General features: G+C 37.1%; 5 protein-coding genes and 1 long non-coding RNA gene across 12 annotated transcripts; 3 read left to right on the forward strand and 3 right to left on the reverse strand.

Moving 5' to 3' along the window:
- The first annotated feature begins 5233 nt into the window (after positions 1 to 5233).
- On the forward strand, positions 5234 to 5657 carry LOC122026204. Its single transcript, XR_006124054.1, has 3 exons — positions 5234 to 5274; positions 5369 to 5505; positions 5602 to 5657. It is a non-coding gene; the product is annotated as an uncharacterized LOC122026204 (long non-coding RNA).
- A 31516-nt stretch (positions 5658 to 37173) lies between these two features.
- Positions 37174 to 63732, forward strand: LOC122027192 (mediator of RNA polymerase II transcription subunit 8-like). 6 transcript variants are annotated; one of them, XR_006124306.1, is made up of 13 exons: positions 37174 to 37439; positions 38095 to 38219; positions 42794 to 42918; positions 43018 to 43201; positions 43330 to 43437; positions 43604 to 43656; positions 45056 to 45322; positions 47110 to 47166; positions 47257 to 47463; positions 49826 to 50002; positions 50178 to 50231; positions 59301 to 59361; positions 63202 to 63220. XR_006124306.1 is itself a non-coding variant. In XM_042586102.1 (12 exons), the coding sequence occupies exons 1-12, from the start codon at positions 37222 to 37224 to the stop codon at positions 63372 to 63374; spliced, it is 1632 nt and encodes a 543-aa protein (XP_042442036.1). In that variant the 5' UTR covers positions 37174 to 37221; the 3' UTR covers positions 63375 to 63732. The 6 variants fall into 6 exon arrangements, 3 of the variants coding, with proteins under 3 accessions (XP_042442036.1, XP_042442037.1, XP_042442038.1); XR_006124305.1 differs by having other exon boundaries at positions 49847 to 50002; XR_006124304.1 differs by having other exon boundaries at positions 47257 to 50002; positions 63202 to 63227.
- A 3384-nt stretch (positions 63733 to 67116) lies between these two features.
- LOC122026651 lies at positions 67117 to 67563 on the forward strand. Its single transcript, XM_042585381.1, has one exon. It carries the CDS (start codon positions 67117 to 67119, stop codon positions 67561 to 67563), a length of 447 nt encoding a protein of 148 aa, XP_042441315.1.
- Positions 67564 to 71352: 3789 nt separating this feature from the next.
- LOC122026869 (TBC1 domain family member 5 homolog A-like) lies at positions 71353 to 78244 on the reverse strand. The gene is made up of 6 exons (XM_042585588.1): positions 77892 to 78244; positions 77463 to 77563; positions 76272 to 76448; positions 73902 to 75527; positions 73710 to 73792; positions 71353 to 71702 (listed from the first exon to the last, which is right to left on the reverse strand). Exons 1-6 carry the CDS (start codon positions 78065 to 78067, stop codon positions 71553 to 71555), a joined length of 2313 nt encoding a protein of 770 aa, XP_042441522.1. The 5' UTR covers positions 78068 to 78244; the 3' UTR covers positions 71353 to 71552.
- A 1683-nt stretch (positions 78245 to 79927) lies between these two features.
- On the reverse strand, positions 79928 to 89571 carry LOC122026870 (glycosyltransferase BC10-like). 2 transcript variants are annotated; one of them, XM_042585590.1, is made up of 12 exons: positions 89368 to 89571; positions 89206 to 89283; positions 87820 to 88331; positions 84523 to 84621; positions 82297 to 82397; positions 82143 to 82214; positions 81876 to 81966; positions 81627 to 81707; positions 81110 to 81169; positions 80923 to 81015; positions 80773 to 80811; positions 79928 to 80349 (listed from the first exon to the last, which is right to left on the reverse strand). In XM_042585590.1, exons 3-12 carry the CDS (start codon positions 88198 to 88200, stop codon positions 80221 to 80223), a joined length of 1146 nt encoding a protein of 381 aa, XP_042441524.1. In that variant the 5' UTR covers positions 88201 to 88331; positions 89206 to 89283; positions 89368 to 89571; the 3' UTR covers positions 79928 to 80220. The 2 variants fall into 2 exon arrangements, with proteins under 2 accessions (XP_042441524.1, XP_042441523.1); XM_042585589.1 differs by having other exon boundaries at positions 80893 to 81015.
- Positions 89572 to 91275: 1704 nt separating this feature from the next.
- On the reverse strand, positions 91276 to 94377 carry LOC122027986. Its single transcript, XM_042587000.1, has 7 exons — positions 94220 to 94377; positions 93946 to 94121; positions 93806 to 93861; positions 93258 to 93372; positions 92755 to 92877; positions 92170 to 92341; positions 91276 to 91682 (listed from the first exon to the last, which is right to left on the reverse strand). The coding sequence occupies exons 1-7, from the start codon at positions 94304 to 94306 to the stop codon at positions 91500 to 91502; spliced, it is 912 nt and encodes a 303-aa protein (XP_042442934.1). The 5' UTR covers positions 94307 to 94377; the 3' UTR covers positions 91276 to 91499.
- Between the last annotated feature and the right edge of the window lie 49802 nt (positions 94378 to 144179).

The following is a 144179-nucleotide window of genomic DNA, read 5'->3' on the forward strand; positions in this document are numbered from 1 at the left end:
ACTCCACTGAGTGAGTATGACATTATAGGTCAGAGGCAGTTTGGGCTAGTTTATATAGATGTAGATGATCAAGGGGTCTATGTAAGTACCCGTGGTAGTTTTGATGTGATCAACCAAATCAAAGTTAGGTCATGTTGTCTTTTAATGTCTTGTGTTTAAATATGCAGAACTGTTAGGATGTATACTAAAAGCCTAGTTTTTTGTATGAACATTTATTTTGAAATGAGAATCACATTGGTCAAATGTCTGCATTTAGTTAAATGCAGTTGTCCATTTAATTTATATTGTAAATAACATGGTGTGTGGTGTCACACAGAAGATAATGTTATCAGTTCCTTATAAATTATAAATAGTAGCTCACAACCAAGATGGATTAGGACAAACCATTGGAATGGTTGTAGTGTGATTTGGTATTAGTTTATCTTGATTATAAAATTATACTAGTACACTATGTGTGCATTTAGTAAGACCATTTGAGGTTGTTTCTTTTTATACTGACTGCATAAAAGAACAAAACCTCTGTTATTATAGATGTGCATACTCTTAATCCCGATATAATAACAAACATATATACTTAGTATTTATTTCTTTAATTTATCAAAGGGTGAGATTTATTCAGTTAAATCAATTGGCCCGATAAGTTGGAAAATAATATTATTTATATGGTGTATAAAAGGAAACTGTATTCTAGTAATCTAGGTTGATGATGTCTCCTTGAGGAGCTCATGAGGATTATCATGTAAACCCTGCAGGTGGACTTAGTCCGACATGATAAAAGACGGTTAAAAATATAACTATATAAGACATTCAAATAAGACGGTAAAAAAAATATTTGTCTCAAATTATCTTGAATATGGTTCGTTAGAACGGTCATGGTAATCATCACAGACTCTACTCTTCCAGTTCTAATATCATTTCACGGAATGGTAATGACACTATATATATATATATATATATATATATATATTTGATATGCTAAGTGAAGCTTTGTGCGCGATCGTGAGCAAAATCTGACATGGGTTATCTGACACGACCAAAACCTATTTTTCTTAATCTCTCTCTCATTTACATGCAACAACTATAAAATTCTCATTTCTCTCTCATCTGATTACATGTAACAATCATTGTGCTGCTAATTTTTAAAGGTGATGTAGCTACTACAACGTTGTAGCAGCTACTACACAATAGCTACTACACGTTGTAGCAGCTTCTGTATAGTAGCTGTTATAATATGTAACAATGTTATTATGTAGCTACTATGTTGTCGTAGCTACTGCACCATTGTAGTAGCTACTACACCATTATAGCAGCTACTGCACCATTGTAGCAGCTACTGCACCGTTGTAGAAACTTCTATACCATTGTAGCACCTTCTACACTGTTATAGCAACTTCTGCACAGTTTTATCAGCTACAGCACCGTTATAACGGCTTCTGCACCATTGTAGCAGCTGCTGCACCGTTGTAGCAGCTTCTGCACCGTTGTAATAACTACTACACCGTTATAGTAGATACTGCATGGTTGCAGCAGTTAGTAGCTACTACATAGTAGCTGGTACAAGTTGTAGCAGCTTCTGCATAGTAGCTGCTACAAGTTGTAGCAGTTTTTACATAGTAGCTGCTATAACGTTGTATCATCACTGCCACAATATTTTTTTACATGTAATAATAAGGAGAGAGAAGATAAAATTTCATTATAATTTAAAAAGAAGAAAGAAAAGTTGTTGCATGCAGATGAGAGAGAGATTAAAAAAATAGATTTTGGTCATGTCAAATAGCCCACGTCGGATTTCACTCACAGTAACGCACAAAACGTCGCTTAGCATATCATATATATATATATATATATATATATATATATATATATATATATATATATATATATATATATATATATATATATATATATATATATATACACACACACTAATACATAATACATTTATAATTTATAATTAAATTAAATTTTTAATTTGTGTTTAGATTATTGATAATTTAAAAATTATGAAAAACAAACATATTAAATATTTGATGATGTACTAATCTTTTGATAGGTCTAAAACACTAAAATAACATAATAATAAGAATAAATAATACATTTATTATATATCTACATAGGATCGATGATATTAATTAAAGGTTTTAGGTTTTTTATTTTAATATTAAATTATTTACATTTGTTATTATATTTTAAAGGGGTTAGGTTTATTTCTTTCGTGCGACAAGGAGAGAACATGGTGAGAGGGCAACGAGTCGATTGAGACAACGATGATCTCCACGGCGAATCTCAAGTACTTCTTCAGTTCTTCTCTTCTCTCCGTCCAACTTATTGAGATTGCCTCTCTTGCCACATCCGCTGGTGTCGCTCAGTCGCTGCCGCTCGCGCGACCAACCCGATTGCACCCTGCTCTTGCGACCCGCTCCTACCATGTTGCGCGATGCTTTGGCCGCGTCTCCTGCTGCACGCATGGCCACGGGAGACTCCTGCTTTTCCACGATTACAGCTAGCCACTGCCCTGTTAGAATGTATACTAAAAGTCTAGCTTTTTGTATAAATATTTATTTTGAAATAAGAATCACGTTGGTCAAATATCTTCATTTATGTTAAATATAGTTGTTCATTTAATTTATATTATAAACAACATGGTGTGTGGTGTCACACAGAAGATCATATTATCAGTTCCTTATAAATTATAAATAGTATCTCGCAACCAAAATGGATAGAGACAAACCATTGGAACGGTCGTAGTGTGATTTAGTATTAGTTTATCTTGACTATAAAATTACACTAGTACACTCTGAGTGTATTGAGCAGGATTATTTAAGGTTGTTCTTTTATACTGATTGCATGAAAGAACAAGATCTCTATTATTATAGAAATGCGTACTCTTAATCTCGATATAATGACAAATACATATATTTAATATTTATTTCTTTAATTTATCAAAGGGTGAGATTTAGTTCATTAAATCAATAGGCCCAATAAGTTAGGAAATAATATTATTTATATGGTGTGTTATTGATTATAAAAGAAAACTGTGTCCTAGTTATCTAGGTTGATGATGTTCCCTTGAGGAACTCATAAGGGTTGTCATGTAAACCATGCAGGTGGACTTAGTCCGGCATGACAATAAAGTTGAGTGGTACTACTCTTGGAGCTAGATATTAATTAAGTGAGTGTCAGTAACTCATTTAATTAATGGACATTAGATATCTTAAATATATGGAGTTTAAAGCATTCATGATAAGAATGAGCCCATAATATAATTTGGGAATGGTGCGGTAGTTCAATAATAACTATTTAGTGGTATGAGTTATTATTGATGAATTTGAGTTGGGTGTTCGGGGTGAATACGGGAAGCTCAAGCTCATCGGGAGACCAAAGTCAATTCCTCCTCTAGGTCCCTATTGTAGCCTCTTATATAAAGTCTTATATCCACCCAAAGCCTAGCTTATTAAGCCTAAGCTAGGATCGGCCAAAGCCTTGCTTGGTGTCCAAGCAAGGGGCTGGCCAAGACAAGCTTGGAGCCCAAGCTAGGGTCGGCCAAGCCTTGCTTGGTGCCCAAGTAAGGGGCCGGACACACATAGAAAAGGAAGTTTTATTTTTTGTAAAATCTTTCCTTTTATAGAGATCCATAAAAAGGATTTAAAAGGATGATTTTAATTATAAAACTTTCCTTTTTTAGATTGGTCACAAAAGGAAATAAAATAAGTTTTTATCTTGTTAAATCTTTCCTTTTATAGAGATCCATAAAAGAGATTTAAAAGAGAGATTTTAATTATTGAAATCTTTTCTTTTATAGACATCCACAAAAGGATTTAAAAGAGAGATTTTAATTTTATAAAACATTCCTTTTATAGCTATTCACAAAAGGGATTTTAAAAGAGAGATTTTAATTTTTGTTTAAAATCTTTCCTTGTTTGATGAAGAGGGTTTTGGCCGGCCATGATAAAGGAATTAAAGGAAGTTTTAATTTTATTTTAAAACTTTCCTTTTTACATTCACCAAGGATTATAAAAGAAGAGGAGGTGGTGCCTTATGGTTTAACACATCTTCTATTCCTCTTCCCTTCCTTGGTGACCGACCCCTTCATCATCTCCTTCTCTTCTTCATCCTTGTGGTCGGCGGCATCAAGCTTGGAGCTCTTTTAGTGGTCGGATACTTGGAGGTGAAGAAGAAGAGAAAGGAAGCTCTCTAGTTGTGACATCCCTTGGTGGCCGAAAGCTTGGAAGGAAGAAGAAGGTTTGGGTGGATTTCATCTTGGTAGATCGCCGCCCACACGACGTCCAAGAGGAGGAGAGGAATATAATAGAAGATCGAGAGGTTATTAAATTTTCAAAGAAAGGTATAACTAATTATAAGTTTCTGCATCATAATTAGTTGATATTCTTTGATTGGATCATGAAATACCAACACAAGAGGCTATCGATTTTAGGCTATCGGTTTTATGTTATCGATTTTGTGTTTCGATTTCATGTTTCGATCTTATGCTTCTATTGAGGTCTCTTTAGTTAAACCGAAGGTTACTGTAAGAAGTTTAAACATCGAATTTCTTTGAAAGACTTTGTCTAGGAAGTAGTGGATGATCCTATACCCAAGAAGGCCTAGTGTCTCGCCATGTTTAACCTGGAAGCCGACTTTTGAAATAAATGTTTAATCATCTTCTGTAATATGGTTTAACTTAGGTAGATTACTGTGAGATCTCGGAAAATTTAAATAATAGGGTTATTTGAGAAATAGCCATATAGAATTTTTTTAGGAATTTTTAGAAATTTTCTGAGAATTTTTCGGAGCTCGTAAGACGGGTTTTGAGGGGATTAATTACAGGTACGGATAAAGCCTGTTTGGGATACCCGTTTAAGTGAGGAATTGTTTATATTATAAATTCCATTTCGTTTTCTTTTTATTTCCCAAACGCCCGAACCCGAGCCTTCCTCCTCTCTTCCCCGATCTCCCCTCTCTGCCTTCTCTCTCTCTCGCGGACGAATCGGAGGCGACGGGAGCAGAGCTTCTCCTTTGGCGATCATCCTCGTTCGCCGGAGCTTGCTGGAGCACGGCGGAGCCTAGATCTTCTTCGGCCGAGGGGTTCTGTCCGGTGAGTTATGCGGCCGAGTGTCGACAGCGAGGCGGCTAGGGCACGACAGGTGCTCGATCCGTGTCATCTCTAGCCTATCGACCCTTCGTTCTTCCTCCACGAGTTGTTCACAGAGCGGTCTGCGTCTCCCTTCTCGTCGGATTTGGATCGAGCGACGCCACCGAGGAGTGATCTTAGAGGTAAGGCATCGTCGGATCTTTGGTGGATTCAAGGTTTAGCTAGGATAGGTTTCTTCTCTGTATTGACCCTTTCTTTTTCGGACCTGTGCCCTAGGTTTCAACCTTCGACTCCGATCAATTGGGGTTGCACGGAGCTGTGTCTGGTGTTGTGCTTTGGTCCAGCGACTCATCTGGTTGCTAGTGGAAATGATCTTGGCAAAGGATCAACAGAAGGGGGGCTGTGAGGAAGAGGTAAGATTAGGGTGTTGTGATCTTTGATTTCTATTGTTTGATCTCTTCACTTGATCCGATCCAATGAGATGAGGTGGAGTGTTCATTGTGGATTAGGAGGTTGGATTGAAGGGGGCAGCATGTTTACTAGGGTTTCGGTCAGGAGTTTCCAGTAGCCTACAGTTCCAGCTCTTCAACTGTGGGTCAACAAAAATTCATCCGGTTTTAGGTGAGTTTTTGAAGATTTATTACATGTCTATGTTTGAGATGATTAGGGTAATGTAGGTTGAGTTGATTATGGATGTGATAAGTTGGTTTGGACGAATTATTGTGGATTAAGGATTAAGGTTTTACTTCTAGAGGTGATTTCATTTCTACATTGGTTTGGATTAGTAGAGATGGGTTGTAGAAATTTAAATTCAAGTTGTATTGGATTTGGATCATTAGGTAGAGTTAAATATGATTGTTATTGGTATGTGTTGGATTAAATGATGGATTATGTAGGGTGGATGAATATCATGATTTCATGTTTGTCATTGGGATCATTAGATTGATTATTAGGTGTGGGATGTTTAGTTTATGATTGGAAGGATTTATGATGAGTTGGATTAGTGTTTGATTGATGATGAATTATGTGAGTTGGATTTAAGATGTGTTGATTAATGAGTTTTTGAATTGATTAATAGATTATGGATTGTGGTGGGATCTGAAGGAGTGTGATCAAGGGTTATTTGGAGGATTAATCAGAGATCAGATTTGAGTGGAGTTATCCTGATTGGGTAGGGATTTTATTTAGCTATTTAAATTCATATGAATTTAGCTAAATAAAATATATATATTGATTGATGCAGGACTTGGATTCGGGACGAGCGTCTCGACGTGAGATTTATTTTGGACACGATCTACAGATAAAGGCGGGTATTTCTTCCTTGGCCTCTATGTAGATTTTCTTGTACTTAGTGCATGGTTATTATTGGATGAATTAGGTTGCTTTATCTTATATCATGATCGGTTGTTGTTTTTCCTGCATGATACTTATGCTTGACCCTTGTGATGATCTATTTAATTCATATACAGTCTCCACTCTTGATATCTACTCTGTTGTGATTACACGTGTAGAGTATGGCTTGTAGGGATTGTCGGGTTGTTGGTATTCCCATGCTGATTGGGTATATGATGTGGACTGTACATAGATGGGTATGTGTTATAGGAGTCATCTAGTTGATCGTGCATTTACATGTGGTGTGTACCTACGTATTTGTCATGTACTTTTGGAGGAGTTGTGTTGATTGTACGTTTAGAGTATATACACATGTCTGTTGTATTGTTATTGGAAGATACATGTTGATTGTACTTATCTTTTGTGTACATGTGTCTGGTGGGATTATTGGAGATTTTTGGTTGATTATACATGTATAGTGTGTACATATGTTTGGTGGGATACGTGGAGGTATCATGACGATTATACTCATGTTGGAGGTATTTATGAGGTTTGGAGTTATTGCATGGATGATGATTTTATATATATATATCATGTTCATCATTCATTGCATCTGATGACCATTGTCTCCCTTGTGGTGAGAGAGTCGTCAGTGGGTTTGGTTTAGCGTAGCACACTCGGCCACTCATGGGTAGTGGTAGCTAGAGCAGTTGCGCTCGTCCTGTCGTGCCACCCGGTCACGAGGTTTAGTGAGATCCGGCGTTGTGAGCAGTCAGGGACCCTGATGCTATTTAGCTAGATAGCTATTAGCGGACTGTCCGCCTCGACCACTATATAGTGGGTTGGAGGGTAGTACAGTCGTCACAGACCCAAGCCTCTCGGCCATACAGGGGTCGTGGTGTCTGGAGAGGTGGCGGGGGTGACCATGGAGCATGCATACGCAGTTATTATTCTTGCATTTGATGCGCGGTACATCTGCATTTGCATACATGCCTAGTAGATACTAGTTGCATGTGATTGTCGTTGTTGCATTTGATTGAGATATGATTGTTGCATTTGGTTGCCATGCTGCATACATGTCATTTATTTTACATGTATATGCAGTCGTATATATATTGCACAGGTGTCACGGGTATATCTGTTGCAGATCCGGTGAGTTTACTGATCATTGTACCATGTGTCGATTCCAGATTGGGTATGTATCTGTCATTATGTTAGTTGTGGTTTGTACAGTTTATGTCAGGTATGTTCAGATGCATTGATTATGATAGTATGATCATGTTCTTATTCCCTACTGAGACTGTATACTTGTGATCTCCATGTTTGTTTATGGACCATGCACTATCTTGTCTATTACCCGCTGAGTTCCCTATACTCACCACCGCATGTATACATTTATGATTTCAGGTAGCCTGTAGATGGTTGGTGTCGCTCGGAGTATCCTGTCTGCCGGGTCCTACGTCACATCCGACGATCGTTTCGGGTTTTGGTATATCTTTATTTGTATTCGATATGTGTTGTATTTGGTGTGTTGTTGTATTTGTTGTTGCGGTTGTTGTATAAAGCCTAGCCGGCTAGCAGTGTGTTGATTGTGTTGTATTGGGCTTTCCGTTTTCGTTTTTCCGCTGTGTTGGTTTTTAGTACAGCCATGTGGGCTGTTTTATATATAACTGCGTGGTTGTGATTGTTTCATTCCAGCCGTGTGGGCTGTTATTATAACTGCGTGGTTGTGTATATAAATATTCCAGCCGCATGTGGCTGATGTATATTTTGTTTGTAGTGATGCTTCATATTGTCACCGGTACAGGGGAGATGTTGTCGGATTTTTGTCTGACAGGGACTCCTTTGGGAGCGTGACAATTACATCGGTTAAACTTGGAGTAAAAATGTTAAGTATCGTTTCCAATCCAAGTTTAACTTCTGAAGAGCAACTTGGGTTAATAATGTTAAGCATCGTTTGCGATCCAAGTTTAACTTAAGTAGAGCACATGGGTAGCTAGGTTAAGTTCTGTGCATATACAAATTTTTGTACAGGGGAACAGAACGGAATCTAGGTGTAGCAACCAACATGCCCTGGCCAAAGAATTGCACGACAGGAGTTGTTGTTGTGCGCGTAACTAAAACATGGCATAACGTTGGCAGTAGTGACTCATATTCGGCTTCCTACTTCTAATAGCTTGAATTATTTCCTTATGTTTGATTTTTAAAACACATTGATGTCATTTCTATCAATTTCTTTTAATTTTTCTATTCTCAAAATCTACATTTTCATTTCCTTTATATTTTGTTCTCAAATTAGATTTCATTAATCCTTTTTATTTAATTTTGGTAGCCATAGAAAAAAAATACCCTAAATCTAATTTAACCTGGGAATATAAAGATAAGGCTCCAATTGAATGGACTAGGAATATCAAGATATAAATTCAATTGGATGTGCATTTCATCTTACTAGAGTGGTAGAACTACCACAGTCAGATCTTAGAGTCTGTGTGCATAATTTATAACTATCTTAAAAGTATTTCTTTATTTTTTTCACTTTTATCAATATGTGAAACAGAGTAGTTTGTTTGATAATCTATTAAATAAATAGCCTGCACTATCAATTTTTTTATTGTACTTAGTGTGCAATGGACATGCTACCGAAAGAAAAAAAAAACTAAATTGAAATTATTATTGTCACACCCCAGGTAGTCCCTGCCAGAAGAAATTTCGGCAACATCTCCCCTGTACAGGTGACAATATGAATCTCAGAATAAATATATCACTCCTCGACCCACACGGACGAAACAATACAATACAAATAACCAACAATTCACACAACTATATAGACATTCCACACAGTTCAATATAATCAATTCACGCAGTTTAATATGCAGCCTCCGGCTGACAACAAAATGTATAAAAAGGAAAGACGATCTAGAAACCATTATAGATATATGTAAACTCCTACTCCACTACAACGAAGAAAACACAATCAACGAAATAATGGAAATACCACAGCGGAAAACATAAGAAGCAACCCCAAAGAGTCCAACATAAGGTCCTCAATACAAGAACCCACATCACCGGTATATAACGACATAGAACGAATACAAAACATCTACAACCGAAAATCGTCGCAACAATGGGGGGATAGCGACTGGAATCTCCGGACAGCCTCAACCTGAAAAGTAGTAATATAACGATGTGAGTCCAAGAATTCAGCAGGTAACCAATAAATATATACAGCAAAATATAACCACCAGCAATAACCTATGGTACAGTCTCCTAAACCATAGAACCTATAGTACAGTCAGTCTCCTAACAGTATAACAGGTATGCAAAGCTGAATAAACTGTAGTAACTAACAGTAAGCATGTAATACAGTCTACAACAAGAAGAATAAGAAATGCATAACTGAAATAAACTGTACTCACCTGCGAGACTTGAGCATATGACTGTGAACATACACAGGTAAAAATAGTCAGAACAAATAAGCATGTATCCTGTATGCATGTCAATCATATGCAACCACCAAAATGCATCATCCAATATGCAACAATCACAATAGATGCAATCTATGCATATGATGCAATATGACATGGTCACCCCTGACGCCAGTCAGCCATCTCACACACGATGGTAAGATCGAGTGGGTAGGGTTGTGACACCGGGCACTCTGCCATCACTACCCCTGAAGAGTGACTGAATGGACGGAATGCTATCGGAGTACACCTATCCTCCTACTTCAAACATAGTGAGGGAGCGCAATGCTCTCATCTCCCGGTACGCGATGACGAGGAATCCCTGCCTGCTACCACGCTGCAGTCACACTACCTATGAGCGGACCAGCGGAGCACTACAGAGCAACTGCCATACACACCCTGGGTGTTGTGCCACTACCCATGCAGTGGTCACGTTGTGTGCAAGCCCATGTAGCCGGCCGACGAGCTCAACAATAATGGAGTCGTCAATCGCCTAGAATGCAATCATGCGATATGGTGCATGCGGCTATAGTATGTCATACCAGAACATATCCTCCTCCATATATGTAAGTGCCAAAAAGATAAACGCGTATATAACAAGGATAATAAACCACATGAATCCAACATCACATATCCAATATATCTATCTACTAATCCAGTATAGAGAGAAGCACAATAAATGCTTTTATCTCTATGAGCACAGATAAGCATAGCAAGAAAGAAAAGCATTCTAGACTAAGGTATAACAGCTATCAGTAGAAGCATATACCAGGTATCAACTAAACTAAACCATGGGATTACTAACTACCAACACTAGTAACTATATATAAACTGCACATATCATAAGACACTATCAAGAGATAAGTCAAAGGGTACCCGCCTCAAATATAGGGTCGTATCAATCCAAATCCGAAGTCGAGATGCCCTTCTCGAATCAGAGTCCTGCGTCAACATATATATTTTATTTAGCTAAAACCAAATGAATAGCTAAATAAAATCCCTAAAATTAAATTAGGGCAAAACCCTAATCACACAATCACAACCTACCTAATTAAATCTAACGGTCAATTAGGGTTAGTTACCTAATCCCTAATCACCAATTAGATTAGTAATCTATACTTAAATTAAATCCAATAGTTGACTAGGATTAATTATCTTAACCCTAATCATTCCATTAACTTAATTTAAGCAATTAAATCTAATCACACTAATCATGTATCAACTAGTGATATACTAACCATCTAGTAATCAAATCATACCCAAATCTACACGTAAACCTAATTCGTATCATTAAAACAAAGTAATAATTGACCTCCAAAAACTTACCCAAATCCAAGGTGATCGCCAGTAGATCACAACAAAAGATGTTGCTGCCAGTAAGGGAAGGCTGCTGGATACCACCTCAATGATCACAATTCCATCATCACAGCAACATAACCTTATTGCTAAAATCCTTCCCACTGATCGGATGAAGATAACATCTCAGGCGATCAATAAATCAACACCACAGAATAGAACAGAACCTCACCTCACTGGATCGGATCAAGAGAGAGATCAGGTATTCGGCTTCGCTCCCAGTGAACACTTGGTGATCACGGCCAAAAATCGGTAGCCAACGGCCAAGATTCCTCTCCGATGATGTCTCTAAGGCATAGATCAAAGAGAGCGAGGATAAATGTAGAGAAGAGCCCTAATCTAGCCAATACACAGATCCAGCGACACCTTACCTCCAAGATCGCTCCTCGGTGGCGTCGCTCGATCCAAATCCGGCTGTGAAGAGGTGGATCGCACTATAAGCAGCATGTGGACAGGAAAAAGAGAGGTCTACCGGTTGGAGATGATGCGAGATCTGGTCCCTCACCGTGCCCTAGCCACAACGCCTTCGACGATCAACCACAAAAATCCGCCGGAGCAAAGACTCCTCGGCCGAAGATGACCTCGAGCCCGCTGGTTTCCGTCGAGCTCCGGTGGTGTGCCCCTTCGGCCTCGACGTCGAGTCGTCTGTGAGAGAGAACAGTGAGATCAAGAGGGAGAGGGAAGGAGATTTCGGATGAGGAGAGGATCGGGATCGGCGATGGTTGGGGGAAGAAAAAGGGAAAAAAGGAATTTATAATTAAAAATATTTCCTCACTTAAACGGGTATCCCAAACAGGCTTTATCCGTACCCGTAATTGATCCTCTCAAAACCCGTCGTATGAGCTCAGAAAATTTCTAAAAATTTCGAAAAAAATTTATAAGGCTATTTCTCAAATAACTCTATTATTTAAATTTTCTGATATATCACATTCTCCCCTACTAATAACAAATTTGGTCCCAAAATTTCGCTATAACCAACAGCAAACACTAAAATATAACCAAACAGTATAAATGCTGAAAGGAACTCTAACCCACATACCTCAAGTAAAAAGATGGGGGTATCGAGCTCGAATCGTATCCTCCATCTCCCAAGTAGCCTCCTCGTCAAAATGATACTGTCATCCGACTTTAACCAGCCGGACCGTCTTGTTCCACAGTTGACGCTCTCTGTGGGCCATAATCCGTACCGGAACCTCCTCGTAAGTAATATCAGGCTAAATAGGAACTGATATATCTGACAGAACATGTGTTGGGTCGGATACGTATCCCCTCAGCATAGATACATGGAATACATCGTGAATGCTAGCTAGAGATGATGGTAGTGTCAGACGGTAAGCTACTACTCCAATCCTCTCTAAGATCTGGAACGGCCCAATATATCGTGGAGCTAACTTACCTCGAAAACCAAATCTCTTCACCCCTTTTGTGGGTGAAACTCTCAGAAATACATGATCACCAATAGAGAACTCCAAGGGTCTCCGTCTCCGATCAGCATAACTCTTCTGACGGTCCAGAGCCTTTGATATCCTCCGTTTGATCGTACGAACCAACTCTGCCTCCTGTTGAGCTCTCTGAGGCCCTAGCAGCTGGGCCTCCCCAACCTCCTCCTAGAGGGTGGGTGTCCGACAAGGTCTACCATACAACGCCTTAAACGGTGCCATCTAAATAGCTGAATGATAGCTATTGTTGTAGGTGAACTCCACCAATGGCAGGTGGTCCTCCCAGCTGCCTCCGAAGTCCATAACACAAGACCTCAACAAGTCCTCCAAAGTATTAATGGTCCGCTTTGACTGTCCATCTATCTGCGGATGGAATGTCGTACTGAAACAGAGTTGCATGCCCAAGGCCTGCTGCAAACTCTACCAAAATCGGGACGTAAACTGTGAGTCTCTATCCGATATAATACTCAACGGAACACCATGCAATTTAATAATCTCTCGACAGTATAACTCTGCTAATCGATCCAAAGAATCAGTCTTCCATATCGCTAGAAAGTGTGTGGATTTGGTTAATCGGTCAACGATTACCCAAATCGCATTATGGCCTCGTTGAGCCCTAGGCAATCCTACCACAAAATCCATAGTAATGTGCTCCTATTTCCACTCTAGAATAGGGATCCTCTGAAGTAAACCAGTAGGTCTCTGGTGCTCAGCCTTCACCTTCTGACATACAAGACATCTAGCTACAAACTCTGCGATGTCTTTCTTCATACCGTTCCACCAATAGGAATGCCTCAAATTGCGATACATACGAGTTCCACCTGCATGGATAGCAAATCTAGAGCGATGAGCCTTTCGAAGTAACTCCTCCATGACCGGGTGAGACTGAGGCACACATAATCTACCTCGGAAGTAAACAATACCCTCGTCATCTCGTGTAAACTCGGTCTACTATCCGGAAGCTATCTGGCTGTCAATGAACTGTAAATGCTGATCTCCTGCCTGGGCCTCTCGAATCCTCATCCTGATCGACGACTGAGCAACCATAGTAACAAGAATACCCTGCTATGTCCGTCCCTGCTCCTCAAGGCCCAACTCGGAGAATCCCTGAATCATGTCCGTGACTAAAACTCGGTGACAAGCTAAAGTCCCTCTGGATTTCCTGCTAAGTATCAGCAACCACATTAGCTTTACCCGGATAGTAGCTAATAATACAATCATAATCCTTCAGGAACTCCATCCATCTCCTCGGTCAAAGATTGAGTTCCTTCTGTGTGAAAATATATTTGAGACTCTTATGATCAGTAAGAATCTCAAAAGCAATACCATAAAGATGATGTCACCAAATCTTCGAAGCAAAGATAATAGCGGCTAACTCTAAATCATGTACTAGGTAGTTCTTCTCATGCTCCTTCAACTAACGAGAATCATAGGAGACTACCCTGCCGTGCTGCATCAAAACAGCGCCCACGCCCTGTAGAGATGCGTCTGTGTAAAGTATGAATCTGTCCTCTCCGGAAGGTAAAACTAAAACTGGTGCTGATACTAATCTCTGTTTCAGCTCCTGAAAGCTGGTCTCACAGGCCTCTGACCAAGTGAACTTCACGCCTTTTCTGGTCAGACGTGTCAACGACATAGCAATACTGGAGAAACCCTCAATAAATCGCCTGTAATATCCAGCCAATCCCAAGAAACTACAGATCTCCTGGACCCACTTCGGCTGCTCCCAGCTAGTGACAGCCTCGATCTTATGAGGATCTACTGAAATACCTCGGCTTGACACCACGTGTTCCAGAAAACCAACTAAGGATAGCCAAAAAGCACACTTGCTGAACTTCACATACAGATGATGTCGTCGCAGAGCCTCCAAGACTATGCGAAGATGCTGCGCATGTTCCTCCTCGGAACGCGAATAAATCAATATGTCATCAATAAATACAATAACAAACTGATCTAGGTACTCCAGAAAAATATGGTTCATCAAATCCATAAATATTGCGGTAACATTGGTAAGCCCAAATGACATTACCAAAAACTCGTAATGCCCGTATCTAGTACAAAATGTTGTCTTCTGAATATCTGAATCTTTGACACTTAGCTGATGATATCCGGATTGCAGATCAATCTTAGAATACACTGATATATCTCTGAGCTGATCAAATAAATCCTCAATCCGTGGCAATGGGTACTTATTTCTGACAGTCACGGTATTCAGCTGCTTATAATCGATGCATAACCTCAGAGTACCATCCTTATTCTTGACGAATAATACCGAAGAACCCCATGGAGATACACTAGGACGAATAAATCCCCTATCTAATAACTCCAGGAGTTGAACATTTAGTTCGTCCAACTCTTTCAGTGCCATACGATAAGGATCTTAACTCGTCCAGTATCTGGTGAGGGTAGAGGTGGTAGCACCACCAAAGGCTACTGAATTTGAGCCTGAGCCTGCCACTGAGTCGGTACCGGATACTGAGCCAGAGATAGGCTGCAGTAAGTACTGAATCGGTGGCTGGGGTTGTAACTGATACTGTACCAATGGCTGAGGCTGCAATTGATACTGTACCAGTGGCTGAGACTGCAACTGATACTGCCCCTGTGTCAGATACTGATGTCCCGGAATAGAATTCTGGGACTCCATAAGGACACCAGAATACTCCTGACCATGCATGCCATATGTAGATGCTACAAGAGAAGCTGTCCTCTGCTGACGATGCGAAGATTGGATTTTCGGCCCCCCTCGCTGACTCCCTGACTGACCGAACTATACTCACGGAATAGAAATCCCGGAAGCTACATGCTGAGCCTTCAGTGAACAGTCTCAGCTCAAGTGCCTTGACAGTTTGCAATAATAGCAAACTGACTGTCCCAGGGTGTATGCAACAGTGATGTGATCTCGGGATTGACATCGGGTGTTGTAAGGGTCACCGGTGGACTGTTTCCGGTTCTGTTGAGAAGACCGGGAACATCCAGATGAAGATCGTCCTGACTTCTGGGGTCGTCCAGATGACCCAGAAGTACCCTGAATTGACTGAGTACGACTGCTCTGCTACTGTCCGGTAACCTGTGGTTGCTGGATCTGTCTGGAAGTCCGATCAATCTTCTTTCTCTTCTTGTCTACATTCACTCTCTGATGAGAAGACTCAATCATAAGAGCTCTATCCAGTGCCTCTGTGTATGATGAACTACCAAAATCGGCAATCTTCACCTGAAGATGCCCGTACAGTCCCTGGACAAACTGAAGCATACGAGATCTATCCTCGGCAACTAACTCAGGACAAAATCTGGTCAACCGATTAAATTCGGCATTATACTCCATCACTGAGCGGTTATTCTGCCGAAGACTCAGAAAATCCTACCGACGTGTCATCTGATACGCACGGGGAAAATATTGACTCTCAAATGCCTCCCTAAATCTCGTCCAGGTAATATACTGCTCACCAATAATCGATCGCTGAGTGTCCCACCAGATCTCTGCCTCGTCTCGTACCTCAAGTACGCAGTAGTAGGCATGACTGGAGGGGGTGTCGGGTATACTGAAGGTGATACCACTAGTGGTACAGTTGAAGTATGTACCTCTGAAGTCGGAACCGTCAGGGTCTTATAATCCGACCTGCCTATAATATCCTGACGAGTTTGTCCCTGATGGACAGGCTCAACCCTAGCAGATCTCTCTGGAAACTCTGTCTCCGGAGAATCTATCGCCCTCTTACGGGGGCGATCACATCTAGGTACCGGAATGCATGTATATGTCATATCTGTAAATAAAATGTTACTCAGATATCACTACAGGTATGAAAACTATAAAATTACCTAAATTTACCTGTTGTCATCTGAATATGTCATGTCGCTGCTTACTCCCCCAAATAAAACCTCGTCAAAATATACCTCGGAATTCTGAATCAAAAAAATCGATGAAAATCCGTAAAATCCGAAAATATCCAGATAAACTCGTAAAAACAAGTATCAGAAAACCGCTATGATACCAAAAATATTGGTATCAGATAAATCTTCAAAATTCAATATGAAAAGCAAGTATCGTAAACCTGCTCTGATACAAAAAATATTGTCACGCCCGAGGTAGTCCCTGCCAGAAGAAATTACGAAAAAAATTTATAAGGTTATTTCTCAAATAACCCTATTATTTAAATTTTCTGATATCTCACATTGTCTCACACGCGATGGTGAGACCGAGTGGGTAGGGCTGTGACACCGTGCACTCTGCCATCACTACCCTTGAAGAGTGACCGAGTGGACGGGATGCTATCGGAATACACCTATCCTCCTACTTCAAACATAGTGAGGGAGCGCAATGCTCTCATCTCCCGGTACGCGATAACGGGGAGGGACCCCTGCCTGCTACCACGCTGCAGTCACACTACCTATGAGCGGACCAGCGGAGCACTACAGAGCAACTGTCATACACACCCTGGGTGGTGTGCCATTACCCATGCAGTGGTCACGTTGTGTGCAAGCCCATGTAGCCGGCCGACGAGCTCAACAATAATGGAGTCATCAATCGCCCAGCATGCAATCATGCGATATGGTGCATGCGGCTACAGTATATCATACCTGAACATATCCTCTTTCATATATGTAAGTGCCAAAGTGATAAACACGTATATAACAAGGATAATAAACCACATGAATCCAACATCACATATCCAACATGTCCATCTACTAATCCAGTATAGAGAGAAGCACAATAAATAGTTCTATCTCTATGAGCACAGATAAGCATAGCAAGAAAGAAAAGCATTCTAGACTAAGGTATAGCAGCTATCAGTAGAAGCATATATCAGGTATCAACTAAACTAAACTAGGGGAGTACTAACTACCAATACTAGTAACTATATATAAACTGCACATATCATAAGACACTATCAAGAAATAAGTCAAAGGGTACCCGCCTCAAATATAGGGTCGTATCAATCCAAATCAAAAGTCGAGACGCCCGTCTCGAATCAGAGTCCTGCGTCAACATATATATTTTATTTAGTTAAAACCAAATGAATAGCAAAATAAAATTCCTAAAATTAAATTAGGGCCAAACCCTAATCACACAATCACAACATACCTAATTAAATCTAACGGTCAATTAGGGTTAGTTACCTAATCCCTAATCATCAATTAGATTAGTAATCTATACTTAAATTAAATCCAATAGTTGACTAGGATTAATTATCTTAACCCTAATCATTCCATTAACTTAATCTAAGCAATTAAATCTAATCACACTAATCATGTATCAACTAGTGATATATTAACCATCTGGTAATCAAATCATACCCAAATCTACACGTAAACCTAATTCGTATCATTAAAACAAAGTAATAATTGACCTTCGAAAACTTACCCAAATCCAAGGTGATCAGCAGTAGATCACAACAAAAGATGTTGCTGCCAGTAAGGGAAGGCTGCTGTATACCACCTCAATGATCACAATTCCATCATCACAGCAACAGAACCTTATTGCTAAAATCCTTCCCACTGATCGGATGAAGATAACATCTCAGGCGATCAAGAAATCAACACCATAGAATAGAACAGAACCTCACCTCACTGGATCGGATCAAGAGAAGAGATCAGGTATTCGGCTTCGCTCCCAGTGAACACTTGGTGATCACGGCCAAAAATCGGTAGTCGACGGCCAAGATTCCTCTCCAATGATGTCTCGAAGGCATAGATCAGAGAGAGCGAGGATAAATGTAGAGAAGAGCCCTAATCTAGCCAATACACAGATCCAGCGACACCTTACCTCCAAGATCGCTCCTCGGTGGCGTCGCTTGATCCAAATCCGGTTGTGAAGAGGTGGATCGCACTGTAAGCAGTGCGAGGAGAGGAAAAAGAGAGGTCTACCGATTGGAGACGATGCGAGATCTGGTCCCTCACCGTGCCCTAGCCACAGCGCCTTCGACGATCGACCGGAAAAATCCGCCAGAGCAAAGACTCCTCAGCTGAAGATGACCTGGAGCCCGCTGGTTTCCGTTGAGCTCCGGTGACGTTCCCCTCCGACCTCGGCATTGAGTCGTCTGTGAGAGAGAATAGAGAGATCGAGAGGGAGAGGGAAGGAGATTTCAGGTGAGGAGAGGATCGGGATCGGCGATGGTTGGGGGAAGAAAAGGGAAAAAAAAGGAATTTATAATTAAAAACATTTCCTCACTTAAACGGGTATCCCAAACAGGTTCTATCCGTACCCGTAATTGATCCCCTAAAACCCGTCGTACGAGAATCGAAAAATTCTCAGAAAATTTCTAAAAATTTCGGAAAAATTTTATAATGCTATTTCTCAAATAACCCTATTATTTAAATTTTTCGATATCTCACATTCTCCCCTACTAATAACAAATTTGGTCCCAAAATTTCGCTATAACCAACAGCAAACACTAAAATATAACCAAACAGTATAAATGCTGAAAGGAACTCTAACCCACATACCTCAAGTAAAAAGATGGGGGTATCGAGCTCGAATCGTATCCTCCAGCTCCCAAGTAGCCTCCTCGTCAAAATGATACTGCCATCTGACTTTAACCAGCCGGACCGTCTTGTTCCATAGCTGACGCTCTCTGTGGTCCAGAATCCGTACTGGAACCTCCTCGTAAGTAACATCAGGTTGAATAGGAACTGATATATCTGACAGAACATGTGCTGGGTCGGATACGTATCTCCTCAGCATAGATACATGGAATACATCGTGAATGCCAGCTAGAGATGTTGGTAGCGCCAGACGGTAAGCTACTGTTCCAATCCTCTCTAAGATCTGGAACGACCCAATATATCGTGGAGCTAACTTACCTCGAAGACCAAATCTCTTCACCCCTTTTGTGGGTGAAACTCTCAGAAATACATGATCACCAATAGAGAACTCCAGGGGTCGCCATCTCCGATCAGCATAACTCTTCTGACAGTCCTGAGCCTCTGACATCCTCCATTTGATCGCGCGAACCAACTCTGCCTCCTGCTGAGCTCTCTGAGGCCCTAGCAGCTGGGCGTCCCCAACCTTCTTCCAGAGGGTGGATGTCCGACAAGATCTACCATACAACGCCTCAAATGGTGCCATCTAAATAGCCAAATGATAGCTATTGTTGTAGGCGAACTCCACCAATGGCAGGTGGTCCTCCCAACTGCCTCCGAAGTCCATAACACAAGACCTCAGCAAGTCCTCCAAAGTCTGAATGGTCCGCTCTGGCTGCCCATCTTTCTGCGGATGGAATGTCGTACTGAAACGGAGCTGCGTGCCCAAGGTCTGCTGCAGACTCTACCAGAATTGGGACATAAACCGTGGGTCTCTATCCAATATAATGCTCAACGGAACACCATGCAATCTAATAATCTCTCGACAGTATAACTCTGCTAATCGATCCAGAGAATCAGTCTTCCGGATCGCTAGAAAGTGTGCAGATTTGGTTAATCGGTCAATGATTACCCAAATCGCATCATGGCCTCGTCGAGCCCTAGGCAATCCTACCAAAAAATTCATAGTAATGTGCTCCCATTTCCACTCTAGAATAGGGATCCTATGAAGTAAACCATCAGGTCTCTGGTGCTCAACCTTTACCTGCTGACATACAAGACATCTAGCTACAAACTCTGCGATGTCTTTCTACATACCGTTCCACCAATATGAACACCTCAAATCGCGATACATACGAGTTCCACCTGGATGGATAGAAAATCTAGAGCGATGAGCCTCCCGAAGTAACTCCTCCATGACCGGGTGAGACTGAGGCACAAATAATCTGCCTCAGAAGTAAACAATACCCTCGTCATTTCGTGTAAACTCGGTCTGCTATCAAGAAGTTATCTGGCTGTCAATGAACTGTAAATGCTAATCTCCGGCCTGGGCCTCTCGAATCCTCATCCTGATCGACGACTGAGCAACCATGGTAACAAGAATACCCTGCTCTGTCCATCCCTGCTCCTCAAGGCTCAAGTCTGAGAATTCCTTAATCAAGTTCGTGACTAAAACTCGGTGAGAAGCTAAAGTCCCTCTAGATTTCCTGCTAAGTGCATCAGCAACCACATTAGCTTTACCCGGATGGTAGCTAATAATACAATCATAATCCTTCAGGAACTCCATCCATCTCCTCTGTCAGAGATTGAGTTCCTTCTGTGTGAAAATATATTTGAGACTCTTATGATCAGTAAGAATCTCAAAAGCAATACCATAATGATGATGTCGCCAAATCTTCAAAGCAAAGATAATAGCGGCTAACTCTAAATCATGTACTGGGTAGTTCTTCTCATGCTCCTTCAACTGACGAGAAGCATAGGAGACTACTTTGCCGTGCTGCATCAAAACAGCGCCCAAGCCCTGTAGAGATGTGTCTATGTAAAGTACGAATCTGTCCTCTCCAGAAGGTAAAACTAAAACTGGTGTCGATACTAATCTCCGTTTCAGCTCCTGAAAGCTGGTCTCACAGGCCTCTGACCAAGTGAACTTCACGCCTTTTCTGGTCAGACGTGTCAACGACATAGTAATACTGGAGAAACCCTCAACAAATCGTCTGTAATATCCAGCCAATCCCAAGAAACTACGGATCTCCTGGACCGACTTCAGCTGCTCCCAGCTAGTGATAGCCTCGATCTTATGAGGATCTACTGAAATACTTCGGCTTGACACCACGTGTCCCAGAAAGCCAACTAAGGATAGTCAAAAAGTACACTTGCTGAACTTCGCATACAGATGATGTCGTCGCAGAGCCTCCAAGACTATGCGAAGATGCCGCGCATGTTCCTCCTCGGAACGCGAATAGATCAATATGTCATCAATAAATACAATAACAAACTGATCTAGGTACTCCAGAAAAATACGGTTTATCAAATCCATAAATATTGCGGTAGCATTGGTAAGCCCAAATGGCATTACCAAAAACTTGTAATGCTCGTATCTAGTACAAAATGTTGTCTTCTGAATATCTGAATCTTTGACTCTCAGCTGATGATATCCGGACCGCAGATCAATCTTAGAATATACTGATGTATCTCAGAGCTGATCAAATAAATCCTCAATCTGTGGCAATGAGTACTTATTTCTGACAGTCACGGTATTCAGCTGCTTATAATCGATGCACAACCTCAGAGTACCATCCTTTTCTTGACAAATATTACCGTAGAACCCCATGGAGATACACTAGGGTGAATAAATCCCCTAGCTAATAACTCCTGGAGTTGAACCTTTAGTTCGTCCAACTCTTTCGGTGCCATACGATAAGGAGCTTAACTCGTCCAGTATCTGGCGAGGGTAGAGGTGGTAGCACCGCCAAAGGCTACTGAATTTGAGCCTGAGCCTGCCACTGAGCCGGTACCGGATACTGAGCCAGAGATAGGCTGCAGTAGGTACTGAATCAGTGGTTGGGGCTGTAACTGATACTGTACCAATGGCTGAGGCTGCAATTGATACTGTACCAGTGGCTGAGGCTGCAACTGATACTGCCCCTGTGTCAGATACTGAGGTCCTTGAATAGAATTCTGGGACTCTATAAGGACACCGGAATGCTCCTGACCGTGCATGCCATATGCAGTTGCTGCAGGGGGAGCTGTCCTTTGCTAACGATGCGAAGATTGAGCTTTCGACCCCCCTCGCTGAGTCCCTGACTGCCCGAACTGTACTCACGGAACAGAAATCCTGGAAGCTACATGCTGAGCCTTCAGCGAACAGTCTCGGCTCAAGTGCTTAGGCATTTTGTAATAATAGCAAACTAATTGTCCCAGGGTGCATGTAGAGGTGATGTGATCTCAGGATTCGCATCGGGTGCAGTAAGGTTCACCGGTGGACTGCTTCCGGTTCTGCTGAGAAGACCGGGAACATCCAGATGAAGATCATCCTGACTTCTGGGATTGTCCAGATGACCCAGAAGTATCCTGACCCGACTGAGTACGACTGCTCTACTGCTGTCCGATAACCTATGGCTGCTGGATCTGTCCGAAAGTTCGATTAGTCTGCTTTCTCTTCTTGTCTGCATTCACTCTCTGATGAGCAGACTCAATCATAAGAGCTCTATCCAGTACCTCTGTGTATGATGAACTACCAAAACCGACAATCTTCACCTGAAGATGCCCGTCCGGTCCCTGGACAAACTGAAGCATATGAGATCTATCCTCGGCAACTAACTTAGGACAAAATCTGGCCAACCGATTAAATTCGGCATTATACTCCATGACTGAGCGGTTATTCTGCCAAAGACTCAGAAAATCATGTCGACGTGTCATCTGATACGCACAGGGAAAATACTGACTCTCAAATGTCTCCCTAAATCTCGTCCAGGTAATATACTGCTCACCAATAATCGAGCGCTGAGTGTCCCACCAGATCTCTGCCTCACCTCGTACCTCAAGTATGCAGTAGTAGGCACGACTGGAGGGGGTGTCGAGTATACTGAAGGTGATACCACTAGTGGTACAGTCGAGGTATGTACCTCTGAAGTCGGAACCGTCGGGGTCTTATAATCCGACGTGCCTATAATATCCTGACGAGTTTGTCCCTGATGGACAGGCTCAACCCTAGCAGATCTCTCTGGAGACTCTGTCTCCGGAGAATCTATCACCCTCTTACGGGGGCGACCATGTCTCGGTACCGGAATACGTGTATATGTCATATTTGTAAACAAAATGTTACTCAGATATCACTACAGGTATGAGAACTATAAAATTACCTAAATTTATCTATTGTCGTCTGAAGATGTCCTATCGCTGCTTAGTCCCCCAAATAAAACCTCATCAAAATATACCTCAGAATTCTGAATCGAAAAAATCGACAGAAATCCGTAAAATCCGAAAATATCCAAATAAACTCGCAAAACTCGTAAAAACAAGTATCAGAAAACTGCTCTGATACCAAAAATATTGGTATCAGATAAATCTCAAAAATCCAATACGAAAAGCAAGTATCGTAAACTTGCTCTGATACCAAAAATATTATCACGCCCCAAGTAGTCCCTGCCAGAAGAAATTTCGGAAAAATTTTATAAGGCTATTTCTCAAATAACCCTATTATTTAAATTTTTTGATATCTCACATTGTCTCACATGCGAAGGTGAGACCGAGTGGGTAGGGCTGTGACACCGTGCACTCTGCCATCACTACCCTTGAAGAGTGACCGAGTGGACGGGATGCTGTCGGAGTACACCTATCCTCCTACCTCAAACATAGTGAGGGAGCGCAATGCTCTCATCTCCTGGTACGTGATGACGGGGAGGGATCTCTGCCTACTACCACGTTGCAGTCACACTACCTATGAGCGGACCAACGGAGCACTACAGAGCAACTGTCATACACATCCTCGGAGTTGTGCCACTATCCATGAAGTGGTCACGTTGTGTGCAGACCCATGTAGCCGGCCGACGAGCTCAACAATAATAGAGTCGTCAATCGCCCAGCATGCAATCATGCGATATGGTGCATGCGGCTACAGTATGTCATACCTGAACATATCCTCCTCCATATATGTAAATACCAAAGAGATAAACACATATATAACAAGGATAATAAACCACATGAATCCAACATCACATATCCAACATGTCCATCTACTAATCCAGTATAGAGAGAAGTACAATAAATAGTTCTATCTCTATGAGCATAGATAAAGTATAACAAGAAAGAAAAGCATCCAATAGTTACCTAATTAAATTAGGGCAAAACCCTAATCACACAATCACAACCTACCTAATTAAATCTAACGGTCAATTAAGATTAGTTACCTAATCCCTAATCACCAATTAGATTAGTAATCTATACTTAAATTAAATCCAATAGTTGACTAGGATTAATTATCTTAACCTTAATCATTCCATTAACTTAATCTAAGCAATTAAATCTAATCACACTAATCATGTATCAACTAATGATATACTAACCATCTAGTAATCAAATCATACCCAAATCTACACGTAAACCTAATTCGTATCATTAAAACAAAGTAATAATTGACCTCCAAAAACTTACCCAAATCCAAGGTGATCACCAGTAGATCACAACCAAAGATGTTGCTGCCGGTAAGGGAAGGCTGCTGGATACCACCTCAATTATCACAATTCCATCATCACAGCAACAGAACCTTACTGCTAAAATCCTTCCCACTGATCGGATGAAGATAACATCTCAGGCGATCAAGAAATCAACACTATAGAATAGAACAGAACCTCACCTCACTGGATCGGATCAAGAGAAGAGATCAGGTATTCGGCTTCGCTTCCAGAGAACACTTGGTGATAACGGCCAAAAATCGGTAGCCGGCAGCCAAGATTCCTCTCCGATGATGTTTCTAAGGCATAGATCAAAGAGAGTGGGGATAAATGTAGAGAAGAGCCCTAATCTAGCCAATACACAAATCCAGCGACACCTTACCTCCAAGATTGCTCCTCGGTGGCGTCGCTTGATCCAAATCCGGTTGTGAAGAGGTGGATCACACTGTAAGCAGTGCGAGGAGAGGAAAAAGAGAGGTCTACCGATTGGAGACGATGCGAGATCTGGTCCCTCACCGTGCCCTAGCCACAGCGCCTTCGACGATCGACCGCAAAAATCCGCCGGAGCAAAGACTCCTCAGCCGAAGACGACCTCGAGCCCGCTGGTTTCCGTCGAGCTCCGGTGACGTGCCCCTCCGGCCTCGGTGTCGAGTCATCCGTGAGAGAGAACAGAGAGATCGAGTGGGAGAGGGAAGGAGATTTCAGGTGAGGAGAGGATCGGGATCGGCGATGGTTAGGGGAAGAAAAAGGGGAAAAAAAGGAATTTATAATTAAAAACATTTCCTCACTTAAACAGGTATCCCAAACAGGTTTTATCCGTACCCATAATTGATCCCCTCAAAATCCGTCATACGAGATCTGAAAAATTCTCAGAAAATTTCTAAAAATTCCAGAAAAAATTTATAAGGCTATTTCTCAAATAACCCTATTATTTAAATTTTCCGATATCTCACATTTATTTTGTCTTATTATCCACTTGAATTTTTGTTTGTTGTACTCATTTTTGTCTCTTGCACTCTAGATTTAAAATTATGAACACGGGTCAAGCTTCTCCTAACTTTGATTCCTGGATCTGTCCCTGAGTAAATTTATTTTCATGGTATATCTCTTATTGCTTTTGATTTAATTTTAGTAGTTTAACTGGATGTGAGGGAGAAATAAGAAATTTAGTAGTTTGATTTGATGGAGCCATTGATCTTGGATAGGATGAAGAAGTTGCAGAGAATGATGAAACATATTAGGATTAATTTTTTGTATTGATATTCTTTAGTATACATTTTTATTTATTATTGAGTAGAGACTTGTTTTTTATATATATATTTCTATTTTATTTTTATTCTTCATTTATGCTTGATGTATAATCAATTTGAAGCTAGTAAAGAGACTTCAAGAAGAATCAAAATAATAAGAAATGAATCTAGAGAAGTACTGATGTTCTCACGTAATCAGGTTGGCATATGCTTTTTAAGCCTCATGTAAATGGGTTATACTTATATCTTTCACAATCTGATTGATTTGGCCAAGTTGCGGTCAAAGGCAATTTTGAGATCATGCGATAAGCATGGATGCCCTAAGCATGAGTTCTGGATAAATATGTGGATTAGTATTCCAATGGAATTTGAGATGGTATTAGCATGATGGAGTTTCTTATATAAAATGTTTGGCTTAAAATCTTACTGTTGGCCCTACTCTTAAGACAAAATTTAAAAATATATTATCCCATGGCAATGCATTCTTTCTGTATTTGTATTCTATAGTTGTCTTATTTATGTTTTAGATGGCAGAGTTATCTTTTAAGTAACACCATCAAGATATTAGAAAAAAAAATGATTTTTTAAAAATTATAATGCTGTTATTGTTGGTGATTTTTTGCTAATTTACATAATAGAAAACACATAAAGTTATTAATATGGAGAATTCATGGAGTCTTAACTTCTATGAAATTAGTTTCTACCAAAAATTCTTACATTAATATCTGGCCAAACTAAGCTGATATTTACTATACTAATATCATTTGTATCTTCTATTTATATCAGCTGGCAATGAGGATGTATGATGATTGACAAGTATATTGAAGCAATACTTTGGTCAAAAAATACCAATACCTTTAGACGAAGTTAGCTTTGATCATGAATCCCCATTGACTCATCTTTATATGGAATCCAGTGAATTTAGTAATCAAAAGATATCTTTACTTTATTTAAATAATTGATTTTTATAATGAATTTTGATAGTTTTGTGATACATACACTATTTTTTATTTAGGCGGCAGATAATATTATTTCACATGTACAAGGATTAGATAATCAACAGGTAATAGTTGTTTTCAGAAGAATGGTTTTTAGTTTTATTAATAATTTTGGTGATGTAGTAGTGTACATACTTTTAAGTTGTAGATAAATTTATTTTACGGGTGCAACAACTTGAAACGACAAAGTAAAAGTATCAAGACACTACGGTAAGATCGTAGTGACAAGTACCTCTTGGGAGAATTTAGGAGTCATTTATCAGAAGTAGGGATTCAATCCCAACTAACTGCACCTGGTACACCCCAACAGAATGGTGTAGAAAAAGGAAGGTATATGACTCTTATGGAAATAAGTAGATTGATGATGAGTGTAAGAATTTTTGGTTAGAGTGACTCTTAGTATACCAAAAGCTAGGCTTTTAGTAACACCTAAAGTTATTTTAGGAAATTAAATATTAACTTTCCATAAAAGGTTTTGTCTAGTCGGTGGTGGTTGCTCCCATATCCAAGAAGGCCATGTGCCTCGCCACGTCAGTACTGGGAACCAATTATGGAAATTAATATTTAATGGAATTAATAACTTAAGGTGATTTGGCTCGAACGTGTTAAGTTCCGCAGGAGACCCAAGTCAAAACCTAAAAGAACGAATAGATTAAGTTTTGGATCAAACGTGTTAAGTTCCGCAGGCGATCCAAAATTTAATTTAAAAGAACACATGGTAGCTAGGAAAAGGTTCAGACCTTTGTACAAAATTTTTGTACAGTGGAACATCTAGGTTTTCCGAGTAGCAACCAACAATTGGTATCAGAGCTAGGGTTTTGCCTCTATGTATTTGGTATTAGTTTAATTATGCACATGTCATACATAATTTAGGCAGGATAATAGTAGGATGTGCTAACTTTGTGGATGCAGGATCCAACTATTATGGCTTATAGTTATTATGTGTGTGATTGGACCCTTGGACATGTCAAGGGCATTTTATTGTGTGTGCATGATTGTATTATAAAATACAGCCTGTATTTAGTTTTATTAGGATTTTATTTTTGATCTAGTTACATGTACATTCCTTTTGTGGAATATAGGATCGATGGATGTAAATTTTATTTTATGTTCGATCTAGTTTACATGTACATTCCTTCGAGGAATATAGGATCAAAATGTAAAATTCTATTTATGTCGCGGATTGAATCTTGCAAAGCGTGGAACCTTCTAAGGACCAGAGGCGCAACGGAACTAGGAGCAAGATGGATGCGACAGCTAGACCCGGTGGCAGTGGCCAAATATGGCAGCAGCTTGGGATGACAACACACGGAGGACAATAAGAGATAAAAGCCATAATAGTTGAAAATTAGATTTTCTATTTATTGCTTTTATATTGTGCTGTGTGTGCATGTTAGTTTACATATTTAGTAGGCTAGCATAGTTAAAATTCCTCATTTATAAATAACTAAGTGGGAGAGAGATTTTTAAGTAAATCCCATGGTCTCCATTACTGGTTTGTAAGTGATGCAAACAAGCTTGCGCGTTGGCTCTGAGTGCCTTCCTCCATAACGGATGAGCTTGTTTGTGGATCACTAGAACAGACTTCCATTTTTGGATGACTATAGGAAGTTAATTAAGAGCGTGTGATCTTCCCCAACGGAAGGGGCATAATCTTATTAATGGACTTAGTGTCAAGTAATGATATACACTTAGATACATCTAATAGTATCCTCCCCATCGGAGTCACTGCTATTATTTGTGTGACCAAATGATACCAACTATTAATTTTATTTGTCAAAAAGTTAGGTTGACAAGATAATAAAATTAATGGGTTAAAACCCTCCGTTTACAAATGTTGAATTTGTATACGTCCACACTAACGTGGCATGCAAAATTCACGGTGTTTGAGGTGTTGGTGAATTTAAATAATATTGTTTGAGGAATCAATATTTTTTTTTTAAAATTCAAAAGTTTTTGACCAAATATTTGATCAAAGACAGATCAACTATTAATTTTATTCGTCATAAAGTAAAGTTGACGAGATAATAAAATTAATGAATAAAATCTCCTCTTCGATTTTGTATACGTCCACACTATCGTGGCATACAAAATTCATGGGGATTTTTAAGGAGTTGATCTTGACCAAGTATTTTTGTGATTCTTAGGATTTAAAATGTTTGTCAATCCCCTAATAGTCATACTATAAGAAAGACTTAGTAATCCCAATTGTAATGATTGGAAATAGGACTTAGACATTAAGGTAGACTGTCTTCTTAGAACTAAGAACAATATAGGTGTATTTAATTCATTAATTGAAACATGTTTAGTGGTGTTATCTACCAGAACCTGAAGTGTAGATACAGATGTCATTAATCATGTCCGCAATTCATTGCAGGGTTCCAGGAAACCCGGCAACTAAATGAAAATTAAAACACCGTCTACATGGGCACTACTGTAAAAATGGTAGCTGTTGCAGTGGGAGATGTTTATCTTTTGATAAGAATAAAACATGGATTTTTGAGTAATTGTCTTTACGCACCAAGTTTAGAAAGAACTAGTTTTCAGTTTCTAAACTATTCAAAGAACTTGATATTCTTCCTATTTTAATAACAAAGTTGTTATTAAGAAAAAGAGGGAAGTTATCTGTTCTGGTACGTTGGTTGGCAATTTATAAATCCAATAACTCTCACGATGCAACAAATGAAAATTAGTAACACATCTTCTAACTTTAAGAGAAAGTAACCTTTGAAAATGAACCAATTATATCTTTGGCTTCTAAGGCTAGGTTATATTAACTTGAGTAGGATTCATTGGTAGCTGATGAACTTTTGGGTTCATTAGTAGTGGAAATCTTTCCAACCTATGAGTCTTACTTAGAAGGAAAAATAACCAAGAAGTTTTTAAGTCTAAGGGGTATGGAGTCAAAGATATATTGGAATTGGTTCATTCTGATTTGTGTGATCCTATGAGCATCCAGGCAAGAGGTTGTTTCAAATATTTCATCTATTTTATAGACAACTATTTGAGATACGGATATATTTACTTGATGTGCCGCAAGTCTAAGTGCTTTGATTAGTTCAAAGAGTACGAGGCTGATGTGGAGAAACGACAAAGTAAAAGTATCAAGACACTACGGTAAGATCGTAGTGACAAGTACCTCTTGGGAGAATTTAGGAGTCATTTATCAGAAGTAGGGATTCAATCCCAACTAACTGCACCTGGTACACCCCAACAGAATGGTGTAGAAAAAGGAAGGTATATGACTCTTATGGAAATAAGTAGATTGATGAGTTATTAAGAATATTATCAAAATCATTTTAAGGATATACTCTGGAAACGGGAGTGAATATAGTACCTTCTAAAGTCAGAACTCTCTACTCATATAGAATTGCTGAATAGGCGTAAGCCTATTTCGAAGCATATTCGGATTCGGGTAGTCCAGCACATATGCAGAAGAGAGACAATGATGAGTTGGACAGGAATTCACTTGTTTGTGGGTTATCCTAGTGAAATGAAAGTAGGTTTATAGTCTTAAAAATCAGAAAGTCATTGTTAGCATCAATGACTGATTTTTAGAAAAGGACTATGTAATAAACCATGTGCCCATAAGAAAATTTGTTCTTAAGGAAATAATAAAAGGCATGTCTAATCTAGTACCAACTGTACAAGATGAGATACCACAAGGAAACTGCAACACGTATCACAAATGATACACAATTGCAGAAAGTGCCTTGTCGTAGTGGGAGGGTTGTTAGGCAACCTAAAAAGATTCATATTTTGGGAGAGTTTTTGGACTCGATCCCTGGAGGACATGAACCTGATCTCCGGACATATGACGAAACACTCCAAGATAAAGATGCAACATCTTGGCAAAGAGTAATGAATAACAGAATTAGAATATATGTATTCTAATAAAATCTGGAAGCTTGTAGAACCACCAAATAGTGTAAAAGCCTTTGGGTGTAAAAAGGTCTATAATAGGAAAAGAGGGATAGAAAGGAAGGTAGTAACTTTCAAAGCAAGGCTTGATGAAAAAGGAAACTTTTTCATTGGTAGCCATGCTTAAGTCTATCCGGATTCTTTTATCTATTTGGCAAGTGGATGTCAAGACAGCATTCCTTAATGGAAGTCTTGATGAAAGCATCCATATAAAGCAACCAGAAGGGTTCATTGCAAAGGGCTAAGAGCATCTTGTGTGCAAGCTCAATCAGTCTTTGGACTGAGGCAAAGCTTCAAGGTCTTGGAACATCCGGTTTATCAAAGTAATCCAGACCTATGGATTTATTGAGTAAACGGATAAGTCTTGTGTATACAAAAGGTGTGATGGAAACATGATGGTATTTCTTGTACTATACGTAGATAACATTTTTGGTAGTTGGAAATAATATCAAAATGTTGTCAGAAGTAAGGGTATGGTTGTCCAAATAATTCGATATAAAGGACTTGGGAGAATGTATATATTTTTTAGATCAAAATAATAAGGGATCGAAAGAAAAAATATATTTTACTTATCCCAAGCTTGATACATCGGAAAATCCTTGCTCGTTTTAAGCATGCAAAACTCCTCAAAAGGTTTCTTACCTTTTAAGCATGGAGTGTCTTTATCTAAAGAGATGTCTCCGATGACATCAAAGGAGATTGAGGACATGTAGGCAGTTCTTTATGCTTCGGCAGTTAGACAACCTAATGTATGCTATGCACGAGATCAGAAATCTGTTTTGCCAAGGGCATAGTTAGCAGATATCAAAGTAACCCTAGACAAGGACATTGGACTGCAGTAAAGCATATATTAAAGTACCTTAGAGGTGCTAGAGATTATATGCTAGCTTATAAAGCAGTTAATTTAGTCCCTGTGGGTTACACGGATTTTGACTTCCAATCGGATAGGGACAATAATAAGTCGACCTCGGGGTTTTGTGTTTACTTTAGGAGGAAAAGTCATAACTATGGAAGAGTGATAAGCATAGGTATTTTTCTGGACTCCACCATAGAAGCTGTGTATATGGCAAGCCTCTGAGGAAGCCATAAAAGCTGAATGACTTAATTACCTCAAGATAGACTTAGATATGATTTCTAGTTTGTTCAAAGATTATTACAAGTTATTGTAATAATAATGGTGCAGTAACAAACTCGAAGAAACCATGAGTCTATAAGGCAAGTAAACACAATAGAGCGCAAGTACTACCCAATACGAGAAATTGTATAACGAGGAGAAGTTGTTGCCGCCTAGATTGCATCAGATAATAACCTAAGGTCCTTAAGTCAAGAGCTTTTTGAAAGGCATGGGAATCAGATGTATGGCAGCAGATATGGCAGCTTAGTCTTTTAGTATAAGTGGGAGATTGTTAGAGTGTATACTAAAAGCCTAGCTTTTGGTATAAACATTTATCTAGAAATAAGAATTACATTGGTCAAATATCTACATTTGTGATAAATATAGTTGTTCAATTAATTTATATTGTAGATAACATGGTGTGTGGTGTCACACACAGAAAATCATGTTATCAGTACCTTATAAATTATAAACAGTAGCTCACGACCATGATGGAAAGGAACAAACCATTGGAAGGTCGTAGTGTAATTAGGTGTTAGTTTATCTTAACTATATAATTACACTAGTATACTAAGAGTGTATTGAGTAGGACCATTAGAGGTCGTTTCTTTTATACTGACTTTATAAAGGGACAAAGACCTCAGTTATTATGGAAGTGTGTGCTCTTAATCCTAATATAATAACAATCACATATATTTGATATTTATTTCTTTAATTTATCAATGGGTGAGATTTAGTTCGATGAATCAATAAGCCCGATAAGTTGGGAAATGATATCACTTATAGTGTGTGTTGTTGATTATAGAAGGAAACTGTGTCCTAGTAATCTAGGTTGAGAATGTCCCCAAGAGGAGCTCATAAGGATTGTCATGTTAAACCCTGCAGGTGGATTTAGTCCGACATGACGATGAAGTTGAGTGGTACTACTCTTGGAGCTAGATATTAATTAAGTGAGTTGTCAGTAACTTACTTAATTAATTGACATTTGTTATCTTAAACACAGGGAGACTAACACACTCATAATAAGAAGGAGCCCAAAATGTAATTTGAGATTGGTGCGGTAGTTCAATAATAGTTCTTTAGTGGAATGAATTATTATTGATGAAATTAAGTTGTGTGTTCGGGGCGAACACGGGATGCTTAATTTCATCGGGAGACCAAAACCAATTCCTCCTCTTGGTCCCTATCGTAGCCTCTAGTATATAGAGATTTATACCCACCGCATACCCACCTTCTTACCCATCCAATGGGGTCGGCCAAGCTAGCTTGGAACCCAAGCTAGGGCCGGCCAAGATCAAGTGGATGAGTCATGTAGGTGGCCGGCCACTAGAATATTAAAAAGGATTTTTATTAAAATTGTTTCTTATGTGGATATCATGATTTTAAAAGAGAGTTTAAAAATTAAAAATTTCCTTTTATAGCTTTCTACAAAAGATTAAGAGAAGAGATTAATCTCTTTCCTTATTTGTAGTTTAAAATGATGGTTTTAATTTTTGGTAAAAACTTTCCTTATTTGTAAATCATCTACATGTTTAAAAGAGAGTTTAAAATTTGAAATCTTTCCTTATTTGTTGATTAAAGGAGGATTTTAAATTTTAAGAAAACTTTCCTTTTTAACCATGTTCATGATTTAAAAGAGAGTTTAAAATTAAATATTCTCTTTTATAAGTTTCTACAAAAGATTAAGAAAAATTTGATATCTTTCCTTATTTGTAGATTAAAAGAGATTTTAATTTTTAGAGATAACTTTCTTTTTATCCACATGTTTAAAAGAAAGATTTTAATTTATTAAATTTCCTTTTTATAAACCAATCATAAAGGGATAAAAATTATTGGAGAAATTTTTTTAAAAATTTCTAGAGACAAATAAGGAAGTTTTAATTAATTAAAACTCTCCTTGTTTGTAGCTTTCATATGGCCGGCCAAATAAAATTGAGAAAAAATTTTATTTTTAATTAAATAAATTTTCCTTTTCAATGGCAAAAGAATTAAGGAAGTTATTATTAAAATTTCCTTATTTGCTAAGATCAAGGATTATAAAAGAGGGGGGTAGAGGAGGCTTCAAGGCTAACGACTCTATTCTATTTTTCTCCTTCTTTTCCTTGGTGGTGTGGCCGGCCCTTCCTTCTTCTCTTCTTCTTCTCTTTGTGGCCGAACCTCTTCATGCTTATGGAGTTTTAATTGGTGGCCGGATCTAGCTTGAGGAAGAAGGAGAGAAAGCTTATATCCCTTGGAGCTTGGTTGGTGGAAAAGATCTTCATCTTTTGGAAGCTTTGTGCTTGGCCGAAATTTGAAGAAAGGAGAAGGTGCTTTGGTGGTTTCTCATCTCGGAAGATCGTTGCCCACACAACGTCTGAGGTTAGAAGAGGAATACGGTAGAAGATCAAGAGGTTTTTCTAAAAGGTATAACTAGTATTTTTCCTTTCCGCATCATACTAGTTATTTTTGGAAATAATATCAAATACAAGAGGCATGCGATTCTAGTATTTCGAATATGTTTTTCGATGTTGTGTTCTTTTGTTTTTTTTTTCTTGTGATTTGATTGTTCTTTTCGGTTAACCTAAAGTTATTTTAGGAAATTAAATATTAGCTTTCCATAAAAGGTTTTGTCTAGTCGGTGGTGGTTGCTCCCATATCCAAGAAAGCCATGTGCCTCGCCACGTCAGTACTGGGAACCAATTATGGAAATTAATATTTAATGGAATTAATAACTTAAGGTGATTTGGCTCGAACGTGTTAAGTTCCGCAGGAGACCCAAGTCAAAACCTAAAAGAACGAATAGATTAAGTTTTAGATCAAACGTGTTAAGTTCCGCAGGCGATCCAAAATTTAATTTAAAAGAACACATGGTAGCTAGGAAAAGGTTCAGACCTTTGTACAAAATTTTTGTACAGTGGAACCTCTAGGTTTTCCGAGTAGCAACCAACAGTTTGTGTTGTATATATATAGTTGCAAGAAAGAGGATTATGTGTTAGATGATGAGATTTCTTATTGAAAAGTTTTATTTATTGATTTTTTTTTAAATAATATATATTATAAATAATCTTTATAAGAGTTTTTTTTAATGTTCAGGATTCTGATGAAAAAGGATTATAGAAGTTATCTCCAGATCATGAGGAGTTTTTCTTTAAGCTTTTTCTTGTGTAATTTCATGAGAATAGTAGTTTTTTAAATATCAAATTAATGATGGATATGTAGATATTTCTCTTATTGGAGGAATGTTGGATGCACTTTAATTAATGATTGTAGAATTTTATATTATATATATCATTTTTAATTTATAAAGAGAGAGTTTTCCTTTTGTTTCGAAATTACAATTCAATAAATCCAATCTAGATTAATTTGTATAGTAACTATTCTTTTAAAATTATTAATTTTCGCCATAAATGTTGTATCTAATAAGTTAAAATATTAGGGACATTAATTTACTGTCTTCACTCTATTTGAGACAACACATTATCATCTCAATTTAGTGTCTCTAGTTTTTTCCTAAGATAAGACGTAACATTTGAGACAAAACAATAACTGTCTTAAATATTTTTGAGACAATTGAACAACCGTCTCATCATCGTCTTAAATAGCATTTGAGACAGTACAACTATCTCAATATTTTCTTGAGACGCTTGTATTAGGGACGACTACATTACCATCTCATCATCGTCTCAAAACCATTATGAGATACTAAATTTATAATTTAAGACTATTTTATTGTGTCTCAAAAATCTAGTTTTCTAGTAGTGAGAGTTGATAATGATTCCCATTTATTAAATCTTTTTCTTTAGATTCTTGAGGTCTTATTCTCATTGAGATTTTATACCTTTGATAGTGACTACTTCACTTAGAATTTATTTCAAAGAGGGAGTTGATTTATGCTTTAATATGTTATTATTAAAATTTTATTTGAAAAATATATAAATTTAGATGAATAATTAATTTTGTATCTCATATGTTATCAACTCGATATAAGTGGGTTGAGATTAGTGATTCATTTTTTTAAAAAAATATTACACTCGAAATCTATAATTTTATTCTTAGATTATGAAATCCAATACTAAAATTGTGTGATGATGAATAATTTAATAATTTTGTTTTTAGTTGTCTCATTGGGTGTGATAAAATAGTTCGACATATGAAATTAAGGTCAACCATCTTATCATTTTCTATATTTTTTTTTTCTAATTTTACTTTCAACTTATTATCGTATACTCGTATGGTAAAAAGTGATGTATTCATCTCAAGTAATTTAGTATCATCGACCTCATGATAAAATATAAATAGATAAATTATGATAAATAGTAGCCTTATAGATGAGTTCCATATGGTCAGTCTCACGATAAGATACAACCGTGTAAATTAAAATATACAGTGACTTCTTAGGTGAGTAGAAATCACTCATCTTAATATGATAAATTAACACTAGAGTATCAACTGTGTAACGCACCTTGAGCTTTGGTTATGACGTTGTTATCCATTGACTGAGGTGTCAAGTTCGAGGCCCCTCCTGTGCATGCTCCTATCAATTTAAGTCCCTATTTTAGGCACTGAGGTGTCACGTTTGAGCCCTCTTATCAACTCTATATCCGTCGGAGCGAGCGTATTCACCTTTGTTATAATATACACTAAACATTTGTTAAATAACCATGGTGCTAATTTCAGCATAACTCTTAAAAAGTGTAGTCAAAATAATTTGATAATTGAAAATAATGTATTTTAATTTTAAAAAAATAAAACAGACAAATAGATATCTCTTATAAATGTAGAGATGCCTCCAGGTATGGTACAATGATAATGGTAAAAATATTCAATTATTTTTCAAGCATCTAACTACATTATATTTATAGAGATTTTTCTTCTAAATAAAACTTACAATTAAAAAATATTGAACTTCTATACTATCCATCATAAATACTTTCTAATTTATTTGATCGATAAATTTTTTTTATAGAATCTGATCAATTATCTTAGACTCTATGTTATCAGCCTAGCCTGGTTAATTAATTTATTTTTCTTATAAATGTAGAGATACTTTTATTGATAAAATTTCAATTCTAAAATATTAAAAAATATAAAACCTTATGAAACTAAAGATATTTTGAAAACGTAAAAAGAGAAGGTGGTTTAAGCTGTTAGAATTTGGGGCGTGCGGTTACGGAAAAATGGTAAGAATTCAGGGGCTGGTTTGAGAAATTTGCCATTTTTTTTAATGTTTATATGAAGCTAGGAATATTTTTCTCAGGGAGGGTGACGTAAGCGATCTCCCTGTTGCCGTTGTGTTGTGCAGCGGCAATGGACGTGGGTGGCGCAGTGGCGGCCGCCAAAGGGCCAGTGCCTTCGCCCGCGGTCGAAGCGGTTGCTCCGCCGCACGTCGAGAGGCTCAATCCAGTGGTCGAACAGCAACTGCACCTTGAGTCGGTGAAGATCCGCGCGCTTGCTCTCTACAAAGCTGTCTCTCACATTCTCGAGGATTTAGATGCTTTCGCCCGTTCCAATTCCACCATCAAATGGTAAGTTTTCTTTCCGTGATAGCCGACCTGCATTCTTTTCTTTATTGAAAATCTCTTCCTAGGGTTTCGCTTTTCCATGTTTTCATTCGTTGCTCGGTTACCGATGTTTTCCCAGAGGCACCGAATGTTTGATTCCTATTCGTAATCTCGTGATAACAAAACCATACATCCTTTCACGTCAATTCCATAATTCAGATGTATGAATGAGAACTCTAGTAATCAATTCTGATTTCCAATCTAAGTAAATGCCAAATATCACTTTTTTTCAGCGTTCATTCACATATCTTTTCTTACCAGGTTCCTTGTCTTTTGTTATTCGAGAACTTTGATATGCAGTGTACGCTATTTTGGAACAGATAAAGAGTATCCTCATGTGTACAACAGTGTTTCTGTTTATTCACTATAGGAGGTTCAAAAGCGGTTTTTACCTCGAAGAATGCTGGGTGTGCATAGATAAATATTGTCTGCTCTAGAAATTAATGTTGGAGCCAACTGTATTAACATCCCTTAGCTATATCTATTGGAGATATTCAGATATATGCATAATATTGCGGGCTGTTTGCTTGAGTCATGAAAAAACGAATCCTATAAATCTCCAATCTCGTAGTGATTTTTAAAGGATTGGTGATGTGATAAAGGGCCGTACACATTGCAGGCGAGATGCACTTGGACAATTCTCAATGGTGAGCATGCAACTCTTCAACATAGTGGAGGACATTAAGAATGTGTCTAAGGCATTCGTGATCTTCCCAAGAAATATAAATGCTGAAAATGCAACAGGTAAGATCAGATATACATCACCTTTTATGTTCTGTAAAATGAACTGAAGTTTTCAACCTAATTTGTGAAGGTTTTATTTTTTAATAAATGATTATTTCGTAAAGAAACTTATCTTGTTAATTACTTTTATGTTGTATAATGTCTATTACGTTGGTAACCCTACTTCTGGTTTTTTTTATTGCATGACAGGAAATTGTCATTATTGTAAATGAATCGATAATCTCACAGAGAGAAGTCAAATTGAAAATAATATTAATTTTAAGATGATTAAATTACAAGACTCTGGACTCCTTTTATAGACTCAACTTAACAATAAATATAGAAATAAATATTTTGAATAAAGAAAATAGGCTAATTTATCAGGGATTATAATTATTCCCTATTTATTACCAAAATATAAAATATTAATTACCAAATAATAAAAATCAATTTTGATTTATTACAGATGCATTAATTTTGAATATTTTTCATTTATTGCAGATGCACCAAACTTGAATATTTCCTATTTTTGAAGAATTTCTATTCTTTGCTTTTATTGTAGGTGTGCAAATCTTTAATACTTTCTAATTTTGAAGGCTTTCAATTTCTTTCTTTTTATTGCAGATGAACCAATTTGAAATTTATCTTCAATTTATTTTCTTCAAAATTATTTTCTTTGTTTCTTTGTTTGTATTATTCTTTTCCTTGTTTGCACTATTTTCTCCCATTGAGTAAAACTTGACTCTTGACGAGTTGTCGATTGCTCTTTTTAGATCTTCGTTTCCAAGTATGAGGAACAATTGTTTGAATAACTCTGTTAAGTAATGTCTTTTTATTATTTTTCTTCTTTGGACATCCTTTCTAATGAGAAAGAAATTGATGCACTTTGTTTATCTTTTTGCACTTTGACTTTGAAATATTCCTTTTGGTACTCCTTTCCAACGAGTAAGAAAAAAATTTGAGTTTGTTGTACGGTGAGAATAATATTTATGCCTTCATTAAAATGTGGCATGAAGGCATTAATGATGATGATGATTCCTCAAAATCTGTAACAAAATCAACATACGAAGATGAATGCTCGAACTTTTCCAAGAAAATTAACATATCCTCATATTTAAAAATTGAACTTGTGTTTAAATAGATTGCAAAGTTAAATGAACCAACATTGCAATCAATTTTTCTCACAGTGTGACCCAAATAAAGAAGATATGTATGGTATGAATACATCCAATGTAGATTTGATGGAGAAATTTGAACTAAAATGTAATATGAAAATTTACCGTATTATTAAATATTTTATACTAATCATTACTAAGTACAATTTCTATCATTGTATCAATAAATATATTTCTAATATTCAAAGTGGAGTTCTGGGTTTCGTAGATAGAAGAAAATAACACATTTAATTCAATTGGTGGACAAGCATCAAAGATAAAAGTAAATATGGAAGGGATCGTACTAAGTGATTTGTAATTTTTTAAACTGTCATCTTGCCTTACTAAATCATGATGCTTATTGTGTTTAGTTTCTTTTTGGCTTCTCCATATAACATGATTGCATTATATTATGTGACTTAAAAGTCATGGTGAGTATTTGGTCAATTGGACTCCAAAGAAGTCAAGTCAATAAGAGGTTCTTCTAATATCGCATCATTGAAGGGCCTGTTCAAAATATCATTGGAGGATTCTTCTAAAATGTTTTTAGAGGATTTCTCTAAGGTTAGGTTGTGAAGAGGTTTGTTTGAATACGCTTCTTTTATTTTAATGGCAAATTCATGGATTGTAAGAGAACTAAGGTCTTTGGGTGATATCTTCAAGTTCAATTCTCTTAAGGAAGGTTATTTTGTTTTTACATATTTGTTAGACAATCGTTTCTTGAAGTTTAGTGGGACATATCTTTTCATTAATTGTCTTTTCATTTTGTGCTAATATGTGATGGGTTTATGTCCGTCTTGTTCTCTAATGTTTTGGACACATCACAAATAAGTTTTGGCATGTCTAATGGGTGTCAATTTGGCAAATCATACACGTTCAGTGGAGGGAAAATTATGTTGGACAAAATAATTTTCAATGGTGTGTAACCAATCAAGAAATACATTGGAGTCCGTAGTCCCATCAAATGTAGGGGACATCTGTTCTAACACATAATTCACAAAAATACTGAGACTCTTTTTTAGACATAGGCGTCATTCCTAAATTGGGCAGTAGTGTCAGAAGAATAACCCTTATATTTATCAAGCTCATCATTCACATGAGTATAATTGGTTGATATCTCATGTTTCTAAGTTTAAATCTCGCATATATTGGTGGTAGGTATTATGTTTTCTCTCATCAAGTTAATTCAAATATTAACCCATAATGATGATAACATAATATGATGAATTAACTGAGATGTAGGAGAATATGACATGCTAACATGCAAGTAAAGTAACTAAATTGATCATGATATTGTTTTGATAAATGATGGCTAAACAAAATAGGAAGTATTTTATTTGATGGATGATGACCAAACAAAATAAGAAATATTTTATTTGATGTTGAAGTTGTTCGAGTTTTGATCTAGACCAATGAATGCAGTTACTCAATCTCTGCACTTTGTTGAATCTAAAAGAGACAACCATTTTCTTACAAACTAAAATGGGAGAACACAATTAATTCTTTTTAGAAATTCTGTCAGCTCTTGGTTTTGTCAGTGTGTTGTTTGCAAGCCGATGCACAATGGTCATTGCCATTGTGATGAGCTAGTGATGGTGATTGCCTTGGAGGGAGCATGTGACTGAAAATAACAAGATGAAGTCGACAAATCTTTATAGTGCTGCCATAAGTTCTCGTGCCAATGCAAGGGGAATAACACGAATTTACTATGCTATTTTTTTTTTTACAACAATCCTCCCCTTTCTCTCTCTTTTTTTTTCTCACTTTCTTTCTCTCTTCAATCTTCAATGGTGAAGCCAACGATGCACAATGATGAAAAAATGATGATGCACGAAGATGATGATAGGGCACAAGAACAGATGAAAATAAAGAAATAATGATGAAGGTGGAAAACTCTAAAAGGTAAATATGAAAGTAGATATGCAAGGATGAACAAATAAGGTCTCAAATTGTGAATAAGTCATGGATAAGGGTGAAGCTAAAGTTTGAGGATGATGGATAATGGAGATAACTAGTATTGAAACCAAACCACCGGGGTTCGGCTCTGATACCAATTGACATAACACCAAAATCGAACCGTCGAACCACCGAGGAACTAGGAACAAATGGATGAAGAGAAGAATGATTTATTACCAAAATAAAAAATATTAATTATCAAATCACAAAAATCAAATTCTTGATATATTACAAATGCACTAATCTTTAATATTTTCCAATTTATTTCTATTTGTTGCAGATGTGTCAATCTTGAATATTTCCTCTTGAAGATTTTCAATTTTGTTCTTTTATTGCAGATGTGCAAATCTTTAATACTTTCTAATCTTGAAGACTTTCAATTTCTTTCCTTTTTATTGCAGATGAACCAATCTGAAATTTATCTTCAATTTATTTTCTTCAAATTATTTTCTTTCATGCGATATTTGTTTTGTGATGGATATGTGAAACTATTTGAAAAGGTAAAATAAAAAATGTTATGTAGGAGAAATTAGATATTGCTCCAATAAATGTTAAAACATGAGAATAAATTACAATGATATGAATGTGTTTTGAAGATGACCAATCAATTCTATAGTTAGACAAGTTTAGTGGACTACAATTAAATGTGTGAGAGGTAGAGGGAAACCAAAGAGAAAGATATTGTTTATTTAAAGTTCAATGTAGGAATAGAATGCATTTAGCTGATCCAAAATTGGATATTAACATTGACAATTTTCACACACAGAACACCTTATATAAGTTAAATAACAATGCACATGGTGGTGGTGGTATGTGCAGGTATATATTTCTTCATGTAAAACAAACAGCAAAGCATATGATGGTTATGGTGGTACGAGCAGGTACAGGAAACTTCGTATATCATAAGAGGGAGAAATTGGTATATTCTGTTACATTTCAGCAGACTAGATAAGTTTCAAGGCACATAGTTCAGTATGGATATTGAATGCAATCAAGGAGGTTTTTTTTCTCTTTCTTTTTGGAAAGTAGGCACATAGTACATAGACACTTGTATTGGCTCCCCTTTCTGCAAAAAGTACTTGACAATTGGCGGTGACGATATGAGTGGTACAGGATACTCCATGTAAGATAAACAAATGATGGTAGTGATGGTATGAATAGGTATATGATGTTGCATATATCCAAAGAGGGAGGTCATGAGTTTATTGCTAAGGTGTATTTTGTTTCGTTTTGTTAGATGAAGTGGTCAAACCCAAAGATTAATACTGTTATGGAATGCAGTCATGGAGTCTCTCTAGTAAGATGGCCCATAAACATGGATTAGCTCCGTTTTCTACGAGACAAGCATAACATTGCCTCTTTGTTCAAATGCTTCTCCATGTTTCTTAGCCTTAGAATCTTCCTTATTTCTCTATCTTGCATCTTCTTTCAAAATTTTGGTACAGTATCTTTGAGTTGCTGTTGACATGTGACAAATCATCTCAGTGTTACCTGTAATGCTGTCATCAAAGTTGTTTCCAGAGATGGAAGCTGAGGATATTGCAAAAAGAGAGCAATTATTATATGGAATATCTGGTCACCCTGTACACATACAAATTGAGAAACTGAAGGTGATATAAAGGTTGAAAACAGAACAATTTTTGTTTTATTGATATCCCAATTATATGTCTGCATTGCTTTTGTACAAATATTCTGCTTGCATATAACAGGCTAGAATTGACATGATTGGAGCAGCTTGTGAAGCTGCAGAGACGGTTATATCTGATTGTCGTAAAACTTATGGATTGGGATCACATCCAGGATCAACACTTGTTCCAACTTTGGATAAGGTTCAAGCTGCAAAAATTCAGGAGCAAGAAAATTTACTAAGAGCAGCTGTGAATTTGGGTGAAGGTATTTAAATTTCATTTTTTTTTTACTAAGTAAGCTTCTAACTTAATGCAAAAGACCAAATCTACAATATATTATAACCATTTCATCATTCCTACTTTATATGCACCTTATTCAAAGAATCTATGTAGGGTTAAGAATTCCATTTGATCAGAGGCAACTCCCAACTTCTCTTCCTAGCCATTTGGCAGATGTGCTTTCATTTGGTGATGGTGCACAGAATTTGGCTGATAATTCTGGTATTTAACACTTATCAGTTGTTATTTGCAAGACTTTTTTGATTCTTGATCATGCATGTAAGATGAGAGTTTATTGCTGAGATTATGTTGAGGGATGGCTTTAAGCTTGTATTCTGTTTGTTGAGATTATGTTGTTTAAGCATACTATTTTACTGCTTCTATGCAGGTTCTTGTGAGAAAAATACTCCTGCATTTTCATCTACTCGAGAAGTACTGCAGGTCAATATTCTAATAGGTTTGGTAAATTTTAAGTTCCCAAATAGAGATATAACCCTTTTTTTTTTTTAATTTATTGATTAAAGGTATTTGGTATTCATAGGGCATGGTGTTGATATTTTTATTGTATTTGCTAAATGTATATAGTCAACCCCGTCTAGTGGGATTATGCTTGGTTGTTGTATTTGCTAAATGTGTGTGTGTGTAGAAAAGAGAGAGAGGGATTTATTTATAAGTTATATATCTTTATCAATGGATGGTTCTGCTTTTTCAAAATAGTGTCTTTGTCATATATTTCTGTATAGAAATATTTGGACTCCATAATTTTAACACTTATCTTGTTGCACATAAGGAGATTAACTAATTGTGAAATGAAGATGAACAGTAAAGAACTTCAAATTACAATGAATAAACAGCTAGAAGTGGTTCTATGACAAAATTTAGTTAAAAAGATCTTGCAGCTCTCTAATTTTAAACAAATCTGTGATCAATTTCTGGAGTTACTTGTAAGATTTGAAGATTCCTTTTTGTGCATTTATGCATTACTTAAATCTGTCTTTCTCATAATTTCTTTTGTTGTCTACAAGGCTCATGCCTTTCTCTCGTGTGATATGGATACTTATTTTAAATGTAGCATAGTTGTACTTAATAATTAGGAGGGGGATGGAGAATAGACAAACAATTAGAGGAAGTAGTATAACAAGTTCAACTTACTGTTTCTTAATTTATACTAAATTAAGTAATTGCCACAAGTTATAACCACCAAGTATACTCGGTGGTAATATCTTTGACATAGAAACAAACAAGATTTGTGGTTTTATGAGTTTCTCTTTTCCTTCCATAGTTTTGAGCTCAAATTAAAATCTAATGGTCTCAATAATTTCTTTCTTTATTTTAGTTACTCATCATATTAATATACAACCTATTGCTTGGAGAAGTTTACTATATGTTAGAATTTAGAAAGATAAAAGGACAACAAGTTTCTTTTTCAATATGAAAATTCCATAAATATCTAACAATTAGCCCTCCAGAACTGTTTATTTTACCTTAACTACTCCATTTTGAGATACATTAGTGTTCAAAAGTACTAATAAACCTTAAAATAGAACTTTGACATATTGGTAGAAATAACTTATGGATCAATGATGATTATGGACGTAGTTTAGAAAGCTAAACATTGGCACTAGTAATCAGTATGAAACTCGTTTAGCATAGATTGCTCATCTCTGTATTTGAATTTGATGTACTGATGAACCAAAGCAGGTCTTAGCCGCTATGTACATATATTCTAAAGAACTTATGTTGATCTCTTCATGGTGTTTTCTTTTAATCTCTTAATATGTTTCTGGATCTAGAATCATTTTCTAACAAATTCTTTCTTCTATGCCATTTCTGTTTTTAGATGCTACAGACACCTGGAGGACAGTTGATTGGAAGATCTGTTCCATCGCCATCCAATGCTACTGCTTTTGATAATCCATCAACACCTCCAATGGCATATGCTAATTCACCTAGATCTGATCCAAACATTATGAATACCCCGTCACCACAGCAACAGGCACAACGGCAACAGCAACAGAGACAAAAGATTATGCAATTAACACATCAACAACAGCTTCTGCTGCAACAGCAATTGCGGCAATCTTCTATTACAGGAGTTCTAGGCCAGGTAATTTAAAAGCTTTTGTTCTCTCCTTTTATATTTAACAATAGGGGGATCATTTCTGTGGTCAATACATATAATGGATGTCCATTTAGCTTTGGTCGATTTATGGTATTTGACATGGGTACGGAGGGGTACGAAGAGTCAAAGTAATAGAGGTCATTCAAAATCCCATTAATTCAATACCTGCTAATATGATCCAGTGAATATGTGATGTCACGAATCCTTATCCTATATCCTCTAGTGCATTCCTGTATTGATCTTATGGGCCTTGATTCTACCACTCTATAACTCATTAATTTGATCTCACCAATATGATCCAGTGAAAATGAGATATCACTAATCCTTATCCTATTACCTATAGCACATTTCTGTCTTGATCTTAGGGACTTTGATTGTACTGTTCTATAACTCTTTCCTCTTGGTTTTCCTTGTACTAGAAGTCTAGAACATCTCTTTCTAATGTTGATTGCCATTAGTTGGTTGAGTGGGTAACATATGATTGTTGCATAGTTAAACAACCAAAGCCTTCCAAAGATAACTTACACAATATTCAGAGTTTGATACACATGATATTTATGTATGGGTTTGTTAATGTGAGGTCAGTGCTAAAGAATTATAAAGCAAGTTTCTCACCTTAAACAAATAAAAAGAAAAACGACTCTACTGTGATAGATAAGTGCCAAAATATTATCACATCTCAACTGCATCATTGGCTGGCACTAAAATGTCTATAGAAATCTACTTTGGCAATTAGATCTTATGCTTTTGCTAGGCCTATTTTAAATTCCTAGATCTAATGTTGCATTCAAGAATATTCTCCATTAACTTGAAGCATCACTAGAACCAAATCACCATGATTGAATTGGTCTTATACATGGTTTGAAATCTCGTGTGGTAGCGAGCGAACTTGTCAAAAGATACTATTATGATAAATTACCGAAACTCGATGTTACTCAGCATCGAGACAATATCTCCTATGTTGTTGTGCCAATAATGTCAACGAGTATCATTTTATGTCAATAATGTAATACCCTTTGACATACTAAAATCAACATGATGTTATTTTTTTATACCTTGTTCTCATATACGATAATGATAAAATTGTTGCATTGTAGTTAAAAAGTGAACATTGAAATTGAAATTGGTTATATAGTTTATATATTTATTCTTCATTTCTTTCCTTCTTCTACCAACAATTCGCCATCGGCATTGTATGTCGGAACATCGGCACAACACCAAAACAATGTTGTTCTATCAAAGATCGAATCACTGCATGGCTCACGATTCGAGATTTCGAACCTTTATCTCATGACACTAGAAGAATATCGATCAAGAAAGTTTGCACTTGGTCATTACACTATTTTTACATGCTATGTTATTTGTGCACCATAAAAAATGCATGGGTAATTATAGCCAAAATTATGCCATGGAATTGGAAAACAAGGAATTTTTGAAAATCTTTTCCTTTTTTTTTAATATTCAAAATTTTGAGGCCAAACCAATTGAAATTTTATATTAGAAAAACATATCAGAATTTTTTTTATACTCATCAAAGCATGCAAAAACATGCACGCAAACCCATTTTATGCTTTTACAAAATTGTATCCAGGTTTTGTACTTTTAACAAGTCATATATGTTCACATGAATTCATTTCATCTCACCAGTTTCAAGTTTCACTTTGAGCTATTACACTTTTCTTTCTATCTTTTTACTTGGGTTGCTTGGTTGATATTCATTTTTCTTGAATTCTGCAATTTTGTTGGATATTGACTATAATACCTTTATTCAGCGCTCAATATCCCAGCTGCACGATATAACAGGCCAAACTCAGCAAAAGCTTCAACAGGTGCATCCCATAAAACTTGTTCTCTTGTAAATATTAATCTTGTTGATGCATATTAGAAGCCATCATAATGCAAAAGTGTTTCATCTGTAGATTGCTGGACAGCATCAGATGTCATATTCTCATCCTATGTTGCAGCAGCAATTTCAGAATGGACAATTGCAAACATCACACATGTCTTATAATATTTTACAAAATCAAATTAACCAAGGAGGTCAACATAGGAACAACATAAACCAGTTAGGATCTAGCAGCAATGCTTTGTTCAGTGCTGCTCAAGCTTCACCAAACTCTCAAATGGTGAATTATCTTAGCAAGCATATGCTGTATTTTTTATTCCTTTTATTTGGGTGGTTGATCTAAACACATAATTAATATAAAGATTTAATGCAAGAAAAAGTACATTTGTTAACATACTAATAGATACCAGAACAACAATACCACAAAATACTAAAGATAAAAAAGTGAAGCAATAGAATAAAACTTGAGAATTCAACTATAAAAGTTCAACCAAAGAAAGCTCCAAAATCCTAGCAACATTTACGTCTTAGAGCATCTAATAACTCATCCTAGCACTTGCTTGGGGATGATCTGGAGGCAAAAACAAATAAGGGTTCACTAGAAAAAGCTGGGTAGGAATGCGATAGTACGCAGCAAGAAGATAATTAATTTTATAATAGGATATCACAAATAACTCTATGCATGAAGTGTGTTAAGGCCACTTCTTCACATTTTATTATCTTAGATTATGTTACTTGTGAATGACACTATGTAGACTATTACACTGCTTACTCAAGCATGTGCATGATTGCCTCACTATTAGTTCGAAAATGCACACTCATCAGGACTAATTGAGTGTGCTTCTGGCATAATGCTCATATATCTGCCAACAAGCTAACACGAGGCCAATAGTAATCATTACAATATTATCGCATGGTCGTATATTATCTTCACATAATAGTAGCATAACTCTTGCGTCTCTACGAACCAGGTAACATAAGGTTCATAGAAATCATTACAATAAGTATCATGATTACATAATGCTGATATTTCTCCACACAGATTTATTATATTCATCTATAATTTAACTCCAATATCACTTATGGTAATATTTCTCATAGAGATTACCTAAGCTAGGTAAGCATGACATGTATAAATGGATCATCTAATAACTATCAAGAGCATAATTTAAGGTCTATGGAACGTTCATATAACCAAACATTATCACGCGCACACAATCTAACACAATGTGTATGCGCAAAGAATATTTTTAGAAGCAAACATATTTTGATTCAACACAAGCATTTATGATTTAAAAAGGTGAAATAGGGTTCCTCCTCATTGAGTAGGGTATTAATGGTGATTATTCTGGCCACACTCATGTTCATCCCTTAAACTCCTCTCTTGATGTGTCTTGTCTATAAAATGGTTGGGAACTCATTCTAAATTGGGTAGATTGGTTAAACTCTCATTCCTTAGGATAGGGATACACCATTAGGCATGTTTGAGATCATCACAACTGGGAAACACTCTTCAATAGCTTCTGTTCATAACCATACAGCTAATGTCTGGCTCAACAACACAAGAAAAAAGTTTCCCAAAATCCCACCAAAACTCCCAAACATCTTCTATATCCATTTTCCTTGCGTCCGTAGAGGATGTATCACTCATCTTGCCACCAAAACTTTCTCGAAGCACCCTTGGACTTTATAATTGAAAAGGGTTAACTCAACACAAACAAATGTTGCCATTGTTTGAGGGATAAGACTTTCAGTACACAGCCAAATTAGAAGTTTCATGAATGGATGGAAGGGAGTAAAGAAGAGAACAAGAAAATTCTCGCCCTTTTATTTTGTCATTCCCAATGCATATAAGGTTAAACTGGTCTTTTCAATTTGTATCTACTCTTTCTCCCCTCTTCCATCCACTTTTGGAAGGAACCAAAAGTGGGTAAAGAGAGCCAAACTAATTCTTTCTTTTTCCTCACTTTTTATATTACACCTAAGTAGACAAGGGAAATAATTGTTTTCCCTCTATTTGGGTTTCCTTCTCAAGTAGGCATAACATCAAGGATGCAAGTTTCTAATTGATAAGAATAAGATGATAACAATGAGAGTTGATCTGATTAATAGGAGATGAAAGAGGATCTTGAGATCCTATATCACTGCTTGCAAGTGTCACAGTAGTTCCAAAGCCCTATTTCTCATGCACAAAACTGTATCTTAAATTGGCACTGCTGTGGAAAAGCCCTCTTCCTTGTTGCTGTGGAAACCTTTGGGCACTGCTTCTGCATGGAGTTGAAACACAAGGATGAAGAGGGAGGTAGATTGGGGCGATTTGGGTTTTCACTGGGGATATGGGAGAACAAGTGTGGGAGTGGGTTTAGTTCCCACTTAATGGATATCTGGCCTACAGGTTTAATGAAACTATTGCATGATCTGAATGGCCAGGTTTAGGTCATAAATGTAGTCTTTCTGTGAAGGGTAGATTCTGTACATTAACTCTTTTTGAAACCCTCATCAGGGAGAAAAATTTTGTACAGGAATTGCCCAACCTTTAAAATGCCTCGATATTCCTGCCAACTTTTTGCTTTATTAGATGCTTGAATATAGGATGACTGCTAATACAAAATTTCAACAATTCTAAGCTATGTTACACGCAGTGAGCTATGTTTTTGGTGAAGGTTATCTTTTAATTTCAATTGAGCTCTTGCTGATGAGAATTCAACAATTGCTGGAGTAAGAATACAGGAGAAACACAAACATTGGGGTTCTGACATCAGATCCAATTGGTTCAAAAACCTCAGCCTGAAAATTTGGGATCTTCCAGGCTGGATCAGGTTCCATTTATATTTACATGCAAAAAATCTAATCAGGCCTTATACTTGCACCAACATGCCCCTTCACTTAGATATAAAGTTGAAATTCTTTTATTGTTGCAGGAGTTACTTGAAAGTTTTGAATAGAATAGATGCTCTGATATCAGTTCCTAAGATTTTGTCATCTTTATCTCAGATTTCAAGCATGTCAGCTTCGATGCAATCTCAATCACGTTTGCCACGGATGCAGGTATACACTGCATAGCTATCCTCAAAAAATTTCTTTAACATTTTGAATTTTTGCTATCTTTTTAAGTTATCTATATATTAGCGGTATTGATGATATATTATAACAATATGTTACAAAATGCTTTTTACAGGATTGAATGTGGTCAGCACATAAGACTAATTAGTTAAAATATGTATTCTATATGTGAAATTTGTCATGCTTGTGGTACTCGGTTGTAGGCCTGACTAATATGATTACATGTGGCATCTACCAAATTAAGGTGCTCGGCCTTTTTGCTATTTATTAACCTTCCTTCGTAGGCCTGACTAATATGATTACATGTGACATCTACCAAATTAAGGTGCTTAGCCTTTGCTATTTTCTGTCCTTAACTGGATTAGTATTGCCTAGCTTTGAGTCAATACTTGTTTCATTTGTATTTGGGTTGGCTCCAAAGAGTGATCTAGCTAGACAATTGTTTGAGTACAGCCAATAAGGTAGAGTAAGAAATAACTTCTGCAAATATAAAATAAATATTATATTAGCAGGAGACCCTGCTAATATAAAAGAGCATAATTGTTGGAGGAAAAGGAGAACAATTGAGGAGTCACTGTTGTTGCAACACATGACTAAGGGATTAAGGGATACAAAATAGGGTGATTGACAAAGTTCAGCTGATTGAGGTGATGTTGGTGACAATATGGGTAATAGAGGATGAAGGTTGGAAACAACAATCTAATAGGTATGCTGCTTACAATGGAAGGGCAACGATCGATGAAGCCATGCTATCATAGGGAGAAGCTACGTTGCAGATTCTGGCATAGGGTGTAGGACATTGGTAAGGCCATGGCGGGGATCCATGGTAAACATCCAGAGTTACATGTGACAATCCCAAGCAAGAGACGGATAAAACTTTAGCAAGAGGGATCAGAACTTAGCATAAGTTTCATATAATTTATTATGTAAAATAAATTATATATTAAAAATAATTATTAATGTATATAATAACTTTTTGTTTTGAGAAAAAAAATCCAGTGGTGTCAATTTCCCCCATTGGATTATCTAGACTCTTCAGTTTATCCCAGAATAATGAATATTCCACTAAAAAAACAATTTTAATAGTTTGAGTGTAACATGGATCAAATGTGATTTGACAAAAATATTGTAGGAAGATTTGATTTGATAATAGCTATAATTGATTATGACATATTATGTGATTTTAATTCCTTAAATAGGAGTATGTAATTTGTATATAAAAGGGGCAATATTATTGAAATAGAAAAGAGAAGATTTTCTGCAATACCACATGGTATCAAAGCTACCGTCCTTTTGCTACCTAGCTGCCTCTAGGGTTTCAATATTTATCAGCCATTGGGGATTCTAATCTTCGAGGTCAGCCCTAGTGTGAAGGCAAACTTGTCTCATTGCTCTAACTCCTACTAGTGAAAGGCTAGGATTATTGACGTTCACAAGCCCAATTCTGTCATACCATTCAGGGCGACAACTTTGGGCTAGAACGTCTCTTCAACCTCTGTTGATTTACAACAACCAATCTTGTTGGACTCTGATCAGATGCCGACAAACTCTTCCACTGTTAACTCTGCTCCAAATCACCCCATGATGCTGCACTTTCTAACTCTACCATAAACTATCTCTGGCTCAATTACCATTCACAAACTAAATGGCCATAATTATCTTCAGTGGTCACAATTCATTAGCGGACGAAGAAAAGATGATTATCTTTTGGGTATTCCAGAACCAGAAATAGGTAGTCCGAAGTATCAAGTCTGATGACCGAAAACAACCTTGTTATGTCATGACTAATCAACTCTATAAATGTAGAAATCGGTGAAAATTTTCTATTATTCACGACTGCCTAAGATATATGGGAGGCAGTTCATGATACTTTCTTCGGTCAAGAGAACATTGTTGAATTGTTTCATTTTGAAATCACTCTCCAAGACTTCAATCAAGGTAATCATTCAGTAACTACTTATTTCACAATTCTCACTTGCTATTGGCAATAGGCGGATCTCTTTGAAACCACCCTTAACTGTAAGTGTTATGAAGACTAAATGTATTTCAAGAGATTTGTGGAGATCAAGAGAGTGTTTAAGTTTATGATGGATTGATGCAGTAAGGGGCCGACACAAAACCATTGGCAAGTTTCTGGGAGGCGTTTCAGAAGTTCGAAGGGAAGAAAGCCGCATGCGGGTAATGTTGGGACAGCTAAACCCTAAAATTTAGCCTCTCAAAATAACTGAAGTCTCTAGCTGCCCGGAATCTACTCACAACACAAATGGCAATCGGCCGAAGAAGGGACGCCCATGGTGTGACTACTATCGAAAGCAAGGACACACTAGACACGTGTTGGAAGCTTCATGGGAAACCGACGGATTGGAAACCCTCCCGAGACCACGAAGCAAAAGGAAATGTTGTACTCACACCCACAACACAGTGTGTAGGGATGACAATGGGTCGCGTTTGGGTCGAATTCTATATCCTCCGTCCCCAAACCCATCGGGTATAAGATATCCGATGGATATACTCATACCCATTAAAGGATCGGATATCTTCTATAGTGTAATTTTTCTTCTTTTTATCCAACTATTATTATTCAATAAAAATATATTAAAATTGGCATCCTATTAAAAATATATATATATAATTAAAAAAATAGATTAAATATCTATATAGTCTTCTTCTAATATCAACAAAAATAGTAAGTTGATTTTTGGAAAAAGAAAATTTTCTTTAATATATGTATATATATTATTTAATCGGGTATTCGGGTCGGGTATCGGGTATTGATAGTTCCTCCATACCCTCTTTCATTCGGATCGGATATCGAATCCTGTATCGAGTTCGAATGAAATTGCTATCCCTAGCAGTGTGATAACTCGGTTCCTTTTTGAACAACTTGATATTTTCTAACAAGCTCAGAAGGGAAACATATTGCCTCCATCAGCAATGCACACATCTACCCACTTCTAGATTGTGGATTCTAGCGCTTCAGAGTGATAGATTACTTTTCTCTACTTTTTCAATATGTGACAAACCCTAATCAGCGCGTATAGCAAATGGGACATGTGCTAAAGTAGTTGGGACAAGAATCATTCATCTCTCAAGCACACTAATTCTACAGTCTATGCTATTTGTTCTTGACCTTGATTGTAATCTTGTGTATGTTAGTAGATTAAATAAAGATCTCGACCAAGGTTTAAAATCTTGACCCGTGCCGAGATTTCGATATCATATCGTGCCGTGCCGATATAGTTTCAATATTTTTTATTTATATACAGTAATTATTAGATAAATATATTTATTGTGTATAATTTAAAAATAAGTTATATATTGATTTTATATAAGTTCTCTATTATTAAACAACTTAATATTGTTAGAAAAAATAATTAAATATATTTTTTTTAAAAAATTGATCTATTAATAACTCAAATTAAAATTGATACACCATAATATTATAATATGTTACATTACTAATACTAAAAGGAGTGACGTGAATCAAATTGAAGGGTTCTTGTAATATTTTGCTTAGATAATCTTTATAGTTCTTCAATGTCCAGATTAAATAATTATAATTATATAATTAATATAAAATACTATTTTATATATAATAATCATAAAAATTAAATATTTATTTATTTAATTAATAATTTAAATAATATATATTTAAAATAGTAAAAAATATAAAATAATTAAAATATATAAGAATATAAATTTGATTTATTAGAATATTTATAAATTTTTAGATAAAATTTAAAACACAAAATAATTTCAGAATATTATTTAATAAAATTTATTAATTTTTTTAAAATTTTAAATATAGTTTTTATATTTTATTAGGATAATTTAATTAGGGTTTATGAAAGCCTCTTTAAAATATCACTATTAAGTGGGAATTGCTTGATTTAATTAGGGTTAATTTTGTACAGTAACCCCGGACATGTGCGCCCGTGACGCACCTGCGCCAGTGACCGTGACGCGCTCACAACCTGCGAATGCCTCCGACTGCGCCAGAGGCGTCCGGCGACACCTCCGTCGGCACCAGAGGTGTTCAGCGACGCTTCCGGCGCCGGGACACAGGTGCCCGCGACCGCGACCCCGCGAATGCCTTCGACTGTGCCGGAGGTGTCTGGCGGCACCTCCGGTGGCACCGGAGGCGTCCAGCGACGCTTCCGGCAACGTCGGAAGTGTCTCGCGACACTTTCAGTGCTGCCAGAAACGTCGCGACACTTCCGACGACGCTACCCATGTTATCTCGTGTGCGCGCGATTCTTCCTGGCGCACGTGATGACGCGACGAAACCTTCGCTGGCCTGGTGTCAGTTTCGGTGTGCGGGCGAAACGATAAGTTTCACCTGTTCCGCCCTGCATGGAACGAAATTTTGAACGCTGATCTCGACCATGGGACTAAATTCCTTTCTAACTCGTGTTTTGGGACGTGAGCACTAGAAAGATGTTGACAGTGTTGAGTTTCGTGAAGGCCTTTACTTCTTTAATGCCTATCTATCTTCAAGCTATTTAATTAGTCACAAATGTCGTGGCGATAGTAGTCAGTTCATTAAAGAAAGTGATTTTATGATATGACACATTCGACTTGGTCGCCCCAATTTTCATATTTAAGGTACGTGTTTCCCTCACTCTTTATTCATAAAAATCCGAGTTTGTTTTAGTGCGAAGTTTGTCAAATTGCAAAACATACTCGAAACACTTACTCTCGTAGACAATATAAGTCCACACATCTTTTTCTCTCATTCATGGTGACATCCAAGGACCATTTCGTACCTCGAGTCTCATAGGCTCAAGGTGGTTCCTAAAATTGGTTGATGATCACACTAGATTATGTTGGACATTCCTAATGAAAGAAAATCATAGGCCAAGCACATCTTCCAAAACTTCCATGTCATGATAAAAAACCAATTTAAAGGTGATATTCAAATTCTCAAAACTGATAAAGCCAACGATTTTTTTCAATTCTAATCTTGGCTCATATCTCAAATCTCATGGGATTGTCTAACAAAACTCCTGTGTTGACACATCGCAACAACATGGTGTGGCCGAATGGAAGAGTCACCACATTCTTGAGGTAGCCCGATCCCTACTGTTTTAAGCTAATACCCCAACCACATTTTGGGCAGAAAGCAATCCTCACTGCTACATATTTCATAAATCGCCTGCCCTCTCAAGTTCTCAGACACCGCATTCCAATGCAGACACTATACAAATTGTTTCCCCAGTCTCCCCTTATCTCTGACCTTCCTCTCAAACTCTTATTGCTTTTGTGCATATTCATTCTCAATACCAAGGCAAGTTTGATGCTTGGGCTCATAAATGTATCTTTCTGGGTTAGTTCTCTAACCAAAAGGGATACAAATGTTATTCACCGGTCACCAAAAAGTTCTACAACACTATGGATGTTAGATTCTTTGAGACTATCCCTTACTACTCTAATACTACAATTCAGAGGGAGAACAATTCCAGTTAATTGCATTATTAGGAGTGGACATCCCTTCTTGGGTCATCATCGTTTGAGTCTTACATTCAACCTTCCCCAAAATCTGGTGATCCACCATCTCCAAATCTTGATAGTTACCTTCCTTATCCTCCTACTCTACAGGTGTATGAAAGAATGAAACATCGAGTGTTGGTACTATCTTAGCATTGCCAAGAGAATTCCCTAAGCCAAGTTGAACCTGAATCACAACAAGAGACAACAGATTCTAGTTCACAGTTGGATTTTACATTAAATCTACCAATTGCACATAGGAAAGGTATAAGATTGTGCACTTAACACTCTCTTCTCAATTGCATCTCCTACGTGAAGTATCATTTCATGCATTTGTGACCTCTTTAGACATAATTAGTATTTCTAACTCTGCGGATGAAGCTATTAAAATTCCTAAATGGAAGGAGGTGACTCTCGAGGAATATAATGCACTAGAAAAGAATGGCACGTGGGTGATAACAAAGCTACAAAGAAAATTGAGGGATGTAGATGATTGTTCTCAGTTAAACAAAATGTAGATGGGAGTATAGATCGGTATAAAGCATGCCTAGTGGTGAAAGGATATACTCAATCATATGGAATTGATTATCAGCGCCAGCTTGATGTTAAAAATGTCTTTCTTAACGGAGACTTGATTGAAGAAGTATATATGGACATCCCAGCTTGAGACAAGCGATACATAAGGAAAAGCATGCAAACTGAAAAAGGCATTGTATGGGTTGAAACAGTCACCGAGAGCATGGTTTGACAGATTTCCAAAAGTTTTAAAGAATGATGGATTGACAGATTCCCAAAAGTTTTAAAGAATGATGGATACTCTCAGTCATAAGATGATCACACTTTGTTCACTAAGTACTTCCTAGATGGGAAAATCACAGTTTTGATTGTGTATGTTAATGACATTGCCCTTTCAAGAAATTATGGTGACAAAATTAGAAGACTCAAGTCTCTTATGTCCATAGAATTCGATATCAAAGACTTGGGCACTTAAAGTATTTCTTGGGAATAAAAGTGGCACGAAACAACAAGGGCATATCTGTTTCCCAACACAAATATATACTTGATCTGTTGCGTGAAATCGGAATGAATGGGTGCAAGCTGACTGAAACTCCCATGGATCTCAATACTAGGCGTATGCCTAGAATTGATGAATTAGTGGCTGACAAGGGACAATACTAACGGTTAGTGGGTAAGCTAATCTACCTAACTCATACACATTCGGACATAAGTTTCCAGTGTGTCGAGTGAGTCAATTTCTAAGTAATCCATTTATTGATCACATGGAGGCAGTGAATCGTATATTGAGATATTTGAAGCAAGATCCAGGGAAAAGTCTTATGTTTAAGAAATCAGGTAGCAGATCTATAGAAGTATATATTGATGTTGATTGAGTAGGGTCTCTAAATGATAGAAGGTCTACATCGGGATATTGCTTTTTTATATGGGAAACCTAGTAACATGGCGGAGTAAGAAGCAAACTGTGGTCACTAGCTAGTAGTGCAGAAACTGAGTTTAGAGCACTAGCCTCAGGTATTTGCGAGGGGGTATGGCTAAAGCGACTACTAAACGATTTCAACGTTGAAACATCAAGCCCTACTCAAATCTTATGCGAATTGCCAGGAATCCTGTCCGCCATGATCTTACCAAATATGTGGAAATTGATCGACATTTCATCAGCAAGAAAATTGAAGATAAGTCAATCACCCTCAACATTCTATCAAAGCATCAAGCAGACATCCTTACCAAAGCCTTGTTCAGACCTAATCTAAGTGAGATGAGCAGATCCTTGGGTTGGAAAGCGTCTACCGCCTAGATTAAGGAGGAGTGTGGAGAACTAATCTAGGCAGATTTATTCTAGATTTGAGTTAATATTATATAATTAGGAAGATTTGATTTGATAATAGATGAAATTGATTAGGAGATATTATGTGATTTTAATTTCCTAAATAGGAGTATGTAATTTGTATATAAAAGAGGCAAGTTTATTGAAATAGAAGAGAAGATTTTCTGCAAAACCACAAATATCAATACATTGCTGATGCATTGCTTTTATTGGTCCTATTTTTACATAGACAAACATGTAGCTTTGGTCAAACATTGGGCATATTCTACTTAGGTGCATAATTCATATTGATGATAATGCTTTTGTTGGTGGGATCATTTTTGTTGTTTATGTTATATCATTGTTCCACATTATCCTTGGTTATGCATTGCTAAATAAAAAGTTACAAATTATATCAATGCTATTATTGTGAATGGTGAAGTGTAGCCTCGGTTGAACATAGAAATGAAAAAATACGAAAGAGAGAAGATAGTAGACCTTCCATTAGACTCAACCATGGTTCAGAACCGATGGTTCGCAACAGCCGGCTCGACAGTTCCAGGAATGTGGACCCTTAACCTTAACCATCTTGCCTTAACCATCCAAGACGGTTATAGTTCTCACTTCTCAACATTGTTACCTTGGGAATTAACTAATCTCAACCATTTAAAATATAAAAAAATCTTTTGAACTGTCGAGACCGATGGTTCCAATGGTTGAAATAACCTTCAAATTTTTTTTTCTTTTCACGAGGCTCATCAATTAATTTTTTTCTTTTCACGAGGCTCATCAATTAATAGTATGCCTTTTTCTATCACCAATGTGATTAAGTCTGATCTATACATCAATTTTATGCTTACAATAGGTTTATTTAAGCTAGCATAGACATTGCTTCTGCTAGAATCCTTTCCGTGCTACGGTAATGGAAGATTCCTCGGACGGTGACTGTACATCTCCTTGGCTATACATCTTCCCTTACTCGACAACTTCCGACACCCAACATTCCCTGTCACCTCATGATTGTGGAGGTTATGAGAGGTGGTATATAAAAGGAGTTCTCTTTGTCGGTCAGGTACACGTTTACAGCCGTCTCACTTACGCGCACGCATCTACTGTGCATTTTCCACTTTCCGCTCGGCCACTATACTGACTTGAGGGTGGAGTGTCTACGCTAGGGACCTCTTCCCTAGTTCTCACCCTAATGTTTTGTTGGCCCTTTCGTGTGTGTGCGGAGGAGGGGGTACCGGGAGCCCTTTTTGCTCCAGCTCATAACCCTTTCTCCCGTTCAAATCTTCTCCTAGTCAACAGCAGCGACAACGGCCCAGCACGCCATCTCCGTAGCTTTCAGACAGGATCAATATGTTTCAACAATTTTGCCTGACATGGTACAAGATTTAAAATCCAACGTCTTCTTCCTATGCTTATTTCTTTGTTTCTTCAGTTCTAATCCATTAGTGACACCATGAATTGAAACATCGACTTGATATCAAAATAGTATCATTTCAATCAAAGACCGAAACTTCAGCACAATTCGAGATCTTGAACCTTGTTTGGTAGACCTTCTAAAGATAGTGGATTCCATGGTCACTATCCTTTTAGAAATTATTATAGTTTTCAATGTTTTTGTGCTAGTTCAGGCTTTGTAAGTAGTCTAACCATAAAACTATTTTGCATATGAGTAATGCCTTGTTTAAGTTACGTGGAATCTTCTCTTGTTTTCATTACTTTCTTTGTTGTCTTTGTAGTTTGGTCTAACTGGTGGGCACCTGCAAAGGAATCATCCATCCCAAGTGTTTAATGATCAGAGTAAGTTTTAGATGCTTTAATGAAAAATGTTATGCTCGTGGTGCCAAAATACTATTCTTATTCCTCCCTAAAGTGGATGAAGAATGTTAGCACATTATTCTATGATTGTTTTGCAATCTAACTGGGATCTACTAGGACTGATTTACTTTTTTCTTATTGAAAAATTGCACATCCAAGGTAATATCAAACTATCTATCATAGTATTGTTTGGAAATAATAGCTTGAACCAGCATAAAGTTTCTCCATTCTACTGTGTCATGGGAATCACATTATGTTTTCTGTGAGTTAGATAAGCTCATCACATTTTTGCTGCAAGTAATAGATTCAAGGATACTTGACATTTGTAATGTCAACTGTTTGAGTGAACTGGCTAATTATATTGAAGTGTTACTGATAAGTTCGGCTACAAATTGATATAAATAGGCTTGAAAAACTTTCTACTTTATTTGAGATTGTTTTTACATCCTAAAAGATGTAAAATGACATAATGTTGTATTTAATAAACATTATTATTAAGGAACAAATAGAGGTTGATTCATAATAGAAATACATAGTTTTATACATTGATGGGAATAACAATGAACAAACTATTATTTTATTCCATTTTGTTAACAATTAGAATGAAATGGAAATATGATATTTCACCTTCAAATGTATATAAACATAGGAAAATTATTGTTAACTCCACTTGCACGGTCGACTTTGGAGTTGCCATGGCATTAACATGGTGAAAATGAAGGAGAAAGGCGACAACCATGTAAAGAGAGGAAGATGCATTTGACATGACAAAACGATCATGCTTTATGAAGAGAGGAATGGATGATGGCTTTGGCATCTTAAGGCTTCTCATTCTCAATCAATTCTACCCTCATTATCATCTTCATGTCTCAATGCAACAAGATTTGTTCTTCTTGGTTACAATTAGGTGTCAACCTCATGTGGCAAGATTTATGTCATTGCTTACTCTAAAATTTCACTCTCTTTAATCTCTTTATATTTATTATATAATATAAAATTCATCCTTTCTTTCTTCAATAATGGCTATGTTTTAATTTTTGATCTATTGGATCTAATTTTAAGTCTGTAGGTTAGGTTTACTTTTAATTGGTGGAGATCAAATCTTTGCTTGGTTTTTCTTTCTTTTTTAAGAATTGTATGAACACCATTTGTATCAAATCATATTGAATTAAATTATAGTGATTCTTTTACATTTCATATGTATGACATATCATTTTAAATCTAAATTTAAAACAAATTTGAATTGTATGATTCTAATAACTATGAGTAAAACATACGAGATCTGAATAATTGAATGGTGCAATTCCAACTTTTCAATCAAATGAAACATTTTGATACAAGTGGAAGCTAAGAGTAAATACAATATCATACATGAAAAATACAGATCAAGAATGAGTTATCTGATGGATAATGATGGTAATAGATACAACAATGATAAGAGTAGTACATGAATCATGCATAATTGAACAAATAACCAAAGCAACTAATTAACTGGATATAGTTAGCAAGATCAAATTTACAGAGAATTAAGGTGTAAATTTAGTTTACCATATATCATGGGTAGTCAAAGTTTGAAAATATCAAGAAAGGGAATAATAGGTATGGAAGTGTCTTTTGGTGTCAGACATTCAGCTAATAGAATCCACCATGTTTAATATGGGAATTCACATTAATGGATCTATTTTTCGGTAGACTGAACTTTATGCTATAGTCCAAACCAAAATAGTTATTGGTTGCATTTATGTGTGGTACTAATATCTTTTGGTATCCTCGGACATTCAAATTGACAAAATCTATATAATATGGGAATTTGCATAAATAAGTCCATTTGTTGTAGACTCAACTTTATATTGGTGTCCACATCAAAATAGTATTTAGTTGTAATTATGTGTCATAGTACTAGTGTCTTTTGGTGCCCATAGACATTCAGCTGATAGAATCCACCATGTCTAATATGGAAATTCACATATTATGAATCCTCAACTTTATACTGATCCAAATCCAAATCAAAATAGTGCTTGGTTATAATTGTGTTGTACTGGTATCTTTTGGTATCCTTGGACATTCAGCTGGCAAAATCCACTATGCATAACATGGAAATCCACATTAATGGATCCATTTCCCGTAGGCTTAACTTTATACTAGTGTCCAAATCAAAATAGTGGTTGATTGTATTTGTGTTGTACTATATCTTATGGTGCTTTTAGACATTTGATTGATAGAATCCACTATGTCTAATATGGAAAGTCACATTAATGAATCTATTTCCAGTAGGCTCAACTTTATATTGTTGCCCCCCGGCTACGGTGCAGTGGCAACGATGTTCTAGCGATTCCCAAGTACCCACGGTTCGATTCCTAGCTATGACACACTACAAGAGTAGGATGATAAACCTAGGACGTTGGTTACTGGGCAATAAGACGCTTGCATTTCTAGATTTTACCTGATGGTTGGTAGGAAAGTTCTATAAGCCGAATCGGTCACCTCCAGGATTAGTTGGTTCGAAGAACTGGATACCTAGATTATCAAAAGAAAAATTTATATTGTTATCCAAATCAAAATAGTGTGTGATGTATTTATGTGTCATGCTAGTATCTTCTAGCATCTTTAGGCATTTAGCTAACACTATCCACCATGTCTAATATGGGAGTTCACATTAATGAATCTATTTCTTGTAGGCTCAAATTTATACTGATGTCTAAGTCAAAATAGTATTTGATTGTATTTACGTGTCGAACTAAAACTATGAATGACAATGGGAAAGTAACATACATAATAAAAGTTCTGTAACGAAATATTATTAGAAAAGACATTTAGTGGTTTAGAAATGTTTATAATGACATAAACAGATATTTCATGTGCAATCATGGAGAATAAAAACTATATCATGATTTAACAATTTTAACACAAAATGATAAAATCAATATCTTGGTATCATTTGCAATATAAGGTGAGAAATGATTATCTATACAATAACATTAAACTTCTTTTATTTAATCACTGTCAATTTAATTCTAGAAATACTTTTGTGTACAATTTTTGAATTGTGTGGGGGCGGGTCTGTTTTCACCTACTAAGCATGAACATGATGCCAATGGTAACAATGATGATGGGGTGGGTCTTGTTGTGGAGAGGGTGAGAATAATACTTGTGTCCACCAATGCAGATGAATTTTCTTAGGTTTCAAACTTTCACGGCCCTTTAATCTGGTCAGTATTGGTGAAATAACCTCCAGTGAGGCTATTGCATTGTGGAGCTGGTTTGGGATTGTCATCCTCAATTAATAGTTTAATTAATACATATAAATAGTCTATTTTCATTGCTAGTTAGGAAACATCTTTAAAATCCTTCAGGAAATAATTTGTAAAGACAAATCCTAAAGATGATTTACCTGTTTTCATTTAACAATGATACGTATTTATTATTTAAATGTCACAGTGCTAGTGTTGGCAATCGGTGCTTGAGGAAGTTGGATGAAAATCACTTACAAACATGAATGTATAGACAAATGCATGTTAGCAACACTTTGGGAAATTGGTAGGACTAAGATAGGAGATTAGTAATCTATTACTTATAAGAATTAACATACCTGCCGTATGTGGCTCTCATTATTTCATTTATCTAATTTATTTAGATGAACTTTATCATACCAACCATTTGTTTAATTTCTGTAGATAGTGTTTGTTTTATAATTGTATAGATAGTTGAGTTGATAAGCGGGAACATGGATGTATTTACTACCAAAGAGTTTAAATGCTCCTGATTAATTTCTTCTTACTAATATTTTCCAGTTTGAGTACAGAGTTTCATTTCTTGTTGCAGTGTTTGGGATGAGTCCTTCAAATCCTGTTAATATGTTGGCAATGCAACAACAGCAACAAGGTGGATTTCGAAACATGTCAACTAACGCCCATGACTTGCAGCCTGGGATGGTTAACCTTCCAAATACAATTCAGAATCCCAACTTTCCACAGCAGCAGCAAAATCAACAGTAGATGATGCATCAAATCAGGCTGAACATTGTTGTCTGCTAACAGTGTCCAATAATGTAGCCATTGCTATCTACCCAACGGATGCGACTAGCTATCACCAAGAAAGTCAGTTAACTAGGAGCAATTTTTCTTTTTTTTTTGTTCCATTTGTTCTTCACGATAATCATCAGCCATGCTACTTTTAATTGGTTGGAGGTTGTATTATCAATTCCTGTCTAACTGTGCACATTCTATCTGTAAGCCTGAGGCCTCATTGTTTTATTAAAGTTTTCGCACTACTAGAAAAAATGTTTGGTGCTATTTTACTGGATTGTATGAGGAAATAATCTATGCTGAAACTATATTTCCTTGTTTTTGATTATTTTATCTGAATTTGCTGATTACATTTCTTTCATTTATTTCACATACTTCAAGTTAACTCTTTTCGCCTCGATCAGTTCTTGCATAGGTTTGTCTATTGTCCTTTGGCATATGAATACTGTGCTCAATGTCATGGTAAAATGACTCTTTGTCATAGATCATTGTGATTAAAATGGCATTTGCACTCATAATTTTCTGGTTGAGAGTGGACAAGTAAAAATTTCCATTCAAATTAAGTTAGTTCGATATTCTACTTATCGGTTTTGTTGCAAAAAAGATGCCCTGCAAATTGTTGAAAATTCTCTAATTGTGTTGCAGGGTATATGAAATATTAGATTTTGTAAAATTTGTCTGTTTGTTTTGTTTTTAAAATAAATTTTGTCATTATTTCAAATTCTGCTCTGCTATTCTGCCTGTTGTATTATATTGAAAAAGAAATTCCATTGAGTTTTACATAGAATTAAGCACATATATTTTTCATATAAGTTTTAATGTTAGAATTGAAGGGCCTTAGCTTAAATAATTTTTATTTTTAAAATATGTTTCTGATAAATAATTGTTTATTTATTTTAGAAAATTCTACCAAACTAATTCACTGTACTATCAAGAAGACTATACTCGCATTACAATTCTTCAATGACATCCAACCACTAACCCTTGACTGAATTTTAAAATGCCATCAATCAAAAACTTGACAACTCATGGAAACTCACTCTCTCATAGCATCCACACCAGCTTTCCTATCCAAAAAGTATAATTTAAGGATAAAAAAATTACTTTATTAAATTTAGATATTCACTTTTCAATATTTCATATATCAACTTCCTTATTTCTTCTATCTCCTTTATAATATTTAGGAAATAATATTTATTTCTTAAATTTAGAGAAGTACTGTTCATAAATGCATAATTTAAGAAATTGATAGGGTCGTTAATGCAAAGATTTTTTAATTACCCTATCTAAAATATATGATAAAATATTTGAATAGGATATCTAATGTGGATGCTCTAACTATTTAGCCACCTAGAAACATACCACTGAATAATATACCTAATAGTTGATACTAACTTTAATTTTTAACTTAACAACTTCAAATCTTTGTGCCCTAGTATTTGTGTACCTTTCTAAATTCGACATTTTACTAAATCGCGTAAATAAGTTTCAATATTACTTAAATCACGTATCTAACTTTCATGATACCAAATCACATACTATATTTTTGAAATACTCTTTCTCTATAGGTCCATCAGTTAATTTCAGACAAAACTAACTAATAGATCTAAAAAACTTTAAATCACTTCAAATCAAAATCATTTCACTCTTGGAAACCTCTTTCAAGGTATTTATGCCCTTGGATCTAAATTTAATGGTATAAATTAAGAGCAGTGAATTAAATTGAGAGCATATCTCTAAATTTTTACTTTACCAATTCAAAAGTTCATTACTCTCAATTTACACTATCAAATTCAAATATAATGGCATAGATATATTAAAGAGATTTTCAAAAGTACATTGATTTTAGTTTAAAGTGATTCGAAGTTTCTTAAATTCATCAATTAGTTTTAGATGAAACTGAAAAATTTAAAAGTTTAATATTTTTCGAATAGGGGAGTCCTAAGAACCCATTAGTGATGTTGATTAGCGAGTATCATTATCCTAGACCTTATAATGAGCTTGTGATAAAATTTATCAAACCTTTATAAATATAAAAATTCACTACTCTCAATTTATACTATCGAATTTAGATCCAAGGACATGGATATATTAAGGAGGAATTCAGGAGTATATTAATTTTGGTTTGAAATGATTTGGAGTTTCTATATCCATCAGCCAATTTCGTACGAAACTGACTGATGGACCTATAACATTCGAAAATTTAAAAATTTGATATTTTTCAAATCAAGGGTGTGTTATTGGAACCTATTGGTGGTATTGGTTAGTGTGAATTATTATCCTAGGCCTTATAATGAGTTTATGATAAATTTTATCAAGCCATTGTAAGTTTAAAAATTCACTACTCTCAATTTACACTATCAAATTTAGATCCAAGAGCATAAATACATTAAGGATATTTTCAAAAGTATATTGATTTTGATTAGAAGTGATTCAGATTTCTCTACATTGGTTAATTAGTTTTGTCTGAACTGATGGCCTATAGAGAAAGAAGGAAGGGTATTATGATAGGTGATTTGGTAGTATGAAAATTAAGTATGTGATTAAGATAATATTGCAACTTGCTTAAAATGTCATTCTAAATTACAGCTCTTTAAATAAAATGTTCTTCACTAGATTTAGGAGAAAATGTGCCCATGCTTATCGACTTTGAGGAAATAGTTTTCTACCCATACTTCTCCCTGTGATGGTAGTAAATTAGAATTTCTATGAATAAGCTATAAGGAATTTATCCCCTATTTTATCATAAACACGAGTTTAGAGGGTCAAGCGATTTTTGGGGTGTATATGATTACTAAATGATAGATTGGCCCAAACAAAATAAATCACTAGATGATGTTTCAGCATTTGTAAAAACATAATATTGTGAAGAACAGAGCAGAAAAGTAGTAGCAGAATAGCTTTTCCTCTCAAAGAAATTTTAAGTCACTCACTTTGAAACAGATTACAAAGGGTTATAATGGTGTAAACTGAAAAGTTTTGTACAGAACTGTTGGTGTTGGTTCAAGGCTGATGACAATGGAGAATAAATGCTGATGATAATGGAGATTGAATACAGAAGATAATGGAGATTAAATGAGTTTTAATGGTCTAGAGTTAATGGTGTCCTTTCATTTGTCATGTTGTCTTTTCATTTCTTTTTGTTTTGACTATTTAAGGTTCGTGATGTAATGGTTTCTAAAACTCAATCTATCGAAAATCCATAAAAGAGCATTTGCTCAAAGATTGTTCGAGTGTTCTTAAGTTTTGGTTCGTTTCGTCCTATAGAAGGTTGCGCTACAGAAGGTTCTGTTGTTCTCTGTCTTGCTTCTATTGTAGTTTCTAATATTGATGCAGGTTTGTTTCCGCAACGTGAAAACCTACAAGTGGTATCAGAGCACTTAGTGATCTTTCGGGAGCTGTGGAAGTCTTGTGAAGTTTTTGGAAGGTTGTTTCTGTCCTATAGGAGATGGAAGCAAGCGGAAGCGATTTTTCTTCTATGACGCCTCCTGTGTTTGATGGGGAGAACTATCAAGCATGGGCGGTGAAGATGAGCGCTTTCATGGAGGGTAGTGACTTGTGGGAAGCAGTGAAGGATGATTATGAAGTGACCCCACTCCCCGACAATCCTACAATCAATTAAATACGGTTTCACAAGGAAAGTATCACAAGGAAGGCTAAGGCGAAGTCGTGCCTTTATGCTGCAGTGTCACCTTTTATATTCAACAGGATCATGAAGTTTCCAACCGCGAAGGATATTTGGAATTTTCTAAAGATTGAGTATGAAGGTGATGAGAAGATAAGAGGTATGAAGGCTTTGAATTTGATACGAGAGTTCGAGAGACAACAAATGAAGGAGAATGAGGCTGTGAAGGATTTTTCAGATAGATTGATCAATCTGGCTAACAGAATCAGAGTTCTGGACACAGATATGAAGGACAACCGGATCGTGCAAAAGATTTTAGTGTCATTGTCAGAAAGGTTTGAAGCTACGATTGCCTCTCTGGAGAACACCAAGGATCTGTCTGATATAAGGTTGGCGGAGTTGTTGAGTGCATTAGAAGCTCAAGAACAAAGAAGGTTGATGAGAAGGGAAGTTCCTGTAGAAGCCATGAAAGGAGCCTTATCAGCAAGGTCTTTGAGAGCTTCTGGAAGAGAAAAGAAGTCTTGGAACCAATAGAAAGGGAATGCAGAAGGTTCAAGCAGTAACAAAGGTCATGCTGAATAGAGGCATCCTTCTGAGAGTGGTTTTGCTTATTAGAGAGAAAGGTTTGATTCTTGCAAACATTGTGGAGGCACAAATCATCCACATTACAAGTGTTGGAGGAGGCCAGACGTGAAGTGCAATAATTGTCATAAGTTTGGGCATATTGCAAGGTTTTGTCAAGAGAAAGATTCTCGGCAAGATGCTACAGAAGGTGTTGCAAATAACGAGGTAGAGTTGATGTTTACAACATCTTGTTTTGCTACAGGTGTGACTCATAGAAGTTGGTTGGTGGATAGCGGATGTACCCACCACATGTCGTATGATGAGAAGTCATTTGCAAATTTAGATCGAAATTTCTGTGCTAAAGTGAAGATCGGAAATGGTGATTACATCGATGTTGAAGGAAGAGGAGATGTAGTCGTTGATGGTCTAAAAGGTAGAAAGTTGATAAGTGATGTATTGTATGTACCTAAGATTGATCAAAATCTTGTGAGTGTTGGTCAACTCATGCAGAAGGGGTACAAGGTGATGTTCGAAGAAGGATTCTGTTTGATAGCAGATTCTTTTGGGAAGAAGATACTCAAGATTCAGATGAAAAACAAGAGATTCTCCTTTGATCCCGTGTCATAGGGTCAACAAGCTATGGCGGCCCAAGATAACGAAGCAGAACTTTGGCATAGGAGGCTGGGGCATTTCCACAGCAAGGGCATAGAGTTTCTGCAGAAGAATGATATGGTAGTTGGATTTCCAATTCTACAGCAGAAGGATACATCTGACTATAGAACGTGTGTGCTTGGAAAGCAGACGAGGCTTCCTTTTGAGAGTTCGAGCTGGAGAGCCAGTGAAAAGCTACAACTTATTCACACAGATGTTTGTGGGCCTATGTCGGAGGTTTCATTAAATGGTTGTAAGTATTTTATCATTTTTATAGACGATTTCTCTAGGATGTGCTGGATTTACTTCTTGAAGGCTAAGTCTGAGGTTGCAGAGACATTTGAGAAGTTTAAGAGGCAAGTTGAAAATGAGTGTGGTAGATCCATACAGATTGTGAGATCTGACAATGGGACAGAGTATACTTCTGCTAGTTTCAGGTCCATTTGTGAAGAATCTAGAGTGCAGCATCAGTTTACTGTACCTTATTCCCCACAATAAAATGGTGTGAGTGAGAGAAAGAACAGAAGCATCATGGAGATGGCAAGATGCATGATGCAAGAGAAGGATATGCCAAAAAAGTTTTGGGCAGAAATTGTGAATACTATAGTGTTTCTGTAGAACAGACTTCCTACAAAGTCAGTAAGCATGAAGACACCTCATGAGGCTTGGTATGGGGTCAAACCGATCATGAAGAATCTAAAGGTGTTTAGATGTGTGTGTTATACACATATTCCTTCTGTGAGAAGAGATAAGTTGGACCAGAAGGCAGAAGTTGGGATCTTCATTGGTTATAGTATGCGATCAAAGGCTTATAGAATTTATCAGCCGTGGAATGAAAAGGTAATTATGAGCAGAGATGTTAAGTTCTTTGAAGAAGCAAAGTGGATCTGGTCGGGCAGAGAATCAGTCTCTGAGCATACGTCAGAGATGCCTGTTTTGGTGGAACGGAATTCTGAGGAGCAGAATGCTGAGGGACCAGAGATGCCTGTTTTGGTGGAACGGAATTCTAAGGAGCAGAATGCTGAGGGACGAGATCAAAATGTTGATGATACACCAATAAGAAGTACGAGATCATTAACTGATGTTTATGAAAGATGTAATGTTGCAGTAATGGAACCTGCTAGTTTTGAGGATGCAAAGGAAGACAGAAGGTGGCTAGCTGCAATGCAGGAGGAGCTAGCTATGTTTGAAAAGAATGAAACTTAGGAACTTGTGGATAGACCACATGACAGAAAGGTCATTGGAGTAAAATGGGTTTACAGAACGAAGCTAAACCTAGATGGTTCTGTGAACAAGCATAAAGCTAGGCTTGTTGTGAAGGGCTACTCTCAAGTTTGGGGAGTAGATTATTCAGAGACCTTTGCTCCTGTGGCGAGACTAGATACAATCAGGATGATACTAGCAATTGCAGCTGAAAAGGAATGGAAGGTATTCCAACTTGATGTAAAATCTGCATTTCTTAATGGTATTTTGCAGGAGGAGATTTATGTTGAGCAGCCAGAAGGGTTTTGTGTTGCAGAGCCTGAACAAAAGGTGTACAGGTTGAAGAAGGCTCTGTATGGCTTAAAGCAAGCTCCTAGGGCTTGGTATAGTAAGATTGATGATTATTTTACTGAGTTGGGGTTTGAAAGAAGTCGAAGTGAGCATACTCTGTATGTTAGGAAGGTTGATCTGAGTGTAATTATTATTTCCTTGTATGTAGATGATCTTTTGGTTACAGGAAATGATTAGAAGCTCATACAGAAGATGAAGCAGAGTCAAATGCAGATGTTTGAGATGACAGATTTGGGAGAGATGACATTTTTTCTTGGCATGGAGGTGAATCAAATTCCAGGAGAGATCTTTATTTGTCAGAAGAAGTATGTGAGAGAGATTCTAAAGAGATTCCGGATGGAGGAGTGCAAGAGTGTAGCAACTCCTATGGCACAGAAGGATAAACTGAGCAAAAGTGATGGTTCTGCACCTGCAGACAATGCATTCTACAGAAGTTTGGTCGGATGTCTGATGTACTTGACAGCAACTCGGCCGGATATCCTTTTTCCAATAAGTATACCTTCAAGATTTATGCATTGTGCTAGTGAAGCGCACATGATAGCAGCGAAGAGGGTACTTAGATATCTTAAGGGGACGAGTTCCTATGGAATGAGGTACAGAAGGTCCAACAAGTTTGAGCTCTATGGATTTTCTGATAGTGATTGGGCAGGTTCTGTAGATGATATGAAGAGTACTTCGGGGTATTGTTTTTCACTAGGATCAGCTTGTTTCTCATGGTGTTCGAAGAAACAAGAAATTGTAGCTCAATCGACTGCAGAAGCTGAGTTTGTTGCGGCAACAAGTGCTGTGAATCAAGCTATTTGGTTGAGGAAGCTTCTGAATGATATGAGTTACATAATGGAGAAGGAAACGAAAGTTTCTGTTGATAACCAAGCTACACTGGCGATCTCAAAGAATCCAATTTTTCATGGTAAAACAAAACACTTTAATGTGAAGTATTATTATCTTAGAGAAGTGCAGCAGATGGGAGAAGTAGAATTGATCTACTGTACTACAGAAGATCAGTTAGCCGATATCTTCACCAAGTCTTTTCACCAGAGTAGATTTGTGTGGCTTCGAGAGAAGATTGGAGTATCTATCAGCGCTTGATCCAAGGAGGAGTTTGTTGGTGTTGGTTTAAGATTGATGACAATAGAGAATAAATGCTGATGATAATGGAGATTGAATAAGATAATGGAGATTAAATGAGTTTTAATGGTCTAGAGTTAATTGTGTCCTTTCATTTGTCTTGTTGTCTTTTCATTTCTTTTTTGTTTTGTCTATTTAAGGTTCGTGATGTAATGGTTTCTAAAACTCAATCTATCGAAAATCCAGAAAAGAGCATTTGCTCAAAAATTGTTCGAGTGTTCTTAAGTTTTGGTTCGTTTCGTCCTGCAGAAAGTTGCGCTACAAAAGCTAGCGTCTGCAGAAGGTTCTGTTGTTCTCTGTCTTGCTTCTGTTATAGTTTCTGATATTGATGCAGGTTTGTTTCCGCAACGTGAAAACCTACAAGAACAGCTCATTTAGACAAGTAGAAGCTGTCAAACTTCCTTTGGATTTTAGATAAAAAGTTTCAAGGAAAAAAAATCTCAATCAACACACTTGGACATTAGAATTTTATGTACAAGTTGGACTTATCTACAAAATCTCACTTTCGTTGCCCCCAAATAGATTGAATAAGGAGACACCTACAAATGATGATATTTTGGATTATGTACTTAGAGAAAAAGAGGAAACAATCATATATAACGATCTATGTACATATTGCTATCGTGTTACATCTCAGATAACAAATTGCTAATCTTCTGAAGTTCATCGAGGGCTGCAAATGCTGCAATTTGCTGTTGTCCGAGATCATCTGCATTCGACCTGCTATTTCCAGAATTTTCGGGGATTTGATCTTTCTTTAAGGCCAACTCAATGATCTGCAGAATAGAAGGTTATAAACAGGTGTATACCATAAAGATGAGGTTTACAAAAACTAAGATAGCATAATTCAAAAAGCTCAGACTAGATGGTGGCTAATCAAACACTTAATTGACCTCACCATTTTTTGTTAGCAAGACAGGAATAATATACCTTTTGTCAAATCCTGTGAATGTTTTCATTGAAATTATGAAGGAAAAAAAAAGAGACTAGCATTGCAATGGGTTTATCATCCTTTGGTTGAAATGCCAAAGAAGTCCATAAATTCCAGTCATTAAGTGTTGCAGTTAATACCTATTAATGTATCGATTTATAAGTCAGACAGAATTAATGAGAAGGGCAGCTTGTTCAGAGCTACCGTCTTCCTTTTCACCCTTTAAAGCTTTAGATGGTGGGAAAGAAGTAGGAAATTTGACAAGGACAAGCATCTTTCATTAAACTCTTAAAAGCATTAGAAGATGGAAAAAAACTTCTCTGTCAAACAAATTTGCTATGCTCGAGTACCAGAACATTGTGATCACAAATTTTCTCCTTATTAATTTGATTGAGTAATGTTCAAGGTATTGTCTCTAAAAAAAACTAGTGTTCGATATATAGACCTCCAGGTAGGCTCAAGTTCTTTGAAATGTTTTAAACCTGACTATTTTGAAGCCTTATCATGGCCCATTTTCCCCAACATTGAAGTTTGCAACTATGGTTGATAGAGTATGCCTCATCCACAAAACCTCGAAACCCAGTCAATTATGTGCATGCTAGTATTTGCGGCATGGAAATTCTCTTGCATTTCAAAGGAAAAATTTAGGCAGAAGAGTCAAATCATAAGATTTTTTAATACACATCTCATAAATATATTTTGATCCACAAGCTGTAGCTATTCAACAGAAAGCTTGAATCCAACTACAGAGATTGTTTTATATATTATGGTTTATTTTTAAATGTTGGAGCATACAATATATTGTTTTATGGACAAGAGATGGCTTAACCAAAACAATGTGCCATAATTATTATGCTAGGCACACAATTCACTAATATAAAAACTAGTTGAGACTAATTATTCAAAGAGAAAGATCAATTAGTCATCATTATCACATCATCAAGTCTTGTTGGTCCCACTATTTGGGGCTGGGTACATGTAACTTACCCTACCATTGCATTCACTGCAAGGTGGTATATCACTTAGTAATATTCAATTATTCAGATAGCAATTTATCAGTAAATTATACAACAACAAGCAAAGATTATCCCACTAGGTGAGGTCGGCTATATGGATCCTTTTACGCCATTGAGCTATATCTTCAACTATATCATCTATATTTAAATAAAGTTTATCTTGTTTTATTGTTGCTAACCAAATCTTTTTTGGTCTTCCTCTTCCTCGTTTGATATGTGTGTTTGTCGTACTTTCACATCGCCTAACTAGAGCATTTATTGGTCGTCTAAGTACATGCTCATACCATCTTAAACGTGTCTCTCAGAGTTTTCCCTCAATAGATGTAACTCTGACTTTCTCTCTAATGCTCTCATTTCTTATTCTGTCCATTCTCGTATGTCCACACATCCACCTTAACATTCTCATCTCTGCAACTCTCATCTTCTGCTTATGTGCTCGAGTCATGACCCAACATTCAACTCTATATAACATAGCAGTCTAACTGTGATTTTGTAAAACTTTCCTTTAAGTTTTAGATGTACTTTACGGTCATTCAATCATCCTGCTTATATTCTGTATAAGACATATCTCTCAATCCCTCCATCATTTTGCAAAAATGATCCTAAATGTCTAAACCTCTCGGTTCCGAGCAACTCGTCGTCTCCTATCTTAACAATTGTCTCATTATGAAAATTATGAAAAATGAAAATGGTTTGAAAAGTCAAGCTAAACTGGCCTTGTCATTTTTTATTACAACCACGCTAGACAAATTTCATCCAGGCATAAAAAACTAACGGAGATGAAATGACAGCTAAAAAAATTAATTGTAACCTTTTCTGTTAAATGAACACTTTACCTGTATTTTATCAAACATGGACTTTCCGATAGTTCTTAAAGTCTCATTGATATCTTTGTCCTCATCTTTCATCCTTTCATGCACTGAAAAGGAATTACAGCGTGGATGATTAAATTTGTAGAACAGAAATAGTGCAACAATCTGCATCAACAAGAGATGTTTTAGATTCAGCTGTTCCATTTTCTAGGTTACCTTGACAACCGCCTCTATTAGATTTTTGAAACAACTGAAATCTACCAGCAAGTGGTTTCTGCTGCTTTAGAGGTGCTGCATCTGTTTCTTCTCTACCTGATCCATGTCCACTTTCGCTTATACACTTGGTGATACCTTCCTTATCAATAATGTAACTACATGGCTCTTCCACATGATTAATCTCATCATAAGAATCAACAACCAATGAACTTGATGTGACACTACTTTCATCTGAGTCATACTCATGGTCATTGACCATTCTAAGGGGACTGGTCATTGTTGACAAATTCTCAGCACTAAAACATGTTTCGCCAGCAATGTCTGATTGCTTTCTCTTGATATTTTGATCATCCTGTTCCCCATGAAAATATGATTCTGTTTCTACCTCTGAAGTACTGGGAATTCCACATCTATACTTACTTTGGTCATTTTCAGTATTACTGTCTACAATAGTTTTCTCATCAGAAGGTCCTCCATTTTTGTTTGGTATCTCCATTGGACAAGGAACAGATCCTGTCCTTGATAGACTGAGCTTTCTAGCTACTGCTTCCTTTTTCTTATCACTCGAAGTGGTAGTGGTGCTATTTCCCTTTTTAAGTTCTTCTGATGCATACATAGATCTCCACTTCTCTTCCCAGTAGCTGTCTGATAGTTGATTTGGAGTGATTGGGCTAGAACCATAGGAAAGGCTATGTCCTCTTCTACCTTCACGATTATATCTAGAGGTTCCTCCCTGAGAACAAGAGGAGAAAACCAAGTCCAGAGCAAGAGCTTGTAGTGACTTTGCTTTCTCGATCAACTTCTTGACATTTAAGTCTTCAGGAATATTTAATAACCTCTGGAGACAAGCTGTTGCAAAATCAGTGGCTAGAAGTGAAGATCTCAGGTGAAGTAGAACAGAAACAGCCATTGCTAGGATAAATGCTCCCCTAGGTGAGCACAATATCCTGCATCTAAATTCTACCTCATTTGCCTGATGTGGAAAATTTTTATTGTTAGGATAAGAGAATATTTTGTCCCACATTATCAAAAGATCCTCTAGTGGAAATTCTCGTCCAAATAAAACACGCAGCCATCTCATTGCAAAGTACTGAGGCTCTACACCAAGCTCAACCAGATGACTGTGAAGAGATGAATCAACGGTAGCAAGGAGTTGATAAATTGCTGAGGCAGCTTCAATTATGGGAGGCAATCCTGTACTGGACCCAATGGAGGGAGAAGGAGAGAAGAATTCTGCCATCGCAACCACACCATGGGCATCATTCATTAAAATATCAAACATGCAGTAGGCATCGTGCTCCATGAATTTTTCTGATAAGATGACACCCAACTCTCCTTCTGCTCCATAAGCATCGCTCATAAAAAAAATGTCCTTTGTTTCAGGATCTAGCTCATCAAGGCTTCTCACTTTGGCAGTTTTCCCTTGTGAACTATTATCTCCATCAGTTCCTATGTTCCGATTCATGATTTTCTCAAACCTATAGTTGGCACTCAAGTCAGTTTCAGGAAGAGATACCCCTTGAAATTCATCATTGAAGTGGTCTTCATATTGTCCACGTACATGTGAAAGGTACTGGAGATCAACATGAAGAACATACAAAAGTGGAGCTAGTTGTTCATGCATTCCTGTAGAAACATAACATATAGATAAAAAACAAATACAAAATACATGGTAATATCTGAAATCTATCCTGCCATTATTGATAAGGTGTTATGTATTAAATTTGGCTGCAGCAATTTGGAACTAGCAATTTCCAAAAACGGAAATAAATGCAACATAAAACTATGGAACATTCAGAACTATCGAGAGGAAAAACTTTACAATCAATAGCTAGACACAAAATAAGTTGTTCATTATACTATATACTAGGAAATGCAAGTGAGTACTAACAATATTCTGGTGTATTAAAAATATTTAAGACCTAGAGAACTGGTTCTACATAGAACAATCCAGATCAGCAAGGATTCTCGTCTCTTTCTATGGTAAGAGTTATGCTTGAATAAATCACTAGTTTAGTGGTTGAGACACCTTAATATAGGAAAAAAAATAAACTATGTGCAAACTTGCAGCTATTTGTTCAATTTTTGTATTTGCAAAGGAAAAAACTATTTCTGAAATTGAATAGCACAAACTTCTAGTAACAATCCTGGAGTGGCAAGTATGACAAATTTATTGGTAGCACGACTAAATAGAAAATTAGTAGTTTTGTTCAAAGTTTGATTTGCCTTGTTGGTTTCAAAATATCACATTATGAATCACAAAAATGCAACAAAATATGCTTTTATGATAATTGTTGTTTAAATAGCAAAAGCAAACACAGATCCAGCAATGTGAGGCAACCAGGATGAAAACAAAAAAACTGTATGCACCTTGCCTATATCCGCATTCTGGATGAATAAGGCACCACAAAAGAAGTATTCGTCTCAACATAGTCTGGCATATGGTTGTCTGGAAATAACTTTCCTGATCAGGATACAACCGTGACAAATCCTGATCAAGCATCTTTTCCACTTCAGCATTCCTAAAATAGCGGCTCCAAATGCTATCTGTTGAGACAACGTGTGGATTAGTGTCAATGTAAACCATGTTATCCTATATTCCAGACAAAATTCATAAAACAAACAGATAAGATTGAGTTTGTGCTTTCAAAATTGAGGTCATCAAGTCATGTTATCAAAACAAACAAGAAACCATTTTCCCTTAGACTATGGGTGAGAAACCCAAGGGATTCCATCCCTTACTAGGCCCAAAGGCACTGTGTCAATGACATGGAACATCCATCCTTCAGGGACTTTGGATTTTTGCCTCCCCTTAAAGCAAAGTACTCTTTCAATTTCTTCCTTCCAAACTAGCTTCCCAGTCTTCTCAGTAGCCAAAGGAAAGAAAGTCAACCAAGATTTAGAAGTTTCAATCAGGCTATAGCTCAAGAAAACAAAGTTTCATGTGCTCGTTAAATCTGCAGTGCAAATACATAAAGAGACACAATCCACAAAAGCCTAACCCTCTAAAGAGGAATTCATCCATCTTGTTTCTCTCTAATGAGATTTGATTCTTCTCATAAAATCGTTCTATTAGACTTTTTGACAAAACTATTGCCTTCCAATTCAATGGGGCTAAATGTTGGAGTCAATTTCAATCCAAATTCTCCTCAAACCAGAGGTATGAGAAAGATACGAAATTCAGTGAAGGAGTTCAGATTTGGTCCACTAATCTTGGGAGGAGATCCATTCCTCCTTGGGGACAAAACACCCAAAATAACCATGAGTTGCTACGATATTAGTTGTCTGCCTGGAAAACAGATATTTCTCTAGTTATGTATGTCAAACACCTTCCTGCTCCAACTTGAAATATGGATTTTTCACATCAACATCATATATATGAACATATATACATCACAAATGATGCGGTGTGCAAAGAAAAGTGAATGTAAACTGATGAATTGCTCTTATTATACCATTTTTTGTATATAAAGGAAGTGTATTTGTTTGTAAGGAAGGACATTTCGTTCACATGCATGCTTGATACTAGAAATTAAAAAGGACAGCAAGTTTACCACTTACCTGGACTTTGTGATAATGGATTGTCCTTGACAAGATCAGAATTGATATCATCCTTTGAGAGATGAGGATCGACTATAAGCCTTCGTCTCAGATTGGCATATCTGGCAAGCAAAAAGGTATGTGAGTCGACGAAGAAATTCCAAAGAAAAAAAAAAAGACACATGATTTTTAAGGAAAAAAAGATGAATTTTCTTTTAATTATAGCAATTGATGTCGTCTTGAAGATGATGGTACATCCGGTAAGAGGATAAATAAATTTCTTAAAAAGAAAATATAGCATTAGCAGATAGCCGGTCGATGATCAACTGAACTATCCATCAGTAGAAGAACGAATATATTTCTCCCATTTTCGATAAATTGAGACGAAAAGGCATTCCTTGGACAATTCCGTCAAAAAAACACAAAATGTCGAGGAAAAGACAGTCCGACCTCCTCCTGGAATCTGCAGCGACACGCCGGAGATCAACGATGGAAGAAGAAGAACTCGGCAGGACGCCGAGATCGATGCGCCATCGTACTCCGCGAAGGCTTAAGAATCTGACCACGGTGCTCGATTCTTGCGCAGAAGACGACGGCGTTTGATCCAATGCGGAGACAGGCGGCATCGACCAATGGTTTTTAGATTGTTTGAAGATGAAATTGGGGAAAACGAAATCAAATGGCAAAGGGTGAATGGTAAAGGGGAGAAAAAGTTGCGATTTTGGATGGCGAAAACTTTGTCTGGCCAATGGGAAGATAAAAATTTGCGTAGAATATTGTGCGCGGTTTTCTTCTTCTTTCCTTTATTTTTTTTTTTTATGATCGATCGGTTGAAAAATACTTTGCGATTGTGTGTAAACTTCATTATAATATATTTTAATTTTGAATAAAATAAAACAATATGATTTCGTAAGGAAAGTGGCTCATCTGCTTTTTATTTTTATTTTTATTTTTTAATGACTTCTCTCACTTTTAAATAAATTAATTGGTCATCTCCTTCCTTATTTTAAAATAATTAAGGATATATAGTTTCTCTTCTAATAGGACGGTAAACCAGTCGAATTGAGTTAAGTTTTAAAGTATTTAAGCTTATTTAATGAGGTAATCAAGTCGAACCGAGCTTAAAATGAACGAAATTTTTGAAATGATTGTTCAAGTTTGGCCGATTTATTTTTTAATGAACTTGTTTAAAATCTGGTTTGAGCTTGGTTCGTTTAGATGTTATCGAACTCTCAATTCAAACTTAGCTTGAGTTTGATTCGAGCTTGACTTGAGCTTGGTTCGAGTTTGGTTCGTTTAGATGTTATCGAGCTTTTAATTAAAATTGTTTGATTGTTTAAAACTTTTAGTTGTTTGATTGGTTATTGAGTTTGATAAGTTAAATTTATTTATTTTATTTTATTTATTGTTTATGTAGCATATTAAAAAGAGTTTTATTAATGAATATACTTTGTGAACATTATTCAAGAGCGTTGTTCACGAACATTATTTACTAACGTTGTTTATGAACGTTAACGAGCTGAACACATATGTGTTCAAGCTTGTTTATTTAGCTTAACGAGTTGTTCAAGTTTGTTTGTTTAATTAATTTTGTGTATATTAAATGAATATAACAAACTCTTACTAAATCGAATACTAAAATTATTCATGAATACTTGATTCATTTAGAGCCCTATCTTCTAAAACATAATATCCGTAAATTATTAATTATTATACTCTCATTTGCCCGTCAAAAATTAAGCTGGTACACAGACCTCTACAAATTAGCTTAGTATTTTTTTTAAAAAAAAACAAAACTACCAAATAACACAAATAGGATTTTAATAACAAAGCAAATATTATCATAAAAGAATAGATTGAAATTTTAAGTTACTATTTTTTAAAGTTTAATATGGGTGGGTACCTATTGCAATCCTTACTTCTATCATACTACAATCTTATCTTGCTTTTTTAAGAGACTGTTTTCAAAATCCGAACTCGTGATCTTTTGATCACATGATAACAACTTCATCGTTGCACCAAGACTCCTCCTCATAAGACTATGATAGCATAACTCTGAGTAGGAAAATCCACAAGTATGTTATCTTACCACTGAGCATTAGTCATTGTGTGAGATTATGTCTTCACTAGTGACTCAATCTCCTATCGTAGAAAAAAATTAGAGTAGGGCCTGAAGTTAGATTCCTACCAGGACATAAGGATGAAGTTTGTTACAAGTATATCATTTGAATTTTGCAGTAGATGAATTGATCTTTTATGCTATTTACCTTTTTTATATTTATTGCTATTTACCATTTTATATCATATTATGATTATATTCATATGTTTCATGATGATAAAAGGTGAATACGCTCGTCCCAGCGCTCCCTCCAATAAAATATATTTAATGAATGATAACTTCAAAATTGAAAGGCATCCTTTTTCTGCTTTTCTTAATTTCACTTTAGGGATGAATTGAAAAAGATCATAAATAAACTGTCCCAGAATTACAAAAGAATTAAACATAATGTTTAATGTATTAACAAAATTTGCTGCTTAGTGATCGAATAAACAGGGGGGAACACACTAAAAGAGAAAAGATATCTAACTAAAAACTGGGTGCAGTGTATCATCAAATAGCCACCTCTTAACCCTAATCATAAACATACTTCCGGGTCATTCCAGTTGCTCCAACATTCATCTGGTTGCAAAATGTGAGTGGATTTCATGAAGGAATGATCCAACAACCTCATGTCAGGAGGCAGACACCACACCAAAGAATGACATCCAAGTTGATAAATCATATAGCAGTGTAATTGGAGAATAATTGAATCAGATTATCAAGAGTTTCGGGATAAAATTTCCTTGCAAACAAATAGCAAGGTCTCTTCATTCCGTTCCACATACAAGGTTTTAAAGTCGCCACTTTCTGCAAGAAAAGGGGATGACAAGTACCATTACTGAAGGCCGGTTAAACAGCAGAATTCACTTTATCATGTCATGTAGCATCAATCATCAGATTCCCTTGTAAATCTATAGCATATATGGTCGCTACATGAATTTTCTGAACATAAGCACATCAAATATGCAAGGAATTCAGTTCTTGTTGTGTTTATCTCATAGGTTTCTGTACTTGAAATATCAATATTGGTGAAAATATCAATATTGGCATGAAGTGTCTTAGTTCTACCACCAAAGATGTAAAAATATTTATCACATATTTATTGACCAAAGCAATCACACGAGAAAATATTTTGTGCCTGTGGTGTTGCTCACAGCTTTGTACAAACCTATGCAGAAAACTAACGGAACCAGAGGAAGGATCATTCTAAAAGAAATACAAGTGGATTACCTTCTCATCGCTGGTGACATGGAAACTCTCATCAATTGACTGTCAAGAACCATATCAACTAATGAGAACTAGAGGCCTTAGGACAGTTTGGATCACAATTTTTCAAGAAAAAATGCTTACTGTTATATTCTTCAGGCGTTCATAACTTACATCCTGAGCTCGGTATGCTTTTGGGTGCCACTTTCCTTCAGACCAATCAACATGTGTCACGGACCAATTGGCAATCCCAGTAGGATCTACCATCTGCAGGATGTATCCAATTGGTTAATGATGACCAAAATATCAAGTTAGCTGTTATCCAGGAAAAGTATGCCACAAGATGTTCTTATCTGCATACATTGAATAGAGTTGGCAGATAATGTTCATCGGCATAGCAGTTACGACCATCAAAACCTGGCTGAGAGGTAAAAAAATGAAAAAAAAAAATCAGTATATTTGAAGTGTTTGACCAATCTAGCCTAGCAGATACTCAATATCATGGCTCAGTCATTATTACATTCCCTTGATATTCCTATCATGTAAACTTAAAACAACTTTTGATTTTTCTTAAAATTAATCAGTGCAACAATACTAAATAGAGACATCAAGGAGGAGAAACTCTCAAATAACAGTAAAATTGAGATTTTTGTTCTGTAAAGTCATAAAAGTGAATCTAGCTATAATTTGTAAAGCTTTTTACATCTGACATATAGTAAATAAATCATTACTATTTAAAATAAATAAAAATAATATTAAAACATGTTAGACAAAGAAGTATATTTGATCTTACTCCGATTTCATTTTTACATCAGTTAACCTATTTTCAGCTATTCTCTGGTAGAAAATCACACTAAGAAGAACAACTATTTTATTACCTTGCAATAAAGCTTGAATTTTTTATAGTAGAGACTGTCTGCCAGTACTATTAAGGCATGTTGGCGCTTCATTGTGAACCACTGCATTGCAGAAAAGGATCAACTAGTGCTTTAGGAAATGATAAGCTTATGTTCAGTATAAGGGGAAAAAAGAAAGACCACAGATGTCATGTAAGACAAGGATTTTGCGTTCTTTTGCTGCAGCATCAGCATAAAAAAATTCTCCTGTAATTTTTAGGAAAACTGTACCTGAGAACCCTTTCTGAAGTCTCTCACTTCAATCTCAGGTAACATATGCTCAGTATACCTTGCATTTCCATGAGGCCCAGGATCCCAGAAACTAATAACAATCGGATGAAAGAGATAGCAACAAAATTGTTAATCAGCACATCAAGTCAATTTTTAAGAAACATATTATCAAAAAATATTCAGTAGAGTTGCCAGATTTGGTAAACATCTTCAGAATACAATAAACAAACTCATTGTTGAAGGAGAAACGGAATAACATGGTTGTACCTGTCGATGAAACTGACATTTGTTGCCATCAAATAGTTGTAGACATAGTCAAAGTTATGAAGAGGAACACAACTGTCATATAGGCAGCATGGTTGGTCATCATGTTGGTGCAATAAAGAGGCCAACTAATCTTTGACAAGCAGTAAATTAATACCTGTCAGAAAGCAACACAAAGTGTTGATTATCAGGGTCTTGGAGTGCATTTGTCAGAAGTCGTCTCTCCGCATCAACCATAGAAATCTTCCCCCAAACAACCTACATGCAGAAACATCTTGTTTGAGGAAAATTAGGAACATTCATGCATGTTTCCTTGAAGGGATGGAACATGTGAGAGAAAAGGAGAGATGGAGGAAAGAGATTGAAGAGAAAGAGAAAATGTGTTCTTCTACTTTGCATCAATGAAGTAAATGAATACGAATAAAACTAAAATTTCATACAATGCCCTTGTACAACCACACCTACAATGCTAGAGAACTTGATGATAACGTAGTTGCAAAACTATGAGGTTGCTCATTTCACCAGCCCCAATCCCTGCATGCCACCTTTTCACCTCTTCATGAAGGATTAGGTATAGCTTGTCGAAAGATTAGATTGGGCAAAAGCAAGTAAATCCTTAAATTGTGTCTCGTGGTGCAAGTCAACAAGGGTCAGCATCAAACTTAACTAAAGTGGAGCGAGAAGGGCAGACCAAACAAGAGGAAAGGAGGGAGAGATTGTGGAGAAAGGGGAGGAAGCTGTGGAGTGGCCAGAGAGGAAGATAGAAAGAAGGGATGAAGGAGAAACTATGGTGGGTGGATGGTACATGTGCTATCACTAGTTATCCTTAATGGCCCATCTACTAACGAAAGAGAGGGATAATTTTTGTAAGGCCAGATTACTATTTTATCTTTAAAAGTTATCAAAATTATCCAAGATATCATTTAATGTACCTGCAAGGTTACAAGAATTTTATTTTCTTTACTATACCATCTGAACCCAAAATTTTAAAAAGGAAATAAAAAATCTGAAACATTTTTTGCTAGCTGAATTTTGATTTTAAATCATTTAAATTTTCAATTTTTTAATTTTTTAATTAAAATTAAGTAAAGTATATAATACAAGTTGTAGTTATATGGATGGAGAAAGGCATCCCTATGTTTCTTGGGGCATTGTCTCATTTAACTGTGTTCTCTGAACCTGAAAATCAAAAATCAAAAATCAAAAATAAAAAATAATTAAAAAAAATCTGAAGCTTTTTTTACTAGCTCCCTTCAATCTTTAATCCTTTCAATCCTCAAACAATTTTATTTTTTTTTAAATGAAGTATAAAATTTTAAACTGTAAATATATGGATGGAGAAAATCATCCCTATTTCATGTGTTGTCAATTTTAAATGGCAATTTTCTAGTGTTATGTCATTTATACGACTAATTTATGTCCATCTGAGGGTGAGGTAAGATTACAAGAAAACCCGACCCAACTAGAGAGATTCAGATTATGAAAAAAAATGCATTGTATTATCTGAACCTAAAAATCAGGAAAAGAACAAAAAAATCTAAAACTTGTTTTTGTCAACTCAGTTCATATTTTTAATTCTTTCAAATTGCATATATTTTTTAATTCAAAGTTTGTGAAGTATATAATTGTAAGTTGTAAATACATGGATAAAAAAAACATCCCTACAATCAAACCTGGATAAAATAGACATTTTCAATTTCTTTTTTTCCTTTCTATTAAGGAAGACAAATGAAGTGGCCAGATAGTCTAATTTCTTTCTTTTGTATTCTTCTTTCTAAATAGACATATTTTAGTATCTTTTTTTCTCTCCCCTACCCTCCATTTTAACTCCTCTTTCCTTCCCCTTTCCTTCCATAAGTAGGTGGGATAGGCATCAAGTATGAGTGGGTATCATGTATCCAGAGTGTATGTGTTTGTTTCCCGTTGTTGAGATGAGTCAATGAAGTTGATGCAATATGTAAAACATTGTACATATATAACAATTGGAGAGAGACAAAGGTCTGAAAAAACAAGACTAAAGGTTGCATGTATACTAAGGAGAACAGGCTGAAAACATTTACTCAAGTGCTGACATGTAATTGCAAGATATTGCACATGAACCATAGATACAGCACGTAATTGGTTATTTAAGATCTTCACATACATTTCCACTGTTCTTCATAAAGGTTTGACCACGTTTACGCTTAACTAGTACCAAAAAACAGTTCGGTCATCACAAGGTAGTACCATACTGTGTGATGATATTGTACAGTACAAACATACATGGAATTAAAAAAACATCCTGTTCCATTGTATTTTGTTCAATACTTATTCCATTTCATCATGCAATTGTAGAACATTTGAAGCATGTATTAATCTGTAAGAAAACAGGTTCTCAAATTACCTTTTCACTTCGAATATCTCGTCCCACAAATATAGGACTCACATGGACTGGTTTTTCTCGTGATGCATGTACATAGATGGAGAATCTTCCCTTGTGACCCTGTAAATACAAATTTAGTTCCACTTCAAACTACAAGTTGAAAAGAAGTCTAGCCTTGCACAGCTTACATGAAAATGACTACCTAGCATCATTTCTAAATTAGTGTAACATAAAATCCATGGCCAACTTTTGTATTATTAAGATTGTTGGCACTTTCAATGTCAAGCATTGGTCAAGCAGTTGACCATGTACAAAGTGATTGGTATACCTTGATCATAAAGCTAGTAGCCAATCCAGATATCCTTGTAGTCCATAATTTTACATGACAATATTGCAGAGAAATGGAATATGTTGGGTACACACATTTTTATTAATTTCTGAATGAGGCTAAATTCTGTTCAAGTAAATGTAGACAGTGTTATGCACAGGGCTAAGTAATGTTACAAGATATTAAGATGATATTGTAGCATCAAGATGCTGGTATGCAAATATAAAGATGTAAATTTATGCAGTGAAATCATATTCTATTAAGTTTAACAATGAGTTAAGAGAAACCATGAATCTTTGTGTGTTCATTTCTTTTTTAGGTGAAGAATACTCCTAAAATCACAATGACACAAAGCAAGAGGGCAGTTACTAGAAAGCCTGAAAAAAAAATGGACATTGTCAAGTGATAACATGTAAAGATATCCAGTTTACATGAGCACTTAAACATATAATTTTACCATGTCATGCCCTTACATATTCTGATTCTAGACAAAATAAAGTACACAATTATTAATAATAGAGATAATTATAATTTGTTATAATACAATTAAGATTTTTAAATTTCCAATTATGCAAGTACTTTGAAAACTATAATGGTCTTGTGGCATCATTAAACAGATGCACTGACAGATGAATAAGCACTACATTCAATTCTGAAAGACAGAAACATGGTGAGCCATATCTCAAATATTTGAATAATCATATATCAAAGTCTACTGGAGCACCTGGAAAGTCCACCAAACTGTGCTACGTTTAACTAAAATTCATTCATCTCAAAGAATACTTAACAAGTCACAGTGACACAAAAACAATTGTCCCATTTACATGAGCACTTAAATATATAATTTTACTATAATAGGAACACACAAAGTAGATCGTTCAAGACAAGTTTACACAATTATTAACCATAAAGACAACAATAAAATTAATACAATTGAGAATTTAAATTTCAAAGTTTGAAAGTATTATTAGGGCTTGCAAATGGTCAGAGGCCTGGCACAATTTAGGCCAAGCTTGGCGTAAAGTCAGGCCAACCCTAGTTAGGTGGGATTAACAAGCCCACATGTCAGACTCAACACGACTTGTGCAGTAGCCAGGTCGCACACAACCCTAGTTAGCAAAACATGCATGCAAAGTCGAACATAGCCCAAGCACAGGCTTGATTAACTTTTCCCACAAGGAACCAATTCAAACCATTTCAAATGTATAAATTACAGCCATAAAAGAAAAAAATAAAATAAAATCATGGGGGGCATATTGGCCTTTTGTCTGTTAAAAACACCAAAATAGACTTAAAAATTCAATACAAATAATAAAAATTCTTAAAATTTATCCAGAAAATTTCTCCCACTCTAATTCTCATCTAACACTTTCTCGTACTCATCTCAAGTTATCAATTCTCAATTAGCATACCTACATTCTTATCCGCTGAAAGTCTCAGTTTTGTCTCAAGTTTTCTTACTGTCTTCTGAATTTTCAATTCTCTATATTTTAGAATATCACCACCTATATTTCATCCCAACTCTCATCAACATCATCCACTCTTCTGCAAGGAATAGATAATGACTTTGAATTTTACTTAATTTTAATTTAGAACTTAATTTCAGGTTAAAACTAATTTTATGTTTCATGTTTTTTAGAAAAACTGGTAGGAGTAGTACCTTCTAGAATTGGTTCATCATGGAACATTAATGATTGAACCTGGGAGGAAATAAATCAATTCTAATAAACAGCCGGTGCCCCTGCTATTCTGGGTCAGCAAATTGATCATATTGAACTACAATATGAACAACCAATTTTAGAGATCTCGACCAATTTTAAGATCAAGAAGAGAAGGCAATGACGAGATATTGATGACACTAGAGTATGTATAGATTACACACTTAAATAAACCATTTTTAGGAATTTTGGACATCATTATTCAAAATGGTGAAGAACGAGTCTATTGTAAAGTGAGAAAATGGTTAACGGCCACTTTCCTTGCTTATCAAACTCATGAAAATAGAAATGTCATTACCATTGTCTTTAATTCATAATAGCCTTATTACTTTTATTTTTTAAGAAGTGTTTAAAAAATTGGCTCACAAAATTAGGCATGGGAATTTATGTTAATTATGTCATAACCGGGTTGCACCATTCATGTTAATATAAAATTTATGCAAAATAAACTAAAATTTTGAGTTTTTAAAATTAATTTCATATGATCAAAAAGATTAATTGAACTTCTAAATAGTTTATTTAGGCAACATAAAAAGGTATTAAAATTAATTTAACTAGGCAAACAGTTACTCCATGTCACTCATTTACATATGTGGGTTGTGTCATGGCATTTCCAAAAAAATTTTCTCCTTGTTAATCATGTTACGGGTTGAGTGAGTCATCCAGGCATGTTGAACATTATCAACCCTAGCCCTATACAAAATATATAGTGAAGTTTGAATCACCATTTTAATGGTTGATCCCACATATTTAGAATATTTTGTTTGGGCACACTTACAACCTTTACACAAAAAGAACTAAAATCACAATGTGATCTGACACATTAAATTTTTTTAGAGAATTTAACAAATATCATACTTTTGAAATTTTAAATATATAATTGCATTAATTTTTTATGTTCGGACCAGCAGCCATAATTCTCTTCCATATATTTGAATATAATTCTCTTTCATATATTTGGATCAAGTCGATGAAGTCAAACCATCCCTGCACAACCCATTGACATGCTTGAATATTATGAAAACTGTACTGGTTCTGTGGAATCATTTAACATCTAGATAATTAATGAGTAGACAATATCATATTCAACTTAAAAGGGCTGAAACTTGGCATGTCATATCTTAAATGTTTAAATAGTCATATATCAGATGACCCCAAGACTAGAAGAGTATATGCACGCAATGAAAAAGATTACTGAAGGCACATCAGAAGAATGAAAAGTATTTCAATTAGCGAACAAGAGAATCACAACATAAAAGGTTAAAGATTTACCAGAAAAAACTTCTCCCAGAGTTTCTCAAAGGGCAGTGAACCAGGAGTCAAAAACATGAAGGCTATTTTCGAATTTTTAGGCTCAACAGTTGGCATAGAGAGAATTTCCTTGATCAAAACATGTGAAGCAACCTCTTCATCCGTAAGCACACGGGCTACAGGAGGTAACCAATCCTTAAAAGGACCACAAACACTTGAAGCAAAGAAGTAGCAAGCTGAATAGCGGCGAGGAGGATAGACATAAGCCCCAATCAAGGCAACACACACCATGCATACTAAGATGATGATCCAATGAGGTCTTCTTGAAGTTGGTCTGTGGCGTACCATTGGCATGGTTTGCACATTCCCATTGCCTAAGTGCCATGGATGAGATATTTTCATCTTGTTCTTCTCATAACAAGAGTTGTGTTGACTCTTCACGTGAACCACACTCACTTTACTGTATATCCAAAGACTGACCACAATCCAAAATAATAAAGGCTGCAAGTTCTATCAACCAATAGAGGATCCCACTGCACAAGAAGAACAAATACTTCAAAATCATTTCCACTGTGAAGGAAACATAAACTAGATTACCACTATATTATAGTAACTCTTACCAAAGGCAATGACAAATACTGTTTTCTTCTACATTTGAAAGAGTTTTGAGTTTTTTTTTAAATTAAAAATATTGTTTAATTACGAAAAAAGTTTTAGTATTTATGACACATAAGAATATTTCCCTTATTTGCTCTCAGGAAGAAAAAAACAAACACAGCAGATAGGTATATGGTTTAAATCCTCTCAAATTTCCTTTTACAAACAAGCTACTCTGGACTCTGGAGTAGTAGATAATAAACCTCGTTCTCTTTAGCTTGATGTGTAAAAGTGAAACAAAAAAGGCTGTACAAGAAGCATAGTTTCTCTAAATTCTCCCCAATGATAGTCTCAACATAGTCAAATGTCCGTTACTTTTGCAGTTGGCCCTCAATGCTTGAAAAAACGGTGACAAAGATGGTCAAATTCAAACAAAACAGAAGTCAAAAATAGGTAAATAAATTGAATTTTTCATCCAGTAATGACAATCTACAGGCGCAACTCCAGCTACCAAACACATTGAATCATTACCTTCGCGGAACTAACCAAATCTGACAAATCAATTAGTACCAAAAACAGATTCAACAACTATCAAAAGTCGTTGAACAGAAGAAGCTGACGACATGGACAAGCAAAAATAAAATAAAAAATAAAAATCAAGAAAGTCCAATACCCAACATTTTCCCCGATTGAACAAAAACAGAATGTACAGAAAAAAAAAAGAAGCTCAATCTGAATAAGAAGCAGTCAAACGAACCCAAGGATCGGGAGGTAAGGAATTACCTGAGAATCGAGGAGGTGAGGAATTACCTGAGAATCGAGGAGGTTGCCCCAGGAATCACAGATCCAGAAACAAAAGTGAAGAGGCAGCTGGGAGAGGAAAGAGATCTACAGGGAGAAGAAGGGGAGAATGGAGAATCAAATAATACGAGCAGGCGAGATTTAACTACTTGAAATCGGTCGCTTTCTTACTTCGAATCTCAACTGTCGGCTGAAAAACGCCTTCAAAAATGGCGACTCTTCTCCCTTCTCCACTTTCGATCCTCCGAACGGTCGCGTTGAAGGATGAGGGCGAGGATCGGGAGCAGTCGTAGCCGGCGTGCTCGCTAGCTCCCAACGAATTGGGTTATGTGGTTTGATTTGGTATTCTTTTTCCCGTGTTGAATCGGCGATCGAATGTTATCCCTTACGGCTCGGTATTTATATTACGGTAATCGTATTCGAGAAGTATGTATAACAATTAGTTTGACTGAGGCGGGTCAACCAAGTGGGCAATAGATGGGCCCAACCACGAAATGCAACCTTAGTTCGACGCCCATCAAAACTTACCTGGCTAGTGCCTAGTAGGCCCACTAGTGGGTTATTATTTATTTATTATTATTATTTTTATTTTTTTTTGAACTTTTTCCGGTTCCAACAAATTCTAGAAAGATAGTAATTAAGAATCAAAGTCGTCGTCTTCCAAGGCGGCGTCATGTTCCATTTTTAATTCATGTCTCCGTTTTCCCCTAAAATTTGGAATATCTAATTTGATTGTTATAATTTCACAATAAAAATCAATGTCATCCAAAGGTCAAATGTACGTTTGATACCTTAAAAATGATCATAACGCTTTTTATTAGAAGTGGAAACTAATTTGGAAAGTGAAATGCATATTAATATGAGCAACAGTTCGATGGCAAGTTGAATCATCCATAAAATAATTTAGTCGATCCGTGCAACACATAGATTAAACCAAATGCCCTAACTACGTGCTAAGAGCTCTTCAAGTTGACTTCCTAAAATATAGTCGCCGTTCCATTAAAAAAAATGGAATATCTGATCTAGTCAAAGGCTAGTTTACGGTTTTAATATCCATGGCCGGCTTCGACTCAATTTTTTTGGTTGCCTTTGTAATTTAATTAATTAGCATTTGATAGAGCTCACACGCTGCATTTAATTTACAGTTATAAATTTATATGGAATACATATTTCTATATCGACTATATTTTTTTTTTTAATGTTTTTGGGTTTAATGAAATCGATGGGCCACAGCGGTAAAGCTTAATAAATCAGTCAGCACAACAGTGTTAAACAAACTAGTAATCAGGGCAGACATGAAAAGAACGTCCATCATTTATAAGATTACCATGCGCCCATTTCCAATTAAAATCAAATAGACGCCCTTTTAACAAGATAAGTTCAAAATATCCTTATATCATCTGATCTATGTTGAAACTAACAATTAATTTCTATAACATATAGAGAAGTTAGCAACTAGTTTTTATCATAATGATTATATATTTTAATTTCACTGCTATGAGTGATAATCTAATTAAAATAATATTTCAAAGAACAAAATAAATGATGAAGACTTAATGATATTTACTATATTTCAAATGAACATTGATCAATCATGTAACTTCTATCATGTGTAAAAAATAATTGTTATTCTATAATGATAATTTTATATCATTTTAATTATATTTCGCTGAGTGATGACCTAATTAAAATAATATTTTAATGAATGATAACTTTTACATAGTTGTAAAAATTACTCAAGAGATTCTGCAACAAACATTAAATCTATTAATATTTTTAAGATAAAATAATAGGAGAGCCGTCCATCCATTTAACTTTTTTGAAAAAAAAAAACATAAAAGAACGTTAATGTGATGGTTCTCTTAATTTGGAACACCTTTTGATTTCTGCCAAACTTAAAGAGAAAAAAAACGACGAATAAACAGAGATGTCCACTCCAAATTCATTAAGCAAGATAAGACAAACTGGCTAACAGTGCAGAGTTTAGATGGCCATAGCTGTCAAGAAAAGGCTGAAGCTAAAATTACATTCAGCAGTTAGCTGTTTCTACTTGAATGGGACATTGCAGACTACGTGTAATTGAGTGGTTTTCCTGTGGTTTTAAATCCATTATATTTTTTGAGAACTTACAATGTTTACAGGTTTGGATAGGTAGTACCTAAAACCAATACAAAGCAGATTGTGGATGCTGATGCTCCTACAGTAGCTCAAGTTTGTCTACTCAGTACTGAGGGCTCAAGCATTAATAACACTTTTCGATATTTACTAAAATGATATATATTACACTAGATTTAGAATTCCAACTAAGTGAGATGATGAACCCACTTTTCCAGGACAGATGGAGAACCATACCAAGGTCTTAGTGTATCATCAGAACCAAATGGAGAGTGATAAACACCATCTAAGCTTATATTTAGTGCACCTTCAAGATGAGCAGACACTTCAGGAACCACACCATCTCCCCAAACTTCTGCTTTCCCACAAACCTGCAGATAGGGATGCAGTGATTTTGCTACATTTTAATCAAGAAAAGAGATACTCAAAGATTTTTCCAGAATCATACACTAATATTATGGCAGAAGATATCTTGCAGAATTTTGATCTCGATCTATATACACAAACAATCCAACCAGCAAAGTATTTAACAATCTGTTGATCTGTTCATAATTTCCAGAAAAGGTGGTCTAGTTGCTGATAGTGTTGGTGGATGTCTCCTTTTCTTTTCTTTTTTTCTTTTTCACTCACATGGGCGAGTGAGCATATATTGAATGAAACAGGGAAAAAGCATGTACATGCATATTCGAGCAAAACCCTCTTAGAAAGATTAGAATGGCTGCAAGGATGATGATGCACATGAATTGAGAAATAGGATAACTCCTTGCCAAATTCAGAAAAGAAAGTTGAAATTCCATAAAATCCATCTCAACATCATGATTTAAGTATGATTTGAAAGAAATTTTGGTGTGAGCATACCTGTTTATAGCCTTGGCCAATCAACCGAGCACGCAAACTAGGTGCTGCCGGCGGAAGCTTTCCATTGCCATTATCTGTAATTGACTCTGCCTTGCTATTATTTTCACCAGTAGAAATTGTATTATGAGAAGCACCATTAGATGTTCCAATCAAACGAGCACCTTCAATGTACCTGAGAAAAGTTTCTTATTAGAGGAAACACTTCATAGACTACTTATCAGTGCCATCTTCAGCCATTCAATAACCTTGTGACTTTCCAGCCAAACAAATCAAATAATTGTATATGATTGTACTACCATTTCTTCTTGATGTTAACGTGTTCATGCATGGAGTCTTTTCCATTATTTACCCATGTAAAAAAGTTAATAGCCCACATGATATGTGGACTTCTGTGCTGCTTCTCATTCATTGAGTGCTATGAGTTCTAAAAAATGAACATATCAACACATAGATTGTTATTACTACAAAAGCTGTATCCAAAGTTGAGCAATCAGACAAAAAAAATGGAAAAAAAAAAAACTTGCAAGATGATATAACTTTTCTATGGTGTTTAAATCACTCAAAATTTCATTTGCAAGAGCGTACCTTCCAGCAATACATATGTATTTAAGTTCGGGCGTATAAACAGCTGGTGCACAATTCTTGTTAACATAATCCAGCAGACCTCTAGTTTGATCGATGACACCTGGTAAACCTTTTGGTGGTGGCCTAAAGATATTGCATCATTAGTTGATCAAATTGCAAAGAACAGGAATGAAAAGGAGATAAACCACAAAAAACAAAGCCTTGGCTGATCATCAAGAAGTTGATCTACTTGGACTATGTGGATCCAAATTCCAAGTAAAATAGCATCAAAGTATAACCAATTCCAAGTAAAATAGTATCAAAGTATAACCATATAAATTACTAAATCCTTAATTTTATATTGCTTTCATCGAAACTGGTTTGCATAACTGTCAATACTGCCACTTGAGTGAACAACTGAGGGAAAAGATCCGTGCGAACAATATCTAATGGATTATGTGCTTAAATTTAGCCAGAAGATTTGCCCGACTTTATGAAAGTGTCAAGGCAAAAATAAAACATACAAGTGAGGCGTTCCAAGAGTTAGCAGCAGAGATATGTTAGACGCCCCAAATTCTTCGAAGTACAGACGGCCAAGCCATCCGCCTGCAGAATGCCCAATAAGTGAAATTTTCCCACCTGCATCAAGATAAATATCCAATCTTCACTTCTTATTGTTGAATAAATTATCAAGCAAAAGGTTCAGGAGAAATAGATCTACACAACTTTGAACTAGAGAGGTCTTCACACTGTGACACGAAATTTTTTAATGACTTGAAACTTTTGGAGTTCAGAAGCAGATTATGAGGAGAACGAAGTCCGAAAGATAAAAATTACCTAGGGTTCCTTTTGAGTTCTCAATTCACAAAATTCAACAATAGAAAATTATAAATAAAAGCATCTACTGAAGCATAACAAAATCTGTGAAGATGGATCATGCTTCACGCTTCACCGGATAGTAATTCCTTGTCAAAGTTGAAAGTTAAAAGAAAGTTGTGAACTTGTGAAGAAGATCAGGGCGGAGGGAGCTACAGAATGACACCAAATCCGTCAAACTTAAACTTAGACTCACCGTCTGCCAATAGCTCATTCGCCTCAGTGACGGCCTCGTCGACTCTTTCGAGGTACCTAGCCAAGACCAATGCTAATCTCTAGTGAAAAACACAGAAAGATGGACCTAAGCCAGAGTTGAGAATAGCGCAGAGAACGTACCAATCTAGGACGGGGCGAGGGCAGAGACTGCCCCTCCAGTAGTTAGGGCTGAGCAATCCGGCGGCATTGCGGAGCCAATCGACGCGAGATACCTTGGCGACCACGGAAGGGATGCCGTACGCCTCCCTCAGCACCAAGGTGAGGAATTTGTAGTCGGCGGTGTTGTTCCCGAGTCCCTGCATCCATGGAAGATCGGGTGAATGAGAATTACACAGAATGCCAGTAGACATGGAGAGAAAAAGGGAAGGGAAAGGAAGGGAAGGGGGAGGCAGACCGGAAGGATGACGACGGGGCGGGCGGCGGCGGGGGACGAGGCGTTGGTGGCGAGTGGGAGAGGGTGAGGCGTCGGCAGAGCAGACATGGGCGGAGCCCGGGCTTGTCGCCTTCCCCGTTCCTCTGTGTGTGGAATTGAGTGATTTAAGATGTCCACTGCAGAGCAGCTAATAAATTGGTTTAGTTGGCAAACTCCCTTTTTCTGAAAAAAAAAAAAATGTATGCCATGTTTATTTGGAAGAGTTAAAAAGTAAAATTAAGAAAAAATTTATGTAATAAAAAGTTTTTATTGTTTACTGAGGAAAGAGAAATATGATGAAGAAATATAATTCATCAAAAAAAATGATTTCTATTCTCTTACCATACTACTAAATTTATTTTATTCATCTTTAGTTTACTCATTCAAATAAACAGAATATTACTACTAAAGTAATTTGAAAATAGAACCCTTTGAAATTTTAATTAAAATTATAATATTTTAATTATAGTAAAAAAGATAAATTATGGGATTAATTTATATTGCAAAGCATAAAAGGGCTAAAAAAAAAAATAAAGCCCCAATATGACTATTTAATTGATGGCATTCTCGATTTAAATTATATAAAAAGACTTTACAGGTGGATATGAGCATGCAGCATGATTGAACTCAAAATATACACATAAATCCAAACTGAATTTGACCAGCCTCTGAGAAAGATGATTATTGATCAAATGTCGTACTTGTTAAACAGTTGGCTCCTGTTGCATGTAGGGGCGGATCCAGCGGGCGCCGAGGGGGGCATCGACGGTCCCCTCTTTATTGACAATGGAACTTTTAATATTATGAGGTTTCATCTTTGAAGATGAAGGATATCATCTTTTATTTATCATGATCATTTTTTCATATTTAAATTTCTATATTCGTCATTAGTTGCGTAAGCGCCACTGGTTGCATGCCTTGATCGGGAAACTAACGTGGCCTCCTTTTCTCCACCTGTATATTACCTGTAAAAAAAATATTTTAATAAGATTTAACATTTTAATCAGATTTAACATTTTAATAAGCTCTTAACCACCACCTGCCCTCCCTACTCTCCGTCTCTATCCACGTCGACGTTCACATTCACGTCTATAGTGTTAAATTAATTAGAAGATGATGAATTTATTATAAAGAAATAAAAATTAATATTCCACATATATATATTTTTAGAAAAAAAATTTTCTAACCTCTAACCCTCTGGATGTTTAACAGTCGACCTTAAATTTATAATTTATCTTATTTTATGTAATTTGAGGATGATGTGAAAAACACTTGAAGTATAATATTTTTTTACTATAATATTTATTTTTCTCACATTTAAAATATTGTTTTCGACGAGAAAGGAAGATTGAAAAATATGGTATTGGCAACAAAACGATAAGATCCCAGTGACAAATTATGGAACGTCTGTCGACTCATCTAGTGCTTACATTGGGCGCATGTCGTGTCATTTCGTAGCTCATTTAATTGTCATCCTAGCTTTGACTCGTGCCTACGTCAGTATAAAATTATTTTTAAAAAAAGACTAATTAAACATTAAAAAGAAGATAATCATAGTTGACGTCTACCTTTCGTTCATATATAGATAATCAATCCAGTCCTACAATTTTTTTTACGGTCATAGAATATCTAGAAAGTATAGATTGGCCTACAAGGAACAACTCAGTACCATGATTCAAACACCACAAATATTTATTTGTTATTTATGAAAATTAAATTCTCGTTACTATCATAGCACCATGAAAAAACATAGAGCATTATATATTCTTTATTAATGGGTAAAAGAGTAATTCGCCTCCTATCACTCCATTGTCACTTAATGGAGGCCACACTAACGAGCCGCTTAGATATTGCTCATTTGTCAATATAATTGAGATTAATTTTTAACAGCCGCATGTTTTCAAGGAAAAAAAATCCTTTCATCTTCTAACTATTTATTAGAAATAAATATATAATCATCTTAATTGACTTAAAGGTTTGCAATTGTTTAGTGTGCTCAACAAACTATTTTAATCTTTTATGAAGAATATTATGTGAACTTTTTTTAAGTTTTATATTATTTCCATATTTATTTTTGTTTTTATATGTTTATTTACTTTTCAACTTTGTGCTTTGTGAAGGGCCGGACCTAACACACAGATCAAGTTTTTATCGTGCAACTGGACTTGTTTTCCAAGTTGGATCCGACACAATATAACTTAATTTCTGATAATATGTCAAAGCTGAAGATTATGGATGACACAATCTGTTTGTCACTTCTACTATTGATATGAGAGTCAACACTCCTATTGAGGTGGTGGTAAAAATCAATAAAAAGTCATTCTCCACCTCCAGACTGCCCTCTATGTGGTCTCCAACTCCAAATTACCCCTCGAATCCAGCCAGCTCCTGACTCCTTGTGGTTTCCGATTCTAGTCCACCCCGAGTCCAAGTTTCCCTGATCCAGATTGGCATACTCGACTTTTGATAAATAGGGTGTTGAGATATTGCTCATGGAAGATGTTGGTAATATATTTAAAGTAATATAAACAACAGTATTATATTGACACAAAAATAGCATGCAATAGACAGATAAATAAAATAGTCGGGTTTAGAATATAGTTATCCGGTTGAAGCGTTGGCACGCCGACTGTCCTTAGAGAATTTATTGTCGTCTCACGGTGCAAAGACTCCCCGACAAAATTCCCCCAAGATTCGACAACCGCTCGTCTTGTCCGTAGGTGCACTCCAAAACTGACGCGACACTCGGACCCAACCTCAGATCGCCGAAAGACCAAGCCTCAGGACACAACAAAGGCGCAGAAAGACTCGAACTCGAAAAGAAAAACAGAGGAGGTGCTGTGCAAAATGTATCGCACAGAGAAGGGAGAAGAAGGAAGATTGAGTAAAGAATAGAGGCACTGCTTATCCCATTTTATTCACTCTGAGGAGGTACGAAGCACTGCTTCGCTAGCGAGGAAACGCGTCCGCGTCTCCTCACGTGCGGTGTCGCGTCCGCGTCTCCTTTCGCCCGGTGTTGCGTCCGTTCCTTACGCGGAACAAAAACCAAACACTAGTTTGGTTCGAACCAACCGAACCGGAAACCAAACTGGTTTGGTTCAGTCTGAACCAAACTAGCAAAAACAGACCGGGCCGCCCGTGAGCGCAAGGCCCACGGGTTGGGGATTTGCACCCCCCCTGCGCGCGTTAATCGCGTACGTGACGCCCGGTTTATGGATTTCCGGCTCGAACCCCCCAAATCCACTCGATTTGGGCTTGGCCCGCGCATGCGTGTAGGTCCCCTTATCATTGCTAAGCAAGCATAGAAGGGCTTCCTATATAAGTCCTTCCAAGCTTCTCCACTTAGCAATGTGGGACTAAAAACACTACCAAAAAATGATTTGAATTTAATTCAAAATTCAATAATCCCCCACAAATTCAAATCATTTCGGTTTAAAAGATAAAATATGTCCTGAGGCTAGGTTGCAATGAGCTTTTAGTGAAAATACCTTCCGGTTTGAATTTTCACCTGAGTACACCAATCTTATTCACATAGGTTTGAAGTGAACTAGGTCTTGAACTTAAACCTTTTTTTTTATATGTGAAGTCAATTGGTAACAACTCATCACGGGCGACGGTTGAATCCTTCTGGGTTGGTGCATTACGGCCATGCCACCGAATCTTGTTTCATAAGTGCTAAGGGGAGTTGCCTAGACCCCCCACACTGCGGCCACACAGTTACACTTACATAGGTGAGTTCTCCAAGGATGTACTGTAAGCATCCTGTCATTAAGACCTTGAACTCATTAAGAGCTCCTAAGCTCATCCTTACTAGCAGTCAAGCATCTATCCAGGGAAGAGACTATGAAATTACATCTCAATCAATTTGATGCTTACGTTTCACCCTTATAGCTTGTTTGTACCACATTGAACCTACTTTTTGGGATCTCCAATCAGATAGGTTGGGTTGCCGCTATAGATGAAACTAGGACAGGCCTCAGTCCCATTCCCTTACTGGATCTCTTGATTTTCTCAGAATCAAGTCCTTTAGTGAGTGGGTCAGCAATATTATCTTTTGAACTTACAAAGTCCAATGACACCACTCCAAGAGACACTAGCTCACGAATAGACTTTAATCTTATTCGTACATGTCTCTTCTGTTTCTGGTTATACTTGGAGCTTCTAATCTGAGCTATTGTTGTTTGATTATCACAGTGTACTGAAATAGAAGGTATTGGCTTCATCATCAAGGGAATTTCAGAAAGAAGACCCTTAAGCCAATCAACTTCAGTTACTGTGGTATCCAAAGCACACAATTCTGCCTCAAATGTAGACCGGGTTATAATCGTCTGTTTAACAGACCTCCAAGCAACTGCACCGCCTCCAAGTGTAAAGACATAACCAGTAACGCCTTTACACTCAGCAGTGTCAGCTATCCAACTAGCATCACTATATCCCTCCAGGACTGCAGGGAATCTCCCGTACCACAAGCCCAAGGATATAGTGCCTTTCAGATATCTGAGTACTCTGTCTAATGCATCCCAATGCGTTCTGTCCGGACAGCTGGTAAACCTGCTCAATTTCGATATAGCAAAAGAAATATCAGGTCTAGAACAATTTGCTAAATACATTAGACTACCTATTATTTGTGAGTATCTTAATTGAGACACTGCCACACCACTCTTATTCTTGTGAAGAGTTTTTGAAGGATCATAGGGTGTGACTACAGATTTAACTTGGCTATAGCCATATTTCTCTAATACTCTCTCAACATAGAGTGACTGAGAAATTGCTATTCCATCAGTTGATCGAGTCAACTTCAGCCCTAAAATCATATCAGCACAACTCATATCCTTCATATCAAACTTACCACTTAAGAGGGTCTTAGTCTCATTTATAATAGAAAGGTTAGTTCCAAACAGTAGAATATCATCTATATATAAACATAGGATAATATAATTATCACCTTTCATTTTAGCATATACACATTTATCAGAGTCATTCACTTCAAAGCCAAATGATAGCATAGCTCTATCAAATTTTTCGTGCCACTGCTTTGGGGCTTGCTTCAAACCATAAAGAGATTTGACTAACCTACAAACTTTGTTCTCATTTCCAGAAACTACATATCCCTCAGGTTGATCCATATATATCTCTTCTTCAAGATCTCCATTAAGGAATGTCGTTTTAACATCCATTTGATGGATCTCAAAATGATATATGGACGCCAATGCTATTAATACTCGGATTGTAGTAATTCTTGTAACAGGAGAATACGTGTCAAAATAGTCAATCCCTTCTTTCTGTTTGAATCCCTTAGCAACTAGGCGGGCTTTGAATTTATCTACTGACCCATCAGGTTTTAGTTTTCTTTTAAACACCCATTTACATCCTATAGTGTTACACCCAGGAGGTAAATCTACTAACTCCCAAGTAGCATTAGAGATAATAGAGTCCATTTCACTTTTAATGGCCTCTTTCCAGTACTTAGCTTCAGGAGAAGCCATAGCATCTCTATATGTCACAGGGTCACCTTCTATATTATAGGTGATAAAGTCCTGGCCTAAATCCGTAGACACACGTTGTCTCTTGCTCCTTCTCGGTTCTGTACACTCACTAGATTCATCTAGTCTAGAGTGACTTGAGGAAGGTATACCCACTACGGATAATGGGAGCTCTACAGAAGAAGGCTCTTTTCTAGTAGGAATACTAGATTGAGGTGTTCTCGTCTTCATAGGAAATATATCCTCAAAAAATATAGCATTGCGAAGTTCTACAATAGTATTTGCATCTATTCCAGGAATTTCTGATTTAATAATCAGGAACCTATATGCAATACTATTTTGAGCATAACCCAAGAAGATACCATCTACGGTCTTTGGACCAAGTTTTTTCCTTCTGTGTTCAGGTACTAGTACCTTTGCAAGGCACCCCCACACTTTAAGGTATTTCAAACTTGTCCTTCGGCCTTTCCAAAGCTCATATGGGGTTTTATCCCTTGACTTCATTAGGACTCTATTTAGCACATGACATGCAGTGTATAGAGCCTCCCCCCACATAAAGTTGGGTAACCCAGAACTGCCTAACATGGAATTAATCATATCTTCAAGGGTTCAATTTTTTCGTTCTGCTATACCGTTGGATTGAGGACTATATGGAGCAGTTACCTCATGGATTATACCTGTATCTTGACAAAATTTTTGAAATAGGTTCGAGGTAAATTCTTCACCCCTATCAGACCTTAACCTCTTAATAGTTTTATCGGTTTGATTCTCAGCTTTAGATTTAAAAATCATAAATTTATCTAAAGCTTCATCCTTGGTTTTTAGCAAATAAACATAATAATAACGAGAGTGATCATCAATGAAGGTAATGAAATACCTTTTATGGTCTCTCGTTATTACACCGTTAAACTCACAACAGTCAGTATGAATCAATTCTAAAATATCAGAATTTCTATCAACTGATTTGAAGGGTTTACGGGGTTGTTTATATTGCACACAAATTTCACATTTTTTCTTATCATTTATAGCATGCTTAGGGATCATGTCAAGATTCATCATCCTTTTTACGGTATTAAAATTGACATGTCCTAATCTGTCATGCCACAGATCATAAGACTCAATGTTATATAAACAACCAATATCAGAAGTTTTATTTAAAGTAGCATTTTCTACATTGAGTTTAAATAAACCTTCATTAAGGTAGCCTTTTCCAATAAAGGTTCCTAAATGTAATATTACAACTTTATTACATTTGAAGTTCAACTCATAACCAGCACGAACTAACTTTGATCCGCTAATCAAATTCCGACGGACCGCTGGAACATGATGCACCTCATGCAGTGACAGGACTTTTCCAGAGGTGAACCTCAGGTCAACTTGTCCTATCCCAAACACCCTGGCTGCAGAATGGTTCCCCATGGTCACGGAAGTGCCTTCAATTACCTGATAAGTAAGGAAGGCATATCGATCAGCACAACAGTGTACATTAGCACCTGTATCAACTAACCATTCCTTGGGTTGATAGATCAAGTTTAGTTCGGGTTTGAAGGTAACAAACCTATCGCTGGTGTCGTCACTAGCAGTCACGACATTTACTTGTGCCTTGGTGTTGGACGTATTGCTTTGGTTCTTGTCCTTTCGCTTAGGGCAGAATTTGACATAATGTCCAACCTGTCCACATGCCCAGCAAGGCTTAGGTTTAGTTTCAGTTTTCTTTTGAACCTTTGGTTTGGGTTTCATCTTGTTCTTCATTTTCTGATTTTTGAATTTCTTCTTGTCAGATGAGACTACTACATTTGCCTTTGGAATAAAATCCATAGGTATTCTTGTATCATCATTTTTATGTTGCTTCCGATGTTTTTCTTCGATATTTAAGGCAATCATCAAATCTTCTAGAGAGATTTTACCTCTCCGATGTTTAAGAGTCATGCCAAAATCTTCCCAACTCGGAGGTAATTTTTCGATGATAGACAAGACCTGAAATTTTTCAAGTAATGGCATATCTCCTTCAGCAAGACCATCAATTTGAACTTGGAATTCATGTGTCTGCTCAACCACAGATTTGCCTTCAACCATTTTGAAGTTCAGGAATTTTGCCACAGTGTACTTTTCTAAACCAGAATCTTCAGAGTTGTATTTTTTATCCAAAGATTTCCACAGCTCTTTAGCTGAAGCGGTTGAACAGTACACATCAAATAGTGCGTCTGAGAGGGCAGATAGGATTCTCCCATGGCAGAGATAATCCCTTTGCTTAAACCTCTCTAAGGCAGCACTACGGGCAGGTTCCTCTTCAGTAGGTGAAGAAGGGTCTGTTTCTATAACGGAGAATAGCCCTAGGGTAGTAAGCCAAAATTTCATCCGTTGTTGCCAACGTCTGAAGTTTTGCCCGTAAAATTTCTCGGGTCTAGCACTAGCCTCATCAGATCCTATTACCCTATCATTCATCATGTCTATTGATACAAGCAATAAATTCTCTAAGAATGTTGGTAATATATTTAAAGCAATATAAACAGTAGTATTATATTGACACAAAAATAGCATGCAATAGACAGATAAATAAAGTAGTCGGGTTTAGAATATAGTTATCCAGTTGAAGCGTCGGCACGCCAATTGTCCTTAGAGAATTTATTGCCGCCTCACGGTGCAAAGGCTCCTCGGCAAAATTCTCCCAAGATCCGACAACCGCTCGTCTTGTCCGTAGGTGCACTCCAAAACTGACGCGACACTCAAACCCAACCTCAGATCGCCGAAAGACCAAGCCTCAGGACACAACAAAGGCGCAGAAAGACTCGAACTCGAAAAGAAAAACAGAGGAGGTGCTGTGCAGAATGTATCGCACAGAGAAGGGAGAAGAAGGAAGATTGAGTGAAGAATAGAGGCACTGCTTGTCCCCTTTTATTCACTCTGAGGAGGTACGAAGCACTGCTTCGCTAGCGAGGAAACGCGTCTGCGTCTCCTCACGCGCGGTGTCGCGTCCACGTCTCCTCTCGCGCGGTGTTGCGTCCGTTCCTTACGCGGAACAAAAACCAAACACTAGTTTGGTTCGAACCAACCGAACCGGAAATCAAACTGGTTTGGTTCAGTCTGAACCAAACTAGCAAAAACAGACCGGGCCGCCCGTGAGCGCAAGGCCCACGGGCTGGGGATTTGCACCCCCCCTGCGCGCGTTAATCGCGTACGTGACGCCCGATTTATGGATTTCCGGCTCGAACCCCCCAAATCCACTCGATTTGGGCTTGGCCCGCGCATGCGTGTAGGTCCCCTTATCATTGCTAAGCAAGCATGGAAGGGCTTCCTATATAAGCCCTTCCAAGCTTCTCCACTTAGCAATGTGGGACTAAAAACACTACCAAAAAATGATTTGAATTTAATTCAAAATTCAACAGAAGATACAGATAACATAGCCGTTTTCCCCCGAAGAACATGGGAAACACAATCTTTTAGCTTGAAAGAGGTGGACAACATAGCCATTTATTTCAAATAGCGTGGGTAATGTAAGCATAGATCTCGGAACATGTGGAGGACATGGGAGCACAACCGCATGTAGTATTTGATAGCATGAAACAAACACAAAATAAAAACGGTAACAACTCACAATGATCTCTCGAGACGAACTTGGTCACTGGTCATCGCTTGCCGTCGAAAGAGCAATCACGAAACTAAATCGACGAAACTGAATTGAAAAGCTTTTCTCAAGGTTCACAAGCTAAAACCTCTGCTGCTCGAATATTCTTCTCTTTGCCCGCAGTCACCTCGATTGATCCCTCTTGAGATTCTTGGATGCCTATTTATAAGATGAAAGCATCGATACGTAACTGATGCTTTGATGGCTCTATTAATCACAATATACATTGAGGAAGATGAACCAATCATCTCCTCAACATAAACATTGCAAATCTTTTGCAATGTAGCGATCTCCAACATCTCCTACTTGTCTAAGTCAATCCATAAAGGTTATTTGGTCACATAGACCATGTCAGTCATATAAACTACGGGATGATCATGTCACAAAGACCAGAGTAAATCTTTTATTAATCACATATACCAAATTAGAACATTCAATCCATACTTTAGGGTAAATGGTTCGTGCGACAGCAAGCACACTAAGCAATAATTGCTAAGAAGATTGTTACACCTTACATAGTTACTCCATAGAACGAATTAGAGACATCATAACTTGCCTTTACCCCAGATTAAATTATTTACATCAATATGAACATCTCTAATCCCTCGTAATGACTATTATGTCAAGAGCATGTTCAACATCTCCAATCAAAACAATCATTCACAATTACATTTTATGTACTGAACTAAAAATGTAACTGGTACCAGTGAATAAATGTTACAAATGTAAATTAATCTTAATATTCCTTTTTAGCTAGAATCTATTCATTCTAATCAGTCGCTTTCCTAGTTATGTTTCATAGACCGAATCATCTATAGCCAATGGAAAACATGCTAAAGTAGCAGACACTGATCAGAACTTCAAGTAGACAGCTAAATAGTCACTTAGGGTAATATTGAGATTAACTTATAATCTCAAGGGTCTCACATAGTAGATAAGCAGAGATCTATTCTCTTACTACTCTTTTTATTGCCATAGAACATGTGGTATGAATCACATGTTACGATGTTATTCTCTTTACTAAAAAGTGTGTATGTTTTTCTCAAAATTTAACATCATACAGATTTCGATCTAGACATACCTAATGTCTAATTCTGAATTCAGCATATGAATTCCAATCTGGCCTTAAACAGATTTAGTAAATGATGGATGCATTTACTCCAATCATTACATAAATAATCTCATCTTGACATAATTACCAAGGTGACCTTAACTTATGGGTATGTCTCTATTCACAGCTACATAAGCCGTATCATAAGCAACGGTCTTACCTCTATTTGTACTTAACAAATAGAGATGATTGTCCATGTGAGTGGATCAATCTTAATATGCCAACATGTTTATCGAGACTTTTATTCGAATGTAACAAAGATATATACACTGAATAGATCATGACATTTTCATTTATCAAAATATTTTTATAATAGGTTACATTTTTCGAAGTCCCAAAGACTTCACATGTCCTTAAAATGACTCTTTAGTCAATGACTTAGTAAAATGATCGACAAACATATCACATGTAGGGATGTACTCAAGAATTATCTTTTTCTTGTCAGCAATATCCCTTACAAAATTATACTTAATTTTTATATGCTTGCCTTTGCTGTGATATTTGTGATCCTTAGAAAAAGCTATTACAGCTTGACTGTCACAGTACACTGTAACAAGACTCCCACTGTCCTCAGCAATCTTCAAATGCTTCAAAAACCTTCTTAGCCAGATAGCCTTTTGCACAGCCATTGCACAAGCTATATACTCAGCTTCCATTGTCGATAAGATTACATAAGTCTACTTCTTGTTGTTCCATGAGATGACGCCACCATTCAGTAAGAAGGTATAGCCATATATGGATTTTCTGTCATTAAGGTCCCCTGCCCAATCTGCATCTGTGTAGCCACTCAGGCTCATATCTGATCCTTGGAAACAGATGCAATAATATGATATTCCTTTGAGATATCTAAATATCCTCTTTATCACTTTCTAGTGTCTCGATTTAGGTTTGACTGGAAACGACTAACTAAGCCAACAATATAGCTTATATTAGGACGAGTATACAACATAATGTACATTAAACTACCAATAGCACTGGCATATAATTTTTTTCTTCATTTCGGTTATTTCCTCAAGAGTCTTGGGATACATATTTTTGTTCAAAATAGTACCTCTCGCTATAGGCGTTTGTTCAATGTTGCAATCTGACATATTGTAAGTGTTGTAGCATCTTAATGATATAAGCTTCTTGAGACAAACTCAAAGACATTTTTGATCCATCTCTAATGATCTTCACTCCTAAGATGTACTCTATTTCTCCAATATCTATTATGTCAAATTGTGATAAAAGTCAGGATTTGACTTCTATCACACACTTTATGTCATTTCCAGCTATTAGCATATCATCAACATATATAATGATAAAATGACAAACTTTCCTTTTTTCCTTTCTTAGGTAAACACAATGATCCTCATTGATCATTTTGAAATCATAAGATAAAATGACTTCATTAAATCTTATGTTCCATTGTCTTGACGCTTGCTTTAACCCATATATAGACTTCCCAAGTTTACATACTCTTTGCTCTTGGCCTTCAGCAACGTAACCTTCTGGTTGTACCATATAGATTTCTTCGTCAAGATTACCATTAAGAAAAATTGTTTTTACATCCATCTAATGTAATTACATGTTAAATTGTGCTACTATAGTTAGAATGACACGTATTGACACAAACTGCACAACTAGGGAGAATGTTTCTTCAAAATCAATACCCTCCATTTGGGTATATCCTTTTACAACTAATCGAGCTTTGTATCTATTAATCGATCCATCTTCTTTCCTCTTTACTTTGAGAATTCACTTATTCTCAATAGCCCTTCGGCCCGGAGGAAGATCGACTAAATCTCAAACTTTATTCTTTCTCAATGACTCCATCTCCTCATCCATTGTAATTTTCCATTTTCTCTTACTAAGCTTCTCAAAGCTACCTTAACTGTTCGAGGTTTCTCATCGTCAACTAGGAGAATCATCAATGTCTCATTCTCAATGTTAAACCTTCTTCGAGGAATAATCTGATGACTACTTCTTTGTAGGTTAGACTATTGAGAAACTGACTCATTCAATGACAAATTACTCCCACTAGGTTGACTAGATTCAAGCATCTCCTAATTTGTTGATAAAGGAATATTATTCTCCTCCTTTATCTCATATAGAGGAATTATCTTATCAACTTCATCTCGTGTTGGAAACTCAGTTTCTAGAAAAGTAGCATCTCTTGACTTTATTTCAGAGATGATTCCATCTTGTCGCTCACTAATGAATACATAACCCTTAGAAGTCTCAGAATATCTTATAAAGATACACTTCTTACCTCTGGGTCCTAATTTTCCATATTTGTAAGTCTTATTATGAGCGTAGGCAGCTGACCCTGACCCCCAAGGTCTCAGATTACTTAAATCCGACTTTTTGTCTATCCAATGTTCATGTGGGGTAGATGGAACTGACTTTGAATGCACTTTGTTAAGTATATAAGTCGCAACTAATAATGCATCTCCCCAATAGGAGATTAGTAAATTAACCTATGCCATCATAGACCTAACCATTTCAAGAAGAGTCATATTTCTTCTTTTAGTAACCCTATTTTACTGTGGAGTTTCAGGGATAGTTAGCTATCTAATAATCTCTTTCTCATTACACATTGTCTTGAACTGATCAGACAAATATTTACCTCTATGGTCAATGTGAAAGATTTTAACCTTACATTTCAATTGATTCTCAACTTCATTCAAGTAAAGAATGAAACAATCTAATGCTTCATATTTATGAGAAATCAAATACACATGACCAAACTGAGTGAAGTCATCAATAAATGTAATGAAATAAAAACTCTCATTTCTAGTCTTTAGATTCATTAGACCACAAATATCCGAATAAATCAATTGCAATGGTGATTTAGCCCTAATAGCCTTGCCAAATGGTTTTTCTAGTTGCCTTTCCAACAAGACAAAACTCACATATAGACAAGTTAATTTTAACATGAGTGCCTAAAAGGCCCTCCTTAGCTAATCTATTCATTCGTTCTTGTCCTATATGTCCTAGTCTAGCATATAAAATTTCATCATTAACATCAGCATTACTAGTAAGAGCAATATTTGAAAAACAATCATCATCATTATTTGGTTCTACATTAAGAACCATAAAACCATTTGTTACATAACCATGCCCAATTAACATAGAGTTAATTTGAAGTTCCACACAATGACTATAAAAATTTACACAATAACTTAAATCAAGAAGACAAGTGACAGAAACCAGATTCCGTCGAATCTTAGGAGTATACAGGACATCATGTAGAAACAATGTACACCCATCACGTAGGTTGAGCTTACAAGTGTCAATTCCTTTGACTTCAATTCTTGCATTGTTTCTCATATATATCTATTTGTTGTTAGCTGATACCCAACGGTACTCCACATATGTAGCTCGATCATGAGCTACATGGTTCGTTGCTCCTGAATCTATAATCCGCAAAGAATAAGAATCAGTTAACAACATTGTACTTGTAACATAATGTGTTGGATCGAGACGCGCTAGAGGGGGGGGTGAATAGCGCTCGCGGCTAATTCGTTTGATTATCGGAATCGTAAAAACTCATTCAGAAATAACGCAGCGAAAAAGAAAAGTAAACACAAAGACACAGTGGAATTTACTTCGTTCGGAGCCTTGAACGACTCCTACTCGAAGGCCCGCGATCCTTGATCGCTTTTCATGGGCAACAACTATAAGCACGATTATTACAAACTAAGTATTACAATAAGTGCAATAAATAAATCTATACCAACGACGGAGAATGAAATCTCAGAGCTCTGGGTCGTCGGGCACGAGTAACAGCACTTCGAAGCGTCTTTTGGAGTAGCACGTGAATGAGAGAAGACTTAGAATTGTTGAAGAGAGCTGCTGGTCGACACCCCTTATAAAGGGTGTTCAAGGCGCCTTCTACTGTTCACCAAGGCGCCTTGAATGAGACGAGTCAGCCGCGGAGATAAAGGCTGAACTGGTCGAACCTTATCAGGTTCAAGGCGCCTTCCACTGTTCACCAAGGCGCCTTCATCAAGCTGTCCAAGGCGCCTTCCACTGTTCACCAAGGCGCCTCCAAGCTTGCTTCGTAGCCAGCTCCAGCCTTGCACCCGAGGCGCCTCCAAGCTCCATGGAGGCGCCTCGGTACTGTTCATCTGAGGCCAATTATGCATTTTGGTCCCTGCAAGATATGTTAATCCCAAAAATACCCTGCAGCACAAAGTTAGCATAAAACAACAGTATAAATATGATAAAGACTATTATGACAGTCTCTGGACTGTCCGAGTCTGACTTCGGATTTTCAACCGAAAACCCTAGGTCGACCCGACGCCTACTGTTCCCTCTACGGGGAACGTGTCCTCACCTACTCCACTCAGGAGATTTACCTGTTGCCAGTACGATCCTCCAGATCGACTGGGCTTTTGCTCAGCACTCGACGCTTCCGGACTTTCTGCTGGACATCCGCTTCCCGGCTAGTCCAGTCTTTCACCTGGTTCGCGACACCAGGACTTTCCACCTAGGGTTACCACCCCCTAGGACTTTTGTCTGAAGCCATCTACCTGCCAAGACTTTTCGCATAGGGTTACCACCCCCTAGGGTTTTCCCTTTGCCTAACCGCAGCTAGGACTTTCCTGAAATACTCAAGCAGACATGTTAAATCATAACACACCTTAACTTTGAATCCTTTGCCATTATCAAAACACGAGTTCGATCGTTGGATGCTTCCCGCACCAACATAATGCTCATGGAAAGAAGTTAAAGATGGATCTACCTTTTGAGGCTCAGTATAATCCTGAGTAAAATGACCCTTCTTGCCACAGTTGAAGCAAGTTAGCTTACTTTTAGGTTTTTGTCCATATTTCTTTCCTTTCTTCTTGATTTGGTTTTTAGCAGCAACAACACTAGCCTCCTTTCCCTTTCCCTTTCCTTTCTTAAACCATCTTTTCTTATTCTTGGAACCAAAACCTTCAGCTACAAAAGCTTAACTAGAAATCCTTACAGATTCAATTCTCTCCACCTCAAGTTCTACATGATGAGAGACATTAGTGAAAGTCTTGATACTCTCACTATAGGTCAGATTCTATTTTATCATTTTCCAAGAATCAGGAAGGGAACGGATAACTACCTGAACCTACTATTCATCGGTCAACGCATGATTAGCAGTCTTAAGCTCTCGAATCATGTTACCATCTTCCTGAGATGTTGGGCTATGGTAACATTCGAGTATTTTTTACAGCTATCAAACTTAATTGTTAGCTGATGGAGCTTACTTAAACTTAATCCACTATACTTTTCTCTAAGAGCTGCCCAGACAACATGAGCCAATGGTAATGGTTCATACTCAAATACCAGGTCATTAACCATTGAACTAATCAATATTCCCTTAGCAATAGAGTCCTTCCTTTTTCATGTCTTATAGGTATCAAGGTCACGTCTGTGTTGTGCTGTAGAACCATCAGCCGGTTCATCCATAAATTGATGTACAACCTCTAGAACTTCTTGTTCCTAAAAAATGTATTGTATCTTAAGGTGCCATATTTTATAGTTATTATTGGAGCAATCTGGGCACCCTAAGTTTTGATGTTTGGGTAAAGGTTAAGTTAGGTTTGTTGTTGTATTTGATATGCATTGTGAGTGTGCAGGATACAGGTACAACAAGGAAAGTCCAAGGGTGATCTTGGCAAAGGAGGAAAGTCCAAGGGTGGGTCTTGACGGTGTAAGTCCAAGTATATAGTCTTGGCAATGTAAATCCAAGTGTGACTTGGCAAATGATGAAGTCTCGGAGCATGGATCTTGGTAGTGAAGACCCGACAATGATGATAAGGCTAATGGAAGCTCTAGAAGGCAGGGCTTGAAAGATGGGGAGGCATCCGAGGGACGCAAGGCTGATGGAGGAGGCTAGAAGGCTTGGTCTAGGTTGTGCGGGCAAGGATGAGTGCATGAGAGATTGTACCCAGGGTAAAATTTTATTGTGCACTGTAGCAGTACTGTAGCGTTACTATAGTAGTATTGTAGTATTACTACAACAGTACTGCAACGTTACTATGACAGTCGATTGATGTTTTCATTAGTCGACTGGTAGCCGACCGTTGGCTTGTAACAGTCAAATTTCACTTATGACCAGTCTACTGGTGGTTATACTAGTTGACTGGTGGCGGGAAACACAACTAGGTGTTTCCTCCCAAGCTCTATTTAATAGAGCTCGGGGTGCTTGGCCAAGGTTGACGAAAATAGAGGTGGTTAACCCCTATTAGAGTCTCTAAGGTCTTCTTGAGTGATCAAGAGTTTATGCGAGTTTGTGGCAAGATTTCTCCACCCACAAGGAGCTACTCAAGCTAGCCGGAGATTTTCCTGGGAGTCATCCACCGACGGATCGAGATCGTCCACCTTACAGGCAGTCATGGAGTAGGAGCTTCATCTCCAAACCACGTTAAATAACGTGTTAGGTTTGCCTTCTTTTGTTAGTATTTGTCTTGTATTTCTGCTGTGCACACTAACCATTGTAGGAAGCGAAGTTTTGAGTGAGAAACTATTCACCCCCCCTCTAGCGGGCGTCAAGGTTCCAACAATTGGTATTAGAGCGGGTCGCTCTTCTACGGACAAATTACCGAGGGAGCAAAGCGTTAGAGGAAGATGGAGTCCAAAGGCCCTCTAGGATGGGATATCCGAATCCCACCTCCATACGATCAAGATGATTTCGAGTATTGGAGGAAGCAGTTGGAGGCTTGGTTCCAAATGGATTGGAACCAATGGATTATGTTGGAGGAATCGTTTAAAGCTCCAACGGACAAGAAGGGAAAGCGCCTCCGACCTCGGTGTTGGATTGAGGAGCAAAGGGAGCAATCAGAGGCGGACAAGGAGGTAACTATAATTTTGATTAATTTATTACCTCTTAATTTGGTATTGAATGTAGGTGAATACAAGAATGCAAGCGACCTTTGGAAAAAGGTAATTGCGCTTTATGAGGATCCTACAAAACTTCAAGTAGTGGAGGAGCCCAAGGAGAATGCCTCATTGGTCCAAGAGGAGAAGGACCAATCGAATGTTGACACGTGTTCAACATCCCAGGAGGAGAAGGAAGATGAGGAGGTATCATCCACATCTTAAAGGGAGGAAGAAATGGAATCATCCACATCTTCAAGTGAAGAGGAAGAAGAGCAATCCAAGGAAGAGGAGATCTTGGAAGCTCAACCTTCCACCTCAACTACCAAGAAGAGCACAAAGAACCATATCAAATGCTTTGAGTGTGGTAAGAATGGCACTACAAGAGTAGGTGTCCTTTGCTCAAGAAGGTAAAGGAGGTAAACCCTAAACTCACTAAAGTTATTTAGAAACTAATGTGAGTTATAGGAAGAACAAGAAGGAGAAGAAACACATTAGGTGCTTTACATGTGGTGAGTATGGTCACTACCACACAAAGTGCCCAAGGATAGGAGAGCTCAAGAAATTGACGCACTTGAAAAAATGGGAAAAGAAGAGGAGCTCAAGTCAAGGAGGAACTTCAAAGGTAAAAGGGAAGGTAATCCCTATTTTAAAGTTTAATCCAAGCTCTAATTCTTATATGCTTGTTAGAAATAATGTAGATTATTTACCCAAGCATAATCATGGATTTAGGTACAATGATAGGAATATGGTTAATGTAAACGATAACTCTAGGAGACTCATTCATGCTAAATCTAGTAAGGGTAGACCTAATAAGAGCCAAACCACTTTGCTTAAGGGAAGGAAAGTGGGTGAAAACCTAAACATAAATCCTAAGAAGGGGAGACATATGCCTAGGAAGGTGGGTAGGTCTAGGGATGTCTAAGGTGGATTTGTTCATTCAATAGTTAGAACCCTAGAATTAGAAAATCAAGCCTTGAAGGTAAGGCTTAAAGAAATGGAGGAAGTCCTAGATAGGTTCATTATTGGATCTAGAGAACTTGACATGTGTTTGGGTGGTCAAAGATCCAAAAGTGTCAAATTGGGTCCCTTCCATGCCAAGTGGAGGTCAAGTGCTAGGGTGACACATGACATTGGTAAGGGAGGTGTGACAAAGGACAAGGGAGAGTCATCCAAGACCAATAAAAAGGAATATGCTAAGGTGGCATATAATTATGGCAAGGATGAGGTGTCAAAGGTGAAGGACAAGAAAAATTAACCAAAGACAAGGTGTCTAAGGTTAGAAAGTCAAGTTTGTAGGCCAAGTGTCACCTATAATACACCATGTGGGTGTAGCCATAGTGGATGAGTCACCAAAGAATGTGATTAAGGTTAAGGTTCCTAAGGTTAGGAAGAGCCTCTTGGACCCATGGTAGATGGGTTATCAAATGTGCAAAGTGGTTAGAAGACGGACCTAAGTCTCTAACCTAGTGGGTTAGCACAATTGGGATGTGTTTCATGCATTAAATGTGAATTGGGTTCATATTGTATGAAAATTAGTTTTTGATATATAGATTTCATATAAACTAATGCTAGGGATGCATTATGTTTTAGTATGGGCAGATACATAAAGAGAAAGCCAAAACTAGGACTTTAGGTCAAGGTTTAATTAAACCATTTAGCTAGTTTTAAATTTTATGTCAATCTTAGGATATGTGATAAATATATTTTTATATATATTTTTCTCAAATATACATGGATAAAATAGACCTATCCATAAAATTTGAGATTTTTTTGAGATCTATGAAATTTCTGATGTATTTCTTAAGTTAGGTCAAAAAGGTTAATTTTTACATAAATAGAATACCAGTCGACTAGTAACAGTAATTTTGAGCATAGGATGTCTCTGTAAGCTCATTTTGACGATGACAATCAACTGAGACTTATGACAGTCGACTGATATGGTCTGAAAATATTTTTCAGCATTAGAAAATGACAAAAAGAGTAGTGAACATGTATGTAATCTTATGGGAGATTAATACATGATGTTTATGGTCATTAGAGATCAAAGAGTTCAATAATTAGGATATTTTTGGAGCTCTTTTTAATGTATAACAAAGGGGGAGAAGTTTAGGTTTAAGTAGGAAACATACACACCTTTGCAAGAAATCCTAGCTCAAGGGTGAGCTTAGGTGAAGGGGGAGTGATTGCTCATTTATTAGCAAAGGGAGAGAAGTTTACCTTTGTAAAAAAAATCCTAGCTCAAGGGGGAGCTTAGGTAAAGGGGGAGCCTAGGGATTTAGGTTCCATTATTTATGCATGAGTTTATTTGCATATTTATTTACATATGTATTGATATATTGTTTCTCTAACTTAAACGGGTTGCCAAACATAAAAAATGGAGAGATTGTTGGAGCAATCTGGGTACCTTAGGTTTTGATGTTTGGATAAAGGTTTAAGTTAGGTTTGTTGTTGTATTTGATATGCATTGTGAGTGTGCAGGATACAGGTACAACAAGGAAAGTCCAAGGGTGATCTTGGCAAAGGAGGAAAGTCCAAGGGTGGGTCTTGACGGTGTAAGTCCAAGTATGTAGTCAAGTCCAAGTGTGACTTGGAAAAGGATGAAGTCTTGGAGCGTAGATCTTGGTAGTGAAGACCCAACAATGATGACAAGGCTAATAGAAGCTCCAGAAGACAAGGCATGAAGGATGGGGAGGCATCCGAGGGATGCAAGGCTGATGGAGGAGGCTAGAAGCTAAGTCTAGGTTGTGCGGGAAAGGACAAGTGCATGAGAGATTGTACCTAGGGTAAAATTTTATTGTGTACTGTAGCGTTACGCTAGCAGTACTGTAGTGTTACTGTAGCAGCACTGTAGCATTACTATAGCGTTACTGTAACAGTTGACTGGTGTTTTCATTAGTCGACTGGTAGTCAACCGTTGGCTTGTAACAGTCGAATTTCACTTATGACGAATCTATTGGTGGTTGTATCAGTCGACTGGTGGCGGGAAATATAGCTAGATGTTTCCTCCTGAGCTCTATTTAATAGAGCTCGGGGTGCTTGGACAAGGTTGACGAAAATAGAGGTGGTTAACCCCTATTAGAGTCTCCAAGGTCTTCTTGAGTGATCAAGAGCTTGTGCGAGTTTGTGGCGAGGTTTCTCTACCCACAAGGAGCTACTCGAGCTAGTCGAAGGTTTTTCGGGGAGTCATCCACCGACGGATCGGGATCGTCCACCTTACGGACAGTCATGGAGTAGGAGCTTCATCTCCGAACCACGTTAAACAACGTGTTAAGTTTGCCTTCTTTTGTTAGTATTTGTCTTGTATTTCCGTTGTGCACACTAACCATTGTAGGAAGCAACATTTTGGGTGAGACACTATTCACCCCCCCTCTAGCGGCCGTCAAGGTCCCAACAGTTATCCCCATATAATTTTTCTCTTTTATTGAGTTCATCTATAATATTTTTAGTTGTCATAATCTACATAAATAAACACATATTTATTATTTCAGTGTAATTCATATGCATGCAATTAATTATTGATTCACTGTAAATTAGAATTGGTTTACAAAATCAAGTGATAACTATATTTCCACTCATCATTTATATGTTCCAATCTAATCAACATTGATCAATTATATTACACACATCCCATCAAATAAACTAATCATTTTTCATATGAACTAATCATATGGATATATGAACTAATTATAATTAAACATGAACTAATCATTTTCAAGTCTGTTAACAGATAACATAACTTTTCATAACATAAGTCTGTTCGTACATAACGACAGAAATTATTACACGACTAAAAAACTAAATGAGTTAAAACTGTTCATACATAACGACAGTTAATAGAACCCTAGTAACATAGACAAGCTAGCACCACTCCTATTAGAATAAATACTAGTGCAATGGACAAATCTATCTCGTTCATCCTGAACTCGACGATGGGTGGATCAGCCTCAGATATATCCATCAGATCCATTTCTAGATCTTCTACACACTCTTCTGGTTCCTCCTCTGCTTCTTCGAGATCTATCTCTAGATCCTCCTCAAATTCTTCGAGGTCCATTTCCGGATCCTCTTCAAATTCTTCAAGGTCCATTTCTAGATCCTCTTCAAATTCTTCAAGGTCCATTTCTGAATCCTCTTCAAATTCTTTGAGGTCCATTTCTGGATCCTCTTCATATTTTGTGGGATTTGGATCCTCCTCAGATTCTGTAGGATCAATTTCTTCGAGATCTGGATCCTCTTGAGATTCTTCAGGATCCCATTCTAATTGAAGCAACTGCCTGCACATCTCTGAATATGAGATGTACCCTTCAGAATCATCCCAAAGTTGAAGTGTAATCTGCATAAGATTTTCCAACAGTGAATAAACCAAAACCCATCTTCTGTGCGTGTCTTGGATGGGAAACTTTTCTTGCTCGAGTCTCCAGAACAACCAATCGAGCCAACCAATAAGCCAACTGACTCTATGGTCTGGGTCATATTCTAGCTTCTTGATCTTCTCCCAAAGCCCATGTTGTCGTTCATATTGACCAGTCATCGTGTATATTGTTTGTGGTATCTGGAATTGAAAATAATGATGTCAGTACAAAACCGATAAACTAGTAACAAAACAGGTCTTATTCAATTCCCACATATACATAGAATAAATATATACAAGAATACATAAGCAAATAAGAAAAATAAATTTTCTTTATTTGGGGAGTCTCATGTGACTGACACATTTGATCTGATTATCAGCTCCTGTGTTTGGTTTATTTTCCAATTAGAACTAATCTAATTGGACAGGGATGTGTTATCTATATTTGGTTATTGTTTAATCCAATCCCATTTAAACCAATCTCAGACTTATTGATCAAACTCAGGTTCATTTGATTAATCCAATGTCCATTGGATTAGGTCTGACCCATTAGAATAAATCTAATCCTTTTTTTTTTTTTATCAAATCTGACCCAATAGAACTAGTCTGGTCATATTTGATCAACCCAACTTATGTAATCAAAATCACCCCAACTAATTCAATAATAAACTGATCTGGTTAAACCAACAAATGATTTTAACTAGATCTAGCTATTATTAAATCAAACTGGTCTGCTTAAATCAACTACTGATTTAAACCAAACTTGAGTTTGATTGGATAAGTTGATCTAGTTCAATTTTTAATTAATTGAACCATAATTTAATTAAATATATATTTATTAATTAATAATCCATTTCTATATGAATTTAATTAATTAATAAATATATTTAATTAAATTTTAAACATGAAAGGCAGTGTTCATGTTTTTTTTTTTACTTTTTGATTTATAAAAATCAAACAATTTCTTACACTCATTGTGCTTCGTCAAAAGAACTGTTCATCTCTTTTTCTTTTGAATCGATTGAGATTTTATTTAATCGATTCAATTAAATGAATTGATTGATTAATCGATTAAAACATAACAAAAAATTTTTTTTTTGACATATATTCAATCGATTGATGAATCGATTAAACACATGAATCACTGTGCCGTGAAATTAATCAATTTAAATTTTCTTTTCAATGAATTCAAATGAATGAATCGATTGAGTAATCAATTAAAATATGGAAAATTTTACTGTGCCATCAAAAAGTACTGTTCATCTTCCCCATTTTTCCTGTGCTCCTTTTCCTGTAACAAATACGGTGGCCAATCGATCGCCGACCTTTTAGATATAGTCATTTGCGTTCGTCGGCCATGGAAGCCAGTAGCTTGCCAACGTTAATCGCAGATCGTGATTTCGTTCAACAGCGACAGATTACGATTTTTTCAACAAAATCACGGGCAGAACAGAGAAATTCCAGGGATTTTTCATGCACTTGAACTAATGGCTCTGATATCATTGTAGTCATTCAAAGTTAGTCTTATTTTATGTTTGGTATTTTGTTGCTAGCTAACTTAAACCACCTAACCACCTAACCCTCCTCCTTTGGCATTCATAAAAAAAAATGCAAGCATAGACAACTTTCAGGTTGACAACAGAAAATAAGTTAACTTTGAAATAAAACTTAAAACTAGAGAATTATGATAATACAAAATGTCTAGGTTGACCTGGGGGAATTAACTTAGAAAAAAAATAAGTTAAAGGAAACTTTTGAAAAAATTGTTTAAGGCAAAAATGTAAACTTTAAACTTTTGATATCAGAAACAATCATTTGACATAATTTTGAACAAAATATTTTCTAAAATAATTTTACAAAATATTAAGGTAAAAATCGACTAACTTTGTAAGTTAAAATAAATTTGCAAAATTCAATTAATTTTCAAAGTAATTTTCAAAAACATGCTTGCAAAATTAATGCAATTTTCAAAAATAAGTTTGCAAAATTAAGGTATGATCCTGTCCGAATCGTCAAACCAAAGGACGCTGGGCACGTGGCGCTCTCCTAGTCGATGGCGCAGGCCTCCGAAGCTTCGGTGATCCTGCACAGAAGTCTGGTCGGGAAGGGGTTCCCGGCGGCGACCCTCCGACGCTCAAGTCAGGGAAAGCTCAATAGAGAGAAAGGGGCTCCAAAACTCGTAACCTGCGTACCTCCGGCGAAGTAAGAGGTTCTTTATATAGAGCGGTGAAAGAACTAATGCACGTCCATCGAGGTGCATACGTGTCTGCAGCCCATACCCTGGTATGCACCTGTTAGAGAGCTTACCTGACGCCATACTGCAACAGTCCCATTGCGCCTTCGATGGGACAACAGGACACCCCGTTGTCAGACTAGGAGTATGGCCTAGCCATATGACTTGACGGCTGTCAGAAGATGTTCCCCCTTCTTTACTGCTTATAATCCGGGGCATCCGACCGGCTGGACAGGGAGTCCATCCGGCCGACCCCTCCTCCTTTTACGCGCTGGCCGGACGGCACTCACCTCGCGTCCGGCCTGCTGTTGACATTGGTGTGCTGGGGAAATTTCCAGTAGGCGCTATGTAGAGACTGTTAGCAGTGTCATTTTCTCCTGGTTCTTCCGCTCGACTCTTAACTACTGTTTCGACAGAGCGTCGGAACCCCTACCCGGTCGGGGCGCCTTTTATTACCGAATGTCCCTTGGTCGGCCGATCGGTCTTATCCATTTCTTCCAAGTCCGGTCGGCTCACCCTTCTCCGGCGGGCTACTTGGCCATTTGACCTCCACGTGGCGTTGACCCCTCGTCAGGGGGTCCCGGGCTCTTACCACCGGATTTTTTAAAAATAATTTTCAAACATAAGTTTATAAAAGCTATTTTTCAAATATAAGTTTATGAAAGCCAATTTTCAAAAATAAGTTTGTGAAAGCCAAGTTTGTGAAAGCTAATTTTTAAAAATAAGTTTGTGAAAGCCAATTTTCAAAAATAATTTTACAAAATTAAAGCAAGTTTCAGAATAATTTTCAAAAATAATTTTACAAAATTAAAGTAATTTTAAAATAATTTTGCTAAAGTATTTTCAAGGAGATGAAAAACACTTTTCAAAAATAATTTTGTAAAATATTTTCAAAGAAGAGAAAATAATTTTGTTACAAATATTAATCCTCCCCCTGAATCTGACATTATTTTTTAAATAAGACTTTTAAAAATATTTGCCAAAAAAATTTAAAGTAAGATTTTCAAAGTATTATTTGTTGGATCGAGAAGCGCTAGAGGGGGGGGTGAATAGCGCTCGCGCTCGTGGCTTTCACGCGTATCGGATTTGTAAATCGACGAGAATAAAGCAGCGGAATAAGAAACAAACACACACAGAAGACCCAAGTGTTTTTACTTGGTTTGGAGCTTTGGGCGACTCCTACTCCAAGGCTCACGCTCATTGAGCGTTTACTTTAGTCAATCACTATAATATTGCAAACGAGTACAAGTGGAGATAATTACAACTGAAAATTAAACGATCCCGACAACAGAGTTAAGAAGTTGAAGCTCCAGGTCATCGGGGACTTGTAACAGCACTTCTGGGTTGTCTTTTTTAGCAGCAAACAAGAGAAGGAACACTTGAGAATTGATGATCTGAGCTGCTGGTCGAATACCCCATATAAAGGTTGTTAGAGGCGCCCAAAGCCCCTTGAGGGCACCTCCAACGAGACGAGTCAGCCGCACGGATTAGAACTGAAATGGTCGCAGCTTATCTGGTTGAAGGCGCCTCCATCACCCTTGAAGGTGCCTCTAAGCCTGGTCTGAGGAGCCTCCAGCTCCGTCCGAGGTGCCTCCCGCCCTGCTGCGTACGCTGCATCTGCCTTGCACCCGAGGCACCTCAAGCTCCATGAGGGTGCCTCGGGTAATGTTTATCCGAGGCTAATCTTGCTCCTTTGTCCCTGCAAAACATGTTAGTCCACAAACCAACCACATATCCTGCAAAACAAAGTTAGCACACACACTAAACATAATAATATAAAAGTTTGACAGTGATGGACTATCCGATTCTGACTTCGAATTTCTGACCGGAAATCCTAGGTCGAATCAACGCCTACTGTTCCCTCTTCCAGGGAACGCGTCCTCACCCACTCCTCTCAAGAGAAGTTACCTTTTGCCAGTTCAGTCCTCCAGACTGACTAGACTTTTGCTCAATGTCTGATGCTTCCAGTCTCATGCTGGACGTCCGGTCCACGACCCGTCCAGACTTCCACCTGATTCACGACACCAGGATTTCAACCTAGGGTTATCGTCCCCTAGGATTTTTGCCCGAAACCCCGACCCGCCAAGACTTTTCGCTTAGGGTTACCATCCCTTAGGACCTAGGGTTACTACTGTAGGTGGACCCGCCAAGACTTTTCGCCAATCCTGTAGGTGGGCTTAGTCCGACATGATAATGAAGTTGAGTGGTACTACTTTTGGATCTAGATATTAATTAAGTGAGTTGTTAGTAACTCATTTAATTAGTGGACATTCAATATCTTAAACACAGGGAGACTAACACACTCATGATAAGAAGGAGCCCACATAGTAATATGAGATTGTTGCGGTAGTGTAATAATAACTCTTTAGTGAAATGAGATATTATTGATGAACTTGAGTTGGGTGTTCGGGACGAATACGGGAAGCTCAAGCTCATCGGGAGACCAAAACCAATTCCTCCTCTCAGTTCCTGTCATAGTCTCTTATTTATAAAGTCTTATACTCACCTAAACCCACCTTCTTACCCATCCATAGGTGGTCGACCAAGCCAAGCTTGGAGCCTAAGCAAGGGCCGGCCAAGACAAACCTTGGATGGTTCAAGTAGGTGGTCGGCCCTAGCTTGGAGCCCAAGAAGGTGACCGACCACAATAAAATAAAAGGGATTTGAATTTTTAAAATCTTTCCTTATGTGGAAGCCATGATTTAAAAGAAAGTTTTAAAATTAAATTTTACCTTTAATAGTTTCTACAAAGGATTAAGAGAAAGGTTTGATATCTTTCCTTATTTGTAGATTGAAAAGAAGATTTTAATTTTAGAGAAAACTTTCCTTATTGTAATCATCTACATGTTTTAATAGAGAGATTTTAATTTATAAAAACTTCCTTTTATAACCAACCATGAAGGGAATTTTTAAAAGAGAAATTTTTATTTTAAAATTTCCGGAAACAAATTAGGAAGTTTTAATTTTGTGTTTAAAACTTTCCTTGTTTGGAGGACTTGTAGGGGCCGGCCACATTAAAGGTTTATGAGGAAATTTTAATTAAAATTTCCTTATTAGCTATTGGCAAGGAAAATAAAGAAATTTTAATTATGTTTAAAACTTTCCTTATTTGCCAAGACCAAGGAATATAAAAGAGAGGGTAGAGGTGACTCACCTCACAATAAGACATCTATTTCTCTTCTCTGTTCCTTGGTGGTGGTCGGCCCTCATCCTTCATCACCTCCTTTTCTTCTTCTTTGGTGGCCGACAGCATCAACCCTCAAGGAGATTGTTGGTGGTCGGATTTTGCTTGGAGAAGAAGTAGAGAAAGGAGGCTTGGTTTCTTAGCATCCCTTGGAGCTTGGTTGGTGGCCAAAGTTCTTCATCTCAAGAAGATTGTTGGTGGCCGAAACTTGCAAGGAGAAGAAGGAGGCTTGGGTGGATTCTCGTCTCGGTAGTGTTGGTTGCTACTCGGAAAACCTATAGGTTCCACTGTACAAAAATTTTGTACAAAGGTCTGAACCTTTTCCTAGCTACCATGTGTTCTTTTAAATTAAATTTTGGATCGCCTGCGGAACTTAACACGTTTGATCCAAAACTTAATCTATTTGTTCTTTTAGGTTTTGACTTGGATCTCCTGCGGAGCTTAACACGTTCGACCCAAGTCTCCTTAAGTTATTAATTCCATTAAATATTAATTTCCATAAAAGGTTCCCAGTACTGACGTGGCGAGGCACATGGCCTTCTTGGATATGGGAGCAACCACCACCGACTAGACAAAACCTTTAATAGAAAGCTAATATTTAATTTCCTAAAATAACTTTAGGTTAACCAAAGAGAACAATCAAATCACAAGGAAAAGAAAGAAACAAAAGAACACAACTTCGAAAAACATATTCGAAATTCTAGAACGTAAGCCTCTTGTATTTGGTATTATTTCCATAAATAACTAGCATGATGCGGAAAAGGAAAAACTACTAGTTATACCTTCTAGAAAGACCTCTTGATCTTCTACCGTATTCCTCTTCTAACCTCGGACGTTGTGTGGGCAACGATCTTCCAAGATGAGAAACCACCAACCACCTTCTTCTCCTCCAAGCAAGGTTCGGCCACAAAGGAAAAACTTCACCAAGGAGAAAAACCAAAATACTAACCAAGCTCCAAGAGATGCTAGCTTCCTCTCCTTCTTCTTCTTCTCCTAGTAGTATCCGCCACCACAAGAGCTCCAAGGGAAGGGAGAGGTTCGGCCACCACAAGAGGAAGAGAAGGAGATGATGGCCGGCCACACCAAGGAACAAAAGAGGGAGAGAAATAATAGATGTTGTGTCTCATGAAGGCACCCTCACCCCTTCTTTTATATTCCTTGGCCTAGGCAAATTAGGAAATTTAATTACAATAAAATTTCCTTAATTTTCCTTGACATGAATTAATTGAGAAAAATAAAATAAAATTTCCCAATCAACTTGTAATGGCCGGCCACAATCAAAAGGAGCAAATTAGGAGAGTTTCAATCAACAAATTAAAACTTCCTAATTTGTTTCCGGAAATTTTAAAAAATAAAATTTCTCTTTAAAATCTCTTCATGGTTAATAAAAGGAAATTTCTATAATTTTAATTTTATTAACATGTGAATAATTTTAAAGAGAAAATAAAACATCTCTCCAATCTACAAATAAGGAAAGAGATCTAATCTCTTTCTTTAATCTTTTGTAGATCTTTTACAAGAGATATTTTAATTTTAATTCTCTTTAAATTATATCTTCCACATAATAATAAAAATTAAAATTAAATTTCTTTTTTAATTTAATTTGGCCGACCCTACTAGCTTGGGTTCAAGCTAGGGCCGACCACCCAATTTTATACCTAGGCCGGCCCTAGCTTGTTCCCAAGCTAGCTTGGCCGGCCCCTATTGCGTGGGTATAGAAGGTGGGTATAGGTGGGTATAGAACTCTATAAATAAGAGGCTACGATAGGGACCGAGAGGAGGAATTGATTTTGGTCTCCCGATAAAATTAAGCATCCCGTGTTCGCCCCGAACACACAACTTAATTTTATCAATGATAATTCATTCCACTAGAGAACTATCATTGAACTACCGCACCAATCCCAAATTACATTTTTGGGCTCCTTCTTATTATGAGTGTGTTAGTCTCCTGTGTTTAAGATATCGAATGTCCACTAATTAAGTGAGTTACTGACAACTCATTTAATTAATATCTAAGTCCAAGAGTAGTACCACTCAACCTTATCGTCATGTCGGACTAAGTCCACCTGCAGGGTTTAACATGACAATCCTTATGAGCTCCTCTTGGGGACATTATCAACCTAGTATCTCTAGGACACAGTTTCCTTCTATAATCAACAACACACACTATAAGTGATACAATTTCCCAACTTATCGGGTTTATTGATTCATCGAACTAAATCTCACCCATTGATAAATTAAAGAAATAAATATCAAACATATGTGCTTGTTATTATATTAGGATTAAGAGCACACACTTCCATAATAACTGAGGTCTTTGTTCCTTTATAAAGTCAGTATAAAAGAAACGACCTCTAATGGTCCTACTCAATACACTCTGAGTGTACTAGTGTAATTATATAGTCAAGATAAACTAATACCTAATTACACTACGACCTTCTAATGGTTTGTTCCTTTCCATTTTAGTCGTGAGCTACTGTTTATAATTTATAAGGTACTGATAACATCATCTTCTGTATGTGACACCACATACTATGTTATCTACAATATAAATTAAATGAACAACTACAAACAAATGTAGACAATTTGACCAAATGTGATTCTTTATTCATAATGAATGTTTACAAAACTTAGGCTTTCAGTATACACTCCAACAGGTAGATCGTCACCCACACGATGTCCGAGATAAGGAGAGGAATACGATAGAAGATCGTGAGGTCTATAAGCTACAAAGAAAGGTATAACTAGTTGTCTTATTTCACATCATACTAGTTTTCTTTGTATGAATTTTGAAATACCAAACACAAGAGGCTAACGATTCTAGGTTTTGAATTTATGATTCAATTTTTTGTTTCTTTTGTTATTCGATCTTGTGATTCGATTGTTCTTAATGGTTAAACCTAGGGTTACTATAAGGAAATTAAATATTGAATTTCGTTGAAAGACTTTGTCTAGGAAGTGGTGGATGATCCCATACCCAAGAAGGCCAAGTGCCCTGCCATGTTTAACCTGGAAGCCGATCTTTGAAATAAATATTTAATCGAATTTGTAACATGGGTAGATTTGGATTAATAATGTTAAGCATCGTTTGCGATACAAGTCTAAATCTCTAAGAACAGATAAGTTAAATTTGGAATCAATAATGTTAAGTTCTGTTTGCGATTCCAAATTTAATTTTAAAGAACACAATAGGTTGTTAGGAATGGTTCGGGACTTGTACAAAAATTTTATACAGGGGAACCAGTACAATATTCCGAGTAGCAACCAACAAGGGTCTACACCAGTAACCACAGATTCCACTATGAATTCTTCTTCTTAGAACAACACCGAAGGTGGAGAAACCTTTTACAACAAGTTTTTAAAGCTCTCAAAAGAAAATAGAAACAAAGGAGAAGAAGAAAGGAAAGATTACAAGTTTTTGGCTTGGTTCTCCTTCTTTTGATTGCTTGAAGATTGAAGATGAGAGTTTGACACTAAGATTAGCAAAAGAATAGCAATAGAGCAGTATCTTAGCTTTGTGCCCAAATCTCCTTTTTAAACGCTTCATAATCGAGTCATTTCTTTGCTTTTTGGTCACCATAAATTGATTGGAGAATGCCTCAATCAATTACCAACTATTCGTTGAATGACAACTGACTCCAAATCGACGGCTGAGATGATTCCATTTTGAATTCTAATCAATTGGCATTAAGCACTAATCAATTAGCCACCTTAATCGTGTTGGTGCAACCTTAGGTCAAGGTTGACCTGGTTGACCTGACTCGAGTTGACCTGACTCGAGTTGTGTTTTGATGTTTGACGATGTTTGACGAGAAGAGAAGTTCTATTCTTGATGTTTGACAAGAATAGATGTTTGGGAGATTGTTGGTGCAACCGTAGGTCAAGGTTGACCTGGTTGACCTGATTCGGTGAAAAGTCCAAGTATGGAGACTTGGCACTGGAAAAGTCCAAGTATGGAGACTTGGCACGGGAAAAGTCCAAACGGGGAGTTTGGCGCAGGGAAAAGTCCTGGTGAGTGAAGCCAGGCAGTCGGGAAGTCCTGGTGAGTGAAGCCAGGCAGTCGAGAAATCCTGGTGAGTGAAGCCAGGTGAAAATCCTAGTGAGTGAAGCTAGGTGAAGGTGAAAGTCCTGGTGAGTGAAGCCAGGCATTCGGGAAAGTCCTGGTGAGTGAAGCCAGGCAAGGGAAAGTCCTGGTGAGTGAAGCCAGGCAGATTGGAAATCCTGGTGAGTGAAGCCAGGTGAAAACCCTAGTGAGTGAAGCTAGGTGAAAGTCCTGGTGAGTTAAGCCGGGCAAGGGAAAATCCAGATGGATCAAGGGTGATCGGACATCTGGTGTTGGGAAGTCCAAGTAGATCAAGGGAGTGATCGGATACTTGGCACGAAGAGGAAAGTCCAAGTGGGTCAAAGGGATTGACCGGACACTTGGTGGGGAGTCTTAGTAGGTCAAGGGAGTGACCGGATGCTAAGCATGATGTACCAATAGGTCAAGGTTGACCGGATATTGGTTTGGAAGGTTTGGGACTTGGTTTGGGCAAAAACCAAGCTCTGGATCGGTCACCAGACCGATCCAGTGATACGCTTGTGTATTTGATCGGTCTGCTGACCGATCAGATAACAAACAGAAGGCACGCATCGATTCTGTGAGCTTACTGATCGGTCTGGGGACCGATCAGCATGGAGCCTGATCGGTCTGCAAGACCGATCAGGCGATATCCTGATCGGTCTGCCGACCGATCAGGTGACGATCTTGAGGAGTGTGAGGAACCGCACTCAATAAGCCCTGATCGGTCAGCAGACCGATCAGGCCATACCCTGATCGGTCCCCACGACTGATCAGAGCACGATCAGTAGCTAGCGAAGTTCGGGAGAAAGCGCTGATCGATCTGTGGACCGATCAGGCACACTCCTGATCGGTCTGTGGACCGATCAGGGCACTAGCCGTTGCGACGCAACGGCTATATTCCTTCGTGTTTTTCTTCGCAGGTATAAAAGAAGCTACAGGGCTTCGTTGCTGCCATTGCTTCCTCCTTAGAACTTCTGTTCTTGTGCTCTAGAGCTTCTGCTCTTACCTGCTATCAGAGCTTTGCTGAGCTCCTCGCAGCTGAAGCTTCGCGTGAGCTTCTCGTCAGCTGCTGCTGGTGTGAAGCTGCTGCTTCATCACTCCAGTCAACAAGAAAGGCAAGCAAGTGTTTCATATTGTCTTTTGCTTTCTTGTATCTGTTGTACTCCTTCTTGTTGTTACAAGTATTGTGGCGAGGTTTCTCCACCCACAAGGAGCATTTATTAGCCGGTTCTCCGGGGACTCATCCACCGACGGATTGATATGGCTCGTCCACCTTACGGACACGCCGAGGAGTAGGAGTATCATCTCCGAACCTCGTTACATCAGTTTGTTTGAGGTTTGTCTTCTTTTCCTTCGTTTCTACGTGTTATTTTTCGCTGTGCTAACCTAGTTTGTAGAAACGCGATGATTTGGTGTCGGCTATTCACACCCCCCCCTCTCTAGCCTCCGTACGAAGGATCCTAACAAGTGGTATCAGAGCAAGGCGCGCTCTTCGTCGGATTAACACCCGTGGGAGCACAAGCTAGAGAATGGATCGACTCGGAGAAGACATCACGTTTCCACCCTTCTACGAGTGCTGCGACTTCGCGTATTGGAAGGTAAGAATGAGGTATTTTCTTATGACTAACCTTGAAAATTGGAGTTGTGTTCAATTAGGTTTCAAGCCTCCTATGGACAAGAAAGGAGAAACCCTAGAGAAGAAGGAGTGGACCAAGGAGCAAATCCACCAATCAACCATCAATGATGAGGTAACGAAAATCATTGAATTCTCTTTACCTAATGATGTTTTGTGTAGGATAGGTGGAAATAACGATGCCAAGGAGTTGTGGAATAACTTGGCAAAGTTCCATGAGGAGAACTCCACTCCAAGTCATGAAGAGGAGTCAAGTGAGCCAAGGAGTTCACATCATGGAGGAATGGATTTAGAAGTTGAGGGCCACTCAACATCTAAAGAAGAAGAGGAGAGTTCTTCTTCAAGGTTGGAGCAAGAAGAAGAAGCTTCTACCTCCGGAAGGGATGAAGGAGAGAGCGTTCATCCATCCTCAAACCTAGGTAACTCAAGCATTTTAATTTCTAGCAAATTACACATAATGTGCTTTGAGTGTAGGGAATTTGGGCACTACAAGAGTAAGTGTCCAAAGAGGGTTAGGAAGACTCCACCGGCGCCAAAGGTCAAGAAAGCCGGAGTCCCGATACGCAAAGGCAAAGAGCACGTGGTGTGCTTTCAATGCAAGCGAAGGGGACATTATCGGAGTCAATGTCCGAGGAGGAGGCAATCTCACAAGGACAAGAGACCGAACACGTCGATAGGGGGAGCTAAGGCAAACCCTAAGGTAACATTTAAGGCACATTCTTGCAATAATAATAAGACTCATGCTAGTAGTTTTATTGCAATTGTCAAGAATGATAAGCATGATAATCTTAGGAATCAATATATGTGCTTAGGAGCCAAACATGTAAGCCTAGATAAGGATAACACTAGGAAAGCCAACCCTAGAATTAACTCATCTAAGGCTAAGGAAAACCTAGGTAGGAATCCCAAATCAACTAGACATATGCCTAGGAATGCCTCAAAGAACAATGAAAAATTAAAACTTGAGGTATTAGCGAAGGAGAATCAAGTCTTGAGGTCAAGACTTGATACTTTGGAAAAGGCTCTTAAGAACTTGGAGAAGTCATCTCTAGGGTTTAAGGGTCAAAAACCAATGTCCAAGGACAAGAAAGGTTTGGGTCACAAACCTAAGTCCCAAGTGGTCAAGCCCACTTATCATAATGTTCCATTCGATTATGGAACAAAATCTAGGGCTAGGAAGACCATCACCAAGGTCACAAGGGGAGTCACCCCTAGAGTTGATCTTGATGAGTCCCAAATGACCAAAGCTTTAAAGCCTAAGAGGGTCATTAGGAGGGTTGCTAGGGAAGTTATCCCTAGTGAATATTTAGTGAACCCAATGAGCTCAAATAGGTATTGGATTCCTACGAGCATCTTCTCTACCCCATAGATGGGTTAGAGAGTGTCAACTCCGATTAGAAGGGTAGTTGACCCAACTTTGAGGAAATTGACGCTCAAGGAGCATTTTCAAGGTTTTTGGGAACCTTTGAAAATGAAATGGAATATTTACTCCTTGGAAGAGTAAAATGTGCCATCATGGAAAATGATGATGTTAATTTCAATTGGCACAATTTGGGAAAAATCTAGAGAACTCTTGAGGAAAAATGAAACATGCCAAGATTTGAGGATAAATTTGATCTTTAAGTGGCATGGATGAATCTAGAGTTCAAGAAGTGTCAAAATTAGGATTTTGGCATATTAGGGCAATCAAGGGTTAAAGCTTAAGTATTAGCTAAGGCTAAGGATACTTAGATAGGTAATCTAGGTATGTCTTATTCATGCTAAATCTTGCCATGATTATTTGCCCTCACATGTCATGACATCATGTTTAATTTTATCATTTGATATGTCATGATAAAGCTTAGGTTCTTTATATGTCATGCTTTAGTTAAGTTTCATACTTTATGCCATGACATCATGACATTGGCACATGTTTTCATTTATGATATTATTTCATGCCATGTCATCATCTCTTGCATTAATAATCAATGAAATTGATTTAAGGATAAAAGCACATTTTGATATTGAGATCAAATTGGTGTTTAGAAAATGCATGAGAACTTAGCCTAAGTTGACCTAAACTCATATCTCACATCAAAATTGACTTGAATGTGTTTGATACACCTTAGATGTGTGTGAGATATTAGGATGATGAGTTAGGATCAAGGTGCATAGTTCTTGTACCTAGATGAACCTAATTCAAAATTGGGGGATCATAGGGAAAGCTTATGTACAAGTCATGTACATTTAGCCCTAAGATTATGGTCCTAAATTAAAAGGTTTAAAATCATTTTGAAATTGATTTGAAAAACCTTGATGAAGCTTTTCTAGTGATAGTATTCATCATTGAACAAAGTGATACAAAGTTTTTGAAACTTTGAGCTATTTCAAAACTTTTCAAACTTTGTATCAAGATTTGAAAATGAAAGTTATTTTCATAGAAAACTATTTTTCCTTGATAGTATATGTTACGAGGAATATATCCTCAAAATTTTATAATTTTTGGAATTTTCTGGAATTTGTTGTGAGTTTCTGAATTTCGGGAGAAGGAAATCAGAACTCGAGTCTGTCCAAGGCTGGATCGGTCACTGGACCAATCCAGGGAAGGCTGGATCGGTCTGGGGACCGATCCAGAGGGGTCCTGATCGGTCCGGTGACCGATCAGGCGTGCTGAATTTGCTGAATTTCGACTGTGGTCTGAAATTTCAGCTGTGGGAATTGAGTTTCAGGTTTCTAAAGGTTTGAAACTCTCCAAGACATTGTTGGTGCAATGGTCAAGGGGGAGTTGACTTTTAGGGGGAGTTTTTTTTCTCCTTAAGACTTTTGAGGATTAGTGATATGGGATTGTCACTAAGTTGAGTGTTGAGTTTAGTATCAAGGGGGAAATTAAGGGTTTCAATGAAAGGTATGAGACTTTCATTAGGAAGAAACTCTTGACCTTGATTCCCTCTTTTTGATGTGTGTCAAAAAGGGGGGAGAGATGTCCCAAGGGGGAGAGTGTAGGTTTTGGAAGAATGTTCAAGGAAGAACATTGGAAAACCTAAGTTAGGTTATCGGGTTAACCTAACTTGATTTTGGATTTTGTCAAACATCAAAAAGGGGGAGATTGTTGGTGCAACCTTAGGTCAAGGTTGACCTGGTTGACCTGACTCGAGTTGACCTGACTCGAGTTGTGTTTTGATGTTTGACGATGTTTGACGAGAAGAGAAGTTCTATTCTTGATGTTTGACAAGAATAGATGTTTGGGAGATTGTTGGTGCAACCGTAGGTCAAGGTTGACCTGGTTGACCTGATTCGGTGAAAAGTCCAAGTATGGAGACTTGGCACTGGAAAAGTCCAAGTATGGAGACTTGGCACGGGAAAAGTCCAAACAGGGAGTTTGGCGCAGGGAAAAGTCCTGGTGAGTGAAGCCAGACAGTCGGGAAATCCTGGTGAGTGAAGCCAGGTGAAAATCCTAGTGAGTGAAGCTAGGTGAAGGTGAAAGTCCTGGTGAGTGAAGCCAGGCAAGGGAAAGTCCTGGTGAGTGAAGCCAGGCAGATTGGAAATCCTGGTGAGTGAAGCCAGGTGAAAACCCTAGTGAGTGAAGCTAGGTGAAAGTCCTGGTGAGTTAAGCCGGGCAAGGGAAAATCCAGATGGATTAAGGGTGATCGGACATCTGGTGTTGGGAAGTCCAAGTAGATCAAGGGAGTGATCGGATACTTGGCACGAAGAGGAAAGTCCAAGTGGGTCAAAGGGATTGACCGGACACTTGGTGGGGAGTCATAGTAGGTCAAGGGAATGACCGGATGCTAAGCATGATGTACCAATAGGTCAAGGTTGACCGGATATTGGTTTGGAAGGTTTGGGACTTGGTTTGGGCAAAAACCAAGCTCTGGATCGGTCACCAGACCGATCCAGTGATACGCTTGTGTATTTGATCGGTCTGCTGACCGATCAGATAACAAACAGAAGGCACGCATCGATTCTGTGAGCTTACTGATCGGTCTGGGGACCGATCAGCATGGAGCCTGATCGGTCTGCCGACCGATCAGGTGACGATCTTGAGGAGTGCGAGGAACCGCACTCAATAAGCCCTGATCGGTCAGCAGACCGATCAGGCCATACCCTGATCGGTCCCCACGACCGATCAGAGCACGATCAGTAGCTAGCGAAGTTCGGGAGAAAGCGCTGATCGATCTGTGGACCGATCAGGCACACTCCTGATCGGTCTGTGGACCGATCAGGGCACTAGCCGTTGCGACGCAACGGCTATATTCCTTCGTGTTTTTCTTCGCAGGTATAAAAGAAGCTACAGGGCTTCGTTGCTGCCATTGCTTCCTCCTTAGAACTTCTGTTCTTGTGCTCTAGATCTTCTGCTCTTACCTGCTATCAAAGCTTTGCTGAGCTCCTCGTAGCTGAAGCTTCGCGTGAGCTTCTCGACTGGATTCTCGTCAGCTGCTGCTGGTGTGAAGCTGCTGCTTCATCACTCCAGTCAACAAGAAAGGCAAGCAAGTGTTTCATATTGTCTTTTGCTTTCTTGTATCTGTTGTACTCCTTCTTGTTGTTACAAGTATTGTGGCGAGGTTTCTCCACCCACAAGGAGCATTTATTAGCCGGTTCTCCGGTGACTCATCCACCGACGGATTGATAGGGCTCGTCCACCTTACGGACACGCCGAGGAGTAGGAGTATCATCTCCGAACCTCGTTACATCAGTTTGTTTAAGGTTTGTCTTCTTTTCCTTCGTTTCTACGTGTTATTTTCCGCTGCGCTAACCTAGTTTGTAGAAACGCGACGATTTGGTGTCGGCTATTCACACCCCCCCCTCTCTAGCCTCCGTACGAAGGATCCTAACAAATCGATCATCCAATCGATTTGGGAGCCTTATGTTCTTGGGAAGAATACATCCCAATTGATTGGTAGTTTTCCAATCAATCAACTAATCTATTTGAAAACTTTCTGTTCTCATGAAAAAGCTTCTCAATCAATCAACTAATCGATTGATAGTTTCCCAATCGATCAGTTAATCGATCTAAGAACTTTCTATTCTTGCGAATAAAGCTTCTCAATCGATTAGCCAATCGATTGGTAGTTTCCCAATAGATCAACCAATCGATCATGGAGCTTTCTGTGTGCTTGAATTTGATTACCAGTCGATTGACAATTTATGCCAATCGATTGATACACTCTTTTGCTTCCAGGTTTTGGGTTTTATCTCACCAAGTGATTGGTGAACTTACCAATCAATTGGGGAACCCTAAAATAGGATTTTCACCCCTAAACCCTTAAGCATACACTCCTTTTTATATTCAATCGATTCTAAATACCTCATGCCAGATGAACCTCTTGTTCCTTAGACTTTGTGCCTGGAACTTCTTCATCTCCTAGTCTTCATGCTAAGAATTTGGCCCTTGACCATTCCCTATACTCTGTGCTTGGAGCTTCCTCATCTCTGAGTCTTCATGCCAAGAATTAGGTCCCCAACCTTTCCCTCACTATAATAAAATCCTCATTCAACAACACTCAAAAGATAATAGTTTTATGCCAAAACCGTTATTTTTTACCTTTTAACAACGGTTTTAACAAAAATTGTTGTCTTTTAGCAGTTTTTTTTTTTGCCTACGATAATAGTTTTTAAAAATCGTTGTCTATTTATGCTTTTTTGGGCTATGACAATGGTTTTTGAAGGCTACGGCAATAGTTTTTGAAAACTGTTGTCTATGTGCATTTTTTTTGGATTACGATAACGGTTTTTGAAAACCGTTTTCTATTAAGTGTTGTTGAATACTGTTATTTTTTTTTCCTTCACTGTTTCTTCTGTTGAAAACTGTCATCTTGCTCCAACTCGCTTTCTGGTTCCGGTTTCGTTGCCATGAGTGCGAGGTAGTTGTGATGCTTCTGATCTTCGACATCTGATTCTTCTGAAGATGATTCGCCCCATGTCACCTTGAGTTCCTTCTTCCTTCTGGTTGTTTTGGGTTTGTCATCTTTCATCTTTGGACACTTGTGATTGTAGTGTCCTTTCTTGTTACACCCGTAGCATGTGATTTTCGCCTTCATGTCATTTGACTTGATTACCTTTTGTAGGTCCTTCTTCGAGAAATTGTTCTAGCTTCTTATGAACATTTTTCTGACCATGTTCACGAGTTGTTCTTCTTCATCTTCTGAACCAGATTCATATTCGGGTTCTGGTTTGTTCTTATGTTTGGTCTCTTTTGAGGGACTTGCAAAGAGTGTGATACCTTTCTCGACCTGCTTTGAGTTAGTCTGTTCATGGAGTTTAAGTTCACAAAACAACTCATCTAGTTTTAATTTAGATAAATTCCTTGAAATTTTGTAGGTATCCATGATGGATGCCCACAGTGCATTTTGAGGAAAAGCGTTTAGAGCATACCTTATCAAATCTCGGTTCTCCATTTGATAGCCGATTGTATGGAGCCCGTTGAGGATGCCCTTTATCCTCGCGTGCAATTGACTGGCAAATTCTCCTTCTTGCATTTTTATATTAAATAATTTATTTAAAAATAAGTCCCTTTTTGTTACCTTTACATTGTTGGTTCCCTTGTGTAGTTCTATGAGTTTGTCCCATAGCTCCTTCGCATTTTTGTGCGAGCCGATGTGGTTCAGTTCTTCCTTCATTAGCCCGCACTGGATTGTATTGAGGGCCTTGAAGTCAATCTAGGTCTTTTTCTTCATCTCTGGATTCCAATTTTTTGGGTCCATTGGAATTATGGTGTTGTGGTCGACTGGAGCCTTGTATCCTTTGGTGACGCTGAACCATTGGTCGAAGTCAGTCTTCAGGTACACCTCCATCTATTTCTTCCAATATGGGAAATCATCACCGCTAAAGAGGGGAGGACGTACGGTACTGTATCCCTCGTTTTGGGCCGTAAATCTTGCACACAAAAGAGGAAAATGAAAAGAAGTCCCAAGACTAGGTCTTGGATTAGCAGTGTGGGAGAAAAATAAGGGTATTAAGGCTCGATTGGTGTTGCACCAAATCAGAGTAGTTTGCAACAAAAAATTTATCCAAAGAGGTAATCATACCAATTTGGATTTTATCGAGAAAGCTAAAAAACATCAAGAGACAAGTATTTGGCTAGGAGAACCCGACAACTAGGATGAGGCCGAAGGAAGCTCCTGAAGGCAAGGCGTGAAGAATGGGGAGATATCTGAGGGACGCAAGGCTGATGGAGGAGGCTAGAAGGCTAGTTCGAGGTTGGTCGGGTGTGGCCAAATGCTAGGCATGGAAACCCAACAGGTCACGGTTGACCGAGAGTTGGGTTGGAGACTTTGGATTTGAGATTAAGTCAAGTCCAGGATGGTCAATCGATTGGGAAATCAATTGAACCAGGGTCCAATCGATCAGCCGATCGATTGGAGTGTGCTGCGAAGGAAGAAATGGCCCAATCGATTGGTTGATCGATTGGGAGCATGAGTCGCAAGCACAGAGGCCTTCCCAATCGATTGAGAAATCGATTGGGAATCTCCAATTGATCGACCGATCGATTGGAGCTGGGAGTTCTTGCGCGATCGCGAGAATACAGAAAGCATCTGAATCGATCGGTGGATTGATTCAGACTGCCCCAATCGATTGGCCGATCGATTGGGAGTCGACCGTTGCGCAGGATGCAGGCGATGGATGGCTGCGATGGAGCGGGCTGACGTGGCAATCTATTGAGGTTGATTTCAATCGATTGGAGGCACTGTATAAAGCCTAGGCAGAGCGTTTTCTTCGCTAGATCTTTACGATTTCTTCCTGCGATTTTTCTGCAGTTTTTAGTGACAATATCCAGCATTCACTGCCAATTCTTGAAGGCTCTTGAGAGTGTTCTCTCAAGGTTCAAGAGGCAATAACAAACAACAAGTAAGTAAGAAGAGAGTGTTTTTACTTGTATTTGTATTTCTTCTTCATGTGTGAGTTGTTTATGTGTGTGAGAATTTGTACAAGGCTTCTCCGCCTTCGGCTGCGACCGAGAAGGAGGGTTTTCATAGTGGAGGAGCGTGTCATGTGTGGATCCTTGGATTAGTCACCTCTTCTTGAGGTGGATACTAAGTAAATCTATTTGTTAGCGTTGTGTAAGTCTTGTATTTTATTTCTGCTGCATATCATCATCAAGACGCAACCGACGAGCATGCGACGAGACGCTATTCACCCCCCTCTAGTGGGCACATCGGTCCCAACAAACAACACATTTAACTGTAACCTATTTGTCATACATCAAAATCAGATTATTAATTAGTGCAACCTGCACCAACACGCATAAGTAGGGATGGATGTTATGCGAGAGAATTGTTGCACAAGAGGCATAGATATCTCAACTGAAGCGTAGGAGAAATTAAGACACAAGAAATATTACAACCTAATGGATTACTCCAATAGTTAGAGCCGACTCCAACCCACGAAAGAGAAGATGGTCAAATGCTTTTTGATACCCTACTTAAATCTTTTATTATAGTACCCTTTTATTTGTTATTATGACATTTACTTTCGTTCGTAATTTTTTTATTATTTATTTTTCGTTAATGGATGAAGTTATAGGAGTAGTTAGAAAAGAGGATAGAATTATAGCTCTTAAGATAATAGTGGCGAAAGAAACTATGAACATAATTAACGCATATGCACCATAGGATTAGATGAAGCTACCAAATCAAGATTTTGGGACAACTTAGATGAAATATTACAAAACATTTCACCAAATGAAATGATTTTAATAGAAGGTGATCTAAATGGGTATGTCGGTGTGAAAAATGAGGAATATGAGAGAGTACATGGGGGTTATGGGTTTGGAACGAGAAATAAGGAAGAGAAAACTATATTAGATTTTGTAATAGCATATGACCTTATATTAACTAATACATTTTTCTTTAAAAAAAAGAACACTTAATCACGTTCAAAAGTGGGAATAATAAATCGCAAGTTGACTTTCTTATGGTTAGGAAGAAGGATAGAAAGATTTGTAAAGATTGCAAGGTCATCCCTAGAGAAAGTTTAACTACCCAACATAGGTTAGTAGTATTGGATATACGCCTCAAACATAGTATCAATAGAAAGAAAATATGTATGACTCCTATAATTAAGTGGTGGAAGTTAAAGGATGGGAAGCAAAATATATTTAAGGAGTACAAGCATTAGGTGAAATATACGATGATTATAATATGACATGAGATAAAATGGTATCAAAGTTGAAAATAGTAACTAAAAGTGTACTCGATGAGTCAAAGGGACATGCATTGCTAAGTAAGGAATCTTGGTTGTGGAATGAGAAAGTACAAGAGTGAAGGAAAACTGAATAGCTTACAAGGAATTATATATGTGCAAGAACGAGGAAAATTTTAAAAAATATACAATAGCCAAGAAAGAAGCTAAGAGAGTAGTGGATGAAGCAAAGAATGAAACTTTTGAATGATTATATCAAAAATTAGATATAAAAGAAGGGGAAAGAGACATTTATAGAATAGCTAAAATGAGAGAAAGGAAGACAAGTGATCTCCTAAAAAAATGTATTAAAGATGAATATAATAGGGTATTAGTAAACGATGGAGAAATAAAAGAGTAGCGGAAGAGATATTTTCATCAACTTTTTAATGAAGGTTTAGGTGACCAATTTAACTTAGGTAATTTAAGTAGGACAAATGAGCATAGCAATTTAAATTTTTATCATAGAATTCAAACTCCAGAAGTAGAATAAGCTTTAAATGAGATGTACAATAGAAAAATCATTGGGTCAGATGATATTCCGATAGAGGTATGGAAGTGCCTAGGGAAACAAGGTATTGAATGACTTACAAAATTATTTAACATGATATTGAAAACGGAAAAAAATATTTGATTAATGGAGGATAAGTACTTTAGTTCCCTTATATAAGAATAAGGGAGTCATACAAAATTGTGCAAACTATGGGGGTATTAAACTAATGAGTCATATCATAAAACTTTGTGAAAAAGTAATAGAAAAAAAATTAAGGAAGGAAACCACGGTGACCAAAAATTAATTTGGGTTCATGCCTAGAAAGTCGGAAATAAAAGCTATACATCTTCTTAGACAATTAATTGAAAAATATCAGGAGCAAAAGCAAGATTTACACATGATATTCATTGACTTAGAAAAAACTTATGATAGAGTTCTAAGAGAAATTATACGGAGAATCTTAGAAAAGAGAGGTGTTAGCATAACATATATTAAACTAATTAAGGATATGTATGAGGATGTAATGACCAGAATAAAGACTTTAGTCAGAGTAACTGAAGCATTTCCAAGAAAATAGGGTTACATCAAGGATCAGCTCTAAGTCTCTATCTTTTTACACTAATTATGGATGAACTCACTGCACACATTTAAGATATAGTACTGTGGTGCATGTTGTTTGTAGATGATATTATTTTGGTAGATGAAATACATGAAAGAGTAAATGCCAAACTAAAATCTTGTCGGGAAACACTATATGGGAAAGATTTTAGGCTTAGTAGAAAAAAGATAAAATATATAAAATTTAAGTTTAGTAATATTAAACATAATGAGATAATTGTTAAGATAAGAGATGACGAGTTGCCCAGAACCAAGAGCTTTAGATATTTAGGATCATTTTTACAAAATGATGGAGGGATTGAGAGAGATGTCTTATATAGAATACTAGCAGGATGGTTGAAATGGAGGAGAGCGTTGGATGTTTTATGTGACTGTAAAGTACCTCTAAAACTTTAAAAAAAAAATTACAAAACTACAATTAGACCTACTATGTTATATGAGGCTGAATGTTAGGCTATAACTCAAGCACATGAGAAAAAAATGAGAGTTGCAGAGATGAGGATATTAAGGTGAATGTGTGGACATACGAGAATGGACAAAATAAGAAATTAGAGCATTAGAGAGAAAGTTAAAGTTGCATCTATTGAGTGAAAACTCCGAGAGGCACGTTTAAGATGGTACGGACATGTACTTAGATGGCTAATAAATGTTTTAGTTAGGCGATGTGAGGTTATGACAAACACACATATCAAACAAGGAAGAGAAAGACCAAAAAAGACTTGATTAACAACAATAAAACAAGATAAAATTTATTTAAGTATAGATGATGATATAGTAGAAGGTAGAGCTCAATGACATAAAAAGATCCATATAACTGAACTCACCTAGTGGGATAAGCCTTGGTTGTTGTTGTTGTTGTTGTTGATCCGTTATTTAATAAGTTTTTTTGAATTGTATCAGTTATTATTATTTTTAGAAATGACTTATAAATTGAAAAAAATAATTCAATACTTTTTAAAAAATTAGCAGCAAAAATATCGATCAAATGTATATTCGTTAGAAATTTTCTAAATAAATTACTAGCCAAATATATATATTGGTTGGTAAATTTTTAAAAAAATTACCAACCAAATATATATTTGTCGATATTTTAAACAAATTACGGCCCATTTTACTTTAAAAATTACCGGACAAATATATATTTGGCAAATCATTTTAAGAAGGTTTATCGGTCAGGTACTATTATTCAAAAATATCAACCAATAAAATTGTCGGGAATAAAATTTACTGACCATGGATTACCTCAAGTCCCGGCGAAATTATTTTGGTTGGTAATCCATATTACCGGCCAAAAAAATGGAATTACTAGCCATTTTTGTTGGCTGATAATCCTATTTTTTTCCCGTAGTGATTCCTCCCCCGAGAAATAGAAAGGGTTGCCTCCTTCGGAGATAGGACTTGAGAGAAATTAAACTGAGCAAATCAACTTAGTGGAAATGAGAGGCGCCGCCAATAGTTACCATTACCTTGACCTTCCATCATCCTCCCGTGTGCCTGCTGCACATACCTTTCTTTGTGTGCCTCCTTCAAGGAAGAGGGCTTGAGAGGAAGGGCTAAAAGGGTGCCTTCTTTAGGAGAAGAACTTTAGCAAAAGGAAGAAGATGAACAGTCAATTGTGCTGACTTGGCATTACTCACAGCAAGTGACCATTCTTCTAGAGAAAGAGAGACAAACATCTAGAGAACTAGACCGCCAACTCGAGCCCCTTCTCCTACTCTCTCACGTGTAAAGCCTCTCCACACAAGCTACCATGTGTACTCATCAGATAGTCAAAGGTGTGGGGAATGTGAGGTTGTTGTTGTTCTTCTGGAGGTATGATCACCTGCCATCTTGTTAGAGATGAGATCTGCCCAGAAGATCTGCTGCTACCTGGGCAGGTTGACTACTCACCATCATGCATCATCACCTGTCTAGTCACCTAACACCAATCATCTCCCTGATAGCTCTCACCAAGTCCTCTTGTCAGACTCAGGATTAGGGAATCATTAGCATGAATGATTAATTTAAATAAGCGGAGGGATCCAAGTTCAGGGGAGATATTCCCTAACGAGGATGTTCTCACGGCCTGAACGGGATGCTGAGGACATTCTCGAGCGGGGATGGGAGAACTCCATGTCCCTCTCTATCCTTCTCACGTGATCAGCTACTATGTTCTCCTTTCTGCACCTATTGCATCTCTCTATGTCAAATTCTTGGAGCAAAAACATCATCTGATAAGTCGTGATTTTGCCTTTGTCTTCTTAGGAAGGTACTTTAGTGTTGCATGATCAGAAAAAACCACACATGTGAGAACAAAGCACATATGATCTAAATTTATCTAGTGCAAAAATAATTGCTAAAAGCTCCTTCTCTATGGTAGTATAGTTGGCTTGAGCGGCGTCCAATGGCCTGGAGGCATAATAAATGACGTGCGATGCCCCCTCCACTCTTTGCACCAAAACCGCTCCAACTGCAAAATCAAGGGATTAAATGATAGGAGTAGAGGTAAGGGCCTCCCTTAGTTTGTCGAAGAGAGGATGAAGCTTTACAACCCCACATACCCAACTTAAAGCTGAGTTTGTTCCTTGTTACTATCTTTTATGATGAATAAACTTGTTAGTTGTTAGTTTTGCATGGTTGTTGTTATTTTAGTTGGTTATTTTTAGCTTTCCTATTCGTGTGATCCCTTTTGCAATGTTTTGATGGTTGAAAAAAATAGTTAAATTTGACCATTGAATTTTTGGATATTTTTACATGAGTGAGTCTCTTACTTACATATTGGTCATGAGTGTGGTGATGGATTCTATCTTGATTGATTGAGTGTGATAGATAAAATCGCCTAATGAGAATCACCTTCAAGCCTATTATTAATCTTTTCTTTCTGTGATGGCACTCATGGAAAATGATATTCTAGAACTTGCTTTGCTTCTTTTTGAAACCATAGTAGCATATGCATGCATGAAAATGATGAAAGATATTTTTTATTCTTCTTTCCTCATAATTCCCATATTCTTTTTCCACAAAATATTTTCATTTAACATTTTAATCTTTGATCATCTTTGCTTGTTCTATTTCCTTGAGAGTTTGGTTTCTGATTTGATGAGTTATTTTGCACGAGACGGACAACAGTCCAAGTGTAGGGGTGGGGGATGATTATTCGACAGTCCATGGATCAACATCTGTAAGGAGTGTTTTGTAGATGCCTAAGGTAGTGGAATGTGTTCAGAATTTGAAAGGGTAACAGAATTGAAGCCGCAAACTGTACACTGGGATTTTGCATGCTGATTTGTGCTTATTAGTAGAGTAAGGAGGATGAAGTTTGTGAATTTCAGGAATGGGAATTCTGTTGCTTGTTGGATTGGATTTTTGGAAGTACAAGAGGATGAGTTAGAAAAAAACAGAAACCGAATAAAAATAAAATAAAATAAAATAAAAACAGAGAAAAGCTTAAAGGAAGGATTTTCTGGATTTCTGCAAGATTCAGTTTAATCGTTCATCTTTTCAATTCGTAGTGTAGTTCTTTGATCATTGAAGGATTAGAATAAACTCTTGAATAATTATGGTTCTTGGTGTCTTCCTTTTCCAAATCCCTTAATGGTTTGAAGCTAAGCAACACAGAAATGAAACTCATTTTGACCAGTGTGCTCAGAATTGTGGCTGGAAGTTACAGAATTTGAATGGGAAACAATTGGAGAATGGTGTAACTGGAAATTGGGAAATGAATTCTGAAATGCATCAACTTTTCAGCAGATCAGAATCTGATTCTTTGAATTCGGCAGCCTCATTCCTTGAGTTAGAGTCTGAATTTGATGTTGGAATGCGGATTGGAGCTGCTGTCCCTGGATTCAAATTTCAGAAATTGTTTCCCGGAAGCAACTTCCATCTAGACATGAGATTCTGGAATTGAAACAAATGTATGAGATATATTGATCAAAATGTTCAAGAGAAGAAAAGGAGCTGATTTCTGAAACTGAATACAACAGCCAATGAATTCAGCGAGCTGTTGTGTGCCAAATCTGATTCCTGTTCTTCTTAACCATCAAAAACCTCAATTGAGGTTCTTATTAATTCAGTGCTAAAAGAGAGTCTTAGTTAAGTTGAGCTCTTCATTACTTAAGCTGAAATCACCTTGAATTTCAATTGCTGAAACTGAAATCTGGAAAACCAGAATTCAGAAATCAGTTACATTTCTGAAATTTCCTTTTGGCATGATTTCTGAATCCGGTGTTGAATTCATGAAGTGAAGAAATTAATTGGATCTTAGAGAGCCTCCTAACTGATGAAAATACTGGAAGTGAATTTCTGAAGATAAAATTAAAAGACCTGGCAAAGAGAAAACTCAGGACACTAAATTTAATTCATGTGAATGATCCTGGTCAAGGGAGAAAAGTCCATATGATCCTGCTGAATTTCGAAAATTATAACTTTGTGCTTCCATTAATCAGTTTTGTCTCAACTTAGAATCTGAATGGCACTATTGAATCTGAATCTAAATCAGAAAAACAAGTTCAGAGTAGTACAATTGCTGCTATGGAACTGAACCTTGGGATTTCTGAACCTGTAAAATCAGAGAACTCTGATACAACTTCGAATCTGATTGTTTTGCTCAAGTTTCTGAAGTTTTGAAACCTGAGATGGCACAACTTAGTGAGTTTTTGTTGGATGTTGTTTTCTGACATCTGAATAATAAAGAATTCTGTCGCTATAAACTGAATTTGATTCTTTCAATCTACTCAAATCTGATTCAGATATAGCCTCTAATTCTGATCTACTTAAATCTGATTTTTGAAACTATAGCAGTGCAGAAATTGAAAAGCTCATCAAACACCTTGATGCAAGGATACTGCTTAATTGCTTGATGTTACCTATCTACTGCTGACAGCCAACCGTAAGCAGGGACTGAGGTAGGAGAAGCAGTAATATCCTGTAAGCTGATTGCTGAATTGGAAAAAAATCAGGAGAGTGAAACTAAATCCGGAATTGCAACTCAAATTTGCAGAAGATAGGGTTACAGAAAAAGAGTTGCAGAGTTGCTGAAATTGTGTGTGATTCCAGAGACTACTTCATTGATTTCCGAAACTGCAATTCTGAAATTCAGAAATTATCAAGTTAATAACCAAATACTATTCCAGTTAGGGCTTCCTGATAATTCAGTATTAAATGGTGTTACAACTTCTGTAAATTATTCATGATTCGGGTCTTAACTACTTAAGACTTTCAAATTCTGAAACTAACATCCAGAAAGCTGATTTCTAGAATTGAATTCAGGAAACTAAAACATGCTACAGCTGTGGAATTCTGAACTGGCAGTGCTTAATATTGGATAAAATTATCCTTATTTGGTGGGCTTATTTGTAAGTTGCACACGTGAATACGATCCGAACCCTTTAAAGTGATCTAACTTATGTCTAGTGGGTTTCGGGTAATTAGATATGGATCTCATATGTGTAGAATCTATAGTCCCGCATCTATTATCATCTATTTGCTGATAATAGATGTTTAGTATATATGGATTTATAGTCCCACATCTATTATCATCGATGGGCTGATAATAGATGTGCACTATATAATGGGTTTGTTCCCAGAGGATTAGGGTAATCTTGAGTAGACGTCTCTTCGTTCCCCATTGACAAAGAGAATCCGGCGCCGTCAACCCTAACTCTTTCGGAAGACCAACCTTCTTCTCCTCCTTCTTCTTCCGCAGGATTGTTGGATCGACGAGCTCTGCACGAAGAACCATGACAATTCCGTTGCATTCAGGTTCTTTGTAATTACAGTATTTATTTCCTTATGTCGTGTTCTCGATGAAATGAAGATCCATGCTCATATGTTCTTGTTTTTCCTATTCGAATTCTTACTTTGATTGTCTAGAATTCATGCGGCTTAGGTTTTACGAGACCCATCAATTGGTATCAGAACCAAGTTTTTGTTTCATCGTTTTCATTGATTATAAAGTTTGAATTTTTCGTCAATTTATTGTTTGTATGCTAGATTAAGTTTTCCTAGTATAATACAATTATTTGATCGTCGAAATCTTTTGTATAGAAAATCTAGGAAAAGACTTGATCTTCCATGTAGTAATGGTTTAATAGATTGGTTTGGTCGACCAATATATTACCAAGTCTAAAACATCAAACAGAATTGATAGAAATTGATTAAGAATTTTTTTTAAATGATTTCCCGTCTTAAACTCGTGACTATGTTAATTTTAATCGATTAAATTTGATTTTAATTGGTTGAGATTTTTTTTAAATTAATTAAGTTTTTTTAATTTCTGTTTCAATATGGAACACTGTTTCATTAATATATATATATATATATATATATATATATATTACTGTTTCAATTCGAAACAGTATCAAGGGAATATATATATATATTATTTTTGTTGTATGGTATTAAAAGTTTTTTTTATGTACTGTTAAAAAAACCAAAAAAATGAAAAAAAAAAAAACGAAAAAAAATACTATTTCGTTGAAACAGTAAAGAGAAAAAAATAATTATTTAATTATAGAAGTTAAATAATTAAGAAATTAAATAGTATTAATTAATACTATTTAATTACAGAACTTAAAGGAAATTTTAATTTCATAAGGGAAAATTCTATACATAGTCATATAGTCGCATATAGTAGGCTTTCGAATCGATTAGGATAATCGATTGGATCATACCAATCGATTACCATAAGATATCAATCGATTAATAAGTCTAATTTTATATTGTTAAGGCTGATTAAATAATTTTTGTTCGAATTAAGTTCCTAGTATTTTCTTGGGTCTATCTACACAACGTGCTACTAAGTTGAACTAATGTGTCGACCCAAAGGAAGACACCTTAGGTAGGTTTAGTGCATTCTGTGTAGGTAGACGTATATCTATGCTAAAAGTAATCGGCCCAAAGGAAGATTACTTTTATGCCAGATATATGCATAAGGTAACTTACAACTATAGAACAAAATATTATTTTGTTTAGATCATGCACACAATATGTCGACCCAAAGGAAGACATATTATGTGGCCAATTAAGGTTGTTGTAAGTTATGGACCAAAATATAACTCATATACAGTATCATATTATGCGCATAATGGGTCGGCCCAAAGGAAGGCACATTGTGTGGCCAATTAAAGTTTGAGTTATATTAGAGAGTATCGCTAACGAATAATGTGTCGG

Source organism: Zingiber officinale, chromosome 10A (genome assembly GCF_018446385.1).
Source record: "Zingiber officinale cultivar Zhangliang chromosome 10A, Zo_v1.1, whole genome shotgun sequence".
NCBI classification, from domain to species: Eukaryota; Viridiplantae; Streptophyta; class Magnoliopsida; order Zingiberales; family Zingiberaceae; genus Zingiber; species Zingiber officinale.

Excerpts from the sequence above, each read along its gene's own strand:
- LOC122026870 (XM_042585589.1), bottom strand. The coding sequence starts at position 88,200 with ATGAAAATATCTCATCCATGGCACTTAGGCAATGGGAATGTGCAAACC. Across the intron at positions 81,016-81,109 it reads ATCTGCCAACTCTATTCAAT|ATGGTAGATCCTACTGGGAT; the intron begins GTATGCAGATAA and ends TACATCCTGCAG. Across the intron at positions 80,350-80,772 it reads ATGTCACCAGCGATGAGAAG|AAAGTGGCGACTTTAAAACC; the intron begins GTAATCCACTTG and ends CTTTTCTTGCAG.
- LOC122026651 (XM_042585381.1), top strand. The coding sequence starts at position 67,117 with ATGAAGTTTCCAACCGCGAAGGATATTTGGAATTTTCTAAAGATTGAG.
- LOC122026869 (XM_042585588.1), bottom strand. The coding sequence starts at position 78,067 with ATGCCGCCTGTCTCCGCATTGGATCAAACGCCGTCGTCTTCTGCGCAA. Across the intron at positions 73,793-73,901 it reads TAATAGAGGCGGTTGTCAAG|TGCATGAAAGGATGAAAGAT; the intron begins GTAACCTAGAAA and ends ATTCCTTTTCAG. Across the intron at positions 71,703-73,709 it reads CCATGTTTGATAAAATACAG|ATCATTGAGTTGGCCTTAAA; the intron begins GTAAAGTGTTCA and ends TCTATTCTGCAG.
- LOC122027986 (XM_042587000.1), bottom strand. The coding sequence starts at position 94,306 with ATGTCTGCTCTGCCGACGCCTCACCCTCTCCCACTCGCCACCAACGCC. Across the intron at positions 93,373-93,805 it reads GAATGAGCTATTGGCAGACG|GTGGGAAAATTTCACTTATT; the intron begins GTGAGTCTAAGT and ends ATCTTGATGCAG. Across the intron at positions 91,683-92,169 it reads TTGGCCAAGGCTATAAACAG|GTTTGTGGGAAAGCAGAAGT; the intron begins GTATGCTCACAC and ends CCCTATCTGCAG.
- LOC122027192 (XM_042586102.1), top strand. The coding sequence starts at position 37,222 with ATGGACGTGGGTGGCGCAGTGGCGGCCGCCAAAGGGCCAGTGCCTTCG. Across the intron at positions 42,919-43,017 it reads TACAAATTGAGAAACTGAAG|GCTAGAATTGACATGATTGG; the intron begins GTGATATAAAGG and ends TGCATATAACAG. Across the intron at positions 59,362-63,201 it reads CCAAGTGTTTAATGATCAGA|TGTTTGGGATGAGTCCTTCA; the intron begins GTAAGTTTTAGA and ends TTCTTGTTGCAG.